This window comes from Daphnia pulicaria, chromosome 1 (genome assembly GCF_021234035.1).
Source record: "Daphnia pulicaria isolate SC F1-1A chromosome 1, SC_F0-13Bv2, whole genome shotgun sequence".
Lineage (NCBI taxonomy): Eukaryota > Metazoa > Arthropoda > Branchiopoda > Diplostraca > Daphniidae > Daphnia > Daphnia pulicaria.
Window position 1 is genome coordinate 27,463,052 of NC_060913.1, and position 114,497 is coordinate 27,577,548.

Below are 114,497 nucleotides of genomic sequence, written 5' to 3' on the forward strand. Positions count from 1 at the left end.
CAAGATCAGCGTGGCTTTCCCTTCATCGATCTCACCCAGTCTTTCGATGTGGTATCAAAGGCTGGCTTACGTCAACCACAAAACCACCATTGAAATGGCCACAAAACAACGCGGTCGAAGAACTGAACTTGGCAAAAATCACTATACCAACGGCACCCTGTCTAGGGTGCGCGTACGGTAAGCACCAAAGATCCCCTTCCCAGTCAGAAGGACTGGAGCAACGTATTCCGACGAGCTAATACATTCCATCCTTTGCGGCCCGATGGAAAGAGACCATACCAACGGTTCCATAAACTAGTCGTCTTCATCAGCGACCGGATTGGATGGAGATTTATACATATCCTTAAGGCTAATCAGAATTCACAGGAAATTTTATGGAACTGATACACCTTATCCGCATAGACACGGACAACCTGGTGCGCACCTTGTGGACCGATGATGATGGAGAATGGTCAAATAAAGTTCTCAACCTGGATGATCCGGAAGGCCATCTGCAACGAAACAAATGCCCCTCACACAACCCAAAAGGACGGTGTGTCGGAGAGAGGGATCTGTACAGTAACTGAGGGGAACCGCAGCTGCCTCTACGATCACATACAACCACATGAGCCTTTTCCAGATCCAGTAACAAACGAAACAGTTAAACTGATCAGGGAGAGCCGACTCTTATAATATCTGTGGGCGGAAGTAGCATCATTCACGGTCAACACATTTAGCCGCGTCCTCAGCAAAGCTTCCCTAACCACACGATACAAAGGCTTGTAGAACAAGGGGCCGGATGTGTCCAATCTACGAGTCTTCGGCTCTATTGCATATGTCTACATCCCGAAAGCTGAAAGGAGGAAACTAGAGGAGAAGAGCACACGGTGCATTTTTGTCGGTTAGCAGCGAAACGCAAAAAGCAAACAGAATCTGGGAATCCGAGAGCAGCGTCTTGAATCGGTAAAAAAAAACTGAAAATACCAGTATTTTAACCTGCTCCTCTATTTTAGCAGCCAAAAGAAACCCAAACAGAAAATCGAAAATATGCAAATAGACCACCGACAGGTGGGCGTTTTTAACTCCTTTTTTTCTGTTTCATACAATACTATCAATTGTAGGGATAGTTATAGTTTTATATAGTTTAGTTTTATATTATGTCACCTTGTAGGTGTGTGTCTCTTTTTCATTCTTTTGACTGGATTCAATGATAAATTTGGAAAAATCTATAAATACATTTTCAGTTCGAAGATTTATTTGAATTCTGTGGGCTTCAATTTAGGTTATAATTTCGATGTCGAGTAAGAAAGTTCTTCGTCTGAATGATCTTTCCCTATACCCTCTTATACGTCACAATTTCGTATCACCTCTATCTCTGCCTTCTCTTATTTTTTTTACAGGGATCTTGTAGGCCCTTCCCCCAATTTTCATGAATAAAACCCTCTCTTCCTATCCTTTCACTGAAACCACGATATCCCAAAAGAAGCGGTCAATTCGTTTAGTGTTAAGGTTAAAACCGAAATCAAAAACAGATATTTCGGTTTTCAAATTATCTGAAACAGAATGGTCAGAGAAAGAGATATTATTCAGAGGTTCAGGACGCTGCCACAGAAGTCAATATCAGGGACGCCACGTTCGAAGAACATCGCCGACTTGCCCAAGCGCCAGACGAAGCCCAAGGTCGCCCTGAAAAAATAGATTGTTCCCCACCGCCTGGCAGAGTCCAGGAGGGAACCATCACGAAAACGGTGGACGATCAACTCAAGTAAGCGAGCTAGTAGTACGAAGCTCTTGAGAGGAAAAGGGTTAAAAGTGAACATCTAGAAACCACCGAAAACAGTGGAGAGAAGTGAAAACAGTGGTGGCGGATACCACCGCAAACGGCCGAAAAATTCAACATAGGGACGGCTTTCATCAACGGACACCTCACGGAGGAGATAAATCCAACTCAACCAGAAGATTTTCCGTCTACACAAATTTATTGATGGCCTCAAACAGGCCTCGAGGGTCTGGGGACAGACTTTCACGTACTTCATCAAACAACAAGACTTCACGCAGAGAGAGGTACACCCCCCGCCTCTTTTTCAACACCAAGGAATCAAAGAAAATGTTTCTGATCATTGGGTTGACGACGGAATCGTCGTCAGCAACAAGAAAAAGGCAATCGACAATTTCAATGCGACTCTTAGAGAGAATTTCCAAATTAGGTCTTACCCAATGAACGATTCGTCGGAATCACCATCGACCGAGACAGAGCACAGCGACGAATAAATCGGTCCCAACTAGACTACAACAAACCGATCCTGGAAAAGTTTCACATTGTGGCGTTTCCCGTAATCAGTCCCGGCAGTCCCAGGAACCTCCTCGACCAGTTTGTGGATGGAAACATTTTTTATTCATTTTCGTAGCGAAAAACGGTCAGCATCCTCCTTTATTTTGCTCTCGTCTCCCGTCCGGACATCTCATTTTCAGTTAGTAAAGTGGCCCGGTTTTTCATAATTCAATCACAATTTTTTTCATGTTGGAGCAGTGCGGAAAATTATCTTGTAGTACCTTTGCGTAACGCTCAGCCATGGAATTGCCACAATCGATGGCCTCCCGTTCAGCTACGCTAATCCAGACTACGCCGCCCACACGGCACAGCTCCCTCCTTGGACCCTCCCAAAAAGCTCATAGTCTCCCAAGAAACACTCAGGCGACAGCAGGATGTACTGAGGATCACAACAGGAAAGTAACTGCAATTTGGTTTGGTTTTGCCGCGTGTGTATTCGTGTGTATTCATGTGTATTCGTGTTGTGCGTTTATTGGTGTATTCAGGAGGTCCATAGGAAATAATAAATTGAAATTGTGTTCCTCGAGCTTGTTTACTTTTTATTGAACATACGAAAGCACATATTTTATTGTGCACAAATGTAAACATAATCTAAAATAATTGGTAGCCGGAGAATCGTCATGCAACGGGACTCGTCATCTTTCAATGGGAACCGTAAAAATATGAATAGAATCCAACTTTAAACAAATGACAAAAGAAAGAAATCTTGTCTGTTGATTAAAAATAAACAAATTTTACTCTTTCACCAGCATGATAAGGTATGAGGAAGGTTTTACCATTTGGCAATCTTCTTGATTTCTTGCGCATTGAAGTAGTGCTTTTGTGCCGGCGTCATAAAAAGACCATGATGGCGATCAAGCCTAAGATAAGAAGTGCTACGGCTCTGACAATGATGAGCGACGCTGTGCTGATGACATTGTTCGAAACTTTGTATGAAAAAACAATATTATTATATATCCATACAATATTAGTATATTAAATGGATTTGATTACTTGTATATAACAGTAAATTTTACTTGGTGTTGCTGCAGCACAATTCGTTTCTTCTGAAAATAGTATTGCTGCACAGTAGACATGTCATCACCTATCAAATTAGATGGAATGCATTTTTCTTGCATCTTGGTCGACTTGTGAAGACAAATGCATGACCAGTAAGCAGTTTAATTTGTTTTTCAAGCTGTTTCAAGTATATATTTATTACTGGGTATCATAAAATGTAAATAAGAGGAATCATGTTACTCGATTGAAGTTACAACTAATTTTCTTTGTCAGGGTTGAAGATTTTTATCCGGTTTCCAGCTGGTTTTTCTAAACCATTTTTGCAGTAACTTTTCTAATAGGTCATAACACATTGTTTGTTCCGGTCCTTCAGGAATAAGCGTAAGTGTAAGGTATAATAAGTGTAATCACAAAATTCACAAAGCTTCCTATATCAATTACCTTTGAACCTGTATAGTTTTATTTCCTGGTTGATACAAACACAATTTTGAAATTAAAGACGTACAAGTAGGCTGATATGCAATGCTTCCCGTTAATGACCGTTGCAAAAGTTTAGGCATTAATTCATTAATGGCTGAGGCGACCACCACCTCACCTGAAAAGATATTTCGATTATTGTGGATTAATGTAATAAATAGTCGACCAAGAAGCCCGTTTAAAAAAGCATCATTGTTGTGCTCGCATTCAGTACCTTGACAATTGTCTTGGAAAGAGTCAAGGCAATCCTGCATAAGAAATAAAGATGAAATCAGGTATCTGTTTTCCGATATCAAAAGAACAAAAATGTAAATGTTTCCGGTTGTTAACTTGAAATCCTAAACGTCACAAGAATTTTTTCCATATCTACCTTATTGCCGTGCATGTTTATACAGATGGGTCGTTTGTGAATAGGAATACATATTTGGATGTTGCATTTCAAAAATTTCAGTTTCGTAATCGTAATGAAAATCCATTTTCTAGAAACGCTACAAAAAGTACAAATCTTTGGCGAATCACAATCACGATCAATGGCAGATGACAACTAATAAAAAATAAGAGTTGCCAGATAGAATTTTAGACAATTTTTTTTCTAAAAATATTTAATCGTGTTTTTACTTGAAATAAAATTTTGTCAATTATTTCGTTGTATGAGTTATAACATTCAAACTATTTCCAAAAAGGTAATAATGAAATTACAATGGACATTTCCGAAAATTTATAATTTGGGTTTAGGGAATGGTGAAGTGTATATGGATCTCAAGTTGATACACCATTACAAGAAATTAGGCTCTATATGAAGAATTAGGCTCTTCGTCTTCGTCAGCTGGATTACTCATCCTCTCGCCAAGATTTTATTCGTGAATCGTTACATTATCGGGAAATATCTACATCTAATTTTATTTGAATTTCTGTCGTCGCCGTCTAGTTGTTTGGATTCACTTTTGACATACTGAAAGGTAATTTTTTCATGCTCAAAATTTCTGATCAACTTTATTGTTCAATGTGTAATGCGTCACAGGTGCAAACCAGTGTTACTCCCCACGCCATCGCTACTCCACGCCTTCGACACTCCACGCCTTCGTCAAACGATACCATCAGTTTTGTTCGAGGTAAATTTTATAATGAAAAGAACTAATAATAGTGGGATATCCCAAGCTAGAGTGAGAAGAATTAGACGAGAGGCTAATCGTAACGTCAATGTTTTAAATTTATCTGTGTGTTAGGATAAACAGGACATCAATAATAGTTTTGAATCTGATGATCAGGAAGCACATGTTTCAAATAACGTTCCAGTAGTAGAAATCGAGTCATTTGATCATGCTGATGGTCACGATGTTGGTCATGATGTTGCGAACGAAGAGCTACTTGACGATTTTGTTAGTAATGAAAGTGATGGTGTGGACTTAGATACATTTATTGTCGACAACAGTGATTCTGAATTGAGTGACTAATTTGTTGATTTCAATTAAATTGACCATGAATTTTTGATGATAGAGCAGCAACCGACACAAACGTTGAAATAAAAGCTGGCTTCATGGGGTGTTGACTGTCGGGTTCCGCATGTTCATGTCAACAAATTGTTGTCCATCCTTAAATCTCATCCATGCCATTCTGATCTCCCTGTTGATGCCCGTACATTTTTGAAAACCCCCAGAAAGGTTACTTTTATTACTCCCGGGGAATATTTTCATTTTGATCTAGTAAATGGGTTGAAGGGCATTATTGATAATAACTTACTCCCGGCGAACCACGATACTATAGAAATTGAAATTTTTATAAACGTCGACGGGTTACCAATCTTGAGCAAAAGGACATCTAAACAGCAATGGGTCATTCTCGGAATGATTCGTGGTATTCCCGGTCTAGAAAACGTTTCTTTCATCATTGGTATATATTATGGATTTGAAAAACTGACGGGGGGTCCAAATACATTTTTTAGATCACTTGTTAATGATCTTAGTGATCTTTTTCAAAATGGATTTGTCCACTGCGATCGATTATTTACAGTCAAAGGCGTAGTATTCGTTTGTGACTCTCCTGCACGAGCGTTTGTTTCGGGAGTAAAATATCACTCAGGCTATAGTAGCTGTTCCAAACACCACAGTAGGAATTACTGCATTTAAGCCGAGTGAACTTAGAAGGCTTGTTATTCCAAAGGGTCGAGTAGTATTCCCAGGTGTTACAGCTCCGCTTAGAGACGACGATTCTTTTAGACATCGTGAAGATCCAGCTCACCACAATTATTACTCCATTATTGAAGAGCTAGAACCAATCGACATGGTACATAATTTCCCCGTAGACCCAATGCACTTAGTCCATGAAGGAGCAGGCAAAAAATTAATAATACTTTTGATGGAAGACAGTGACTACAAAATAAGTCCAAGTATTGTTCGTAGGGTTAATGAATACATGGAACATTTATCTAAATTCCCCCCCCGGGATTTTGCCCGTAGAGCCAGGAAGTTCAGTTCGCAAATGAAAGTAGTAGTTGGCCTGTTGAAGAAGTGAAATATAAAATGTATTTGATGCCTCTAACTGGAACTGATCAATTTGCTGTTTTTTCAATCGAAAACTTGTAGCCTAGACATTGTAATAAAATGTTTTGTCCATTTCCCCTATTTAGTTTATATTTACGTCGAAATGGCTAATAATCGATAAAACAGCAAAAGACACACTCTCAAATCCGCCACCTCGAGTCGGTACATGGAAACGTATTGCAAAAAAATTAGACAATTACGTGGATGCTTCTTTTAGCGAGTCAGAACCTCCACATTTGCATAACATCCCACTACAACTGAATCAAAATTCATCAAAACGGGACAATCAAACCGATTGGGTAAGGCCGTCAAAGTCTTCAAAGAAGTCGAATAGAGATCATTCCGGTCAGCAAATGCATCTCAATGCTGGTAAATATTTATTTTATAAATAAAATTATTATTTAATCTAATGATTAATTGTTTTCTAGGCACTGGTAGTAATTTTAACGGTCCAATTTTCCGCCAAGGCCAACAGACAAGCCAAGATACTGAACTTTGATCATTTGGTGATCGTCATTTTCCGAGCGATGAAGAAACGTTGCCAGTTGGTCCTTGGGCCATACAAGTTACGGGAACAATTACAGAAGCTGCTATTTATAACCATCATTTAGATTCATCTGAGGATGAAGAACAAATGACAGACGATACACCAGATAACCAATTAGATTTGCTCCAAACTCTTCCGTCCTACGGCGAAAAAAGTGATACTTATATAAGTGAAGTTTTTCAACAACAGCAAAACCTTCCTGGAACATCGGATAGTTTTCATAGGCTTAAAGAATCAAGAGAAAATCACGATCATTTAAACGGTAATTCCCAACAATTGCCTGTCCTGTCTGTAGTGAATGTCCCACGTCAACAATCGATTCAAAATGTTGACTCAAGAAGAGAGGCTCTTCAACAACAGATTGGCTCGTCAGGTTCGAATGGCACATCTTCTGGGGCAAACTTCCGACACCAAAGGAATCAGAAAAATTGCTATACAAGGGAGTCTGTTGAACAACACCATATTCAGTCCGGCCCGTCATCCTTGGAAAATTCCCGTCAGCAATCCAATATAAAAAGTGACTTAAGGAGACAGGATTTTATTCGACATCTTTGCAATTCTGGTTCAATTGATTCCCGCAAGCAATCAAAAAGTTTTGGTATTAGAAGCGAGCCTTATCAACAGCAGCATAGCCGGCCGGGGCCGGCGGTTGCAGGAGTGAATTCAAATTTTCGTAATATGCAAAATTCACCTGGTTATCTGGGAGGTTTTTGGTATTTCCTGTGGAGAATGTATGAAGGACTGGGGAGGATATCAGGCGGCTGTCAGGTGACCAAAAAAGCAGATTACAGGGAGAATAGTGGAAGTTTATAGGAAATACTAGGGAGAAAAGTAAGAGGTTCTTAAGAGGTCTTTGGGAACCAACTGTGCCGTGTAAGCGGCTGCATCGAAACAAGAAAATGAACGACCGGAAGTGTCTTCCTCTATCACGGAGGACCCATCGCATCTTGCAGCGCACCGCCATCATTCTAGCGTAGCCAAATCCGCCGCAAAAGTTGAGTAAATAGCAGCCAGCAAGATGGCCAAGGAGGTGGTGTTGATTTTTCGTTTCCTACCTGTCCTGCAGCAACACCTCGGTGCCTCCCCCCCTCTAACAGCCATGCTGCCATCATATTTGCAAAAACACCCCGATCAGCGCTTGATTATCATATGTTTTCTGTTTTTGTTTTACTTCAGTGTTAGTAGATAATATCGCCTATTCAGGTATGGTTCAGACTAAGTCACAAAAAAATGGAAAACCACATGTTGATAGCATCCGTCATATTAAAATCTTTTGGCCTTGCTCAAGATGGGTGCCCATTTAAGCTAAAGCCCAAGTACCAGCTAAGTGTAGGAGTAATCAAAATAGTCTTGATGTTCTGAAGTTACCAACAACTAGTAATAACTAATAATAAACAAAAATTAACTTTAGTAAATATTCCATCAAATTCAAATCAAATCAAATTGAGCTTTTCCATACATTTCTAGATGACCCCCAACTATCGTCTATGCGAGTTTCTAAGAAAATTTTTGATCGCATCATTTAATTCATATGTGACACAATGTAACCATCTCAAGAACATGAAGGGCAACGGCGGTGTGTCACCACCGTTTCAAGTTGCTGGACCCATTTTGACTTTTCCCCTTACCAGAACAACCAACGCGTCAAGGAGTTGAGTCTGCTACCGACCTAGCGTGGTGGGCGTTTTACTTTACTCTTCTCGTTCTCGTGTTAAAAACTTCGTGCTTGTGTTCCCTATGAATCAGTGACTATCGAATAAAGCAAAATTGTTAAAATTCTCATTGTATTTTGTCCCTTCATTTTCTGTGGGAAATATTCTCACAGTAGTGTGTCCAAACTGATGCCTTGACTTTTGAGTATAGAGTGGTTTGAGGTTGCCAAACCGGCGTGGCATTGTCTCATGTTTGGTGCAGCCATGGAATGTGAATAAAGGGGACTCACCTATTTGTTCCCCCAATATCCTTCCCTCGGGCTGACAAATAAACTTGCCACGGTATACACTGGTGATGCATAAAACCCCGGCATGAAACACACTAAAAAAACTGGGGTTTTCGAACAAAAAAATCAGAGATGCAGTAATCCATTGTTTGGATGTAATGGCGATCAATTTGGCATATTTTAGAAAACCACATTAAATTGAAAAAAAAACTGTGTTTATGAAGACTAACTAGCTTGTTGCCAGTGCAAAACTGATTTTTATCATAAAAATGTGCTGGAAACAATCTTTCAAGATGCTCATTTTACATCTTAGGTTAATATCATTCTTCCATAATCCACCAAACAATATTTTAAAAACATTACCATGTATATATGTTATGTATTCAAAATTAATCTTGAATTTCCATCAACTACCCGAAAAGTTTGCAAAAAAAATAAAAAAAAATACTTTCTGGTTGGCCAACCATAAAAGTCGTCCTAGGACTTATTCGCAAGAACTTTGTTAAAACTGGAGATCAAACTATCTGGCCTGAAGCCATTCAAAGTTCAATTGTCCTTTTTGTTGGGTTCGAATAAGATGAGCGCCTTTGAAAATTCCCACGAAATGGGGAAGAGCAATGCCGCAAGCATGCGTATATAGAATGGCCAAAAAGTGGGGCTTAGCTGTAGGGAGACTAAAAATTAAACGGTTCGGCAGTAATTCTATCATAACTAGGAGCGGATTTTTTATTCAAGGAGCGAGTTGACTTTTTTATTTTTATATGAAAAATATTTAAGTTCGGATAGCATAGTTATCCATTGAAATTTTCAATCTTTTAGTTGAAAATCGTAAATGGACGGTTACAAACTACAGAATGAATTTGCATAACGTATTTCGGTATTAGCTTGGCTAATCCTGAAAAAGATGGGAAGCGATGTAAAATTCAAGCCAATAAAAATTGGAATAATTGGAATAAGTTTTTTAACGGTCTCTGTTTTCTGACTGGTCTGCTCTCTCTTATTGTCTCTTTAGCCTATTCGATTATTTTCCGGGTTCTAATCTTCTTCCTTCTCACTCTCTGTGTTCGAGCCTCCGCAGTAATCTTCCTCGTCAGGTTCATCGACATATTGAGGGGTCATTATTTTTTACGGTTCTCCCTTTTTCCTTATATTTACAGATATGACTGAATCTCTCGGTCTCTACTGTGAACTCTCCTTCGATGAATCCGAGTTCCATTTCTAGCGGAGTTGTACTTTCGATGGATCTACTTATTTTGATTCTCTTACCATCGACCGAGATCGTGGCGATTTTGGCATGCCATGCTAATCCGTCTTCGCCAACCATTACTTTCGTGACTTGTGCCATTTTCCACTCTTTTCTTTATTTTAGGTCTTGTTTTATAAGAAAAATTTGGCCTAGTTTGATTTCATTTCTACATGAAATAGGCAAAATTTGTTTAAGAATAATGTGTTAAATGCCGTCCAATACTCGGCCACAAATTTTCGTCTTGCTTGCTCTCTTGCATTTACGTGTGCATTTTGCTCATCTATCTCGTCTGGTACGTCTGGTTCCATTGAATCCAAAGTTTTATTAGTAAATCCACCTTTTAACAATTGTTCTGGTGTAGTCGAATAATCATTTTTACCGATATATGCGGGCGGCCTGCTGTTAATTATTCCACTTGCTTCTGTGATTTTTGTAGCAAATACATCCACGTGTACTAATCTGTTGCCTATTGTGGAGTACAGCATATCCTTCATTGCTTTTACCATTCTCTCCAAAAATCCACCTCACCAGGGTTCAAGGCTTGGTGAGAACCGCCATATGATTTGATGGTGTGATAGGTAATCATGGACTCATTTGCTTTGGTACATTTGAATCATATACTTAACCTGCCGCAATGCATGTTGCTGCATTGTCTGAGTACATCGTTCTTGGGCAGAATTTTAAGGTTATGAACCGCCTGAAAGCATTGATCAGGCTGTTTATTGACAGATCTATTACCGTCTCAAATTGTACTGCTCTTGTAACTGCGTGTGTGAACAATAAGAAGTAGTCTTTGACCTTTTGGGTTGTACGGTAATTCGGGGTTACCATGAATGGGCCAGCAAAATCTAATCCTGGCACTGCGAAAGGATCTTCCATACTTAATCGTCTGATGTCCATGAATTCTTATCTTGTCTGATCCTCATGATTGTGGCCATTATTGCAGGGTTTATATTTGGCCCGGCTTCAATGAAGCTGTTGAGACTCCCCAGTTCGGTTTTACTGACCTGTCGAATACTGGTCTGACTTTTGTCGTTTCAGCATCCTTTCAGACCCTGGTCTGTGGAGGTTGTAGGCTAACGTACCCTGCTACATTAAATCTGCCGGTTCAATGAAACCCTGTTTCAGAAAATCTTGGGTATCATTTTCGTATTGCGGGCTGTTTATTCAATTAGTTCAGCAGGCAACTCAACATTTTTGATGTTATCGAGATGCATGAATCAAATTTGGCTTCCTCTTGCTTGAAGACTTTGCGATATTATTTTCCGTGTCTTTCTTTCAATGGTTTCTTTGTTTATATTTACAAACTGATCGTTTTTCGGTTCGTTGTTTGTGATTCCAATATGATTTAACTCCCAGAACTCTTTTTTTCTAATGTAGAAAATTCTGATTCTATCGGTATCTCTTCCTTTATTCTTACTGTCGTTGTTTGAGTGGGTCCGATATTTGCTTGTCCGGCCTCACATATTACACATCCAAATCGGGTGTCCAGTGCTGCAGTACCTCTTGGCCCCGGGTAGGTGTTTCCCATTAGTCCATATAAGGTCACATCCTATATGATGTCTCATTCTTTACTATTAGAATTGCATATGTTGTGGTTTTCAGCTTATTTTTTGCCTTGGCTTATTAACTGCTTTTCCATATCAGTGTGTTTTGGTATGCCATCAATCCCGCAAGACATTTCTTTTCTATGAATTTGAAATTGATTTTCGGTGCATTTCCGTATTTTCTCCAAAATGGGCATTCAACTATGTTTTGGCGGTTGGTAGTGCTCTTCTTGGAGGTAGATGGTAGATACTTATTTCTTTCGAGTCTGCTGTTTCCTTCTTCGCGTTTTTATAGAGCTTTCACGTATGAATGAGCTTTGACTACATCAATCCATCAATCCAACTAATCTTTTCAAAGTTCCGTCTTCCATCTCCATGTATCCCTTGAATGTTGGGAATACACATTGCAATTCTTCCTTGTTCTCTGGACTATTTGTAGATGCCATTGTTGTTTGAGGTTTAGTTTCCTTTATTGTGCATATACTGACAAGCTGTGATATGATTTTTTACAGAAGCCCTCAGTTCCTCTCTGCAGTACAGGCGTTACTGGCGTGCGTTTCTCTAAAAAAATTGATGCACCTTTTATTCTCTATTTAGTACTTGAGGCTTTTTTCAGGTGTACCACTCTGCATTGATGCGGGTTTTGATTGGTCGCTTTTTACGTAAAATATAGAAATAAATATAAACATAGTAAAACAGTTAGTTTATGGAATAGTTAGAACTCTTGTGTACTGGTCTGTCTGCTTTTCTTTTTTGTTCAGATTTTGACCGTTCATTATGATCTTCCTATTTCCAGGAAGACAAATCTTCACTCTATTTGAGAGTCAACGAAAGTTTGAAAGAGTTTTATCAAATAGAAAGAAGGGGAAGGGGCTTCTATATTATTCAAAATTGTGTAAGAAATGTGACCTAAAGAGAGTTTAAAAAGTTCAGAAAAGAGAAAATCAAATTTAAAAAATTTATTAAAGTAACAATTTATCATTAAAATGTAAAAACATATTCAAATATAAGTTCAAAAAAATTCATTAGAAATTGTTTATGAAAATCATTAATTTGCTATTTATAGGTCTGCATCTACGAGAGATGATATCGAAGCATTATTACACTGGATGATCTTACTTCTCAGTTGAAAAAGGATGTATTTTATGTAAAGAGATCGGGTGTTCATGTTTATCTTCATCCCAAAAAGAAGTAAAAACCGCGAAGGAATATTCTATATCAAAATAAAGTTCCCGTAAGGCTTATCTAAGCTAAAAACAGCCAAAAAATTAAGCATCCAGGTGGAAATTGTAAGCACCGACAATACGATCATGTGATTGGGAGAACTTGCCTCCGCTCTTGGCCTCGACGAAGTTTTCTTCCTGTGAAACGATTGGAACTATTATTACCTAGTGCTTGGTTCTGGTCTTTGCATTATGAGACAAACTATTGTCGCAATTTGTTAATTATTTTAACTGCTACATCATATTTAGTCGAAATAATTTGTATGATTTAATTGTGTAGAAACAAGCTAGTGTATTATGCAACAAATACTGACGCTAGCAATATAGATTGGCGGAATATTTCTCTTTATATCTTGAGACAATGCTTCTCCCTTAATTCCAAATAACAGTAAGTATTTTCTCCAATTTGTGAATCTAGTTAGATTACATAAATGTACCTGTCGGAAGAATCCAATGAACCCGAAATGAATATTGAAATCTTTGTTTTTGACAATAATTTTTTAAGGATTTGGTTTAAGTTTCAGAAAATAAACTAATCTCAAATCAAAATTTATTTTAGCTACAACATCGCGATTTTTTATTCTGAATCAGCGATCGTTAATTTTTTTTTTAGTTTACTAAGTTTTTTTTTCAACACTATTTTACATTGCTGTCGTTATCTATAATGTAACATTTTAATATTATTCTGTTTTTTTTAGGATATTACAGACCTAAAATTACTAACGCACCCTATGAATCGTAAAAAGATGAAACGGTAAGGGGTGTTCGTGTTTTAATCGTGAAACGCATCAGACGAAGCACTTTTCGTCTCCTACGGGGGCCTGATCCATTTCGGCTCGCTTGATCTGACTTTGTCGATTGCGTAATTCAGTAAATGAAGTTTGCATCACTGTAGCCTATCTGGCTCACTCAGCTCATTGGCAGCTGACTGTTTTTAAGCCAAGCAGCAAATGATGTTAGGATTTTTGTTTTTGTGTTTTAGTCTCCCAACAATTGACTAAGTAATTTCATATAATTTCTTTTCATTCTGTGGATTTAAATATGTTCTTTGATTGATAGCTCTCAAAAGCATGCATGAGAGTTTACAACTTTTGCTGTTGCTTGTTAACTTCAATAATTTAAGAGCCTCAGCAGCAGTGTTTCGTATCTTTTTGAAAAGATAAGATAAGATACGAAAAGATAAGATAAATTGGTATATCTTATCTGCGATTCAAAAAAATACACATTTATCTTATCTTTATCTTATCTTTTGCAATTTTTTATAAAGATATCAGATAAGATAAAAAATAAATATTTGCTCGGTGCATTGTAACGCTTTGGCAGTAGTCACCAAAATTAGTCTAGAGAGTTTAAGTATTTGCGAAACCGTAAACTGAAGTGATTAACTACGGCCGTAAATTCTAACATTAATTAGTAACATTAAGTAACAATCCCGCAATTTCCTCGAATAAATTCAAAACTAAAGTATCTTATCTTATTTTTTACTTATCTTTAGCAATTTATCAGATAAAGATATCGCGAAAACTTATTTTTATCTTATCTGATATTTATCTTATCTTTATATTTTTTTTTAATTTTTGCAATATCTTATCTTTATCTATCTTCGCAGTAGCGAAAAAAGTGTTATCTTATCAGATAACCCAAAATCAAAAGATTCGTTATATGATTCGATATATATTTTAAAATATGAAATATGAATTTTAAAGTATTAAAAATAAATTTGAAAATTCATCAAAATAGAATAAACAAAAATAAGTAATAAAAAATACATTTGATTGATTTTTTTGGCGCAAATCTCAAAAAATTGTGAATTTCAATCCCAAAATAAACATATCAACCATTGCCTAATCTAGAAGAATTAGGTATTTAAGCATAGGGAATCACATAAAGCTTAAACTCAATCAATTTCTGGACACATTGATTGATTACAGATAACGAACAAAAAACCAAAATTTTTACTATACGCCTGAAAGGCGAGGGGCCTCCTCCTACACTAGCGAACCTGGTGGGAAATCTTGGGACCCTTCACTGAATACCCGCCGGTCTTGGGGATAGCCGAGAATGTACCCTTCCTATAATATCGTGGTTTTGTCTTGATCTTATCTTTTCTTCCGAAACCTCTCTCCAAGCAAAAAGATTTACTTAGTTTTAATTCTATATTCGGATCAGTAGGCAAAATAGTAATTTAAAAAATTCGTTGTTACAGTTTTTAAAATAGCCCGTCACGATATGAATAATGACGAAATGTTAAACCGACGACTGATTTAAAACTGATTTAATCTTCATTCAGCAACAAAATAATAGGCATGAATACTTGAAAATAAAATAAAATAAATACGACAAAAGAAATTCAGTTCCTACAGAACACAATAACTTTTTTAGACATAAAATTACTTTCATTCCAAAAATAGAAGTAGAAATCAAATTTATTTACTTTAATGAGCGATAGCAGAATTCCCTAAATTACAGTTTAAACTCTCTTTTTTATTTGTATACCCTTTAACAAAATATTATTTAAAAAATTGAAAATTCAGTTAAATTTAAGATACCGAAATCGTCCACAACATAACACAACCGTCCACAGCCAAGGACTGCCTTATGAATGAAAATTATGATAAATATAGTTGAATATGAATTTCCGCCAAAGGAATGTATTATGGATTGTTGGGCAGCATGCCCTGGTACGAATAATCTCAAAACGTTTCTAGATTAGTTGACGAAGGAAGAACCTGATGAAAACAATAACAAAAAATGGACGTAAACCGACGGGGTAAGCTCGTATATTGAACATAAGACAAAGATGACTTCCTCGAATCTCTAGTAATTCTCACCTCGAACTTGAATAAACATCATTACATCACTCGTGCTCAAAGCGAGGATGTAATGAGCTCAGCTGGCTCTTGAATCAAGACCACGTCAATATCTATATCTATTATCAGTTGTGCGAGATTAAGAGCGGTATATCGAGAGTGCCTAAGATTTATCTGGAAACACTTGAGTGAAGCAGATGTTTTGCTGTTGTTGTGAGGATAGATTTACATAGTTACACTAAGAAAATGTACGCAAGATATTAAGCCACAGCTTTAACCAGAGCAGGACAAACATTGAAGCCAACTTTGTGATTTTGCAAACAGTTTGCACATATGAAATCTTTAGAAACTGCTGTACAGGAAGAAGTAGCATGGTTCTGCGAGCATTTGCCACAGACTGGGGTAACGGATTTGCAAAAATGATGGATATGTCCATAGTTTTGACACTTTGAGCAATGCCGCTCTTCTTTTCTTGGGGCACCCTGTCAACCGCATGAGTGACGCAACCCAGGAGGACTCAAATACCACTTTAAATCAGTTGCTCACAGAAGGGCTTGGAAGATAAAGCAATTCGGAAAAGGAATGAGTTACTGTTTGGGCGTTGGTGAAGAATTCTCACTGACTCTAAATGACCCCTTAAGCTAGGATTGTCAGCAATAAGCCTACGTTTTAGATTCTTTTCTTACGCATCTCACGCATCCTTAATTTCAGTACCTTTCAGATGAAAGATTCCCTGTAAGTCTCGAAACCTGACCAGAGCAGGGTGACAGGAACGATGAATAACAGACAGGAAAGCGAGGTCAGAACAAGCTTTGACAGAAACACGGGTGCAAATGCAAATGCAACTATGAATTTAAAAAGGAGTTGGAATAAAATTGGGCGACTGGACCATCATTACAATTTAGGATTACAAAAAACAATCGACCGGATGTTTCACGGGGTGAGAAGAAGACAATCATTCTTCTCTCTGGGGCGATTAAATTCGAAAAGGAACGGCATAGAGACCACCTAGTATCCCCTCTTTATTGTGGAATAAATATGATGCAAGAATCACTGAACTTAACGCTAACGCAAGACCACCAACGGGAAAGTCATGCTCTTAATATTGCTCGTAAATATAAATGCCCTATCGTTACCACAAACTTAATCATTTATAGTGGAGGCTTTCAAAGCTGACCAGAATCTTCGCAGAAAGTTTCCCCCGATTAAAAAAAAAATATTTTGCATTCCAGCAACTTCGGTTTCTTCAGAAGATTGTCTGCGAACTGCTGACGAATTAATTTCTCCCAAAAGATCTAGATATTCTCCAGAAATGGCTGAAATACATATTTTTTCCATAAGGCATATAGTATAATTTGTAAATTGTTCGGTGGGTCGCTTTAACGATCCCTTTTTAGCAATTTTGACACATTATTTATTCCCTCTTGGCTTACAGGACCTGGGGGTGTTATTAGGCCGGATTTTCTTAGGTTTTTCGGACAATTTGCTGGTTTCGTGAAAATTTGTTCTTTGATCTTGTCCGTGGTAAATGAAGTCAAACTTCATGAGATGGACAAGTGGACATGAAAATAATCCTGATCCGTTCAGCGGATCGTGTACACTGTTGATTAAACAGTTTTTTTCGTTTTTGTGGTTCGGATTGAGAGACTCAAAACTTTTTTTCGCCGATTCCTTGAAAATCCTTGATTGGCCTTGACCACCTCGTTCTGCACCCCTGCTCCTGTTTTGAGTTAAAAAAAGAGACTTTTAAACATACTTGGGAGGTTGGGCTGGGAGCTAGACTGTAAAAGTCTCATTCCGTTTTTTATTCTTTTATAGTATTGCTTAGAGGGATCGGTAAAGCGATTCTTCGAGAAATTGACAATTTATAATAAAAACAACTCCATTCCACTCTTACAATTATTTCAAAGATCCGTGGATGGGAAATTTTGCTCAAAACAACCTGTAAGATCAATAAATTGGTGGTTGCAGGGGGCCTTATAAACCGAGTGAAGGTTGATTCGGTCGCCCAGTCACCTGCCGCTAAAATCCAATCAATTGGAACACCTTGCGCTACTGCTCGAGATGCAGCCACACTCCTAATTGAGTTGGCTGTAAATAACAAATCTTTTCCGGCTTCTAACAACACTGACTTTTTTCAGCGACGTGTTTGAAGTGAGAAACGACACCCAAAAGGAGAAAATGGCCGTTTTCCTCGTTCCTTTTTACATCTGTTGTGTAGATGTAACTGCCCAAGCATTGAACTGGATATAGGAGCGGGTCGCTCAGCTTGTCGACCAAAATTGTACGCAAAGCACCACTGTGTTGTGCCTTCCTCGGTCGTCCAAGGGAAAGACAAACGCCGGAGTTTGAAAACCTCAATGATTGTCGAAGAATGGAGTTCAGCTCCGAGACTCTGAGAAATGATACGAGCGCTAACAGCGTCACTAGCTTTTTTACAATTGAGTCAAATTTAATTGTTCGTTTGGACCCCAAGAAGCCAACAGCGACACCACCGCTTTCACATCTAGAATATTTCGGACGGGGTGGTATCGATTAAAAACCCCTTTCAACAATTGTCTCACAGATGGCAGCAGGCAGTTGTCTCATCGGAATGGATCCCGATCGCTCCAGCGTTGAAGTCAGCATCGTGGATGTTGATGAGGCTATAGGATAAGTTTGCTGCTTGGAGGCCCGCCAAATAATCAGCACGGAGTTTAAAGAAGTCAACACAGGATCCAGATCCCGTCCACGGCACCAACTGACACAACCGCTCCAAGCGGATTGGTAAGCAGCTCGTGTGGAGTCTCCCGTTCCTTCCAGCGGAAGCTCAACCACTTCCTTCGAAAGGCCTTGGTCTTGAAATTGTCACCGGATAACTTCCATTCGATCAGTAGTAGAGGGAGTAGGTGTCCCACTCCTTTCGGTGACGTCAGCAACTTCTTGTTCGTCGTCAGAACTTTTGTAAAATCCACTGTCAGATCCAGCAACAACGGGCACCATGGGGCACTGGGCCACCATCAGCTCACGAGAACTACCGTCCCCGCTCACTGCGAATCTTGCCAAGGCTCCTCGGGAGAAGTCCGAAAACGAAGCCGAAGTCCTCGGGAAGGCGTAGTCTCCAATCCTTCCCATCTCACGAGGAATGCGTCCACTCCGGTTTCTCCTGGTATTGGTGCCCATGCATAAAATTTGGGAAGTTTGCAGTTCTTGGCTGGTAAAAACAGATCCATCTGGTACTACCAATGGTCAATTAGAGTTGAGAACACTGCTTGAATTAGTAACCAGTCGCTGTTGTCTGGTCTCGTTCTCGATTCTTTGTTGGCGATCACGTAGAGGCGGCCCGGGGAGGACCCTGCATTAATCCTAAGATGACCAGTCTCACACCAAGATGAAATCTGGCCGGCTAAAAGAGACAAGGATTTCGAACGGGTGCCTGCTCCTCTGTACGTAACAGACTGCAGCAGTTTACGTAACAGACTGCAGCACTATTATACATCTGTAAAGATATGAATATGTTGGACGCTAACGCCGTAAATGATTGGAGCGCAAAAAGCTCGGCCAGCAACTCCAGTTCATTTATATGTCTCGGCGCGTCCTTGGCTGACCACGGCCCTCGAGCTGTGATTCCGTTACATACTGCTCCCCAACCGGAGAGAAAAGCGTCTGAAAAAATTGTCATATCCGGTTCCCCCTGAAAAATAACTGAATTCATGTAAAAAAACTGATGAATCCATGCTTTTGATCCGCCAACTAAGGTCTGATTTAGCTTCTTCTAATAAGACTAAATATTTTTCAAAATTCTGCCTGCATCCAAATTAGGTTCGTCTGGAATTTTCTGGAGTGGGCCTGAGTGAACAGCACAGACGGGATGGCCCAAGAGAAATTGCCCATCACCTTCGTTAGTTCCCTTAATTTAATTATATTGATTTTAGGGCCTGAACGCACAGCTTGTGCGTCTTTTCTCTTTTTTTCGACGGCAGGATAAAAACCATGGACAGGGAGATTAAATTTATTCAAAAAATTCCAGTGATTGGGCGGGTTAGGGAACGATTTTCCCAGTTAATGAGAAATCCCAGATTTTTAGAAGATCTGACGCTATCTTGACATCCGCCATCAGCCCCTTCCTTATTTTTTCATTCAGGGAAATAGTATCATCCAGATACCTCCTCTAGAGCGCAAGGACGCCATAATCACTTTTAATTTTTTTTTAAATACGCGTGGAGCTGGAGCTAATCCAATGGGAAAACACCAAAATTAATAAGCTATCCACTTCCAACGAAATTTAAAAAAGGGTGGTGGGCGTTGCATACCGGACTGTGAGATATGCGTCCCAAAAATCCAGTTTGGTCATCTATTCCCCTTTTTTCAACAAGTCTTTTACCCCATTGAGACCTTCCATTTCAAAGTAGGTGTAGCGAATATGAAGAATTTTAAAGCTAATTATTGGCCTATTACACCCCGTCTCTTTGGAATGGTAAAAATTCTATGGAAGAAAGCCTCTGTCTGGGGCTGTCGTGATTGCCTTTTTCCTAAGTAGATTCGCCACTTTCTTGTCGCAAACTGCTTCCATTTGTGGGCTCATTGAGCACTCTCCTGGATCCGTGAATTGAAAGGGATTTAAAATAAAATCGATGTGAAACCCGGTGTCTACGATTTGCAAGACCTAGGGGTCATTGGTAACCGACCGCCATTTCTAGAAAATAATCGAAGTCTATCGCCTACTGATTGGCCGTCTGCGTTAGATGTCAGAAATTGGGTAGAAGAATCGTGAATGACCGGTGCGGAAGTGGATGGAGATCGCCCCGCAATTGCACATGGCATAACATGGTCCACAGAGAAAAACGATGGAGAAGGGACTACCACATACCGTGTTTGATACGCGTGTTTTTACTTCGGCTCAACTTGACGTGATGTTCTCAGGTGCTGCTCTTCGGACTTGTCGGATTTTTTCTGTAGCGTCTTTTGGCTCGAACCTCCGCTCCTATCAAATGAAGCTACTTTTTGTAGCTTTGCGTCCTTGTCTACTGCCTGCAACATGGCAGACCTAAAAGTCGGACCAAAAAGAAGGCTGACCTCCGTCGGCGAAAACTTTGAAGGATCTTTTGGCAAATTCTTGAATCTTGGGTATACACTATTCATAACGTTCGCTCTTCTGTTGATGTTTTTTTAGATAAAGAAATGGGCTTCTGTCCATAGCTGGATTGCATTCTCCAGCATCCTGCCTTCTTCTGTAGAGGGGTCAATATGGCTCCAGAATGAAAGCAAAGTCCAACGCTGCGGATAATCTGGCGCTCTACCACACCGTCCATCTTCAGACAAGCTAGATGAAATGTTTCTTCCTCGAAAATTGGCTTGAAGGTTTCCCTCAATTCGCTTGTGTGAGCTGCCTGTTGGCTCACCGACATCCAGGATGCTAGCTGAAATGAAGCTTCCTTCGGGAAAACATATGGTGCCTCCGGAAGAGGAGGTGTAGATTGCTGAGATCGTGACGAGAACCTGGTTTGACTAGATCTTGATCTGCTCCTGCTGTCTTGGCGTGATCTGCTACGCCGATATTTTGAGCTTAACTTATAGCGCTACCTTTTTTCTCCACTTCTGTCCCTCCTGTGACGATAGCGATCTCGTGAACGTGAGTGGGACCGAGATCTAGAGCTCTATGGACTATAGCTGGTTGTCTAAGGGGAGAGCGAGAACTTGGGCGTGCCGGTCTACTTCCGAGATCTTGGTTAACTCTAGAATCAATGGAGTTAGAGCCGTCGCTAAATGGCGATGCGGGAGTACCCATGGCCGTACTCAGACAAAGCTAAAAATGATCTGAGGATGTTAGGCGCCCAAGGCGTGAAAAAGACTTGGAAAGGCTAAATAAATAATGTGTCAACAACGTAAAAGTGGTAAAAATGGAGTTATCTTTATGATAATTACGAATTGGAAATGTTTATTAATAAAAGTCTCATAGGTGAGTGCGCCAGTACTATTGATTATGGGTGTGCTTGCAGTCAAACTATGTTCAAATGTGTTTAGGCGATAAAACTGTATCACGGTATGACACAAAAATATCGATAACTGCCATATTATTTTTAATATTCTATACACCGAAGACCCAAACGAAGATCTCTTGATAACATAAAATCGCCTTAAAAATTCGCCAAATATTGATTTTCTAATTATATGTACTGATTCACACAATCTCATTCGTAACTGTGTTGGGCCAGCAAACATGCGGTAGGGACCAAACTCGCACATTCATAGCGTAAACCAGACTGCCGTAAAGGACGAAAAATATTTTGAACAAAGGGGAAAGGAGTGCGACGATCTTTGGTCAGAAGTGATAGTACGCATTACGCGTACAGAAAAAGTCTTCTCAGGTTGTTATGTCTCTTCATGGTTAAAAAAAAGCTTATTATCAATGATATTTTAAAATAGTGAAATAAGAAGAATTTCAGCAGATGGAGGACTCAAAAACAAGATTCCTGTGAAACACTAATGAATGTTTGGTGTAGGGAAACAAGAATCTTGCGAAAAATGGATTCTTATACGTATGCTACCTTGGACAACCAAGTCGTTACAATGAAAGTTAAATTGTAATGGTTTATCGCCTAACAGGATCTTCCCCTTTGTTTGATGGACAGTCCCTCAGCTGTTCTACGTTCCTGTTTCCCACGTTATCCTATTCTGAAACAACTCTCAATGGGGAAACAGACGAATTCCAACATAGTTGGGTTCGGTAGGTGTGTTATTGTATGTTAGGAAAACTTGATTATCCTTCACTGTTTTTTTTTCAAACTAGGATTGGGTACACACTTCAAATACAGCAACCCATCTGTCAGTTACTGAACGCACCGCTGTGATTACCAAATAAATGATTGCTGCTTTCCAAGGTGTAAAGGCAAGTGTCCTAATCAATTCTTATATCAAAGTAGAAAAATAATAGATTGATACTTTTTGTTGTCAAGTCAAATTCAAATATTTTAAACTGTTTTTTATATTTTATAGTATATTAATTTTTTGAAAACTAAACAGTGATGAAACAACATCAAAGGTTTGACATGGAAGTTTATTTAGTGGATCAGGTAGAGTCCATGCGACGAATTCTTCTGAATTTGTAGTGGTTTCATGTCTATAGCTTCTTGCTCCACTTCTCAATGTCAAATCCAAGAAACTACAGAAATTTGATAGCTGGAATAACGGTTTTTGCCCAGCTGGCGTCAACACTTCAGTAACGTTTGGCTTCTAGTACGGCAATTTTCTTCAGCACTCTTCTAATTCCATCGATTGGATTTTTGCCATGTCCACTTGATCCGAGATTATTTTGATTTTATAAGGTATTCATGATTTTATTTTGAAATACTATTATTTTGTCTGATGCCTTAAATTTAACGTATTTTCGTGATGCCTTAATAGGCATTTTGACCATACCCCTCCCCTAACCTATCTCTATTTTTTTCCAACTTTTGCACACAAGAGCTATTTTTCCTTGTCTTAATTTATAGCCTGGCTAATAACAAAAGAAGAAGATTTTATCGGTGTTGAAACTGAGAACATTTCGTACAAACAATGTATATACACACTGGTGGAAACAAATTGGAAACCATCATAGCAGCCATTGACGACTTTTTATAGAATCATCGTTTGATCATCATTTGATCGCTCGAAACCAAAGCGTTTTCTTCTTCCAGACCAAGGACAAAAATGATCATGAATCTTGTGTTTCTAGTCAGCTATTTTTCTGAAAATTACTTCTTCATTATACAAGATTCATTGCAAGGTTATTACTGGGCAAATGATCAAACAACGATCCTTCCATTTATAGCCAAAATTGAACGTCCTGACGGGAGTATCTTACACTTAAGCATAGCAGTAGAAAGTTACAATTTCACTCATGGCACCATATCTGTGCAGCACACTTACCTAAGACCAGTGTTTCAACACCTGATGATCTTAAATAATCTGTCATTAAACAGTCCAATACAAATACTTTACAGACGAGTCCAACGCACAATACAAAAACTAAAAGAAAATTTATAAATTCAGTGTTTTTACGTCACATCACACGGAGTGAAGGCAAATGCGGCAGTTATAAATGGATGCAAAGTGCTATAGCGGTTGCCGACACAAGTTTCATTGCTAAGCGCCTATTAACTATTTTACTAATAATTAGCTTCATCCGGCAATGATGAAAATTTTGCGAAATTTTATATTTTGTCAAAGCCATGTATAATGTTTTTTATTGTTTCTAAATTATTACGTAGCCTGAATTGACCCAAATAATAATAATATTGAGACCCTGATTGTTAGTCTCGATGAAGAAACGAGATAATTTAATGTTTTTTATTTCCCCCTGATGGATATCTGGGTTTGATTCGAGGGTACAAACCAAATGCCAAGAAAAATACACAGTAAAAAAGGTGCAAATCTATTTTTTGCAACAAAAAGCGAAAAATTCACTTGTCATGGAATGACCCATACAAAAATTCTACCTTTCTGTTATTGTACAAAGGAGCCTATGGAGCTTTCCTCACAAATCAACATTCAACGGTAGTTTGCATTCTATATAATTCTCCGTCGTGCAAACTGTTATAGTTTAATCCCATTCTTTTCCCTCGTATAATTTTTTTTGACAAAATTAATCTTAGATTTTTGTATCAAAGTTTATCAAGATTTTATTTTTCAAAGGGCTTATAACTTTTGGAAACATTTAATTTATTATAAGTTCCATATTTGAAGATATTCATTGTTTGCTAATATGAGTTCGTGGGGAGGAGTGGCCACCCAGATAGTTCACTGCAGTCCCATAGACGTCCAAAATACGTCACTTTGAGACGTCTGAGATGTACTTGGCACATAGCAGATTCCCAAGTTTACATTCCAAGGACGTCTTTTACGTATGGCCAATGTCCGCTTCGACGAGATCTCATAGCGATCCTTATCCCGTCCCATTGGATGGACTTTAGACGTACTTGGTACGGAAAAAGGATCTCAAGATGTCATGAATAATAAATCTTTTTCTTGACTCTGAATTTCGTTTCTTTTTTCTTTCCTCTTCTTTTTCTTATGAGTGTTTGCTGTGCCGACAATTTTTCACGAACGCTGATCCGGATATCCGGTTCGGACGACAAGTTTATTTGTCTAACACTACATAAATCTACAGCGTACTAACAGCATTGTTGTAGAAATATGCAACCTGGACCGGGGATCGAACCCGGATCGTCGTGGTGAGAAGCCAGTACTATACAGATGGGCCACATATTCATGTTTACATATTCGAAGATAAAGGTAATAATAAGATTTTAGAATCAAACTTTGCCGCGAAATGACAAAGACAGTTTCTCCGAAACTTTCTAAGTGTCGAGAAGGAGCCAAAAAATAAAAACGGGACGCATCAGAGACTTCTACGAGAGGGAGTAAAAAATGACGTATCCGACAAGATGAAAAATGAGTAACGTATTCAAATAAGGGCTCGCAATGGGACATCTTAGAGATTCCCCTGTGCCCACCGCACCAGCCGCACGGCTTTGGTCCCGCCTTGGGACAAAAATTCCTATCTGGGCACGAAGGCTCCATATTCCAAGCCAATGTCCATTTGTATTCTAATTGGTAACAATAACTGAAGAAAGAGAGCAGAAAGATACTAATTTAAATTCATCTTATAAAATGTTTTTCTTCTTCTTGGTATATGCTAGAGGCAATTAGCTATTGTTCATATTCGGGAAGTAAAATAAACAAAGTAAAATAAATCACCTAAGAAATTTGGTAGTAAAAATGGTTGTAAATGAAATTTGATACTTTTATTTTAGAATTACTTAACTTCGTGTCGTTCATAGGGGTTTCTAATTCCGTCAATGACAAAAGTCATTTTCATTCCTGATTTTTTTAACTGACATAGGGGATTAGAAATATACGAGCGTAGTTGTTCATTTAAGATCTGATTCAGTAGGATTTTTTTTAACGCAACAGATCATTATGAGCTCTTTTTCCTTTCTATTTTCACTCTCTGATCAGATAGCATCTCCTGAAAATTTTTTATAAAAATAAATAATACTATAACAACCTATAAAGCAACTAAAAAGCTACACATAAAAATAAAATAAGGTGGTACAACTTGTAAAAATTTGGAAACGATAGTGTTTTCCAAGGCCAACACTAAAGTTCAATTGTGGAAGCCAAAATGTTGTCCATGACAAAGGAAAAGTTGACTTTTTTTTAAATAACCAGACCTTATTTATTATGATTTGATTAGAAGGAACTATATTCCACGCAAATCTCTTCTTTTTATTTAGGGATCCCTTCCACGAGTATTCCAACGCATTAGACCATCCCGTGCAAAGCTCACTTTTCTAATGTGCTAGAAGCAGCTAGAACGTGTTAACCGACCAACATCACCAACTTTTGTAACGGAGCATTGTTGCAGGATTCATTCCACAGCACACGATGTTGCTGTCGATGGTTCTGAGGTAGCCGCTTAGTTCGTCGTAGTCGCTGTAATGGTCAATAAAACTGGATGTCTATAAGCATCCAACGAAGTCGTACATGCAGCTGCTTTTCCGTTTTGATTCCAACTCCAAGAATCTGCTCCAAGAACCTTCGTCTTATAGTACTATAGACCTTTTTCCATTTGGTTCGGGTTACAGCCTGACAGGTTACAGTACATGGCCTTACGTGGGGTATTGACCGGATCAAGCAAAGTCTGCAGCAAGTTTCGGCTATCCCCCGCCATGGTGCGCACTAGTCGACTAGCCGCACGACTTTTCGCTCTACTTACCCGAACCAAATGGAAAAAGGTCTATAGCAAGTTAGAACTCTTCTAAACATTACACCAACCAATCTATATATCACTTATATTGTTATATTCTATGTATACCTTGAGAAAACGGGTTTGACTTCGCGTACATCTTATCATGTCAGGAGAGCTTACAGAAAAATCTTATAATATTATTAGTAGTGTTTGTGTGTGTAGCGAAACTTTTTATTGCAGATTCCTCCGTCACACAAAGTTTCGCTATACTCCGTAATTAACGTTGCGTTCCTTCCAGTGTAAACGCACCTTTAGAAGCTTGTTAAAAAGGCAGAGAAGCAGTAAACGAACTTCATTGTAGTTAAATTGCTCTTAATGCTAAAAATAATAATTAAAATTTCCACCACAATTGGTTTTTCCATAATATTTTAACAATAGTTTAATTCCACGTAATTTTTTCCGCGGGTCAAATCATTAACACTCACTCATTAATTGGGCAAAAGGAAAATAATTTTTCTGTTACTGGTGACGAACCGGAGGTAATATGTTATGTAGGAGGGAATGAGGGATTTTTTGGAAAACATTTAAATCTAATTTCCGAGAAAAGTTTCGAAGTAGTTGTCAACCCGCGAAACTCACGAAATTTCCCATTTCTCTGAGACGACGCCATTAAAGTTGTCTGATATTATTTCACTGTTTGGTGACGCACGTTGTTAGCACTACGCAACAACAATCCAACACTTCCCGTCGTCTGCACTTTGGACATTGATGCCAATTTCAGAATTTTAAAATTAGTTGTAGTAATAAATGATGTAAATAAACCCCCGAAGGAACGGGACTCATATTGCGTTATAAAAAAAATTATCCGTATCTTGGTGGTAGAGAAATGGCCTGGAATGGCGTATATCAATGGATCGATCCTCACATGGGTCATAACTCTTCTAGAAACCAAAAACCCTTAACATTTTGACAAAATGATTTTCATGTTTAACAAGCGATCCATGACTCAGGTAGACCGAAATCCCGGAGCAGCTTTCCAGATTTATATCCGGAAAAGGAATTTGAAATATAAAAAATATATGTTGTCATTTTTGTCTCTGCACGCCGGATTTACTTGCGTTTGCAGAAAGACGAAATTCCCACCCGTTTACGAGATATTAAGCGTTAAAGTTTGAGTTTTTTTTTTATTTATCAGAAATGGGGGGTACTTTGACATCGCTTTTCTGAAAGGTATAGGGGCTATAGCAGAAACTTATTTTATAGAAAGGTTTATTGCTATCTCAACCATTAAAATCCAAAAGGAATTTTCTTTCCGGATTTTATTGGTTGAGATATGACTAATTTCCTGAGAGGCTCATTTTTCCCTTTTCCCTCTCTGCCTGGCAGCCATATTTTGTACTCACTGCCGCGCTCCTTCCGGAAGCAAGCAGAAGGTTTTATCTGTTGGCCTTCATTTTAGACCCATAGAAGTCATATCGGCCTTCATATTTAGTGGAACTAAGCTGGTTTCCGCAAGGGGCGCAAAGGAGAGTAAAAAAAAAGTTGTATAGATGTTATTCCAAGTTAAAAGTAGTAGTCGAGTAAAAGCAGAGATAAGGAGATGGGCCACTCTGTGTAAAGTCCAGCAGTCGACTTCCCCCCCCCCCCCCTCCTCCTTCTTTTCGACTGCCCTGCTCCTTTCGGCGAGCTCCGGAAGCTTTACCTTACTTGGTGGTAGGGGCGGTCCTGAAGGGAGAGCTACTGGGAAATGCTTCCGGAGCTCGCCGAAAGGAGCAGGGCAGTCGAAAAGGAGGAGGAGGGGGGAAAAAGTCGACTACTGGACTTTACACAGAGTGGCCCATCTCCTTATCTCTGAGTAAAAGTCGTGCGCAGTTTACGCCGATGCGCACCACTGCGGCCGATAGCAGAATGAAATTTTTATTACGCTTGACACTTAACGTAGGTACAATCCTTTGTTCCAGAACTGTCTGCTTCTCGAACAAAGGATTGTACCTACGTCATCTGTCAAGCGTAATAAAAATTGTCGTTCTGCTATCGGCCGCAGTGGTGCGCACCGGCGTAAACTGCGCACGACTTTTTGGCATGTCTACTACTTTTTGGTTGGAATAACATCTATAAGGAGGATTCAAAACAAAAATTAATTATTTTTCATGCTTCTAGGCCTTCTACCCTATTGTTGATGAAACTATTACCATTATTTATAACAAAATTGTTTATAACTTGTGGTGTACTCGATTGATAGCGGATGGACTCGAACTGTAGCGTACTCGATTTTTTAGCGTACTTTTTTTTAGCATTTGATTATCGATTCGATCTCGATCACGCTCTATAAATTGAAAAATTGGTGTGATGTCATAGATAAAGACCACGGGTCTTTATAATTAGTGGTCTTTAGGTCAACCGCTTCCTCTTGATCAGAAAAAAATAAGCGATCAATCGTGATAAACTAATCGATCGCGTAAACTGGTTTTCAGTATGTTTGGCACCTAGATGGCACCGGCGTTTCTCCCTTTTTCAAATTCTTCTGAACAAATACTTAAATTTCTCGTTATATTAATTATCAGTAATAGAAACATTTAGTAAGCCAATAACTATTTTTTTTTTTTGTAAAATCTGATTTACCCACAAAAAAATTATAGAGCCAACATACGGATCGTCGATTATCGTCCAAGACTCCTGTCTTTATTTTACAGCAGTCATGGCTCATGGGTTTCGACTTTGGACTTGGATTGACTGTTGAGTGTTGAGTCATCAATGATTGAGACATCAAGTTGACTCAGTGCAACTCAGTGAATTAAGTTGACTGTTGGCCACTACAAAAAAATCCCTTTACTTATTAATAACACTCTTTGGTATCGGGCAGTTTAAAAGACGTATTGTACTTGAGTGAATTCTATTTATAAACGTTTAGTCGCGTTTAGTCTACACAATGGCTTATCAGCACTATCAAGGGCCGGGTGCGGTTCCAGCTGCTCCAAATCGTGATTTTCTTTGGCAGGTGTTTCAAAGGTTAAACAATTTTGTTGTGGGTTAAATTCAGGGAGAAAATTACAACTAAAATATATTTATTGAAATTTTTAGAGTTGACAAAGATAGAAGTGGAGCAATAACTGCCCAAGAGCTGCAATCAGCTCTATCCAATGGAACATGGGCTCCATTTAACTCGGAAACTGTTAGACTTATGATTGGTATGTGTTTGACAGCTGTATGAGAGGCATTAATGATAATTTTGTATCCCTTTGTACTAATGTTCCGTTTTGAATTGTGCACTACTACAGGTATGTTTGATCGTCAACAAAGAGGAACTATTTCCTTTGAAGATTTTGGAGCAATCTGGAAGTATGTCACTGATTGGCAAACTTGCTTTAGAAGTTTTGACAGAGATAATTCGGGGAACATTGATGGCAATGAACTAAGAACAGCACTTACAAGTAGTTTGTCATTAAAGTTGGCTGACAATTTTTAAATATACTAAGTGTTCTTTTGTGTTAATATAGGTTTCGGCTATCGTTTGCAAGACGGAACTCATCATATGTTGCTTCGAAAATTCGATCGTATGGGAAAAGGAACGATATATTTTGATGATTTCATTCAGTGTTGCATCGTTTTACATGTAAGAAAGATTTTTACATATCTATGATTTAAATGAAAGTATCATTTTTTCATATATCTATATTGTTTTCAATGACAGAACTTGACTTCAGCGTTTCGTCAATTCGATACCGATCAAGACGGTGTCATTACTATCGGATATGAACATTTTCTTCAAATGGTCCTCAACACCCGCGTATAAGTTTCAGCTAATATACCTAAGCTACTAAATTTACCACTTCCTTATTGCTGTTTGTGTATGTTTCTTTGCTCATATAGAGATTCTGTAACAGCCAATATCTTGATTTTTCCTGGCAGTTGATTGAACTCTTCTCCCTTTTGAATAAACTTGCATATGAAATGTTATTTTACTGTGATATAACTACTGTGTGAATCAGTATAACACCTTGTGTGCGATCTGATTGCTTGATAATATTGTTGCTCAAGGATCAGCATCAATCGTACACAGCAACGGAACTTTTCGTAATAGCACACAACGCACTGTAAACAAACTACAGCAATAGGGCATCTATTTCGTATCTGTCGTGTAAAGATAAAGCGATATAATCAAGATAAAATGAGTCATTTTAGAAGGTCTGTTATGCCAGCGCATTGTCGTAGAGGTAAAGTGTGCCTGCCCTATTCTATTCGACTTTTTTAACATGTTTCCAATATTTTTTCCCTGACAATCCAGAAAATAGAATACGGAAATAGAATTTAACCATGAACAAAAATTGATGTTAGTAAAAGTGAGTGATTATTTAGCTTATCATTCACTTCTGCAACTTTATATGTTCAGATTCTTTTTTGGGCGTAAACGGGAAGTTTACGAGGGTACGAGTAATTTATTGTCATTGTAGTCAGGTTTGTCCTCAAATCGACATAACCCATACTTATTAGCCTACGTCACCAAATTGTAGAAAATATTTCCGCGATGAATGTATAGGATAGTTGGCAACATTACAGAACAGTTTATTAATTATAGCATTTGTGTTAATAGTAAATATTTAGCAGTCGTATTGTTATTCAACAACTTCATTTTTATTGAGCGCACGTTATTTCGTTTATACATGTAGCCTATCTTGGACCTTTATTTTCTGTACCGTTAATTCTTTATTCATCATCGTGGTATTCTAGAATAACCAGACGCATTTAGTTTCATGATATAAGTTATTTTATTTTATTTTATTTTTTTAGATTGATGATGCGATAAATCAAACGTTCTGACTTCTGAGTTATCGTGAAAAATGGAGGCATGCAAAGACCTTTTACCCTATGTTTCGAAATTTTACAAGGGTGCTACACATATTTCAATATACACTGTTACAATTTACTCTTTTATCAGAACAATCAATTCAAACTTCTTTTTTTTTACTCCTGAACTCATAACGCACAGCCATCACAATAACTGATTGTCTTATAGGCTAGTCCAAACTCCAAACTAGCTATATGAATGTTTGAATAAGAGATTAACATTGGAAAAGTAATTGGTGCTTAATGTTTAGTGTGTTTTATTACATTATTTTGCGTTCAAACATACAATCACGAAAGAGATGCGCACTTAAGATCAATTCATGGCGTCAGTCTGTTTCCTGGGCAAATACAAAAATCCTGTTTATATTATATTGGTAATAAAATTTTCCAATTATAGGACTAATATCCTTTTACGATTGTAATTCATGCGAGATATCATCGGATGCGTAAAGCGTTACAGATGCTATAAGGTTATTTGGCATCACCTTACATTCAAAAAGAGAAATTCATTAAAAGCTTTCAGTATTTTAGGAATCTAAAAATCGTTATTCACCTCGAAAATAATATCCTCAACCCCGTAGCAGAACGTAGAACCGAAGGGGTTTGTTGTATTCGTCGATGACGATCGATGTAAAACAATCGGACGTGAACTAGGCTGCACTTTCTCGCAAACTTCATCCCAACGTGAATAAGCAGATACCTACATTCGTAAATAATTTATGACATTGGTTTCACGCAAGAACATATATGTGAATTGAAAACCAACAGTGATAAATGTCGGCGATAAATCGACCAATCTCGAATTATCGACGGAAGTGGCCTTGGTCGGCAACTGGAGCTTAAACTCACATCGGTGATACCTAATTGAGAGAGAATTTAAAAAAAAAAATAATTAAGCATTGACCAGCTCCCACGCATTCACTGCAAAATGTTTCACTTACATATTGAAATTGTAATGTCCTGGATAATTCGTATGCAGTACGAACTTCTTCAACTTGTGATATTTCCCATCGAATAAAGCATCCTTTTTTAAAACGGGAAATTTGTAATGAAACTTTTAAAAATGAAATCTAGAATAATTTTAAGTATACTAATCCAAGAGTGAAGTAGTTGTAAAAATAATCCGAAAAAGAAGCTGGAGCTCGACGATGCGCCTGTGGACTGTGAATCCTCATTTTGTCTTCGTCCTACCATCGACGATAAGAATTAAATTTATAAAGTGCATGTACATATATTTGCACATTTTACTTTATAAAACACGCGAGATGGAGCTCCCAACAGCGTAAGCACATCTTCGGCAGAAGCTCCAAAAAATAATTCCTGGACACAGGCATGTCGTCTAGGTTCCAATACTTGAGATGGACCTAAAACGCAAAATTACATTGATTTGAAAGTTAGTTTCTAAATTTATCAATGTTTGAGCCGAACCTTCACAAATAATGGAGAGCTTGATACCAGAAGTACATCCATTATGACGAATAACTTCGAGCCATTGCAGATAAGGATGAGAAAAAAAGCAGGATATCGGTAGCGAAGGTGGTTTGCTGTCAACCAAGCTGTTTCCACTGAAAATGAACATCTTTGTTGCTATAGGAGACGCGCCGTTGGTGAATTGAAGCGATCCAAGTCCTCGAACGTATCTCGGTTCGCTAGCCTGTTCAACTGGAAAGGTAAAAGATAGGCCACGGAAATTTAGAGTAAAGATTCTTTTCTCAGGATCATATATTCCAGGGTGTGTAGCTCCAAAAGAATGATCTATTTGATCTATGGTTGGGATAACATCAGTTGAATTGAAAACCAGGCCACTATATCAAAATAGGGCATGATTATTTCTCCTAATCTTGTCTAAATTTTAAAATATTTTTACTATTACCAGTATTTCAGTTTGATGAGATTCATGGCAAAAATCTCAATCACTTTTAGGCGCTGTGAAACTGAATCAAATAAAAGGCGAATTCCATCCAAAGTAAGACTTAAAATAAGGTCAGAAGCCAAAGGGTCCTATACAGCAAATAACATGTATGTTCACGAAGTTTGTGTGTGTATGCTAAAAGATTTTACTTACATTCTCATTATATATTACTTGGACTCTCTTCATAACTGCTACCTGAGACATGCAGATGCAAACTGCTTGAGAAAACTGCATTCCTATAATGAAGATTGAAAAGTACACAAACCAATATAAGTATACTGTGCGATTCCGTATGCTTGTGTACACTCAATGGCATAACGAATATTTTGCAATTCAAGAACCAAAAACGATTACTAATCTCAGAGAATTTTTTCCTCTAAACCTTACCTAATATAAACTCCCAATGTTCGCAACCCAACGATCTCTCAGGGATTACTTCTAAATCAAGCATCTTAAGATTAAGAACTTTGCAATATTGTTGAAACGTAATTTCCGTTCAGTCGTACCCAACACTGAGGACTGAAAACGCTGAAAACAATAATAATGTTTTGGTTTTTCTTTGTTGTGGAACAGCCGTCATCTAGTGGAGAAAAAGGCAACCAATGTAAATATGTCAAATTCCGTTCCCAAACAGCTGTTGAAAGCCTTGAAGGCTATACAATCGATCGACAATCCAAAATCCAATGTCCATTCTAATATTCAGACTTTCAGAGTTTAATTAAGTAGTTCGGCGGTTTTTGTGGTAGCTGTTGTCCATTAGAATCACGTTGTTGTATCTCAGTCACGTTTACTAGTAATTTGCTACTAATTTTGTAGATCATTTCTTTTGTTAATCAATACTCTTCAAAAGCTGGAATGTCGAGGTTGCTGTTAGCATTAATTAAACGGTAAGATTTCGATTCTACCTTGAATACTTCTGTGAAACCTACAAATATTATCTACTGCAATTATTCGGCATAATTTCTTTTTGAGGTTTCTGGTTGCGGAAGTTTGATATTATATTTTTGGCTTCGATTGAGCTGCTATTCTTCGTTTCGTTTTTTATGGTAGCTAGCTGTCGTTTGAATTTGTTAATTTTTTCATCGTCTTGTAATCTAGTAGCTAACTTCTATTAATATTTAATGCCAAATTATCCTGCAGTAAAGATATTTTCCCGTTCATATGTTTACTTGTTGTGCTATAATTTGCCGATCTTTCGTAAAAGAAGGGAATTTTTGTTTAACCTTAAGGAAAAAGATTTTTTCCCCGCCCACGCCCCACGGCAACTATAAATTTGTCACGTAGACCAAAAGTGGCTAAGAAACCATGCACCATTGCAACTGAAATAGACAAACTGACAGAGAAATGAATTAGATTATACTGTCCTTAAAGGGGATTTTTTTTTCATATGAATTTATTCTTTTATTTTTGTCAGAATTTTTTTGGCTTTTAAAAAAATCAAGGGGTTAGCAATTGAAATGTACAGTACTATTTCCTTATTTTAAGCCAAATTTTTTTTTTTTTTTTAAATTTTGGGGTAGGCTAGGCTTTCTTTTTTTCTTACAGGCCAAATTCAAAGGCGAGGGACTGAAGAATCCAGGAAACGGCTTTTCACACTCAACTCTTCCCCCTTTTTTCTTCCCCTTATCTTCTCCTTATCAGCTCAAGTGGAAATATTGTTTTTATTTTATTTTGAATACAATTTTAGTTGCGGAGCCCTTGAAAAAAAAAAATGAGTCTACGGGCTAGTAATGAAGGCCAATTATTCCGTTATATTGAGAAAGGCTGAATAATTTAAACCTCGGTACTTGCTCCATTTCTTGTTGGTTTCGGTCTACAGTTTGGTCGATTTGATAAGTGATACCATGCGTTATCGACTTCAGTAGCATACTGTATTACTGTAGCTATGGCTGCATATGGTGACCATTCATTACGTCACAGCTGTCTGCTGTTTTTTCCTTCCCTGATGTCCTTGGCTCACGAACAACAATCCAAGGCAAGGAATTACTGCGATCAGTGCCTTAAGCGTTCTCTTTCCCAACAGAATCCTTACAATTCTTGATTCTTCGATCAAACTTTTCTGTTCAAAAGGGCATAATTCTTGGGAAATAAGAAATGTTGTATCAAATCTGCCGTAGCCGATTCCTTTGCTGTACCAAAACATTTAGCGCTAAATTTGAACTCGAAGGACCTGTTGCTTGATTGAAAAACAAAAACCCCCCACACAACGAGAAACCTTGTAAAGATGTGCTACTCATTTTGTATCGAACGTTGCTTTTTTCGGCTCTCCCTGTTTCATTGATATTCATAGTACGTATGTTTAAAAAATGTTTACCGCGGTCACGTAGTCGCTATCGGCTCTCCTTGGTAGACCTTCATCGTTGCGAAATTTGTTTTTCTCCACTGGTTGTTTACGTCTTTGTTTTGAAGTCAACAAGAGACTGATACCGGCCATAAGTAGAATTGAGGGAAGGTCCTAGGGTTCAGCTGCTTTTGGGTGTTCGAGTTTTTTTTTTAAGTGGATGGAGGGGGGGGGGGGTCGGGTGAGCATCAGAATCGCCGCATCATTTTTCGACTTACATAACACAGCGTGATCATAGCATGTTTTGCTTTCTTCACGAGATCAAAATTGTAGATGAGAAAGCCAGCGAATCTTACGTCTAATGATTCCATAAATGAAAATTTTCCACAGCAATCTTCAAGCTTGTCCGGTTAATCCATTAAAGCGCATTTGGACTCAAATACGGGAAAACACTTTTTATAGTCGTAGGTGAAAGTCACGAAAATTGTCTCTCGTACTTAATTAAACTACATTTTTTTTTGTGTGTGTGTGTGGGGGGGGGGGGGGAGGAATTACAAGGCAAACAGGTCGAACGATTTTTTTTTGTTCCTTATTTTACCTGCAAAAACTTTAACTAGAAAACACACAAAAAAAAAAAGAACAACACATTGTAGATATGCATGACGATTGGACGGACTTCCAGGAAACCTTTAGTCTGCATATTGTCATACCACACATCACTTGCAAATTCTACTTGCATAAACTTTTGGATTTTGTTTTTCTATTTTCTAGTGATGGGACGTGACGCGATTCACGTTCACGTTCACGTGTTGTTGACGTGTTTACTTGCTTTAGACTTACTACTTGAAATCATGTTTAGACTGCTGTTTCTTGTTTTGTTCAACAATTTCGCAATCGAAGTGTTTTTCTGTGTTGTTTGTATCGGCTCTGTCTGCACGGGTCGACTACGAAATATGTGGAAGTTGAATGCTCCACTTATTGGCTTAACCTGAACCCATTTCGTATCAATGCGTCTGTATACATTTAATAGTGTGTGTCAATGACGAGAGCAATGCTGCACGATTTTTTTGGGAGAATAATACAAATTGCTAATTGAATAATGCAGGTTTAATTTACAATGAAAAATAGATTCAGTCAACGGAATAAAATGATTAGCTTACCGGAGTCTCCGGAAGAGAGTGACAAACTCATTCGCATTTTCGTACGTCATTTCATTTGTGACGGCCTAATTCAATTGGGAACGTAAACAACTATTATTTTCTGGTTGTTTGTGATCTCCCAAGGTTATCTCCGCGTGAGTTGCCGACCAATCGTAGAAAGGGGCTCGCCTCTCTCGTGCTTTCGCTGGAAAGCTGTAGGTGAGGTCTAGAGTATAAAAGCGCTCACACATAGTATGACAGAAGACACAGACTGTCTACTATCCAAAACGTTCGCAAATATTTCAGCGGTAGCAAAAAGTGCAACAACAAATAGCACTAAAAGCAGTGATTTAAAACAAAAAAAATGTCTCTTACACCAAATTATGCTCCTTGGTAAGATTGACTCCAATTTTTCCGATGGATGTCATGCTCTTGTTCTGGCCTGTTTCTTGGCTTACCTATTCAGGTCCACCCTCTCCCTAATTGGAAAATTAATTTCTTTTTTTGGTTCGCAGTTCGAATTTCGTGACGTCCCAAACCAAAGGATGTCGTCTTCCATCGGCAACGTTCAATCGTTCGCTGAGCATCCTTGAAACTGCGGAAGCGAAGTCTCTACCAAGCAAAGTAAAAATATCATTCTAAAAAATAAAATGTGTCTGATTATTAGAATAGTCCTGAATTGTTAACTTCTTTAAACACATTTATTTATAGGTTCGCAGTTTTGTGGAGGATTGCGTCAAACTCTGCCAACCCAGTCAAGTTCACATTTGCAATGGATCAGAGCAAGAAAATAGATCGCTGATCCAACAAATGCAGCAACAGGGCATGATTGAATCATTGCCAAAGATGGAAAACTGGTAAGATGGTTTTTTTGGGGGTTTTTGCGTGGTGTTTTCCAATCGGGACTGATTATTTCCTCCTTTTTATTATTTATTAATTCTTGTAAAATTTATACTTTATATCTAAATTGTGTATTTTAGTTGGTTGACTCGCACCGATCCCGCCGATGTAGCTAGAGTTGAGAGCAGAACATTTGTTGTAACTACTAAACGTAGCGATGCCATCCCGAACCGTATGGACGGCGTTGCCGGACAACTTGGAAATTGGATGTCTCCTGATGATCTTCCCAAAGCCATTCAAGAGCGTTTCCCCAACTGCATGAAAGGTTAGAAACAAGTCTGTCTACTTGCGTGGACATGTCTCTCAAGAGTCACGTCTTATTCGGTCGAATCAAAAATCAATTGTTAATTAAAATATATCGCTGAATTTAGGTCGCACAATGTACGTCGTTCCGTTCAGTATGGGTCCGGTCGGGTCACCGTTATCGAAGATTGGAATTGAATTAACAGACTCTCCTTATGTGGTTGCTTCCATGCGCGTTATGACTAGAATGGGCCAGCAAGTGCTTGAAACATTGGGAGAAGGAGATTTTGTCCGCTGTCTACACTCTGTTGGTAGCCCACTGCCAATGACTAGACCTCTGATAAACAGCTGGCCGTGCAATCCGGATCAAACCATCATTATTCAGTATATATTATCATTGAATGATTCCAGTGATGAAAGCACTATTCATAAATACCATTTTTTTAGGTGCCCCGAAACCAGTGAAATTTTATCATTCGGCAGTGGCTACGGTGGCAATTCTCTTTTAGGAAAAAAATGTTTCGCTCTTAGAATTGGTTCAGTAATAGCCAAAAGAGAAGGATGGCTTGCCGAACACATGCTTGTAAGCATTTTAATAATATTACATCGTTAAATTTTTAATATCCTATTTTACCAATTATTTGTTTAATTTCCTAGATTTTAGGAATAACAAATCCACAAGGCCAAAAGAAGTACATCGCAGCTGCGTTTCCTAGTGCCTGTGGCAAAACTAATCTCGCAATGTTAACCCCAACTTTACCAGGTTAGTTGTTTGAGTTGATTTCCTAATTAAATTTTGTGCCTGCATCCCTTTTAAAAAATCTGCGCTAAGTGATTTTGAAAAGCATAGTGTTGTTAAACTTTCTAACAACTCTTAAAAATTGATGTAATGTGTAGGCTATAAAGTTGAATGTGTTGGTGATGACATTGCATGGATGCATTTCGACAAAGAAGGACGTTTGCGAGCCATCAATCCGGAAAATGGATTTTTTGGTGTTGCGCCTGGAACCAACTATGCGACCAATCCTAATGCATGCTATAACTATTTTTTATACGTTTAGAGCACATTTAATTAAAGATAATATTATTGTGTCATTATAGGCTATGCTCACCATTCAAAAAAATACGATTTTTACGAACGTTGCAAAGTACAAAATAACTTTCTATTTATTTATTTTGTTCTTAATGTTTTGCATTGCATTGTTCATCATGTTTTGTTTTATTTTCACTTTTTAGGACGAGTGATGGAGGAGTTTTCTGGGAAGGCTTGGAGAAAGAAGTTACTGGTGTTGATATAACAAGTTGGTTGGGTGACGCTAACTGGACCAAGAGCTCGGGAAAACCGGCAGCCCATCCGAATTCCAGGTAAGTTTCCCGAACGCAAGTAAAATTATCTGGATGCAAGTTTAAGTGTTTGTTTTTTATAGATTTTGCGCACCAGCCAGTCAGTGCCCAATCATTGACCCTCTGTGGGAAAGCCCCGAAGGAGTACCAATAGATGCAATTTTGTTCGGAGGTCGCCGCCCGAGAGGTGTACCGTTGGTTTACGAAGCTCTAAATTGGAAACACGGAGTTTTCGTTGGCGCCTCTGTCAGTTCGGAAGCCACCGCTGCAGCTGAACACAAAGTCCGTTTCAATTTTTGTCCTTCATACTTATCCTTAAATAGAAATATTTCTTTAACTGTTAAAAATTGCTGAAAATTACAGGGACGATCAATTATGCATGATCCTTTCGCTATGCGTCCATTTTTCGGGTATAACGCTGGTAATTACTTGGGTCATTGGCTGAGTATGGAAAAGCCTGGTCGAAAACTTCCCAAAATCTTCCACGTTAATTGGTTCCGACGAAGCACCGATGTAAGTCTCAATATTCTTGTACTTTCTGCGTGCGTTTACGTGTTACCTCCTGTTTTATTTTTACATTTTTCTCCGCTAAAATCACGCTTTTTCAAATAGGGTTCTTTCTTGTGGCCTGGATTCGGTGAAAATTCCAGAGTGCTTGATTGGGTTCTGAAGCGGTGTGATGGAGCCGATGTCGCTGAATCCAGCCCAATTGGGTTAATTCCCAAACAAGGTTCAATTGATACGAATGGATTAAAGGAACAAGTCAATTGGGAAGAGTTGTTCTCCTTGCCAAAGAACTTTTGGCAAGACGAAGTGCTCGACTTAGAGAAATATTTTAGCGAACAATTTGGCAATGACTTGCCGAACGCTATTGCTGAAGAGTTGCACAAGTTGAAACAGAGAGTAAATCAAATGTAGGAGTTCTTTATTCTCTTACTTCTTTTAATTACGAACATTCCACTTTCATAATATGGTACTTGAAGCCAGAGATAAACACAAATATTTTACATTTCGATTTGATCTAAATCCCCCCCCCCCCCCCCCACAAAAACTCCAACGTCATGACGGCACACATATATTCCTCGGAAAATTTGCAGCTTGAAAAATTTCTTTTTATACTAGACTCTTAGTTAGTCTATATCTGTTTCTGAATGTTATCGCGTGGGACCTTATTTTTCCATGTATAATTCGTACACCTTCATTTTGTACGCGATCCAATAATTGAAGTTGTGTTCAACGAATTATTTGTCAGTACTACCCGCCAGATTGGTAAACGCTCCATTTGTCTCGAATTTTTCTCCTCTTCAAAATGTTGCATCGTTTTCCATGGAATCCTGACAAAATATACTTCTTTATATTGATAAATATCGAATTATCGATGTTGAATTTTTTTACGTTTGTGTGAATTCCAGGTGAAAACGACCGATACGTGTGGCGACCATTTCGCGGATTGACGCCAATAGGCTCATCCAAATCGTTATGGAATAAAATGCTCTTTATAGAGCAGTCCATGTTTCATCTCATTTGTGTAAAAAATGGCCCAATCCGCGTACAGCGTTTTAAAGATGCTGTACGCTGATTGGCCATTTTGGACACAAATGAAATGGCAACGCAGGATGTTAGACTGCTACATAGGGATTTAAAAAAAAGTTAAGCGTACTGGGAAACGGACACTGGCTACTTCCGCGACACTGGCTGCCCCGACACCGGCTACTAGCTACCTATAGGGCTATAACGGTACGGTAACCCCGGCGGTAATCCCGGGCTGTAACCCGGGATATGAAATCCCGGGCCACTGCCCGGGTTGAAAAAAATTAGAACCCACTGAGGTATTATTTTTACGGGACGGGCACCGGGACATTTCATCGGGTCCGCTAGTGACGTGCGTCTAGCCGATATTTACCCGGGCCATAACCCGTGTCAGTTTATTTGGTATTTCCCGTGAGGCGATCCGGGACGAGCCATTTTTTGCTTTTCGCCCAACCCAATCAAATTCATGATTTAAAAAAAAAAATAACATCCCATGTTTGGGGTGTTTCATTTCCGCAATATTAAAATAAAATGAACACGGCGTATAGATAGATATTTATAGGTTCGTTTATGTCCCAATTTAGTACTTTGATTTATCTATTTAAAACAAATCTAAGGGTATACTCGTACGCCGTACCTCCAAAATAATTTTTTTGTACCATTTATATATTAATGTATTTATTTATATTTCACGAAGCATGATTCCGACTACGGCGTTAAGACAGGGAAAAAGTAATTATAAGACGAGCTTATGTTCAAAATTTTAGCAAAATTAGAGTTGATTAAAGGGTGCTGTGAACGCCGTGTGAACGAAAAAACCTAACTCGCTTACAGTATACGCAAAACCCCCCCAAAAATAATAATGTTAATTCATTTTTCTAGCTGATTACCACGAAGATATTAACTTTTCACACTATAAAATATATGCGTCGAAGATTGTTTGAACAATTGCTGCTACTCCCGATTGTAAAACTCTGATGCCAATGACGGGGAAAAATTCGCATAAACCATTGGAAAAACTTATTAACATTTGATCAATTTATTTCCAAATACTCAATTGTATCCAACATTTTTTAAGCTATTTTTAAATAGCTTATGAAATTATGTTTCCAATTGCTTTAATATTATTCGTTTGTAAAGGATGTGAAAATTCAAAATGATTCGCAGATCAATCTGAACATGGAAGTGCAGGTATAGTCAAGCCAATATCCACTATTAAAGTTACTAACACCGAAATTAACATAGGCGCAATATCCTGCAGGTGGATTGCCATCGGGTTGTCCTGTTTGCCAATTTGTGTAAGTAAACGACTGACCAGTAGCGGCCCATTTCCACCCATTGTTATAACTCCCCGATGTCCAATAAGGATAGTTAATATTCAAATCTAATAGAAAATGTTGCATAATTCAATATTTTAATGAATAAAACGAGGTCAATAATGCACACCTGGCGTAGCTCGAAAATGATTGTAGATTATCTCATCTTCTTCTTTAGTTTCAAGACTAATCAAGGTCATGTTTCCTCCCCTGCAAATTCCATCCGCCTGAGCCCAGGTGAAATCCTAATCGGAAGGATGCAAGTTTATCTAAAAGTTTTTTAGAAGCGGTTTTGATGTGAAGCAAAATGTGTATACTTGATAGCGGTTAGAGAAACAGTAACATTTGCCATTCAAGTTCCAGCAAGGAATAGTTGTGTCACCTTGGAAATATGGCGGGCAATCTTCATTAGATGAAAAAATTGAAAATAATGAATCATCTGCTTCATTAAAAACAAAAACAAAATAAAACATTTAACAATACTCTGAACCGGAGCTGTAGTTGTAGTCGTTGTAATGGGGGTAGAGTAATAATTGGCTTGCCAGCCGTTGTAACTGGTCGAATAATCGGAGATGTGAACCACAAGGCAACTAGAACCTGATGAAACAACATCTGGATAAGCGGAATATGGGCCCCCACTGAGACGAAGCAAAACGGGCGAGGCGGTTGTTGGTCCATCATAAACCTTTTTCAACATGTTCATTTTCAGTATTCACCGCGATCTCCCTTCAACGTTATATGTACAAGATCTTACCGTGACATAATCGAAATTAGATTCTGTATTGAAATAAGCAAATTGCAACACTACGCGATCGTTGAACCCCACTTGGATTGTGTACTGGCAGTTCTCGTTAAAGCCGTATGGGTTTGGATAGTTTGGAGACGAGAAGCTTCCAGTTGCGGTATTGTAACTACCACCACACGCTATATATGATAGAATTTGATTAAGTTAATGGTAAGGAAAAAATTACACTGTTGGTATAGGCCTACCTCGGGCAGACGGCGCTTCCCTGTCGAAAAAAACTTGTTTATTGTTGATGTCATCTTCCGTCAACACTTTGGGTAATTTGCCTGCCAATATTGTCAAAAAGCAAAAGTTAAACGTCAAAATAATGACAACAGCTTTCATTCTTAATGAAAATTGAAAATTTAAGATTCCAAGAATGACGATGGTAGTGGAATCACTGGTGGATTCACTTAAAAGAGCACCAATTTTATATAAAAATTTTACAATGTAGGCTTCAATAAAATTGCAGATATAATTGGTACGTCAGGTTTCCATGGGACTGAAGGACGTTATCTGATTCTATACATAAAGGTCATCAATGACGCTATGTGTAAATCCTGTCGTAAGGAAAGTGAACACGCAATTACGCAAACAGCATGTAAACGCTTCCAAATGTTGATAACGGTAGACTGACATGATATGAAATTAAGAGTTTGACATGCAGTCACGGCATTAGCAAACAAAGTCTCGGATGAAGGAGGATATCGAGATAAACAGATCCACATTCACTGCGTGGCTTCACGAAACCCCCGTATTAAGTCAATGTTTACTACATCTAACAAAACTTGAAATCAAATAATCAGACAGAAAAAATGTTGGTTGTCGTTTAAATCGGCGACGTATGTTGTTGAGCAAGACTGCAAGAGCAACATTCTAAAATCGTGAAATAAGAACTTGAGTAAAATCAACCAATATGGCAGCCCAGGGGAAGATCCCTGACAATGGTCCATTTTATTTATTTTTTAAATGAACCTAAGCGGGAGAAATTTATATGTACAGTACCTAGCTAAAGTTTGGGAACGCGCGAGAGAACCTTACGGAGAAAGGAGTTTTTTCTCGGCGTTCACAAAAATCCAATTTTCGTCATAGCGCGACAAATTTTTTTTGGCCGTAGCCATTATGGGTAGCATTAAGCTAAAAAAAAATTTATTTTTCCGATCAAGGGAAGGGTAGGTTTAAAATGGATCCATAAGTTTGGGTTGATCACTCTATAGAGCTCCATGCAAATTAGGGTACTTTAAAAGTTTAAAGGGGGATAACTACAGAACGAGTTAAGTTAGGAAGACGCGGAAAACTCTGAAATGAAGAGCTTCACAAGCTCAACATTCTACAACAGTCTTCATTTTCAGATTTTTCGCGTCATATTTAATGTAGTCAATTGTAAATTGAAAACAGAATTAATTTTTTCCCCCGTAATTGCCCCTCCACTGAAAACTGTTTTTGTTTGGCAATTATTAAATTTTCCAACTCTACCAAAGGCTTAACAATATGCTGTAATGGCTTATCGCTCTTTCTCAACAACTCTGCCATATAGTTCTCAAATGAAAACGCAGTGAATCGTCGGGGAAGTCAATAAGAATGTGTTTACATTATAAGAAATAAATTCTGAGTCATAAATCTGTTCGGCTTCTTTTATGAAAACATTGTATTAGATCGTGAGCGTACTGATTGTGAGCATGACGATAATTCTTCTGGAGGTTAAAATTTTGATGGCAACATGAAAAACTAATTTAAGTTGTTGTAGAAACGAAATAAGGTGAAAATGTCGCACACAATTACAGAACCTACCCAAGAATGGATAATGCTGTGTTATGATGTTGATGCTTTGATTCTATCAAAAAATTTTAGTGATCTTGTTTTTCTTGGGTATTCTTTCGTAATATGATGTCGTAAAGACTCTAGATGAGAAGAAAATAAAGAAACTTGGGATTTTTGAAGCCGGTGATCTAATGACCACGAATCCAAGTCAAAAGTAATTTCCTACTGACTTCAAGTTTTACCAAACCCATCGGCCGGGTCATTCTTCGCGGATGTGTGACGTTCAGGCCAGTGACGTTCAGGCCAGCGACATTCAGGCCACTGGCCTGAACGGAAGACATTCAGGCCAGTGCCAGGGGACTTTCAGGCCAGTAAAAAAAAATATGTTGAATGTGTTGTATGAAACTGAAACTGACTGAACTGAAACGTTTACAAAGTGGCCCAACGGGCAAAGGCTGAGGCATTCCCGAAAAAAATAACAGCTGCCCTGTCCCTTGCTGGAATTTTAAATTTTGACCAGCGGATTCGGAATCTTAAGGGTAAAAATTATATATTCCATTTACTGAATAGAAATTGTCGTTTAACTTTCAAAAATGAACAGATGCTAATGACGAAGAATTCTTAATGAGCGACCCGTTTGTGGATGAGTGGCAGGGTTCGCGGATGCAATCCAGTCCAGGAAACCTATTTAACCCGAGGGGATCTTCGATTCTGCCCCTCCCACTCTTATTGTTAAATCGCCATCACTTTTCATCGTTTTCCGTTTTAGAAACCTAATCGCATCCTCAAAAGTAGATTTTTCTTGATCTAAACTCGTCAACTCAGTTAGCACTTCATCCAGAAGTTTGCCGTTTTCTCCGGTTTTGGTTTCGGGGAAAATTTCTTACATAGATATGGCGAATAATTCGCCATATCTATGTGAAGTCTTAAAAGTATGGATTCGCCGATACAGGCGCCGATATGATGAATTTCAAACTGATGCGTATGGAAAGCCAGATCCGTCCTGGAAAACGTTCCAAGAAAACTATTCTGCCGAGATAGTTTCCTTGCTGTATATATTTAGGCCAAAGTAGCCAGAATGGCCTTTTACACCCGAAATCGCATATGAAACCATGAATCTTCAAATGAATTTGTTGACCCTTGTACATGAACACATTTTCACATAAGAGGGTGCCCTACAAACATAATCTTCAGGCAGAAAAATTGCCTGAAGCCAATGTTTGAAATGAGCACCAGAATGGGCCGAAATTGGCTGTTACTTCTCTTGGCAATTGAAAATCCGTCAACGTTAAAAAAATTTAAATTTTCAATATAATTTCAGCTTCTGGGATACAGTAGTGGTCCAGGGCAGGGCCCGGTAGTCTAAAAAAACTACCGCTACCGCGGTAGCGGTAACTTAAAAAAGAAAAGTTTATCGCGGTTACGGTACTACCGCGGTAGTTTAAGGGACTACCGCGGTAGCGGTAGTCGTACTGCGGTAGTATTTTATTCTTTTACAAATGAAAATGTTTCAAATCCATTTCAAGCGGAATATAGAAGAGTTTATATACTTTCATTAAAAATTTTCTTTTTAATTTGGATCTAAAAACCGATTCCTCAGTGGCAATCAAGATTTTTTTGATTTATGAATCAAAATCAGAAATAATTTTTTTGAAATATTGTATCAATAAAAAAATTAATCAAATATTTTTTGATTTTGAAAATTAATTTTTATAAAAATTTATCTGGCATTTATGGCAAAAAGATTCTCATTTGTGTGATTTTCTCGTCTTGTTACTATTTTATTATTTATCCTTGACTCACTGTGTTTCAAACCGTTTAAATCACGAATCAAATTAAACATCCTTGCATGATTAAATTCTTGTAATTAAATAAATAAGAGTTAATTTTTTATTTAATTTAACGAAACGGTTTAAAATAAAAAATCATTCAGGAAACTGCTCACTGGTACAAAAGATCTTTTCAGCAAGGCAGAAAAAAACGTTCCAACCATGCGGAGTACGGAAGTGCGACGTTTTTTTCGTTTTATTTCAGAAGCCGTGAACGCGTGCGCGTGCTTCTGGAAAACAAGCGTTCTTCTCACTCAAGGCACTAGGCCCTTATACGCCGCTCATATTTAATTCAAATTGACCTACAATGTCATGAAATTTCATTCGCAAATGACCAAATGTCAATTAGAAAGTTTAAGAATGAATAACTATGATTGTTTGGACTAAAAACGTGAAAGATTGGTGATCCAAGTATCCAACAGAGGCCGTATGAATTTCTCCAGAAAAATTAGAGCGCCATCTATTGTTATTCTATTGTGTTTTACAAAATCAGCGCTAGATGGCGTGGAAAACTACCGCTATCGCACGGTAATTTGAAAACTAACGCGGTAGTGCGGTAGAGTAAAGTCGTGCGGTACTACCGCGCGGTTCTACCGCTACCGCACGGTAGTACCGCGGTAGCAAGTTCACCGCGGTGATCCAGCCCTGTAGTGGTCCACGTAGTGGTGAGGCTCGCTTAGTGGGAATTCAATTCCTACAAAGTGGGAAGGGGCGGAGCCTGCACCAAAAAGTCCCCTCCAACCCTCTAGTTGCGCGGAAGGTCCAAACTGCCAACTCTTTTTTCTCGGTGTCACCGACCAAGGTCACCCCTGTTAACTGACTTATTATTTGAATAAACTAGTTAACTACGTATCTTTCCCCAATGTAAGGGAAATTGATACCCAAATTAAAAAATTGATAAATTATTAATGAAATTAATGCCCGAAAGAAAATGCCCAATTGATTGTAAAAAGGCCAATAAAAAGCGATTTATAGCTTTATAATTATTGATTGGCAAATCAACGCCGCAATGACGAGGCGCGAGTTTTCTTTCTTAACCATGAAACTCATAATAAATAAAACAACAACAAAAATAATAAATAAACTACAATGACCATCGAGAGGAAATAAATCTTAAAAGATTACCCGATGATAACTAAGGAATGTAGTTATCTAATTAAGAATAGCAACTGAAGACGACTGAAATGGGAAACATTAAACTAAGAATTACACCGGCGAAACTCCGTAAGCCATCATGCAAGAGCTGGCAAGACTGCAAGAGTTATTGTCCAAATATTTTTGACGCTTAAATCAAACTGGCAACTTTGGACGTTAGCCAACTCTATTATTTTCATGGTTGCAATGCCAACGTCATTTGTGTGGAACCACCTGGGTTGCCAGACCTTTGTTGTGCAGTTCTTATAGGGTGCCAGCATGGTGTATTAGTATGGTGGGGGAAATTATGGTTGGAATCGGCTATCTCGGCTGAAGCCAGTGGTCGGCTATGATCAGCGCTGCCTGGTGGACAATTGGGTGAACTATGAGCTATAAACGGTTTGAAAATTTTCTAAGTCCGATTCCGATTGCACTTTGCTTATGTACTTATAAAGCTAAAAAATCGTAAAAAATGAGTCAATAACAGTAATTAAGTATTATTTTTCCAGCTTTAATTATTTTAATATTAATAGAAAAAAAATATGAAAAAAATATGTGATGAATATAGGAATCGAACCTTATCCCTCTAGAGTCTGCACTTAACAAAGTTAAATATATATACTATTTTAAAGACGAATTATTTTACAAAAGATATGTATTTTGGTTCATAGAGGGCACTGACAATAGCCGACCAGCCCTGCAATTGGCTGTTAAGAATTTTTACTTTTGCACTAAGCTCCGCCTCTTGTCCGGAAACTGGCTTCATTCGAGATAGCCGATTCCAACCAAAGTTCCCCCACCATACTAATACACCATGGTGCCAGTAAGTCGGAAAAACCAGCAAAGTGAACTCTCTAAGAAATACAGTACCCGCCAAGCGATTAGGTACACCCCCCTTTTTTCAATGCATTTTTATGGCACTACGTGTCTTAGAAAAAATGCAATAACTCTTGAACACGTTGGGCTAGATGTTTTTCCTTTTTTTCCTGAGTAGATCTAATGATGATCTACATTTTTTACACACAAAGTTGTCGTAGGATTAACCCCCCTGGCGCTACGGTATCGTTCACTTTATTAGGTACACCCCGTTTTCCCTCATATGCGCCGTGTTAAATACGGCGTTTTCAAAAATCTATAAAAAATAGTAAAAATCAAGTTAAAATCTTTTTCTTTGTGCTAAAAGATGCACAATTCTTCACTCTATACGAATAAGAAGAATGATTTACAATAAAACCGACTCAGAGAACCCTTCCCTATGCCTCAAAGTTTTCCACTTCAACATTTTTACGGCAAAATAATAACTGGCGCAGTCGCCACCAGAGGCACTGCAAGCTACGGGCTGTTGCTACCAGCCGCCAACTTTCACAGAATATGGTTTGGGGTAGAATCTGATATGTTAACTCACCTCCTCGGCGGGAAGAAATTGAAAGAATCAATTACATTAAATGGGAAAATTCTCTTTGTTCATGGAAGAATATCTTGCCTAATCCCCAAGGAAATGACACAGCTTGCAGTGCCTCTGGTGGCGACAGCGCCAGTTTTGATTTTATACCGAAATTGATTGTCGGAATTTTATAAGTAAGTTTTTTGGGCGGAAAATCATCAAATAACGACATCTATCTCGGTAATAATTTACCGAGATATAATGTCGAAATTTTTTGCCGACAAATTTCTTAGAAAGAAGGCTCCCCCTCGCAAGGCTTTTCCTAATACGTGGACCGCTACTGTACAGTTTAGAATACGTAAGATTCTATTCAAAATTCCAAATGGTAATATTTACGGGCGCTATATCTTTTACATGGGCAGATCAACGAGTTTATAGAAGAGACCGACATATTTTGGGTAGATCTATTTCTGTTCTTCTAAATAAGGGAAGATGCTTCGTCGACTGCATTTTGGCAAATTCCCCAATGATAAACTAATGAAAAAACTGCTGCTTGAACGTAGGGTGATCATTATCACAACTGTCATCGCCGCTGGCATAAAAAATACTACATATATTTTTTTCTATCGACTCTTTGTAGGGGCATAAACAAAAAAATAAATTGATGTGACATAAAATATATTTTTATGTAGATGACCATGTTGGGGCAAGTTCTGCCCTCCACTGTAGGGCTAGTAGGCTAGTTGTCTTATGGAAAATTGCCATTATTGCTGACAATAAGTAAATTACTAAAGCTAAAATTATTTATACATATTTAAAAAAAGAAACACTGTTAAAAAGGGTTTTTTTTTAAATGTTTTTAATCTTCAAAAATTGAGGGGAGGTTTCGGAAAAGATGGTTAAAAACCTTCGAAAAATGAAAGTTTCGTTGTCGAAAATCGAAACCTGCAAACATTTTCAATTTTCAGAGGTTTTTAACCTTCGAATTTGGAAATTGACTTTTCGAAGGTTATTTCGTTCGAAAAACGAACCACTTTTTTAATAGTGAAATATATACGAATTGATAAAATCCACCCTAGAAAAAAATTCGTTGTTATAATGAATTTTGTGATCAAAATTGATGTGTCAAGTCGTCCCTTCATGTCGTCTGTTCTCCCATGAGAACTAAAACAAAGAGCAACTTACCCCGTTTTAGGGGCATATTGGGACATAATTGATTTCATACTTTAATAACTGTAGTGTGAGCCCCACTTTTGTAAGCCGTCTCCCTTTCCACTTTCTCCCTCCAATCTAGCTTCCCGCTTTCTCCTACCGTAGTGCAAACAGCTATAGCTCGCAAGCTATATGCTCGCAAGCAGCTATAGCTATCAATGTAAAGTGGATTCAACGAAATTTTACTTCGCTGGAAGCTGCAACAGAAGTATTCCGCAGTGCAGTCTTACCAGCCCGCCCAACCACCGCAACACCTACCTGCTAAGAAGTATCGCACCTATTGCTATTTCTCTTCTTTGCTTCCTTAGCTAAATAAACATTGAAGTCCACCGAAGTGTGTGCATTCGCGTCTTATTCTTTATAAGGCCCTCCTGCGTCCAAGGGACGGGGCTCTTACAAGTGGTGAAGGTTCCAGCCCTACCTTCATTTTTTTCATGGATTCGAATAAGAAAATTTTCCAGCCCTTTATAATACTATAAGCCTAAATAACGAAAGCACCAACACCAAACCAAAAACTACCAGAGACTCTGGTATCTAGAAATCCAATGTAAACGCTGTTATGGTAAAGAAAAAAATCCCGGAATTTCCAGAAAAAATCTAGAAGATGGATTAACTATAAGAGAATGGTTTAAACTAACGGATAGAGTACAATCCGAGAATGCCGGATGGACAGATGGGCAGATGCAAAGAAAACCAGATTCTATCAAGATCAGCCTTGATATTTAATGAACAGCTGCGTTCATAAATGGATTACAGGACGCCTTAAAATCAATTCGCAAGGCTCAACTTAAACACATCAAGCACAAACTAGCCCGCAAGAAACGGTAAGCTGTTTTAAGCTTAATTACAGCTCCCAATTTAGAGGGAATAGTCTGGCTGCTCCCAGGATTAAATATTAAAAAAAAAAAGATTGGAATTTTAGGGTTAGATTAAGCTTGGTGCGATCAAGCTAAAATAGCAGTTCGTTTACCAGCTATAGGAATGCTAGTTGAATAAATGATTTAAGTATAGCAACTCCCCCAGCGCCAGTGATAAATGTGACTGCGGCAGCCCCATCACCAAGAACACAATCGATGAGATTGCCACAGTGACAAATCAGACACTTCAAAGGGGACGTGCTTGAATGGACCCAATTGCGCTGGGCCTTGGTACACTAGTTAATTTAAAGCATGAATCGAATATTTAAAAAAAAGAGGTAGGGAACAATCGCCAAATGAGGGGAAAAAGGTGGGATAGGGGACCACCTATCGGGGGCCCTAATACAATAGTCATTTAAATGTCGCAGCAATCGAGTTTGTCGGTCGATCCGAGTCGTCAGCTATTGGTCATCGATTCTATTCCTAACATACTTCCCACCAGAGCGATGCGATAAGGCTTGACTTCTCCGTAGACTGGATCGTCAACGGCTTCGATAGTGTAACGGATCATGTTGCACCCAATTGTTAATTGAGTAATGATGTCATTCTGACTCACATGGGTGAGCTCTGCAGGTGTTCCAAACGTGCTGATTGAACGTTTGGCGTCTTGTGAGGGCTCGTATTGAGGATCTATGAGTTCAGAGTGCGTGACATTATTATAATTGCATTTCCGTATACGTGTCATTAAATGTAACCTAACCATTTCTAGAACTGCGTAGTTAGACGTCAGCTACGTGGCAATAGAAGTGTTTGGGTATAAAGCTGATGTTTTCAAGTTAGTATTGGCATTGCTATTCCGAGACCAGACCTGAGTTAGTTAGAACTGTCAGTTGAGAATAGCTTATATCAATCCAGTGTTCTTCCCTCTTCTCTTCCTATATTTGGTATGTACTCACTTCCTTTTTAAAACCAATACACCATTTACATTTTGGGGAAATCGCCTCTGGCATTTTCACGTTCGTTATTATTTAGTGTAGGGTTCTTCCGGAACCTTTACATAATGGTGGCAGCGATTCTCGAACTCGCCCACAATGTTTAATGGTGTACTTGGTATTATTTCTAGATTAGCGAAACATTTTTTTTGTGTGATTTTTGATTTCATTTAAATTTTGCGATTGTTTTTTTTTTAATTCAGAAATGAATCGTATTTTAAAATCGAAGTCGTTTCCCGTTGTCAATACCCTTCGTAAATTTTCGAAAGTTAAATTTTTCGTCAATTGGTAGAACATTTTTTTTAACGATTATTTTCAAATTAAATTGTTTTCTTATTTAGTTGTTGATCTGAATCAGTTCTAAGATTTATTTTATTTTGATTTGAGTTTGGAAAACCTATTTTTTTTTAGAATGGTTGGTTTTGGATTGATATCGTTGTTAAATTCCTAAGTTAGCAAGTATTTCTATTCATGATGAATTCCATAGTGCAAGTTGTTGATAAACCTTCTGATTCGAAACTGCGGGGAAGCCTCAAAATGGTAGAATTAAAACAGCTTGTTGAAAAGCAGAATGAGTCCGGGAACTCTCTGGTTGCGGCCTTGAAAGATGGATCAAAACCGGTAGTTGCTACTGGTACGGAGCAGTCAGAAATGTCTTCATATATTCAAGAACTCTCAAAAGCCGTAGAATTGTTATTAAAAAAAAGTAATGAGGAAACCCATCAGTCAAATAAACATGTTTCTTTCCAACTACCTGGGCAGCAGGGAATGAATCAGTTTGGGTCGTCATATCACCCACCCACCAGCTACAATAGCCAGCAAAACAAACCATTCCATGGCAAGCCAAACTGGCGACCTCGACCACAGTATCAGCAGGCGAATCAACAGTTTAGGCCACCTTCGTATTCACCAAGCAACCCCCCGTTTTCCCCGAATCAATCAATTTTTCGCCCTCCCAGATCAGACAAAATTTGCGACTTTTGCAAGCTGAAAGGCCACAGCAAGGACGTTTGTTTCAGATATCAACGTATAATGTTAGAAAATGCACAACCTCCGATTTGCTACATGTGTAGGCAAATCGGACACTCGGCCTACCAGTGTCCGAAACGGTCACAGATTGGTAATCCTAATTTACCAAGGCCTTCACCCAATCAGGGAAACAATTAAGTATCAACTGTTTTCACGGGTCAGTTGATAGCCAGAATCTTTGAATAACCCGACGCATTTCTAGACGACTAACCACGAAGACAAGCAATTTAACTCCTCGCATTACTCTTATTAGTTTTAACATTTGTTTCCAAGCCCTATTTGATACTGGGGCAGCAAGAAGTGTGATAAGCACGAACTTGCTTAAAAAATTTTTCACAGCGAAGTTGGGGGACCTGCAGTAAACCCGATTTTGATTTGTACGACGTGCACGATAAGAAATTAGATACCTTAGGATTGATCGCTTTCCCTACAGCTACTTTTGTTTTCCTCAAGCAGATAAACTACCCAAAGGGTTAGAAATTGTTGATTTTGTGAACACCGTTTCAAAGGATGGTACTTATAACATGTTAATCGTAAATAATTCATTAGAAAGTGTATGTATACCGAGAGCTACTCACCTAGGGAGTATTGAAGTCGTCGGTAGTCAAAATGGGACAGCGGGAATGGAAGGGATGGGGGGAATGGAAGAAACAAGGAGACAAGATGAAACAAGGTGACAATATGAAATAAGAAGACAAGATGAAATAAGTGAACAAGATGAAACAAGGGGACAATATGAAATAAGAAGACAAGATAAAATAAGTGAACAAGATGAAACAAGGGGACAATATGAAATAAGAAGACAAGATAAAATAAGTGAACAAGATGAAACAAGGGGACAATATGAAATAAGAAGACAAGATAAAATAAGTGAACAAGATGAAACAAGGGGACAATATGAAATAAGAAGACAAGATGAAATAAGTGGACAAGATGAAACAAGGGGACAATATGAAATAAGAAGACAAGATGAAATAAGTGGACAAGATGAAACAAGGGGACAATATGAAATAAGAAGACAAGATGAAATAAGTGAACAATATGAAACAAGGGGACAATATGAAATAAGGGGACAAGATGAAACAATGATACAATATGAAACTAGGGGACATAGAAGGACAAGAGAACAGGGTGGGAAGGAAGGAAGGGAAGGGAAAGGGGGAAAGGGAAGGGATAGTGGGAAAGGTTGAAGTTATAAGTGCACCAAAGGGGGTGTATTAGACAGCGTATGTGGTGAAGGATAATCTTTACCAAGCTACAGGGGTGCCATTGGGTTGCACAATTGGCCTCCTTCGTTACAAGACTAATGAATTATGACCTAAGAGACGTCTTGGGGAAATGTTTATTAGTTTTCTTAGTTAGTGAGTTAGCTAGTTTAGTTTCGTAGTAGTTAGTAAGTCTCGTCTTTTGGTTAGTAGATAGTTTAGTTTTATTAAGCGTAAGTTTATTTTGAAGAAGTTGTCACATATTCAGATATGTTCGATGTCAATATTCGCCATGTATTTGAATAATTAAGAGAAGCAAGTTTACCTTACAAATAAGAAAATACCAACGGCACATACAGTTGCCTAAGCAAATGAAGATCTGAAAGATATTTCAAGATTGTGTGTGTAGTATGGATAAGGAGGTGTCAAGTGAAGGAATTTATTCTTATTCTTGTTTTCCATTGTTCTAGTGTCATGTTCTTTTTCTTCTTGATTTTGCCGTCCTTTTAAATTTCACATTATTAATTCTTTCCGTCCTTTTCAATTATTTTCCTCATTCATTTTGACTTTACTTTTATTTTATTTTCCTATCTTTGATACTTAAGTTTTCTTTTCAATTTAATTATTTTTTTTATTCCCAAGTTAATTTTCCAATTTATTTCGATTTTTCTTCTCTTTTAAGTTTTATTCACCACCCTTTTCCTATTTTAATTATAATATTCCCATTTATTGTTTAATTCGTTTTTCTGTCTTCAAATAGCAACCCAACACAACCAAAGTTATTTTCCTTTATATTTTGATTTTTATTCTCTCTTTTAAATTTTTCCGCTCTTTACATTATAAAGTTATGTTCTCACTCATACATTTTTTTTTTTAATTTTCGATGTTCATTCAAGTTTCTTGGTTTGTTTTTCAATTTATTTTTCCATTTGTTTGATTTTTCTTAACTTTTCCGTTTTTTTTGTCCTCTCCAATTGCAAGGTTCTTTTCTCATTTATTTTTACACTATTTTTCTCTTATATATTTCCTGTTCTTGTCAATTTTATGTTATCGTTTTCCTTCGTTTGATTATCAAGATACTCCCTATTTTTTTTTCTCTCCCATTTTTCTTCTCTTCTCCGTCTTTTCCCCATTTTAATTATATTTTTTCTGCTTTTTATCTTATTTTAGTTTTTATTTTATTTTCCAGCCTTTCAATTGCAACCTTATCTAACACAAGTTATTTTTTCAATGTATCTTGATCTTTCTTCTTTTGAATTATCCGCTCCTCCATTTTCACAGTTATTTTTTTCTTTTTTTTTGTTATTTTTAGTTATTCTGAATTTTTCCGTTTCGCATGTTTGTTTTCATGAGTCAATTGATGTTTCTTCTTTACTTCCAAGTTCTTGTCCATTTCCCTCGATTTTTTTTTCTTATCTTTTTCGTTTTATTTGTCCGTCTCCACTTATTGTTTTTCTGGTTATCTTTTTTTTTCCAATTTCAATTCATTGTTTGTTTTCATTTTCTTTTTCTGCTGTTTATTGTTTTGTTTTCGTTCATGTTGTACCTTTAATATTGTGTGAGAATTTTTATGCTACAAGTCATGCTTCTTCTTCGACTCCAAGTCATCGTTCCGGAAGTTTTTGAGGTTACTGTGTGTAATTGCAGTGAGCCTCTACGAACAGGGATCTCCCGTCCTAAATTTTTGCAGAGAACGGGTTTAAGTTCTACTGTATTTTATGTGCACGCTGAAACCAACCAAAACACATTACTGTGCGTTTTTGGCTAAAGAGTGATCGGTCAGCCTAAGTTGGTCGTGATGTGCCTACTAGTGGAAAACAATTCTTCTAGTACTTTCTTGAAATCTCTCCAACTGTTGAAACCAGTTCAGAACAACGACGTTATCGCAAGCAGTTTTAAAGATCAGCTGATTGATTTTTCCAATGATCCAGTGCGAGTGATTGAAACTTTGCGGTGCTATTCGCGATTAGCGATGCACGAAGGGTTAATTTCAACCCCGCAGTACAACGGGTGGCTGGCCACGTCAATGGTTCGCCTACCAAAATGTACAAAACTAACCGCATATTGGAAGACTAATGAAACCCTGTTGCTACAAAAAAAGTTCCGTTTTAGCCCTTTCGTGCAAAAGCAAAGGAATTCGATTTCAGTGTTGCCTGTCGGCTTGCGGGCCACAATCAAAATATAAAACTTAACTACCAATCGGGATGGATGGGAGCTAGTGCTGTTCGATCCTTGCTACTGGACGATCATTCGTCCGGGAATTTCAGCTCGTCCCATGTGCCACGGACAAATAACGTCTTGATAGCGGCGCCGGACATCTCGGATTATCCGAAGTGGATTCAAAATTTCAAGTTCTATTTTTTCCTTGTTATTATAACTGTTGCAGTTTTGATATTTCTACGTGTTTGTATTGCTTGTGGGTGCTGTAGTTTGTTTAAGTTGAATCGCCGTTCTTCGAAATCTCGTTCACACGCGCAACCTGCTTCCGAAATGGAATTACGGGGCGTAATTCAACGGGGCCGGGAGTGATGTAACGGATCATGTTGCACCCAATTGTTAATTGAGTAATGATGTCATTCTGACTCACATGGGTGAGCTCTGCAGGTGTTCCAAACGTGCTGATTGAACGTTTGGCGTCTTGTGAGGGCTCGTATTGAGGATCTATGAGTTCAGAGTGCGTGACATTATTATAATTGCATTTCCGTATACGTGTCATTAAATGTAACCTAACCATTTCTAGAACTGCGTAGTTAGACGTCAGCTACGTGGCAATAGAAGTGTTTGGGTATAAAGCTGATGTTTTCAAGTTAGTATTGGCATTGCTATTCCGAGACCAGACCTGAGTTAGTTAGAACTGTCAGTTGAGAATAGCTTATATCAATCCAGTGTTCTTCCCTCTTCTCTTCCTATATTTGGTATGTACTCACTTCCTTTTTAAAACCAATACACCATTTACATTTTGGGGAAATCGCCTCTGGCATTTTCACGTTCGTTATTATTTAGTGTAGGGTTCTTCCGGAACCTTTACAATAGCTTTTGGAAAAATTGGAGCTGGATAGGAGCTGGATCTTCTTCCGGCTCCGATACTCTGTCTACCGCATCCACATCTTCGTCTTGGTCTTCACGTAGCTCTAAAAGATGAAGACATTGTATAGATCGATAAATTAAATTACCGTTCGGTGTTTTCAATGTGGCTGAACGGAAAAGCCCGTCTCGGCTGGAAATCAGTTCTTTTAGGATCCCTACTTTCCACTTGACGCTTGGTGTGCTTGTCGTATATTACGCCTACTTCATCAACTCGAATTTTTCTCGTCGCTTTTCCTTTTGAACGGAAGTTGTCTAGGTGTAGCAAGCTAAAAGTTGTCTTTGACGAATTGTTGACAGATGGCACTAACGTAATCCTTCCTATTTTTGTTGAGTTCCACGAGTGTTGCACTGTTTGAATTAGGGGCCATCAAATTAATTGTCGGCTCCGGTATACCACAATTTGATGGCTGGTTGTTTAAGAATTTATTAGAAGTGATTGGGACCGGATCGTCAATTTCTTCTCCAACGTAGTTCAGTGGTCGCGCATTGATGGCGCTCTTATTTCAAGTTCGTCGTATTCCAAACAAGAATTTCCATTGGAGCGTCGAAGTAGATCTTTAACGATTCTCACCATCCTCTCCCAGAATCCTCTCCACAAGGCCACAAGGCTTGCAGAAAAGATCCAAAGAGTTGTCCTCATTGCAAGAAGATCACGGATAGATGGATCTGAACGAAGAACTTATAAATGACTTGCTACACAACGATAGGTTTGGGCGTTGACGGAAACTGGTCCTCTCCGTGCTGAATATTTACGGAAGGCGATTAAAAAATATCTCACTGGCATATCTTTAACGAGCTCCCAAAGCAGTTCTCGCGTGTCTGCACAAGTGAATATAGAAACACATAACTTTTCAAATGTTTAGAACTGATTACAAATTGTGGCGATAAATCGTATAGTAGCAATTCTTGAAGTTCAACAACTTCCTTCGCTGGAACAGCCGGATCTAAATCCGAATTTTGAGTCTCTACTTCTGCTTGTGGCTCCTCATCGGAATCTTCTTTGACTACGGCTGGATCAGCGGTGATAAGTTGAACATCGTGGTGGTCGTCTTTTTCTTCCTTTTCCGTACTTGCGGTGGCTTGTAGTTCAATGGCCTGGAGAAATCGACTCCAGTTACAGTACCCACTCCAGGTCACAATCCCTATGGTCCAAAATAGGCGTTTTAACCCGCGCGAGATAGGCCTAACGGTGTCTTGCGCGGGATTTTTTTTTAATACTTAGATTGCTTGTACAAGGTTTAGGCTATTTTTTTATCACAAAGATAAAGAAGTAGTCTTCATCTTTCTGTTTTTTAATTTTCGAAAAGTGTTTAGGTTCTATAGGAAAATATGTCGTTTTTTTAAATATTGGATGACCCAAAAATATGTCGCATTGCCTGTCCCTACCCGCGACTTGGCCTTAGGGTATAAGGGACAAAGGGGAGCATTCTCGAAGAAAGGATTTCCTCCCCCTTCGCCATCTCCATATCCATATCCAAAGGCCATGCCGTGGGTAGGAATTTAGTCTTCTGTCTCTGGAGAATCTGGCCATTCGTTGTCCTTTCATGAAAGCCACGTTGGACTGTTCCACCAAAGCTTCCAATGTACCAGCGCAGGCACTCTCCGCGAGGCAAGATCAGCCGGATTCTGGATCTCTGGATTGGGATTTTCACGTTTTAGGCAGCCACAGCAAATTCATTTGCGTATTTTTCCCCATGCATTTGCTGTGGCTGCCTACAACGTGAAAATCCCAACATACCCAGTTAGGCTTCACCTCCTAAAAATGGCCGGGTGACCGTTTTTCGAGAGGCGGGCCTTTAACCAATTTTAAATTAAAGATATGTCACTCATATCTTTGACTGGCTGCAACGTGTTGAGTTTGTGGAGGTGGGCTTCAATCAACATCCGGTTTCCCGTACATACGCTTGAGTTCGTCGATCGCCTTCTTCAAGTTGTTTCATTCAGCTCAAGAATTTCGACAAACAGAAAAGCTTCCCCTTGAAGATATTGCTTGAGATAATCGAATTTTTGAACGGATGCAATCTATGATGAACGAATTGCGGCATTAATGCTTTCCGGAAACGGAGTCCATTCCAGGATCTCTTGGACTCTCCTTTTGGTTTGATTTGACGTTGCGGAAGTCTGGTCGTCTGTGGATTAGTTGTTGAAGTAGTGGATGTAGTAGCTGAAAAAGATGTAGTGGATGCTTGAGCTGCCAGGATTCGCTGCATGAAATCTTGCATTTTCTGGTCTCAAGCGACAACGTCATCTTTCCGCTCCTGCTTCCTCCGTCTTTCTGCCTCTTTTGATATTTCTTCTTATTTAAAATCTTTCCACGTTGAAATGCTCCATCTTCCCGTCGAGTTTTTTCTCTTCTCCTGTGAGTTCCACATCTAGTGTGGCTGTCATCATCTTGCTGTCAGCTTCTTCAATAACTTTTAAAATTTGGGTTAAAATGAACTTGTATTGCGCTTCTTAACCCCCCCCCCCCCTGGAGAAGGATTTCTTGGTGGTGCCATGGTGCAGCTAGTCCTTGAATGAGAGAAGAGAATTAATAATTTGCCGTAAATAATAATTAGTGATGTTGAAACTTTGAATTTTGAACCGTTGTCGAAATTGAGTGTGAATTGGATATTCTTCTTCCTAAATGACTGAGTCTCCTCTTCAATGAAAGCGTCTTCTGTTGGCTGCTCACAACTCACAAAAATGTGGTAGATCAAGCTTCCACGCTGAATAAATAAGCCACTGTTGGGTTTTCAGATCAAACTACTATTCCAACTCGCCCTATTAAAAAAGATACGCAAATTTTTTGGAGCGAAGCATGAACTCAAGGATTGCACCTCCACCCGTAACTGCAACAAATGCGGAGGAAGACACCACACTGCCCTCTGCGAAAAAGCAGACATCAGAGTCTTCAAACCATCAACATCGGGAAGCATCATGGCCAGCAACACCATCTCGGCCACTACAGCCTGTGCAAGTTCATTCGGGGAATTAATGCTAAAAAAGGCAAAAGTCGTCGTCAACAGACTAAATGGTATCGAAATTAGAGCAATTTTATTCGCAGACAACGGAAGTCATCGATCATGGATGCTAAAATCACAATCATCGCAACTCAAGCTGAAACAGTGGCGGTAGAAGGAGAGTATTTAAGAAGAAAGAAGCTGGCCAACCCGAAATGACAAAAACCGTAAAGATGCAGGTTAGGGGCACCTGGAGAGACGGCCCAAAAGTTACATTGATCTCTTTAGAATCGGTCCACATTGCAAATACTGGTCCTACATAGGTTCTGAATTTTCAAGGGGCCTCTGGATCCCAAATGAAAAAATGGCTGACGAAAGATTAGAGATGGTACATGAAGAAGAGAAGCCTATAAGAATTTCGATCAGAATGGAAGAAATGTTTAAAATCATGTCAAATGAAGCAAAAATTCTAAGTCCGTGTGGAATACGCGCATTTAAGACCAAAATGGGAAGAATGATAGTCGGTCCCTCACAAGAAACTAATTCAAAAATGGGTAATCAAGTGATCCAGCATTTAATTCTTACTTCCAATTATCCAGTGCCACAGATAACATCGTCATTCGCAGCAAGTAGTCAACGGAAAGTCATTTCAGCCCACTAAATCAGAACTTCAATGGAAAAGAAGACTGGAACGGCCAGCCTCCAAAATCCACAACCAGAGCTTCATTCTCGGATGCACCAACCAGATCACGGTGGAAAAAACAGACATTAAACGGAATGAAAAGGACGAACTAAATATTACTTCGATCATTCTCTCTTTTGGAAGCTCAAAAACCTTGCGAACTTAGACGGTGCTGAACCACCCGCAAAAATTTTCGAAAACCGGACTTATTTATAAGTATAACATGTAATCCAAAGTGGACTGAAATTAAAGAAGTTCTATTTGACGAAAAAAAAGCTTGAGATCTACTAGATATCGTTGCACGAGTTTTTAAGCTTAAACTGAAATCAATCATACATGATCTTTTCAAAAATCTATTTTTGTGGAATGTGTGGCATACCTGTTTGTTGTTCAATTTCAAAAACGAGGTCTCCCTCATGCACTTATCCTTATCATCTTATATCAAGATTCACGTCTATACATACGACTGAAGACACAGAGAATATTATTTGTGCAGAAATTCCACCACATCCTTCTAGATTCCCTGTTGGATCAGATATGCACGAAACAAGCTACTCGGATGCAGAATATTGTGCTGAGCCAAATGAGACATGGGCCCGTGTGGAACATTGAATCTAAACTCGCCATGAATGATCAATACAAACTGAGGAAAAGGTCTTCGAAATATCAAAAACAATATCCCAAATGTAGTTTTCTGGACACTTACCCCAAATACCGCAGAAAAGATCTCCAGAATACGGTGGAAGATTTATTGACACAAGAACGTATCTGGACCAGTCCAAAATTTCTGGGCCGTGGCATTTAGCCCCTATCTGTATTTGAATTATAATGCTCAACATAAGAAATCTACTTTAAATAATAATAAACACATATTCTTTTCCTTTCTCCATTCAATTGTGCGTCTCAACACTGCTGGTGGCAAAATATCTTTTCAAGTACATCGAAAGGAGTAGATCGCACTATAGTAACAGTACAATAAGGTGAACATCAACGTGACTAAATCAAAGAATATCAAGACAAAAATTAAATAGGAGCAGACGAATCAGTTTGGCAACTATTTGCTTATAAAATGATTGAACGATGTTCAGCAGTTTATGGTATGCGTGTCCAAACTCTAGAGCAACAAATGATATATGCTCAACCAGGGGACGAAGCAAATGCTGTCGACCGCGAAAGTTCCAGAAAAACTGAACTAACATAGTTCTTTGCATACAACCGAAACAATCCAGATACGAAAGTCTCTTACATAAATTTTTCTGGAAGCCATGTTTGGGATAAAAGAACAAATCAGTGGAAGGTGTCCAAGCAATAGGTTTCCTCAACTTAATGATGGCTATTGCATAAGACGGTTGCGCTGTGTCGAGTGTTCCGCACAATCTATATATGGTCTGCTAGTTTTTATCTTCTATATAGTTCACGTCATCTCCTACACACATCTTTCCATACCTCGAATTGGTTTATATAATATAACCCTTAACGCTATATGATAACTATTCTTTATAATGCTGAGTTACTTTATACCAATAATTGCTTCATGTTAATCCTTAACTTATCTGCTTCAACAGGTTATGGGCCCAGAACACTCGAGAATTTTGTGTTTCACGTAACGATGTTGTCTCACAATCAAACCGCATTTTGGGATATAGTCCAGTTATGTAGTTCAAAATTTAAGACAACATCAGAGACAATTGAAGTGAGATTCTGTATGTAATCGAACAACTCAAGATGAAGACTATACTAGAAGCCTCTGATTACAGAATTGAAATCTACCTAAAGATGTGGGTACTCATACACATAGACAGGTCTGACAAAATTGTTACTTTAAATTCACTTACTTTGTGTTACACATTTGAACGTAACCAGATTGGAGCTGACAGAACACTGATTCAATACTCGTTTGCTTGGTGTTACACACTCAAACGCAGTCAAATTGTACCTGACAGAACATTGATTCAATACTCGTTTGCTTGGTGTTACACACTCAAACGCAGTGACATTGAACCTGACAGGGACACTGATTGAATACTCGTTTGCTTGGTGTTACACACTCAAACGCAGTCAAATTGGACGTTACAGAAAATTCATTTCATATTCATTTTCTTGGTATTACACACTCAAATTTCATCAGATTTGATCAGACAAAACATTAATTCATAACAAGTCGAACATTGATTCACCACTCGTTTGTTTGGTGTCACACACTCAAACTTCGTCAGAACATACATTTTATAATCGTTAGCCCAAACGGAGTCAAATTGGACGCGACAGCACACTCACTCCACAAACTTAAACCAAAACATATTGAACCTGACCAACATTTATTCAATACTCGTTTGGCGTTGGTGTAGTCCTAAACGAGTTTTGTACATGATTTTCCATGGCGCTCATTCAATAAACCTAAGATCATAGAGAAAATGTCTGTTTCGCGTTCATGTTGTGCACATAAACTAAAACATAGCCATTAAACTGTCCCAGACATAAACCCAGCTTGAAGTACGATCGTTTATTTAATACAAATATATATATTTACATATTTAATACAAATTACTTTATCAACTAAAAGAATTATCAACTAAAAGAATTGCCACTTATAGATATCAAATTAAAATCTCGAATGATTCCTCATTTAACAACTGGTCAATTTACATAAACAGAATCCAATCAATTACAGTCCCCAATCCATTACACTCATATGAAAAATCCAGTGATCTCATTAGAATAAAAAAAAATGAAAAGTAAACAAGTTTTTTAACGGATAGCCAAAACAAATTGGCTGATAAACGGCTCAGACTTTTCTTTGTCATTTTTATTGTGTTGATGCCTTGTTCAAAGATTTAATATAACATTTGTAATGCACATTAAAGTGTTCATAACTGCAATAGTTTCACCACATTCACTTAAAAGGAATTAGTACAGATGCACGTTATGCAATCAGGATTGATTAAAAATGCAAACTATTTAATCATGTGAACCTTGAAATCCTGCAAATGGATAAAGTGAAATAGCTATCTAGCTTAGACAATCAAGGCAACAAGAATTCCAGCACAGTGTACATTGGCATCGATACAGCGATCTCCGTCAAGGTTCTGGCGCATCTTATTTCACCTGTTAAAAAAAACAATAATAAATAAAAGGAATATAGTATGAGTATCTTATCTGATTATGATTCACGAGCATTTATCTAAAATTATACTTTATCACTGAAATCCATGAGATGCCTTACTGACTTCTGGGTATCCAATTCGTTTTGAAGAATTAGAATCACATAGTTCGCCAATCCAGTATTTAGAATGGAACAGAAAGTTTAAAATGCATGTATATTGACAGCTTTTCGATAACCATGATTCACCTTGTTCTCTATGAATGACTAATGCAGTCGGTGGATGTAATTTGAGACAACAATCACTTCAATCTGGCGTGCTAAACACATTCCCAACTCAACATATACAGATATCAGTGACCAAAGTGTTTAACCTAGATTGCTGATTATGCTTACATTAATAAATAATTGCTTCATGTTAATCCTTAACTTATCTGCTTTAGCAGAAGGCACCCTAAAAAGATACTTTATCACAATAGGAAAAACAGTAACCATCCATCCCAATGCTGGAGAAGTTTTTTTATCTCCGTATCCTTTTAAATCACAATCACACTGCTGGCACAACAAGTTTTGAAGATCTAAAAATTGAAAACGTCAAAATGTGTTCTACTTTGAAGAAGCCTTTTGTGAATTAGGGTTGCTCTTACACGATCGTGAATGGGAAACTTTGCTTCTAGACGCAGATAAAATACCATTTTGCTCACAAATAGGGGAGTAACCCTTATTTGTGAGCAAAATGGTCATATGGTAATTCATCACACTGATTCTCTCATGGGACGTAGAAACCCCAAAACATATTTTCGAAAAATACCACCATCTATGGTGGGATGATTTTGTTCATTTAGGTCCTACAACATCGCAAGTAGAAATAGATTCTTTTGTTCTGTCATACTATGGTTCTATGTGACTAATCAATTTTTCAAAATGGCTATTAAGAGTTTGCGAAGTAAAAATACCCACTTTACAAAGTGAAGTGATTTTGATCAATTCATTCAGCTCTACCACCCGAAAACTGCATATTAATAAGGGACTGCATATCTCACCCTAAACTGGTTTGATGGGGAATAAATGCTTCCAAAGAAACTTGATATCCAGCAAAATGAATCACCGAACAAAGAAGAAGGAGAAGACAAGGGAATATATAAATGAATAACAAAAGTGAAGAAGAAGAAGCCCTTGCCGAAGAAGCCACCGAAGATGAAGACTCAGATGCATTAACTTTATGTTTATTGTTTTAATAATGCAACTCTTTATGGCTTTAATAATGCAAATTTTTCTTAAATATGATCAAGAAAATAATACAAAACTGGATGTTCCCCTCTTCCATGTAAATTTTTAAAGAAAAAGCGCCAGATTTACTTTATTTGCTGCATTAAAAAAATTAAACCTGGGAGTGTAAATGTCAGTTTTTCATCATGTCTGATGAATATAAAACGGTTGATGTCACCGTCTGGTATTACATCTTAATTATAGGTTCATTTAGAGCTATTTTATGAAAAAATTAATTTCTTCAATAAAATGTGAAATATTACAATAAAGTCAAACTGTTTGTTCTTAAAAAAATTTGTTCAAAACGACCAATTCTATCATCTGGAGATCTGACGTTAGAATCAATGTATTTTGTGTAATTTCCGATTTAAAATTTTCCGCCTTAAATTGTTTGTGTTTTTGGTTCAATCCCGCCGACTTCGGAAAACTGGACGGTGAAAAACTGTAAACATAGAGAATTCACATTTTGTACCATATATACGATTGACTTCCAATCTTTTTGTATGCCCTATATAAAAGTTCTGATAGTGACTGAGGGAGGTATAAAATTCATAACATTCGGCCATATCTGGCTGCTTGTTTTGCATTTTTGAACTACTATTTAAACTAAAGAGTAATTTTATGACAAAACAGCATCTGAATGAGCAGAACCAAATAAAACAAAAAAGTTAATCAAACAAAAGATAGGGTCTCTTCTCTGTTCTATACCTAATAGTCTGATTAACTACCAAACCTATGACAGCAACAACAATAAAACTCCTGCCCTTCTAGCACACTTCATCCATAGGGGAAAGCCATATTTTGTTCTAATAAAGTAACACACCATTTCTTTATGCAAGAAGCAACTGCAATTATGAATTGATGTTACTTGTATACATTTAAACTTTCGATTATTTGATAGACTGCAAAAAAAGTTACATCTTTTTATCTGGTTTTAGTTTTTAGAAAACAAACCAGCAGATTAAACTAAAAATTGACTACATTCTGTTATAACTCCATCGAAACCTTAAAAGTAAAATGTTTCCCTTTAACGATCATTTGAATATTTTGCTAAAAGCTAATCTTAGTTTACCTTCCAAACCATTTGATATACTGTACATTTGTTAGGATCTATGACGTTGGTATCATGGGACGTTTCTGCAAAAGAAGACCGAATTTATATTTGGAAAGAACCCACACACCTGCAGGGCCAAACTAGATAAGCAGCTGTATGCTAAAAAAGCAACAGAAGTAAAGCCAGCAGTAAAAGTAAACGTCTACGCCACTACTCGCCAAATAGTGGAACTTGTTTTCACCGCACACTTTATAAACGATCCTGAAAGTGACATGCCAGTTTTTTCGAACGTTTACAAAGTGGTCCACCGGCAAGGTGATTTCCGAAAAACCCATTGAACATGGAATTCGCATGGGGTAATAATAATCGAATTCTAATTTTTTACTCTAAGAAAGAGTAACTATACCTTGATTTACTGTAGCAAACTAAAAATATTTCCTTGTTGAATCATGAAAATTATCGAAATGTGACATTTGCGAAAAAACTTTTCGCACACAGGCATACTTGTCTGATCACAAGAGAAACATCCACAACGCTAATGTTTATAATTTTACGTTTCCAAATCTCAAACTGAGAATGTCTCCACGTTGAATTAGAAAAATTATCGAAGTGTGACAATTTATTGATCAACAATGTCATCCCAAACTTCTCCAAGGGCATGTGGACTATTATGTATTTCGGCGTCTTTTGGGCAAGTGTAGTCCATTTGTCCCTATGATTACTAGGTTAAAAAGAATAGCAGAAAAAATTCGTTGAATTATCTTATAATGGAAGAAGTGGAACGTAAATAGTTGTACAATGGGATGATGTACTTTCGAAGAAAAATAGCCGAACTATGTTAGTATGGGGCTGAGTTTGTAGCTGGAAAGTATAGATTTATCTTTCCGTGTGCTAGGTGAACTCAAATTAGAAGCACTTTTTAACTTCCATACTTCCTGCATAAAACGGTAGTTAACTCCATCGAATTCTAAACCTGCAATATTCTCTTTGGGGCCACAATTCACTATTAGTGGTTACAGTAAATCATTAAAGGTCTAATTTCTGGATGGATTGCGTTCATAATTGCAAGGCTGTCATTGGAAACTCTAATAGCTCAGTACTTAAAGTATGGTCATTCATCGATCCATTCAAACAGTCACCAATTCGCAATTAGTGTTGAAAATACCTATTCAACTGGGATGTGCCATTAACCTTTATAACTGTGGAAAACATTTCTGATCTCTATCTTTGCTCCATGCTGTATCCGTTTGCCTAGTTTTCCTCCTATCTTTGTTACATCTGCTAGTGAAGCTGTATTTGTTATTTTATTTGTATCACGAGGAACCGTAGCTTTAATTTCTGTCGCAACAGCATCAATATCATAAATCCAATAATAATCACGTTTTCTGTCGTACATTTCCGCCAAATTTTTCGGTCAATGTTATTCCTACCAGTACCACCATGGTTATTTGCTTACTTCATAACATTCGTTTATTATTGTGTCTTAATATTTGTGTCATTTGTGTTATTATTTGATTAAGTAGTAGTGTCATTTCTAGCAGTTTTCCCTCCTAAAAATCTTATATCGTTCCAAGGTGAATTATCTTTATCATATCGGTCTTTCTCGTCTAGGCACACTAATAGAATATTTATTGCTATACATCGACACGTTTTTTATGTACCCAATATTATATAAAATATCGAACAAATACCTATTAATGCCGTAACCCCGTTTTTAGCAAACCATTGGCCTCCAAAAGTACTTGTTCGAAATGCAAATGGAAATCTTGGATAACAATTTTGTTTGTAAATGGTTTCGCTTCAAACTGATTAAAGAACGAGATAAAACCAATTGATACTCATCGAACTATTTCACCTGCTTAATGTATTTAAACAATATGCTTATCACCCATCCTTTCCACTTATTTTGCGTTGAAAAAAGACATTTGTAGATGACAGTAAGCGCACAACCAATTTCGTTGCGGTACTATTATTTTTCGCACCTTTTTTTGGGGGGTGTTAGATATTTATGGACTCGGGTGTACCGAGGAAGGCACGCCCGATAAAGGTTCTTCTTGTAACGACCAACTGTCTCCCATGCCCATTCATAAAAACCAACAAACAACCACTAAATTGGCCAAGGCTAACAACAAGTTTGACCCTGTCAACCTTAATATAGATACGCATCTTGCTGTAGTAGACAAAAACAGAGAAGATAGACTAGACTTCGGGAGGAGGAATGGAACACACCCTTCTTTACGCCGTCGCCTAGGCCCCTGAGACGTCCCCTATCTTTGACTTCCTCGTACGATCCCATATCTTTGAACATCTGGAACAATGCGATGCAAATGGAATGACATTTCTTTTTGCATGTTTCAAAGGTAAATCAGACTTTGTAGCTAAATTCATAGCATAACGGTCAAATTTCTCAACCAAAGAAAAAATGCCATTAATGTCAATCCTATTATTACAGCGACAGCATTTTTTACTACATTTTAGCGATGTTGACGATGATGGTAAACAAAGAAGAAATGACCTTTTATCATGCCACGGTGCTAGTACGGATGCCCAAAAGACCACTCCACGCTGCATATTTCAATGCCTTTTGTCTGAAGGATTCCCCCTTGCCCCTATCACCATCTATCAGAATTTCATGGACGAATGGACTCATGACAATGACGACGACGACACACGACAGTTCATGGGAAACTGACTATATGAAGGAAGTACATACTACATAGATTTTTAATGAATTTTACGTTAAAAACGCCTCGATATTTATTTTATGAATTTATAGAAATAAAAATTTCTGAAAAGAGGTCGTGGAAGTAGACGGGGCAAGGACTTAATACCTTCTCCAAAGTATTCAGCTACCAATCCCTGAAGTATAGAAAAAAAAACTAATAATAAAACTAAGATATGTCCCTATGAAGATTTTTTGAGAGAAATTGCAGTCTTCTATCAACAAAATACTCTGATTTCTAGTTTTCCATCCCCAAAAGCCAGAAAATTTGACTACGAACACCATCCGTTCCCACTTCCCAGCAGTGATGCGACAAAAAAGCTCTGCCCTGGCTTCGAGACAGTTAGATTATAAGGCTGTTCGACATCTTGTTTAAGTTTTGTTTTAATCGTGAAACGCAGCATTCAAAGTCACTTCTCTCTCTTCGATTAACTTTTCGATATCTTTCAAATAAGAAATCAAACACCAAAAAACCTTTTAATTTGTAATTGCGGCTTCAATGAGACTCTTCTGACCAAAAATTACTGAAAGGATAAATTTGAGTAAAGGATGGTATTTGGTATTTGGTAATGGAGGTCTCGACACTTTAAATTCACTTCAGCTTATGTTTTTGCGCCAAAATGTGCCAAAATTTTTCAGAGGTTTTTTCCCACTGAAAAAAAAAGTGTCATTACTTGGCAAGGTCTGCCCCCTCTTCCTCACCGGCACAAGAATCAATTGGTCTCGATTTGTTGGACGGATTATCTACACGCCGTCTATAGTTGCTTCATTTATCGGTATTTCAACTTGTTTCTAAAAAGATTCCCCGTAAAATGTTGGATCATTCCAAAATTAATTAATTTACATCGGTAACCTATTGATTTATCTTGTCTTTCCTCTTGATTCCTTCAAAATATTCCCAGCTGTTTTCTGTATTGTTGTTCTAATCACGAATGGGTCCCAAAATCCTTGCCATGGTAATCATAGTCTATGTAGAGTGTCTATGTACAACTTAAAAAGTAATATATTTTCGGTTCTATTACCACTTATACAAAAACTTACACTTTGAAACAACCAAGGTCTACTAACTATCATGCTGTTGAACTACGACTAGGGACTCAATTTTCGGAAAGCATTTTTAGTAACTCACGATCACAGGAGCACTGAATTACATGGTGATTACATTCGTGGAAGCAAAGATTCCCTTAAATTTTTTTTGGTGTAGAGAAAACTGTCAGGAGGTACCCTAGCCTTGGCAACCTCGTGGTGGCCATTTTTGGATCGCCTTTTTTATTTTTACGAGGTTTAGAGTGTATTATTGCGTCAACACTGTAGTTTTTCAATGGTACTATAAATAACCAATTGTCGCCATAAAATGAGTCGCTTAACAATGGTGTAAAAAACATAGGAAAGAAGAAAAGAATGGTCAGGTTTATTAACGAGCTGAAGCTCATGCTTTCTGTACGTCATTTTGATCGTTTTTTCGTAGCGATGATGTTACGATCAATAAGTTTCATATCTATATATCTTCTAGCAGAAAAGATTATGAAAGAATGAAAACCACATTAGTCCATTGCTTTATAACCACCAACTGGCCCTTCAATGTTAATAAACAAAGACATAATTTCTAACACAGATGTGGAAGCAAGCGTTATCACCAAGATTATCAATCCAACAATAGCGGACCCCCGAAACACGTTTTCATAGTACGTAGAAGAGAAATCTCGCCCTACTTTTAGAAGAATAAAAAGAATAAAGATCATTCGACAAAGACATTGGAGAAATAAACCAAAGGCCTGGGGGAGATTCATCCCCGCAAGGAATTGTATAGCTCATCCACTGTATAGAGACATCATGACGTGTTCTATTTCGTGGGAGTTTCGGGGTAGCCGTAAAGAGGAAAAATTTCGTTTTCCAAAAATAGCATCTAAACTTATTGCGAAAATCGAGATCTCTTTAGATTCTCTTCTTCAAAGAGGTCTCTTTAAAATCTATTTCACTTATACTTTACACTACACTTAAGATTCACTTATAGCTATATTTTACACAGCAATTTAGCCACTTTTAAGTTGTAGGTGGTAGCCGAACAACGGTTTGCACTCTTTCTAATTCATACCGGAGAGAAACTAGTGACACAGTCGCAGCACACCATTTTATTGGCTCTTGTGAGTTTGAATTTTGAGCAATGGCGTTTTGAAGTAGTAGCGGTGGCTTTGGGAAAAAAACCGGGGCCCGTTTGTGTTTTCGAGCTTTTTTTACTAGAATAATCACTTCAGGAAAATGTGCTTCCTATGGATTTTTTTAATTTTATTTTTAATCTAGACCGATTAAAGCTAGTTGATCGTTCAATATTAGTTTGTTAAACAAAAATGTTTTTACTATTCTGCAAATTACGGAATGTCAATAAGACTTACCGAGAAAATGGCTCTTTTTATTTGCACATCATTCGAAGAAATCCTGATAACATTCACCTTGCTACACTATGGAAGCAACTTCTATCTATTAATAACAAAGAAATCTAGAACAACTTGATTAATGATTAAATTGATTAATGCCCAATTGAAAGGCAATTGTTTTACCACCTACATCTTTCTTTCCAACTTAACTGGGCCTTAGCTCCACAAAAAAGAATTCGATATTGCTTCTCCTCATGGTGACTTTCGCTCCAACAAAGGATGGAGCAAGGAAAGGAAAAACTCCCTCATCACTTAGAAACGGGGGCTTAGACATAGAAGCACATCCATATCTACCCTTTTGGAGGGAGCCTTTGCTTCTGCTTCATTTTTTCACACCATATATCCAAAACCTGGGGTACGAAGCCATTCATATGCAAATTCTGATGCAGCAGTAGTCTCTGACTTAGACTAAGGTATTTCGTGTTTCCGTAGATACCTGGCTGCACTTTTTCGGTCATCATACACAACTCTCTTTAATCAAATTCACTTTCTAAACCATACAAACCTTTGATCTCATCCATGACCTTGAGCTAGTCTTCCCTCTCCACCGAGGTGTACACCCCCTCCACCTTTTTTCAAATATCCCATGGCCAATTTCCTAGCCCGGAAAAGAAGATGTAGTTTCTTTATTTGCTTCGCTACCGTGTGTTCATATGGGTGGGCAGCATCAGGATTACTAGAGCAATTGGTCCAGTCTCTGGGATCAACCCACTTCCCATTGTTCCTACGATTTACGGTGTCAAAGACACAGTAAAGTCCTCTTCTCGGGTCCCTTCCTTCCAACCCCAACCGGTTCTGATACACCCTGTCGTCCTTGAAAAACAAAGAGTTTAGCCCGTCCATACGGGAAAACGTTTAAAAATGTGTCATCCATGACTATAGTTGCAATTGAATAAAAACTTGAATAACTACTTTAAAGATCTCTCTCCGGCAACAGTTAAAACAGGTCCAATAGAAACTGCAATAATATTCCAATAAAACACCCACCGGGTCTTTCCGGGTCTCGAAAACTAATCAAATAAATTCCCAGCCTTTTTAACAAACTTTCTCTTTTAAACTACACTAAAATCTTGATTAGAAATAGGAGTGATCTTACAACTATATAGGATTGTTGTTACATGGTTGATCCATCGTGAATCCATTGTCTTTGACAATTTTGGCATAGTAACGTGCCGAGGCTTTCTCCGTTCTGTTCAAATCTGTCGTTGCAAAGTCTATGGAAAATAGTCCAAACTTTTGCCTTTGATAAAAGAATTACACATTATCAAAATTAATCATTCATTAAAAAATGATGTTTACAAGACTTACGTAAATCCGTTTCCCCATTCAAAGTTATCAATTAACGACCAAGCAGCATAACCAGTGACTCGAACTCCATTTTTGATGGCTTCCAATGGTGTAATGCAATTTTAGTTAAAACCTTAAGGTATTGCACTTTTCAGGACCCAATGTACCTTTGAGCATAGAATTTATGTTGTGCTTGTAATAGTAAACTCGGATCATGTCGTCTACGTTTCCAGCCCGGTCACTAATACCATTCTCTGTAATAATAATTTCCGGGTTGTTGAACTTCATGCCGAATGGTGTTATGGTCAACCAGTCGAAGCTTGATCTTATTTTAAAAATTATTATTGGACTGAATATGTCACAAAAAATCAAACTTACTGATAACAAGTTGGGTCAGAATAGCTCTCGATATCTTGGTCGTAACCATAATCGATTATTGATATATCTTGAATCTTATTAGCGGTCAGGTAACTGGTATAATAGTTAAGTCCAAAAAAATCTGCACTGCCTTGTACCAAAATCTTTTGTTCAGCCGTGAATTCCGGTAGTCGCGATTGATTAAATCCTTGTTGTGCGCTCTTATTGCCGATCTATATAATGGAATAAAAAAATTTTTTTTTGAAAACTTGTGGTAAACATAAGTGTGAAGACTTTTTGTTTCATGACGTCTGGATAATCTCCAGTGCCGTAAATGGGATTGGCAATCCAACCTCCAAGAAATTGCAATGCCCTTTCGGCCGCTTCAATATTTTCTAATTGGTCGTCTTTCGGATCGTACCAGTTGATATTAACCGTTATTCCAACTTTCCCTGCAAAGTAAAATCGAGGATTTCTAAAAGACTTTTTCCAATCCTTTCCAGAAGTTTTTTCCAATGTTGAAATACCGTTTTGAGTTGGTTTGAATGAGGTTTCATATGCTCGATATGCTCTGGCGTGAGCCAAAATAATATGGTGACCCACCTGATAGGTGTAAGTACCTGGCCCGTATGTCCCTTTGATTAAAAATAATATGTTGGATACTATTTCTATGCAGCTTTCATTTATTTTATAGAATTACCTGGCGCAGTATTTCCAGAACCGTATCCTGACGTCCAAGGAAAAATTGTTTAACATCAACAAACTCAAACTGTAATGAAATGTTAGAAATAAAACCTTGATATGCAATGACCCATGGTTCGTTTATAGTGATCCAATATTTCACCTGTTAAGGACGTTTTGTAAAATTTTCTAACAGAAATTAGAAAGCCAAAAAAGTGTAACAACTTACGTCGTTGCCAAACTCAGTATAACAGAGACGAGAATATTCTTCAAACCAATCGACAATGCTTATATTTAGCCATCCCCCAATCAGTTCTAGTGCTTGTGGTAAGTCCCAGTGATACAAGGTCACCTATTCATCACCCAGATTTTATTTTATTTTTTTCATTTGCAACAAGTCACAGAGATAAAAAAATTCTTACCATTGGTTCGATTTTGGCGGCTTTAAGCGCCGCTATCAACGTTTTGTAGTAATCAATTCCTGCCTGGTTAACTTCACCGATGCCGTTGGGGAGAACTCGGGCCCAGGAAATAGAAAATCGATAATGAGTAACCTATATGTGGGTTCGTTGTATATAAATGAGATTAGATATTTAATTCGTACAGTTATACATTTAAGATTACTCCTAATTTTTGAAGGGCTTCAATATCCTTTTGGAAGAAGTAGTAACTGTTACAAGCTACTTTTCCGGACGATCCGTCAGACACGTGATTTGGATCGTTCATCCAGACGTCGTAGATACTTAGTCCTTTGCCTTTTTATATATAAACAATTATTAGCTGTTGGCTGACTTTCAAAGCAGCATTTTAAATTTACCGTCAGCATTCCATCCGCCTTCGATCTGATAAGCGCTTGTAGCCGCAGCCCACATGAAGTCAGACGGGAAGTTGTCATAGACTAACGGTTCATCCACATAAATACCTGTAGTAAGTGCGAAGACGGCCAACTGCATTAAAAATCTGGCACAATTAGTGACCTTCATCTCAACTAAATTTCTGAATTTTAGAAAATAATAACGTTGTGGAGTAATAATGACTTAAGTGGGTACTGTCGAAGCGAAAAACTTTGACTAATAATAGGCTGATATTACAGTCACAATAAACCCAGACTTTATCTGTCTTTGTGTCATAATAGATATGACATATGAACTTTGATCTAGTTTTTAGATCTAATCTATCCAGTAGGGATTCAAACTCAATTTAAAACCGACTGCAGTTGTTAAAACAAAAACAAATTTTCCTCATCTGCTGAAGGATCTGACACCTTTATTTAGTCCTTTATTGAATTCCTGTTGTTATTAACACGATTACCCAAATCAATTCGAATAAGTCACAGCATTTGGCCGTACGTGTCATTTCCACTGTAACAAAACGTGCATGATAACGACTCCAGGTTCGGAAAATTCCTAGAATTTAAGCATAACCACCTAATCCATTGAATAAAATTATTTAAAGTTGTAAGTAACTGTTGTTTTTTTAATAAACAGCCAACTTATCAGTTCGGGATTCGTCGCACCCACGATCTTCCTCCAAGGTTATCATCATTATACACTATCATTGTTTGACAGTCAAAAATAAACGTAAGTTAGAGAGTTTTCATAAGCAGAACATATTCTGTAAAATTACTGGAGTCGGTAACGGAGTCAGCATGTCACACCTATGGAAATGCATCGGCTAGCTGTCATATATTGTCCCAATGGGAGCTTGTCAAGTCTCTGTCTGCTACACGCACCGAAAGAACTACCCAATTGAACAAATTCCTGCTTAACAACCTATTATATGATAGCACAAAGCGATAATTAAAAAAACTTACCTGATGACACGCCCCATATTTCCAGACACATGCAATCAGTATGAAGGTATAAGGATGTGCCGTAAAAAATATTAAGCATTATCAGCATTATTTCAATTATTATCTAAAGAACTTCAGGGAAAACAGTTCATCTTTCTGGAATTTTTGTGGTAAAATGTTTCTAAACCATGTACGGAAGTTACAAAAACACAGTTAAAACACAGATTATTACAGTCTGCAAAAAAAGTGTAACAACTTCCCTCGGATATTAGATGAAGTTTGTCAGGTACAAACATTAGAAATCCGCTAAATTAATACAGTCCCAATCTTTATTTAACGCCATTGACTTCATTTATTGAAAAAGTATGAGCATGTGTTCCAGCGGAATTGCAGCAAATTTATTGCTGAAATAGAGTTGATAAAAATGCTAAATATCTTTAATGCCTTACTTTTCGACATTGCTTCATTTCGTAGTGCGTGTTCTTAAACACTTACTCACAATTGTCTCGTTGTCATGGCCATCATCTGTCAAAATCTAATTTGTGTATTCTTTTTTGATTAAATGCAGAAAAACGCGTTAATTCGGTTTCCAATGCTGAAAGTCGGACTTCTCGAGATCTGTGAAAAGTAACAATAAACATAGTTTCCTGAGTTGGTAAAACAATTTTGTTTTTTAGTTATATGCTTCTGAACTGAACTACCCGTTACACAAACGATCTAAAACTAGCACACCTGTTAACTGTGTTATCCTGGTAAATGGAACCAGGATGTCTGCGATCTTAATGTTTACAAAATGCACGCATGTCCGAATGAAAAAAGAATAACCATGGAAATAGTATTGCCAGATCTAGCCAAATAATATTGCAGCCCGTCATTTTTATAATTTTCTCAACTTTTATCACTGATGGTGTTTTTGTGACTTACCTTCACCAACGCATAACACGAACGAGGAGTATAAGAAACCGCGTAACTCAAATTGCGGTCGCTATCGTAGCCTATTGAGCATGCTTACTCTCAGAAAGTACGTTGGGAACATTATTTCCATACTATTTATGGCACATTTTGCAGTGCCATGTATACTCGTAAACCGAAAAAATTTTGAATAAGATAAAATTTGATTAATGTCTTTATTGAGACTCTATACCATCCAAAAAGCAGAAATAGCTAGACAATGAAACAAGAAGGTTAGAATTTGTTTAAATTTGAATAGGCTTAGCAGACGAAACTCTCAGTCCAAAGGGTTGTCAATGGTATGTAAAACATAAATAAATTGTGACATAAAACTTTGAAACAGGTTCTCTGAAAAGGAAAATACTTGTAGCCGAATTGGCTGTTCCCTCAACAATTTCAGATATGCCTGATCGGTGTTAACATGTCATCTACCACAAATTTTTGGTTTATTCAACTATCATCACGCAACATCTACGGGGACATACCCTGTGCCAACAGAAAAATTGTGGATGCAAATAATTCACACTGGGAAATGCCATTGGGATCTAGCTGTTTCTGGTTTTCCTGTGTGTAGAAACAATGATGTTGCTGTTTATGACAGCATGGGGTTTGAAAGAGTTTCAGAAGAGGAAACCGTGAAAGCCATTTCCAGCTTACTGGGTCGCACTAACTACAACTTAATTGCCCCAAGCTGTCAAAAACAAGCTGACAAAAGTAGTTGTGGTGTTTTTGCTGTTGCTTTTGCTGTTGAAGTTGCTTTAGGAGCAGACCCTTCAACTATTGCCCTGGTGAAAGAAGCGCAAATGAAGGACCATTTTTAAAAAATAATGTTTACGAGATTAGATATAAAACCTTTTCCCAAAACATCGACATCTAAGGTGCAACCGGCAATCTAAGACAAAAAGTATGGAAAATAACCAGTTAAAAATAATCTCATTGTTGCTTTATGTTTTTTATCCTTCCTCCAACACAAATGTCAATTCAGTTTTCCCGTACTTTTGTTGATATCAAGTTTTTACTTCTAAAATGGATACAATACAATTTGACACAACACCCTGCGTACTGTCTAAAATTTGTTGTATCTAAATGGGGGGGGGGGGTAATCTGCATGAATGATTTTCAATTTTTTTCCGATTCATGCGGCGATTCATGCAGAATACCTTCATGCAGTCATGCAGACTTGTCATGCAGATTACCAACACCCCAAACTTATTCACCTATTCCTACTATTCACCGAGTACTAGCAACCCTTTTTTACAACGCCTACAATTTATCATACGAAGCTCTTTCACGTTTATTTGAAGCACACTTCTTAATGATTGTTAAAGTGATTCATGTATTTTGAAAATTATTGTTGCAAAGTATTAACCTCATTTTAGATTATGCAACAATTTTTGGAAAATCACTGTAACAAAGGTTCAATTTTTCATGAAAATTGGGTTAAAAATTCTCAAAGGGCAGAAAGCCGAGTCTCTGGTACCTAAAAAAAAGCACAGAAAAAAAATAGACAAACTTAGGTAAAAAAGTTTAATTTTTCATTAATAATTTAGATCAGTGCTAATGAGTTGTTACGATGTAATGTTATACCTAGAAAGGTCCCGTCACAGCAACGCCCCTCCCCCAAGTGCAACACAGCTTTTTGGTGTGTTTTTAGATGAATCAAAATTCGCATAATTATCTCGAATCGATTTTCCCGTACATTTCATCTTCACGTCAGGTTTGTAACAAGTTTAGCATTTACTGTATCTTTCGTCCATGTTTTTTGGGTTTTTCTCGTGACCTTTTTTAAATCCAGTAAAAGACCAAACAGGGTTAAAATAGAATGGGTGTGTACAGAATCGACTCGATCAAGTTATTTTGATCATATGATGATCACGTGATCTCTATAAATTCACACATAACTCGTTGAGCAACCCTACGTAGAGTTAAAACATATTTAGCGTTGCCCTTGACTTTTTATAGACAATGGACAAGAAAATTTGTTAATTAAAAAAACAGCAGACGACTAAAAATTTCGATACCAAGAAAGCGTGGTCCCAATAGCTTCCTAGTGAATGGAATCGAATACGTTTATTCATCGCAGCCAATTTTACAAAGTATTAATTTTTTTATAATTTGTATTTTAATTATGTTAACTAAAAGGAGTAAGTGACGTGCGAAATGTTAGACCAGTTGGACCTGTTGTTCGTGCTCGTCCAGCCAAACGCCCGATTGTCTTAACGCCTATATCTTTTCCTGTACAGCTGCAACGAAATTGACTGCCGAATGTTATGTGTCGTCCAATAGGTAGTATGGAATTGGTTCGTTAACAACAAAAAGCAATCTTTATTATCGTTAATAGTTCCAAGCCAAGATGTGCCTCGTGATTTGGAAATATCCACTACAACTTCTACTGTGGCCACTCTAAAAATGGATGCTATTGTTAGTCATGTAATTTTCTTTGAATGTGGAACCTGCTTTGAAACATGTTCAAGTTCCATTATCCATTCATGATGGCAGCACAAATTCCTACGCCTAGAAAATGTTACCAAATCAATCTCAATGTATTTTGTCTCATGATACACACGTTTCATTTATTTTAACAATTACTGAATCCCACTATAATAATTGTATTCCAGGTTCATTACCTGTCAATTTTGGTTTTCTCTGTGCTACTGAAAAAAGTAGACCACAAATTAATGTGGTAACCACTTCCAAATCTTTCTATTCTAACATCTCATATCGATGATACTGGGAGTCCATTTACAAAAATTTTTAATCTACAAAATGTAACCAAGGTGAACAGGTTGCTACGAAACAGTTGTTTCAATTCACAAATGATTTAGCATAACAATATTACAACAACAGACCATCTATACAAATAGTTACAGAATCGACTAGTGGAAAATCTGATTTCTAAACAAAAACACCAGCCAGTCGAGTGATATGGCTCCAGGAACGTTTTATTCTTTTATTGATTCGTGGAAGCGTCTTTCCAAAAAGAAAAGTTATGCTCAAGTAGGGAAAGGAATAACTCTGTAGACTGACGTAAGAGAAAAAAATTGTTATTTCTATTTATGTTAAGTAATGTTGGATATCAAAATATCACAGATTGCACAGGAATTAGTCAAAAGTGGAGGGCATCAGTATGGCGGTGTACACCCGAGTCCAAAAATATCTAACCCCCCCCCCCCCAAAAAAAAAAGAAAGGCGCGAAAAATAATGGTACCGCAAAGAAATTGGTTGCGCAATTACTGTCATCTAGAAAAGTCTTTTTTCAATGCAAAACAAGTGGAAAGGATGGGTGATAAGCATATTTTTTTACATGACAGTAAGCGCACAACCAATTTTGTTGCGGTACTATTATTTTTCGCGCCTTTCTTTTTTTTTTTGGGGGGGGGGGGGTAGATATTTATGGACTCGGGTGTACAAGTGCAAGACAAATACAGGGATCTTTTAAAAAGTATAAGGATAGTTCTGACGCAAAAAACAAACAAAGGGAGACCAAGCCCTGGAATTTCTACGACGCCTTCCACGATGCAGTAAAAGATAAGTCAGAAATATCTCTTAAGCATATCAGAGAAAGTGGTGCATGCAAACGTGACTTGCATGATGATAAGGTATTCTCTTTGTTTTTATTACACAATTACCTTGCGTTGAGTTGAATTTTTTATTTAATTGAATAGAGAGTAAACCGTTAATAAGTATAATTGTAAAGCAGGATCGGGACTATGTACAAATTGAAGATTCAGATGACGCTGATCCCGAGAGTTATTCATTAAAGAAGAAGAAGAAAAAGAAAGCAAGAGATTACTTTGAAGAGGCTATGATACAAGAGAAGAAAAGACAAGAGAAAGAAGAAAAGTGTTATCTAGAATTGAAGCCAAGGAAGAAGAAATCCTTCGTTATGTGAAAGAATTTAAAAGAAGTGGCTTACGAAAGGCAATTCTTGCAGAGACAAATGGGGTTAATTTAGCTGCCATCGCCGCCTCACTAGTTGGTAAAAGCAAAACTTTGAGTGAGGATACCCCTTGAAACTGTTCAGTTGGAATTTGACTTATGCTACTACTATGATACTAGTTTGCTTTCATTTAATTTGTTCAATCTTTGTGTAAATGCTGCTTTCAGTTCTACTTCATCTCGTCTCATGATCTCGTTTTAAGCCTGGTTTCTGAATTAGTTTAACCAGTAAAGGGTTATCAACCAGGCCAAAGTATTTATTTGTTTCTTCTATTCTTTGATTATTATTATTTTTGTGTTCGTGTCTGGACTCATCGTGTCTTGTGTTTTTTTCACGGACGATTCTCGATCGATCCTCGGTCGATTTTTTTTCTCTCCCTCTCCCCCTCTGCCAACAAATGGTAGCTATTGGGATCAAATTAAGGAAAAGGGGGGGGGGCGATCATAAAGATGTCGGGTTCTCACCCATATTGTCTTAATTTTACGAGCATCTCCAATTCAACGGACTACTCCCCTTTCGTTCAAAAGCAAAAGTGTCGAAACCAAAAAGTTCGCTACTGCGGACAACAGTCAGTCGACGGCAAACCTTCAACAAGTGAAAATGGACCAACGATCCTCTGTGAGACTAGTGGTGAACGATACGCTCGTAGTCGCGTACTTCGCAACAAACATAGCAGTAACCTTTATTCGTCGTTCTACGGCGGAAGGGTTAGAGTGTTCAATCCGCCCAGTGTTCGAGTCAGATACATAGTTCACAGATCCGGCAACGTCGAGAGTACACTTAATAGAGGGTGAAATTAGTTTACCGTTACATTACGCTGGACAACAGACAGTCGTCCCCACGTACGTCGTTCAAAACGATGAAATTGGTGTCCTGATAGTGCTCGAAATGGATTTCTTATTAGCGCTAAAAGGCAGGCTGCTCAGTCAACATGGAGACGAAGAAATGAATCCACATTACCCCATCCCGGGTGAGGAAGACTTAACTGCATCCCGCCCCATTCATTCCACAGGATTGACCGTATCAATGGGATCACTTGCCTGGCAGCAACAATCAACTTATGAAATGGAACCCAGTCAAGACGGTCAATACCACTTTGACTCAATAACAAACACCAGATTCCCAATCTTAGGACCATAAACCTCCGAATGGGACCCAGCGGGGAGCATCCTAGGCCTTAATTTCCTGAGGCTAGCGGAATTCAGGATCGAATTCCCCGGCGCCACCATCCGATGGCCACAGACTCTCGCGGTCCACCTGGTACGTCGCCGCGCGGTGGCGATGAACGGGCCAACCTGCCACAGATGCCGCCAACCGGGCCACCTGCGCTCGCAGTTCACGGTCCGACCGCGCCCGGAAGAAAGGGCCATTGCCGAACGGCCCCAGCAGTAACTTTTTTTTATCTCTCCTTCTTTTCACTGTGGTCCTTCCTTGTCCCTTACCATTTAAATTTCCCCCTTCTTACAACATTTATTTCCATGAATATTTTTCAAATGGGTATCACTAAAACTCAGGATTCGGGGCTCGGGGAACTAAAACTCGGGAAATTCACTCGGGGATCGCCATTTTGTCGTCTGCTATTAAGTTGTTTCCCGAGTTTTAGAATTTTTAGACGGGGTGTCGGGTTTTAACAAGGGTAACTAAAACTCGGGGAATGTACTCGGGGGTCGCTGATTTTGACGGGCCCACCCACTTCGAAATAAGGAAGAAACCTTTTTTGCTGTCAATGTGTTTGAATCATTGATGGAAAATTCCATGTTTTTCATATTAAAATAGAGAAAGAATTCAAGATGATTTAATGATTGATTTCCTGTTGCGCAGTAATAGCCTACAGCGCAAAGTGCTCAATTCCCTAGAGGCTCAAATCTAGAATCTTGTCTTTCTCAATTCCCTAGAGGACATTATCCTCTCACCCCATCTCTCAGACTCTCACCCCATCTCGAAAAAACAGTTTGACTTCTTTCACGTAGCCTGTCATCAGAGTGTGTGTAATTCACCCATAGTTTGTTGAACTCTTCACTTGTGAAGACTCATTTTTGGTTCCTGATGAACATGTAATAAAAATGAAAACTTTTGGTTCAGCAGCAAATCAAGTGACTAAATGGCTGGCTGAACTTAAAGCCACGGATAAAGTGCCTTTTATGCCCTCTGGGGGATATGTCTACATTTACACGTGGAGTGACGGTCCCACCAAGAAAGGTAAACGGAAAGTTAATACAATTTGTGCTGCATAGTGATAATTGATGATAATTAAAATGAGTAGGCCTATATTTGTCAAGTATTGCTTTTATGAATTCCCCCATTAGGAATTCTTATTGACTCGTATCTAAATAGTAAATAATATGTAGTAAGTAGTATTCAATACTGCGCGTATTGAATAGTAAATTCACTCTAGTTCACATTCGACTAGTTGTCTTTCATGAAAACATGTATGTATTATGTTAAATTTTCCCTTATACTAATCGTGGCCATTAAAATAATTAAACAAGATTATGGCGTAAAGATGGATATCGTTTTTATCAAAACGGAAACAGTAATTTCGACTTTAACGGGATTAACGGAAAGATAATTACTTCAAGCTGCAAAGGAAGGAAGAACCTCAAGATAAAGTAACATTCAAAAGGGACGCAATACCAGCTTGATAACGACCAATATGCAAATATCATCATTATTCAATACGTGGGCGACGAAAAAGAAGCTGTTGGTTACCCCCACGGAAATGCGAAAAAAGATTCAAAAATGTCTGTCAATTTCATTGGTACGCACTCTTCTCTTTTGAAAGCAATGAAAACAGAAGAGGGAACCCCCATTCAGGTTTATCGTAAAACATTAGCTTCTTGTCCTCGAGAACTTGAAAGCCATGCTACCAATGCTCGCAGAGATGTAAAACAAGTGGAAAATGTTCAATTTCAAAGAAGACTTAAATCAAATTTAAGTAGCAATGTCCTTTGGAACTTAATGTATATCATAGATGACACAAAATTTGTGAAGCGGCTTGTTATTGATAAAGATGATTTGATGATTTTCTGTTTTCAAGATCAGCTTTTGAAAAAACTAAAGTGCGTTCTAAACAGACGAGATTTAAAACCACAACAGCAATCGTACGACAAAACATTTTTATTGGGGGATTATTATTTATCTTTTCTTTTCTTCAGAGAAACGGAACTGGAATCCGCTCCAGCGATCCGATGTATATTTTTTATTCACGAAAGAAAATTGATGAAAACGCACGAAGAGTTTTTGTCACTTGTTGTAAGGTATATTCCCGAACTGCCAAGCAGCAATAACACCTATATCGTAACGGATCAGGAAAAAGCAATCGACAGTGCAATTCAAAAATTTCTCCCGGACATTGATTTGTTCCGTTGCTATAATCATGTCGTTGATGACATAAAAAGGAAGGTTAGCACAATTGCTGTGTTATCTGCTGATGAAAAAAAACCGTTGTCAATCAGTGACGAGGGCTTTTTGGACGGAAGACAAAAGAAGATTATTTGGAATTGTTGGCGGAATTCCAGGTTGAACGGAATCAAGAATTTTCAATTTACTTAATCAGAAACATCCATCCAAATATTGACAGAATTGGTACTTGGGCTTGTCAAAAATACGGAGCATCAAAAATGACAACGAATCAATCGGAGTCGCTAAATTGTGTCATAAAAGATCTAAATAATTGGAAAGATATATCCGATAGACGCCATGGTGTTAAGCCTTTTCCCCTATCACAATATTACAACGTCGAGATCCTTCGAGGCCGTTACAATTATGGCCAACACCGAATCATTCTTCATCTGGCTGGCCTTTGCAAGCAAACTATAGACAAGCCCGTCCTTCCTGAAATAATTGATCCCACTACCATAATAAGAAAAATCAAAGATGCTGAAAAAAATGTTGATGTCCACTTTAACAAGTGTGAAGCCAACGCAAACGATAAGCAGAACATCGCTATGAACGAGAAACATGATCTTTCGTCAGTTTATGAAAGAGCCCTAGCAGTTATTCAAGACAAAGAGGGTATCTCAATGCCAACAACGACGGGAGAATTTATCGTAAAAGGAACACTCGGGTCATCTCACGTTGTCACTCTATTTCCCAAAATATCTTGTACGTGTGCGGGGTATAGTAATTGCTATCATGTGTTGGCCTGCGAAATGTCTATTGGTCGACGACAAACAACCACGTAACAACCAAATGTTACGGCCTATATAAAGAGGAAGAGGAAGAGGAAGTATACGGACAAAACGTCGGGAAGAAAACGTCCGAGAAAGAACGACAAACCACCAAAGCAAGATAAACAATGCAAGACTACACGAAGAAACGATATTGACGGTGGAGGTGAAAATGATGGCAGTGATGAAACGTTCATGAAAAATATTTAAAAAATGGAGCGATCCTTAATGAAGTTGAGTTCTAAAACAACCCAGCTAGCCACGTATTACCCAATTCATGACCTGGTCGTGACCTGGCAATGAAATTGCTCCCTGCTATTTTGGGCACTTTATGGTATTGATTTGGTAGTAAAGATATTTGGCTATTGTGACCAATTAGCTCCCAATGGTTGCTAAATGGTACTTGATTAAAAATATTATCCCACTTGTGACCAATTGGCTCCAAAAGGTTGCTAAATGGTACTTGATTAAAAATATTATCCCACTTGTGACCAATTAGCTCCCAATGGTTGCTAAATGGTACTTGATTAAAAATATTATCCCACTTGTGACCAATGGGCTCCCAAAGGTTGCTAAATGGTACTTCATTAAAAATATTATCCCACTTGTGACCAATTAGCTCCCAATGGTTGCTAAATGGTACTTGATTAAAAATATTATCCCACTTGTGACCAATGGGCTCCCAAAGGTTTCTAAATGGTACTTGATTAAAAATATTATCCCACTTGTGACCAATGGGCTCCCAAAGGTTGCTAAATGGTACTTGATTAAAAATATTAGCCCATTGTGACCAATTTGCTCCCAAATGTTGCTAATTTTTACATAAAAAATATACTGCAATGTAACGATGAAAGTCACGAAACGCTTTATTTTTTACCATCATATTTAACAAGCGATCCACGATTCAAGTAGACCGAAATCATGGAGGGGCTTTCCAGATCTAAATCCGGAAAAGGCCTAAAAAATATAAAAAAATATAGACATGTTTGTCTTCGCACGCCGGATTTACCTGCGTTTGCAGAATTACAAAATTCCCAACCGTTTAGGAGTTATTTAGCTCTAAAGTTTGGGTTTTTTGAATTTTGTAAGAAAGTGGGGGGGGCTTTGACATCCATTTTCGGAAAAGCGGGGGAGCTAGGTAAAAAACTAATTTTTTTAAAAGGTTTATTGCATACTCAACCACCGAAATCCAAAAGGAATTTCCTTTCCGGATTTTATTGGTTGAGATATGACTGATTTAGTGAAAGGATAATTTAGCTGGTTTCCCTCCCTGGCTTGCAGCCATTTTTTCGTACGGTCGGCTGCGCTCCTGGTGGAAGCCAGCAGAAGGTCTTATACATCGGCCGATAAGAAATCTGGGTTCACTATATATGAAGGCCTGTATAAATGCAATGGGTCTAATGTGAAGGCCGATACTTATACATCGGCCGATAAGAAATCTGGGTTCACTATATATGAAGGCCTGTATAAATGCAATGGGTCTAATATGAAGGCCGATATATAAGACCTTCTGCTGGCTTCCGCCAGGAGCGCAGCGGACCGTACGAAAAAATGGCTGCAAGCCAGGGAGGGAAACCAGCTAAATTATCCTTTCAGTAAATCAGTCATATCTCAACCAATAAAATCCGGAAAAGAAATTCCTTTTGGAATTCGGTGGTTGAGTATGCAATAAACCTTTTAAAAAAATTAGTTTTTTCCCTAGCTCCCCCACTTTTCCAAAAATGGATGTCAAAGCCCCCCCACTTTCTGACAAAATTCCAAAAACCCAAACTTTAGAGCTAAATAACTCCTAAACGGGCGAGAATTTTGTAATTCTGCAAACGCAGGTAAATCCGGCGTGCGAAGACAAACATGGCTTTTTTTTCATTTTTAAGGCCTTTTCCGGATTTAGATCTGGAAAGCCCCTCCATGATTTCGGTCTACTTGAATCGTGGATCGCTTGTTAATCATGTTTGTTTTTACCAGCTGCATTATTTCCCCGTTAAGAACTTAACTTTCTTAAATAAACATGATAAATGAAAACATAAACTTATTTTTACTATTATAATTTACTTATTCCTAAGTTTATTTATTAGTCAACACGCTACGCACTTCTGTACGTAAATTTAAAAAAAATTTCTACATACTGTTAATGTGTATGACAGTTATTAGTTTAACTATATATATATTTTAAATGGTCCCCTAATATCTTATATAAAAATCCAACTGTAAAGGCGTAAATCACCCCATAAAAGTAGAAGAAGAACTTTTATATGTACGTTAAGATAAAACCTTACTAATGTGTGTTATGCACTTATGCTATGCCCTTTCTAAACAGTCGATTAAGTAACAAAGTAGTTTAATAAAACTATGCTTACATTATTACAACTACAATGGCTTAGCTGTACAGCACCAGCCTTCCATTCAGACGACCCGGGTTCGATTCCCGTAATAGATCAAGTTTCTTTCCAAGTAAAATGATGGATAAATGATAAACTGAAAAGAAAGGTCTAGATAGAATAATAGGTGGTGTAACCATGAATTATTTATTGTATTAAGTTTTATAAAAAAGAAAAGTTTATTTTACGGCAAACGTCCGTTTAAGGGAATATTATTCTGGTCGTGACCAGGGAAGCTTATGGGCGGTAATATGGAATAAAAAGGGCACGCCCAAGTCATTCCCACTGGTTGTGACCCGGGGAAAAAAAACGTGACCAGGTAGCAACCTGGTCACAACTTGTGCTAGCTGGGAATGGAGGTTAAGACAAAGAGAGAGAAAAAAAATAGCTAGTATTCCTCCTACTAACAACAAAAAGTCATTCTCCTTTTACTATCAAACATCTTACTTGATTCAAATGCAAGCTTTACAAGTGAAAAGGACCGTATCAGGGAGAAAAAAAGGTAGAGGCACGAGAGAAGTGGAATGAAGCAAAGATAGAGCGCTTCGTCGATCCCTCACCACAACACCTACAGGTAAGCCAAACATTCAAACCAAGTATTGCGGACACCATTAATTTTTTTTTTATTATTTCAAATTATGAATTTTTTAAGAGGTGAAATTAGGATCGACAATTCTAGCTCCACATCATTCGTCAATACCTGGCGAATTACAAGTATAAACTAATCAAGGTTTTGTAAAATAATATATAGCCAAAAATAATTGTAACATTTTTTTTTAGTTAAATAGCGGATCAAGATCTCGGAGCCCGTTTGGAACAAAACGTTCAGCGGTTCCGACTAAGTCAAGTGTCAGATCTCGCAGTCCATGTCAATCCCAGCAACTAGCGAGTCCAGCTTCGTCAAGATCAAGGAGCCCGCTTGGATCTATGTAGAGATCACCTCTCTAAGTACTGAAAAACACATCGGCCACTCGTCATGGCCAATTACTTCTGCAATGTTGTCTTTAATGACGAGGAAATAAAAAAATTAAAAGATAAGTGTGGCTGTCTGACCGAGATATGAGTGCCGCAAGGACCATCCTACGCAGGCAATTCTCTGGTGTCGGTGGATTCTGCAAAACTTTTATGGGGGAATTCCCAGGACAATTTCCAAAAGGCGAAACAAAGAAGTGGCTACAAATTATGCATGGTGGCATAAATCATTGGATACTGGCTGGTTATGGCTTTGAATCGATGCCAGAAGATACGGTTTGTGTATACGACAGCAACAAAAATGGAAAACCAACTGACTTAGTGGTCTCTTGTTGCGCTAGCATTCTTCAAAGCACAAAAGAAAATTTCAAGATACGCACAATGGCTGTCCAACAACAAGAATATAATGACTGTGGAGGTTTTGTCATTGCCTTTCCAACGGCACTTTTACAAAGAAAACATCCGCGCCGAATTTCTTTCGAGCCAAAAAAACTTGTTTCTAATCTTAAAATATGCCTTACTAACCAAATAATGACTCTTTTTCCTTTGATAACCGAAACCCGCATTCCAACGCTGCGTTACGAAGAAACCTGGGATATTCCTCTTTTTTGTAGCTGTAGAAGACCTGCGATATTGAAAGGAGACCAAGATGAATGGATGGCCCAATGTAAAACTTGCAAACAGTGGTTTCACCCAGTTTGTGAAAATTTTCCTGATAATGCCAAAACTAAGAAATTTCGCTGGTGTTGTACCAAATGCATTGTTTCTCATGTTTAATTATTAATAATGTGCTTAACGTCAATTTGTATTTAATTATCAATGTTTCATTATAAAAAAACTCAGCTATTCAAGACGAAACAAATCTTTTCTTAAGTGTCAGTTCACTTTTTCAGAGTAAAAAAAATAACAAATATCCCCAAATTTACTTACCTTTTAGTTTTTTACAGTACCCGAGTTTTACTCGGAATTTTGAAAAATAATTATAATTCGAATTTTGTCAAAGTTCACAGTCAAATATGGTTTGTAATAAAAATCCCCAAGTTTACAATCCCCGAGTTTTAGTCTGAGTTTTGAACGGACTAAAAATCGGGAAACAACTTCATAGCAGACGACAAAATGGCGACCCCCGAGTGAATTTCCCGAGTTTTAGTTCCCCGACCCCCGAGCCCCAAATCCCGAGTTTTAGTGATACCCTTTTTCAAATGCTTGTTTTTTTTTTCTCAACTCATTTCTCACATCGTATAGTATATGTGCCTTATTCGTTTACAATCCGCCTTGCCCCAGTTTCCCCCTCCATTCTGACGCTCTCGCTTCATATATCTCAGTTTTGTTTTCAATTATCCACCACTTTCCCAATTCATATACATTTTTTTCTTTTGGTAGTTAGTAACTACTATGATTGTTTTGTTTTCTCGTTTTTTCCCGATTGCTTGTTTCTATCACTGAACTCCTATTACTTTACACCAAGAATACCCGTCTTCCACCCCAGTTTCCCAATGCGTTCATTTTTTCTTCCTTTCAATATAACCATTTCTCTGGTTTTTTTTCTCTCCTCTTCCTCTCTCTCTTTCTCAAATTTTTCTGCTGTCGCATACTTGGATGTTTCTTTTCTCTCTCCAGCAATCCCCAGTTTCCCAAAATATGTGCGTACCTAAACGCAACGGTGCTATACTACTGTCTCCCGTTTTAAATTTGTGCCAAAATGCCGACTCCTAGAGTCGTCTCTAAAGAAGACGGCTCTGAAATGCCCCGGAGGCAGCCCCACCCACTTAAAGATGGCCGCCACCAAGGACGTCACGCCCTGACGACACGACCTGACGTCACGACCGGCACTACCCGACGTCACCCCCGACTTCACGTGGACGTCAGCAGCCTGGTCAGCACTTCCAAACCCAAGATGGATTGCCACGCTAACCCGTTCCAACTGGCCGTGCCATCCCGATATGACTTGGCGCGCAAGCACCGGATCAGCTCATCTTCCCCGCTCATTAACTTCATATATAAACCGCACTTATCCATGTCTCTCGCTCTCTTAATTGCTGTACTCCCTTCCTATTGACAAGACGTCAATACATCTTTCTGTCATACTTGACTTGTCTAAGGGTACTCTCTGTAATCACTCAATCGGGGTATTACACTTGCAATAGTTATTGCAATATTTATGCGAGTGCAAATATTTATTTTTTTTTGCAAAACCTCACAGAGAATTCGCCAATAAATATAAGTTAATCTGGATCTTCAAAGTAATCTACGACTGCAGCATAAACTGCTGCAATATCATTTCTTTTCTTTACGGCTCTTTCATCTAGGAAGCCGTCGTCGCCAGGGTTATCCTGTTATTCATCCTGCCAATCGTTGTTGTGAACTACATCGTAAAGAAGGATAAAAGGTATGTAAAGTGTAAAATTATGTAAGCAGCACGCAGCAACAATCATGCAGGTGAAATAGTCAAAATATTTCACATCGACAGTTCGTAGCCTCCTAAATTTTCCCTTTATTCGGGCAAAATTTCTTTCGATTTGTTAACGATTGTTTGCAAGGGCATTGTTATAGCGTATCTGAAACTACACGATATTTGAGAATGATATGACAGAAAATATGGTATCATTTTATATATACTATATCATGTAATTCACGATCGAAAAAAAAGATTTAATTTAATTCCCCAGGGAACTAGATCTGAACAACACTGCAAAGTTTTTATGCTAACCCGCCAAATATGGTTAAATGTGTGTGTTAAAGAATAAAACAACTTTTTCTTCCCCAAAAGATAAGCAGAGAAACTTTACCCCACCAATAATGTGTTGGCATTTGACTGCAAATACCGACTTTCAGACATTGCTCACGATTCTTGTTACTTATCCATTACGTCCGACAGATCATCACCCATTACATAATCCTTGTTCACAGTCACTACAATTTAATGCCAAAGGCCATAATTATCTAGTAAACTGAACTTCATAAAAAGTACATTTTCACATTCAAGTGGACTGATGGATAAATGGACTTCTCAGTTTTAACCTCACTTTTTGCCTTCGCCTTTGAATCTCCTCCTGCTATCCTCCACTTGCTCCCTAACCCCTAATCAACGCCTGGTAACGATGGCATTACTGCCGAACTGCTGCTTATCGTTTGTCTCCCGATAGTCAAGTAATACCTATTGGCCATTCTCATTGCATGCTTGCGTTTACGTTTCTTTCCTAATTCGTGGAAATGTTCAAAGGTGTTCGTCTTAGGCAAACCCAACAAATAGGATAACTAAAATTTGAATAGCTTCAGTTCGATCAGTTTAGTGTCCAACCACGGTCCAACAGGAGAGGTAGACTAACGCCATGGCAGCAGACTAATCAAGGGACTTAGAAGGTTCCTTAAAATGCCGCTTGGATCGCGGGCGTAGGTTGGTCACCAGCTGTTGTGTGTTGCACAGTCTCCCTCTCCCCCCTCCTTCTATGTATTCGGGGAATTCCAGCCTAAGCCGCAAGCGGCAATGGCAGCATTGAAGAGTTGTGACCAAGCTACGCCTACGATCCAAGCGGCATTTTAAGGAAGCTTCTAAGTCCCTTGATTATTCCGGCTGATCAGAGGGATAGGGCTTTTTGTCTACCTCTCCTGTTAGACCGTGGTCCAACCTTGTTAACTCCTCGAGAAGATAGATTTTGGACGAAACTCTTGGTTACACTAAAAATTGGCTCGTTCAGCTTCTTTCAGCATGGCTTCAGGGAAAACTGATAAACCAAAACAGCAGCTCACTCAATTATCTCTTTCATTGAATCCGCTTCCCAGGATCAAAAATTCTTCGCCGCTGCTTTCTTTGACATTTTGCTCGCATGGCTTCAGGGAAAACTGACAAACCAAAACAGCAGCTCACTCAATTATCTCTTTCATTGAATCCGCTTCCCTGGATCAAAAATTCTTCGCCGCTGCTTTCTTTTGACATTAAACTGTAATTGATTCAGTTGTGTGACATGCAATCGTTGCAGCCCTTGTGAAACGTGCCAGCCCTCCTTACCTGCTGAAAATCTTAGCTAGCTTTCTACTAACAGAATAGCCATTTTTCCATCGACGCGTTTTCTTTGTAGCACCTAGTTGGCCTCGGTTGCCCACAAGGAAGATTTGTGTTTCCCTTCATGTGGAATATGATGGTTTACGACCTTTTTTGCACCAATTCCCTTTCAAGCAAAGATTAATGGATACAGAGACGATATCTCGGTTGCTACTGCTAACAAAACCCTTGCAATGGCCACTAGAAACTTGGCGCTGATCTGTGATTATATTTTAAAGTGGATGGCATCCAGAAAGCTACACCTATACGCTTAAAAAACCGTTTTCAAGATTTTATCTCGTAGGAGCCTGATCATCAGCAATCAAGATGAAAATCTTTCCGTCACTTAAAGTCTCATTTCTCTGTCTCATCTTCAACCAAAATCTCTGATCATCCGCCATAAAACATCAACCTTCGGTCTTCCACTCTTCTATCGGTTATTGTGCCATTATATCCCAGCCCCATGGGAATCCTTTATGTTTTTCTTTACTCACAGCGTCGTCATGGAAGCGCCTGTTTTTGTGATGTTGCGTCGGAAAAATTGGCCGTTTGGACGATTTAATGATTTAAAAGTCTCGCTCCCTCCACTTGTTTCTTATCACATGGTGATCTCCAGGCGCAATCGTAACATAGTAAAGTAATAATTTTTTTCATTCAACAAAATTTGATATTCTGCCTGTGATGTTTTCCTGAAAACTAAATCTTCTATCTTTTAACCAGCGATGCCAACCAGAAGCGGATAACCTGTACACCCTTTTAACACTAGGCTCCTTTTGCCACATTTTCTACGCAACCAGCCTCCTGTCCCTCGACCTCATTCTGGAAGTTCACTGGGAAAAAACGTCCCCCTCAATATCGAGTGAACTCTGCCTAGGATGCCTAAAGGCTATTAAGGCCACAATCAATTTAATTACCTTTGCTTCATGTTAAATGCAGAATGGGTAAACCCTAAAATGGGCTCGAGCGCGCGATGTTTCTTTTAAAGATGTGCTCTCAGCTCTGCCTTTACTTAACTTAAAAAAATAACGCTAAATCAGTTTTTAACTGGCAACTGTCTACTGAATGAAAATAAAATACGGTTTTGACTTTTCTCCATCCCCCGTTTGTTTATGCGGCTGCGACCCAAGGGTTAGCTTTACTGTTCGCATAGGCTGTAAATTAGACCTGACCACCCAACTTCACGTCTTCTTACAGAAAAACAACTGTTTGACATGACATGACTTGTGAAAATCAAAATCTGCTTAGCAAAGTTTTGTAGAAACAGAAGTTATTAACAAGTGACAGAACAAATTTTTATAAGTTTGCCTGTCCCAGCAGAGAAAGTAAGAAAATGTGTTTGGCTAGGAGCCTGTGGACTTTGGACAAACGACATAAGCCTGAGAAGTCATCTTTACGTCTGTGATGACCAAAGGCATTTACATTTCAACCACTGTAATTTTCTTATAGTCATATTACCAATTATGTTATTACAATAGATGGAGGTTGATTGCTGAAACTTGTACCATGTTTCCCGCACTTCTGGAAATCCTGAAAATCATGGAATAGTCTGGGGGATGTGGATTTCATGGGATTTTCATGGAGTTTTCTGAAAAATCATTAAAAAAAAGGAAAAGAACCCATTAAAAGAGCATGTAAGCTCATATATTTTAAGTTTTCGCATGTTAGCGTGTCTTGGTTCGTAAACTTATTAATTCATTCCAATGATCAAATTAATAATATTTTCATATCTCATCAGGGATTTCTGAAAAAAAATGTGATGTATGCAAAAAAAATTTTCCTTGAAAGCATCTCTTGGGTGGCAATCAAAGGACGGTGGAATCAAAATCACGTCCATGGTTCGTAAAATTATTAATAATTGATTATAGTGGTCTAACTTAAATGTTTTGGTTTAATTAGGAAAGTCTGAGAAATGTGATGTATGCGATAAAACATTTTCATCAAAGAAAAATATGATAACACACAAGAAAAAGTTCCACGGTTTGTAATCTAATTTTTTTTTTATGACAATTTTAAAAATTTTGGTTTTCATAATAATTTTATATAGAAAAATGCAACAGCAGCAGCAGCAAAAGTTAACAGAAACCGAAGAACTGAGTGTCCCAAACAATACTGAAATCTCACAAATTACAGAAAAAGGAGCAAAAACCTAAGAAAACCAGATTTTTTAATTAAAAAAACGTTCAAATAAAGTTTGGCAAGTGGTGAAATATTAGACGAGAGCATCTCACCTAGTTGGAGATGTGGCATTCTCTTATGTCATCATGTTCATTACTTCATGACTTGTATTTTATCTCTCTCTATGTGTGTGTGCACCTTTGTGTTGATTTGTTTGAGAATGTGAGCAAATGTGGTATACGTGGTGAGTAGCAGTTCGTACATTTTAGAGTTTATACGTAGGATATACTATGTATACATATACTACATGCATTTTAGATAGTAGACTACTAAACGAATACTAGACTAAGACTATTGAAGTGTGATGTGTCGTCAAACCACGAATTTATTCGAATAGTACGACAAGGTTGAAACAATTGAGTCTACACACAGGGGGGGCACCGGCACGAGTGGGGAACCTTTAGGCGTTGAGTCCCGAGCCCAAATGGCCGCCTCTAAGAGTCTTTCTCAACTATCCCATGTCGCGACCGTCGCGACATCTACCCCCACGTATGGAAACTATCGTGAATTCATCACAATTCAATTTATGTTCGTCTTGACCAATTTAATCAAGATTCATTGAGAGGGTCAAAATTCCGCTTAAGCTTTGCTACTTGCGGCGTTGCCTGTCACACGAAATCGTTAATTGCGGAGTTTCAACTAATGTTTAAGTTGACACTTGACGAACTGCAAGTGTTGTTTACCAGCTGTCTAGATGTGAAAAAAAGAAATAGCGATGGAGGAATGAAATTGTCTAAAGAGCAATAACAACGAACCCATTCCATCAGAACGACAGAGAAAGCAACAATACACAGATTTTCGTATAACACGCAACGTCGCATAAGAAAAGCTTCAGCTGAACGTCTTGCATCTATAGCGGCTCTTACATCGTCATCGGACAACATGTCCGCAACTGACATATATTTCAGGATCGATTTTTCGAAATGATATGTATGCTCTTTGAAAACATGCTTGCTCATTGATGAGGAGTTATTAAATAACTTCAATTTCGAAAAAATTTGCAAAAAATTTCCCAAATGATTTAAGATTTCCAAAGTTCGCTTTTGCTACATCGTGGTTTAATAGGAAATCAAATGGAATAAACTAGTTTTCATCTAATTTGTTAATTTCATCTAGAAGATAAATTAAGAAATTAGCGTTCAACTATAAAAAAATATAAAAAAATGTATTTACCCAAATAGTCTTTCATTAATCTTCTCTTTTCAATTATAATTTTATTAATCCTGCTTTTGCGATCGTAACAATCCATAGATGAAGCTATAGACATTCTTTTTAGAATATCTTTGGATTCATCATCTGTAAGCTACATAAAATAAAGAATTATTTCATACCCCTTTGCTTTAAATTTATTTAAAAAAATACCAAAAAACGTGCCCGAGTTTCCTTAATCATGAAAAATTGGTTAAAGTTACCAAGATTCAGCCATTCATGTGTCTTGGCGAAACAACCAAGTGGTGTGTAGTAATCGCTCATGTCGCGATAGCAAGCCAAGCCGCTACCAACGGTTCCAATTGGCGGCAAGACGAATTGAACGTGTCCGTGCAAATTCGGCAATGTCCTACAAAATGTTTAGTTATTAAATTGTATTTTAATGGAAATTTAATAATGAATTTCCTCTTACGGACAAGTAGTTGTGAAATCCTGAAGAAGTTGCAATGCCTTTGATGAAATATCTTTGTGTTGTGATTGCCGTTGAACAGTCACGATGAAGTTGATTGGTGATGAGGTTGTTGGTGGAAGGATGAAGAGATTTATGGGTCTTTTCATCCCTTTTTTTAATTTAGGAAGTTGTCCTTTTTGACAGGTGTAACACACCCTTCTTCCTTCGCATTTGATTGTTTTGCTGCATGTATCCCAGCAAATTGGGCACCTAATGCCTGCTGGTATTTCGAAGAAATCAACTTCCAAGTATGATTTCATCGAGTCGATGTCAGCCGTACCACTTTCAATGTCATTCGGCTTGGTTTGTCGTCCGTATGGTAGCAATTCATCTAAAACGAAACATGTTTTTGATTAGAATTCAATGCGGATATTGAAACACTTTTTTTTGTGTCGTAGAAAAAAAGTTACCTTTGGCCATTTCTAGAAATTCGTTGTAAAACTTGTCATCCAGAAGTTTGCTCATCATTCAAGCAACTTTTTTGTTAGTTGTTTCACTTGGTTTAGGCATTTTTACGATCAATGAACACACCAGCACGAACAATTTGGTCTTATTTACAGGAAATAATGTGACTATTAACCAGATCCCAACGATATAGCAATGGATTTCTAAATTTCCGCGATTGTTATATTACTCACCACCTCGTGTACAACAAACCTTTGTCTAGCACGAAACGACGCTGCGATCATCAATCCGATAACAACGACATAACAATCGATTTATAAATTGACCCGATTGTTATATTACTCCCCACCTCGTGTTCAACCACGTAAACATAAGTGTGAAGACTTTTTGTTTCATGACGTCTGGATAATCTCCAGTGCCGTAAATGGGATTGGCAATCCAACCTCCAAGAAATTGCAATGCCCTTTCGGCCGCTTCAATATTTTCGAATTGGTCGTCTCTGATCGTACCAGTTGATATTAAGCGTTATTCCAACTTTCCCTGCAAAGTAAAATCGAGGATTTTTTAAAAGACTTGATGATTTTAAATTTTTTTCCAATGTTGAAATACCGTTTTGAGTTGGTTTGAATGAGGTTTCATATGCTTGATATGCTCTGGCGTGAGCCAAAATAATATGGTGACCCACCTGATAGGTGTAAGTACCTGGCCCGTATGTCCCTTTGATTAAAAATAATATGTTGGATACTATTTCTATGCAGCTTTCATTTATTTTATAGAATTACCTGGCGCAGTATTTCCAGAACCGTATCCTGACGTCCAAGGAAAAATTGTTTAACATAAACAAACTCAAACTGTAATGAAATGTTAGAAATAAAACCTTGATATGCAATGACCCATGGTTCGTTTATAGTGATCCAATATTTCACCTGTTAAGGACGTTTTAAAAAAAATTCTAACAGAAATTAGAAAGCCAAAAAAGTGTAACAACTTACGTCGTTGCCAAACTCAGTATAACAGAGACGAGAATATTCTTCAAACCAATCGACAATGCTTATATTTAGCCATCCCCCTATCAGTTCTAGTGCTTGTGGTAAGTCCCAGTGATACAAGGTCACCTATTCATCACCCAGATTTTATTTTTTTTTTTATTTGCAACAAGTCACAGAGATAAAAAAAATTCTTACCATTGGTTCGATTTTGGCGGCTTTAAGCGCCGCTATCAACGTTTTGTAGTAATCAATTCCTGCCTGGTTAACTTCACCGATGCCGTTGGGGAGAACTCGGGCCCAGGAAATAGAAAATCGATAATGAGTAACCTATATGTGGGTTCGTTGTATATAAATGAGATTAGTTATTTAATTCGTAGAGTTATACATTTGAGATTACTCCCAAACTTTGAAGGGCTTCAATATCCTTTTGGTAGAAGTAGTAACTGTTACAAGCTACTTTTCTGGACGATCCGTCAGACACGTGATTTGGATCGTTCATCCAGACGTCGTAGATACTTAGTCCTTTGCATTTTTATATATAAACAATTATTAGCTGTTGGCTGACTTTCAAAGCAGCATTTTAAATTTACCGTCAGCATCCCATCCGCCTTCGATCTGATAAGCGCTTGTAGCCGCAGCCCACATGAAGTCAGACGAGAAGTTGTCATAGACTAACGGTTCATCCACATAAATACCTGTAGTAAGTGCGAAGACGGCAAACTGCATTAAAAATCTGGCACAATTAGTGACCTTCATCTCAACTAAATTTCTGAATTTTAGAAAATAACAACGTTGTGGAGTAATAATGACTTAAGTGAGTACTGTCGAAGCGAAACACTTTGACTAATAATAGGCTGATATTACAGTCACAATAAACCCAGACTTTATCTGTCTTGTCTGCCATAATAGATATGACATATGAACTTTGATCTAGTTTTTAGATATAATCAAACCAGTAGGGATTCAAACTCAATTTAAAACCGACTGCAGCTGTTAAAAAAAAAATTTTCCTCATCTGCTGAAGGATCTGACACCTTTATTTAGTCCTATATTGAATTCTTGTTGTAATTAACACGATTACCCAAATCAATTCGAATAAGTTACAGCATTTGGTCGTACGTGTCATTTTCTATAACTTTAATTGTTGTTTATGGGCGTTTATGGGCTCTGTAACAAAACGTGCATGATAACGACTCCAGTATCGGAAAATTCCTATAATTTAAGCATAATAACCACCTAATCCATTGAATAAAATTATTTAAAGTTGTAAGTAACTGTTGTTTTTTTAATAAACAGCCAACTTATCAGTTGGGGATTCATCGCACCAGCTTCCTCCAAGGTCATCAACCGCGTAACTAAAATTTTGGTCGCTATCGTAGTCTATTGAGCATGCTTAGTCTCAGAAAGTACGTTGGGAACATTATTTCCATACTGTATATGGCACATTTTGCAGTAACATGTATACTCGTAAACCGAAAAAATTTTGAATAAGATAAAATTTGATTAATGTCTTTATTGAGACTCTTTAAGTGCCCCATACAAAAAGCAGAAATAGCTAGACAATGAAACAAGAAGGTTAGAATTTGTTTAAATTTGAATAGGCTTAGCAGAAGAAACTCTAAGTCCAAAGGGTTGTCAAAGGTATGTAAAACATAAATAAATTGTAGCATACAACTTTGAAACAGATTCTCTGAAAAGGAAAATACTTGTAGCCGAATTGGCTGTTCCCTCAACAATTTCGGATATGCCTGATCGGTGTTAACATGTCATCTACCACAAATTTTTGGTTTATTCAACTATCATCACGCAACATCTACGGGGACATACCCTGTGCCAACAGAAAAATTGTGGATGCAAATAATTCACACTGGGAAATGCCATTGGGATCTAGCTGTTTCTGGTTTTCCTGTGTGTAGAAACAATGATGTTGCTGTTTATGACAGCATGGGGTTTGAAAGAGTTTCAGAAGAGGAAACCGTGAAAGCCATTTCCAGCTTACTGGGTCGCACTAACTACAACTTAATTGCCCCAAGCTGTCAAAAACAAGCTGACAAAAGTAGTTGTGGTGTTTTTGCTGTTGCTTTTGCTGTTGAAGTTGCTTTAGGAGCAGACCCTTCAACTATTGCCCTGGTGAAAGAAGCGCAAATGAAGGACCATTTTTAAAAAATAATGTTTACGAGATTAGATATAAAACCTTTTCCCAAAACATCGACATCTAAGGTGCAACCGGCAATCTAAGACAAAAAGTATGGAAAATAACCAGTTAAAAATAATCTCATTGTTGCTTTATGTTGTTTATCCTTCCTCCAACACAAATGTCAATTCAGTTTTCCCGTACTTTTGTTGATATCAAGTTTTTACTTCTAAAATGGATACAATACAATTTGACACAACACCCTGCGTACTGTCTAAAATTTGTTGTATCTAAATGGGGGGGGGGGTAATCTGCATGAATGATTTTCAATTTTTTTCCGATTCATGCGGCGATTCATGCAGAATACCTTCATGCAGTCATGCAGACTTGTCATGCAGATTACCAACACCCCAAACTTATTCACCTATTCCTACTATTCACCGAGTACTAGCAACCCTTTTTTACAACGCCTACAATTTATCATACGAAGCTCTTTCACGTTTATTTGAAGCACACTTCTTAATGATTGTTAAAGTGATTCATGTATTTTGAAAATTATTGTTGCAAAGTATTAACCTCATTTTAGATTATGCAACAATTTTTGGAAAATCACTGTAACAAAGGTTCAATTTTTCATGAAAATTGGGTTAAAAATTCTCAAAGGGCAGAAAGCCGAGTCTCTGGTACCTAAAAAAAAGCACAGAAAAAAAATAGACAAACTTAGGTAAAAAAGTTTAATTTTTCATTAATAATTTAGATCAGTGCTAATGAGTTGTTACGATGTAATGTTATACCTAGAAAGGTCCCGTCACAGCAACGCCCCTCCCCCAAGTGCAACACAGCTTTTTGGTGTGTTTTTAGATGAATCAAAATTCGCATAATTATCTCGAATCGATTTTCCCGTACATTTCATCTTCACGTCAGGTTTGTAACAAGTTTAGCATTTACTGTATCTTTCGTCCATGTTTTTTGGGTTTTTCTCGTGACCTTTTTTAAATCCAGTAAAAGACCAAACAGGGTTAAAATAGAATGGGTGTGTACAGAATCGACTCGATCAAGTTATTTTGATCATATGATGATCACGTGATCTCTATAAATTCACACATAACTCGTTGAGCAACCCTACGTAGAGTTAAAACATATTTAGCGTTGCCCTTGACTTTTTATAGACAATGGACAAGAAAATTTGTTAATTAAAAAAACAGCAGACGACTAAAAATTTCGATACCAAGAAAGCGTGGTCCCAATAGCTTCCTAGTGAATGGAATCGAATACGTTTATTCATCGCAGCCAATTTTACAAAGTATTAATTTTTTTATAATTTGTATTTTAATTATGTTAACTAAAAGGAGTAAGTGACGTGCGAAATGTTAGACCAGTTGGACCTGTTGTTCGTGCTCGTCCAGCCAAACGCCCGATTGTCTTAACGCCTATATCTTTTCCTGTACAGCTGCAACGAAATTGACTGCCGAATGTTATGTGTCGTCCAATAGGTAGTATGGAATTGGTTCGTTAACAACAAAAAGCAATCTTTATTATCGTTAATAGTTCCAAGCCAAGATGTGCCTCGTGATTTGGAAATATCCACTACAACTTCTACTGTGGCCACTCTAAAAATGGATGCTATTGTTAGTCATGTAATTTTCTTTGAATGTGAAACCTGCTTTGAAACATGTTCAAGTTCCATTATCCATTCATGATGGCAGCACAAATTCCTACGCCTAGAAAATGTTACCAAATCAATCTCAATGTATTTTGTCTCATGATACACACGTTTCATTTATTTTAACAATTACTGAATCCCACTATAATAATTGTATTCCAGGTTCATTACCTGTCAATTTTGGTTTTCTCTGTGCTACTGAAAAAAGTAGACCACAAATTAATGTGGTAACCACTTCCAAATCTTTCTATTCTAACATCTCATATCGATGATACTGGGAGTCCATTTACAAAAATTTTTAATCTACAAAATGTAACCAAGGTGAACAGGTTGCTACGAAACAGTTGTTTCAATTCACAAATGATTTAGCATAACAATATTACAACAACAGACCATCTATACAAATAGTTACAGAATCGACTAGTGGAAAATCTGATTTCTAAACAAAAACACCAGCCAGTCGAGTGATATGGCTCCAGGAACGTTTTATTCTTTTATTGATTCGTGGAAGCGTCTTTCCAAAAAGAAAAGTTATGCTCAAGTAGGGAAAGGAATAACTCTGTAGACTGACGTAAGAGAAAAAAATTGTTATTTCTATTTATGTTAAGTAATGTTGGATATCAAAATATCACAGATTGCACAGGAATTAGTCAAAAGTGGAGGGCATCAGTATGGCGGTGTACACCCGAGTCCAAAAATATCTAACCCCCCCCCCCCCCAAAAAAAAAAGAAAGGCGCGAAAAATAATGGTACCGCAAAGAAATTGGTTGCGCAATTACTGTCATCTAGAAAAGTCTTTTTTCAATGCAAAACAAGTGGAAAGGATGGGTGATAAGCATATTTTTTTACATGACAGTAAGCGCACAACCAATTTTGTTGCGGTACTATTATTTTTCGCGCCTTTCTTTTTTTTTTGGGGGGGGGGGGGGTAGATATTTATGGACTCGGGTGTACAAGTGCAAGACAAATACAGGGATCTTTTAAAAAGTATAAGGATAGTTCTGACGCAAAAAACAAACAAAGGGAGACCAAGCCCTGGAATTTCTACGACGCCTTCCACGATGCAGTAAAAGATAAGTCAGAAATATCTCTTAAGCATATCAGAGAAAGTGGTGCATGCAAACGTGACTTGCATGATGATAAGGTATTCTCTTTGTTTTTATTACACAATTACCTTGCGTTGAGTTGAATTTTTTATTTAATTGAATAGAGAGTAAACCGTTAATAAGTATAATTGTAAAGCAGGATCGGGACTATGTACAAATTGAAGATTCAGATGACGCTGATCCCGAGAGTTATTCATTAAAGAAGAAGAAGAAAAAGAAAGCAAGAGATTACTTTGAAGAGGCTATGATACAAGAGAAGAAAAGACAAGAGAAAGAAGAAAAGTGTTATCTAGAATTGAAGCCAAGGAAGAAGAAATCCTTCGTTATGTGAAAGAATTTAAAAGAAGTGGCTTACGAAAGGCAATTCTTGCAGAGACAAATGGGGTTAATTTAGCTGCCATCGCCGCCTCACTAGTTGGTAAAAGCAAAACTTTGAGTGAGGATACCCCTTGAAACTGTTCAGTTGGAATTTGACTTATGCTACTACTATGATACTAGTTTGCTTTCATTTAATTTGTTCAATCTTTGTGTAAATGCTGCTTTCAGTTCTACTTCATCTCGTCTCATGATCTCGTTTTAAGCCTGGTTTCTGAATTAGTTTAACCAGTAAAGGGTTATCAACCAGGCCAAAGTATTTATTTGTTTCTTCTATTCTTTGATTATTATTATTTTTGTGTTCGTGTCTGGACTCATCGTGTCTTGTGTTTTTTTCACGGACGATTCTCGATCGATCCTCGGTCGATTTTTTTTCTCTCCCTCTCCCCCTCTGCCAACAAATGGTAGCTATTGGGATCAAATTAAGGAAAAGGGGGGGGGGGCGATCATAAAGATGTCGGGTTCTCACCCATATTGTCTTAATTTTACGAGCATCTCCAATTCAACGGACTACTCCCCTTTCGTTCAAAAGCAAAAGTGTCGAAACCAAAAAGTTCGCTACTGCGGACAACAGTCAGTCGACGGCAAACCTTCAACAAGTGAAAATGGACCAACGATCCTCTGTGAGACTAGTGGTGAACGATACGCTCGTAGTCGCGTACTTCGCAACAAACATAGCAGTAACCTTTATTCGTCGTTCTACGGCGGAAGGGTTAGAGTGTTCAATCCGCCCAGTGTTCGAGTCAGATACATAGTTCACAGATCCGGCAACGTCGAGAGTACACTTAATAGAGGGTGAAATTAGTTTACCGTTACATTACGCTGGACAACAGACAGTCGTCCCCACGTACGTCGTTCAAAACGATGAAATTGGTGTCCTGATAGTGCTCGAAATGGATTTCTTATTAGCGCTAAAAGGCAGGCTGCTCAGTCAACATGGAGACGAAGAAATGAATCCACATTACCCCATCCCGGGTGAGGAAGACTTAACTGCATCCCGCCCCATTCATTCCACAGGATTGACCGTATCAATGGGATCACTTGCCTGGCAGCAACAATCAACTTATGAAATGGAACCCAGTCAAGACGGTCAATACCACTTTGACTCAATAACAAACACCAGATTCCCAATCTTAGGACCATAAACCTCCGAATGGGACCCAGCGGGGAGCATCCTAGGCCTTAATTTCCTGAGGCTAGCGGAATTCAGGATCGAATTCCCCGGCGCCACCATCCGATGGCCACAGACTCTCGCGGTCCACCTGGTACGTCGCCGCGCGGTGGCGATGAACGGGCCAACCTGCCACAGATGCCGCCAACCGGGCCACCTGCGCTCGCAGTTCACGGTCCGACCGCGCCCGGAAGAAAGGGCCATTGCCGAACGGCCCCAGCAGTAACTTTTTTTTATCTCTCCTTCTTTTCACTGTGGTCCTTCCTTGTCCCTTACCATTTAAATTTCCCCCTTCTTACAACATTTATTTCCATGAATATTTTTCAAATGGGTATCACTAAAACTCAGGATTCGGGGCTCGGGGAACTAAAACTCGGGAAATTCACTCGGGGATCGCCATTTTGTCGTCTGCTATTAAGTTGTTTCCCGAGTTTTAGAATTTTTAGACGGGGTGTCGGGTTTTAACAAGGGTAACTAAAACTCGGGGAATGTACTCGGGGGTCGCTGATTTTGACGGGCCCACCCACTTCGAAATAAGGAAGAAACCTTTTTTGCTGTCAATGTGTTTGAATCATTGATGGAAAATTCCATGTTTTTCATATTAAAATAGAGAAAGAATTCAAGATGATTTAATGATTGATTTCCTGTTGCGCAGTAATAGCCTACAGCGCAAAGTGCTCAATTCCCTAGAGGCTCAAATCTAGAATCTTGTCTTTCTCAATTCCCTAGAGGACATTATCCTCTCACCCCATCTCTCAGACTCTCACCCCATCTCGAAAAAACAGTTTGACTTCTTTCACGTAGCCTGTCATCAGAGTGTGTGTAATTCACCCATAGTTTGTTGAACTCTTCACTTGTGAAGACTCATTTTTGGTTCCTGATGAACATGTAATAAAAATGAAAACTTTTGGTTCAGCAGCAAATCAAGTGACTAAATGGCTGGCTGAACTTAAAGCCACGGATAAAGTGCCTTTTATGCCCTCTGGGGGATATGTCTACATTTACACGTGGAGTGACGGTCCCACCAAGAAAGGTAAACGGAAAGTTAATACAATTTGTGCTGCATAGTGATAATTGATGATAATTAAAATGAGTAGGCCTATATTTGTCAAGTATTGCTTTTATGAATTCCCCCATTAGGAATTCTTATTGACTCGTATCTAAATAGTAAATAATATGTAGTAAGTAGTATTCAATACTGCGCGTATTGAATAGTAAATTCACTCTAGTTTACATTCGACTAGTTGTCTTTCATGAAAACATGTACAGTACCTACCAGAAGTTTGGAAACGCGCGAGAGGAGCGGAGAGAAGCTTATGTAAAAAGCCGATTTTCGCCGCGTTCCCCAAAAATCGGGTTTTTGACGGAGGGTGTTGAAATTTTTTTTGGAAGTAGCCATAATAGTTGGCTACTTCCTGATTTTTTTTCAGATTTTTATATCTAAGGGGAGGGCAGCTACAAATGGATCTAAAAATTTGGAAACACGCTGTAGAAGCGTATTAAAAAGTGGCTACTTTGCCGCTCTCTAATTAGGGAAAAAATAGCCCTACAAACACGCCAAAAAAAGCAAAATAAAGAGCTTCGTTAGCTCTATGACAAGTGTCATTTTCAAATTTTTTGAGTTTCATTTAATATAATGAATTTCAAATTGAAAATGAGATTTGTCATTTTTGCCCATTTCTCCCCTTCTGTCCCACCCCGCGGTGTTGTCGCGATTTCTCCTTTGTTTCATTTCCGTAGGAAGGGTAAATATCGCCTACTAGAGCAAAGGCGAAAATTTCCCCCCTCCGAAAATGAAACAAAGGAGAAATCGCGACTCGGACTATATCTCAGTTTTGTTTTCAATTATCCACCACTATCCCAATTCATATATATTTTTTCTTTTGGTAGTTGATAACTACTATGATTGTTTTCTTTTCTCGTTTTTTTTCCCGATTGCTTATTTCTATCACTGAACCCCTTTTACTTTACACCAAGAATACCCGTCTTCCACCCCAGTTTCCCAATGCGTTCATTTTTTCTTCCTTTCAATATAACCATTTCGGTTTGTTTCTCTCCTCGTCCTCTCTCTCTTTCTCAAATTTTTCTGCTGTCGCATACTTGGATGTTTCTTTTCTCTCTCCAGCAATCCCCAGTTTCCCAAAATATGTGCGTACCTTAACGCAACGGTACTATACTACTGTCTCCCGTTTTAAATTTGTGCCAAAATGCCGACTCTTAGAGTCGTCTCTAAAGGAGACGACTCTGTAATGCCACGGAGGCAGCCCCACCCACTTAAAGATGGCCGCCACCAAGGACGTCACGCCCTGACGTCACGACCTGACGTCACGACCGGCACTACCCGACGTCACCCCCGACGTCACGCGGACGCAGCAGCCCGGTCAGCACTTCCAAACCCAAGATGACTTGCCACACTAACCCGTTCCAACTGGCCGCGCCATCCCGATATGACTTGGCGCGTCAGCCACGGATCAGCTCATCTTCCCCGCTCATTAACCCCCATATATAAACCGCACTTATCCATGTCTCTCGCTCTCTCGCTGTACTCCCTTCCTATTGACCGGACGTCAATACATCTGTCTGTCATACTCGACTTGTCTGAGGGTACCCTCTGTAATCACTCAATCGGGGTATTACACTTGCAATAGTTATTGTAATATTTATGCGAGTGCAAATATTTATTTTTTTGCAAAACATAACAGAGAAATATATATAAGTTAATCTGGATCTTCAAAGTAATCTACGACTGCAGCATAATTTGCTGCAATATCATTTCTTTTCTTTACGGCTCTTTCATATAGGAAGCCGTCGTCGCCAGGGTTATCCTGTTATTCATCCTGCCAATCGTTGTTGTGAACTACATCGTTAGGAAGGATAAATGGTATGTCAAGTGTTTAATTATGTAAGCAGCACGCAGCAACAATAATGCAGGTGAAAAAGTCAAAATTTCTCACATCGACAGTTCGTAGCCTCCTTAATTTTCCCTTTAGTCGGGCAAAATTTCTTTCGATTTGTTAACGATTGTTTGCAAGGGCATTGTTATAGCGTATCTGAAACTACACGATATTTGAGAATGATATGACAGAAAATATGGTATTATTTTATATATACTACATCATGTAATTCACGATCGAAACTGATCGAAGTTTTTCGATCATTTCCCATTTAATTCCCCGGGGATCGAGATCTGAACAACACTGCAAATTTTTATGCTATCCCGCCACATATGGTTAAATGTGTGTGTTAAAGAATAAAAGAACTTTCTCTTCCCCAAAAGATAAAATAAAGCAGAGAAACTTTACCCCAATGTGTAGGCATTTGACTGCAAATACCGACTTTCAGACATTGCTCACGATTCTTGTTACTTATCCATTACGTCAGGCAGATCATCACCCATTATATAATCCTTGTTCACAGTCACTGCAAATTAATGCCAAAGGCTATAATTCATCTAGTAAACTGAACTTCATAGAAAAGTACATTTTCACATTCTAGTGGACTGATGGATAAATGGACTTCTCAGTTTTAACCTCCTTTTTTGCTTTCGCCTTTCAATCTCCTCCTGCTATCTCCGACTGGGAATTTGATGCGGCAACTTGCTCCCTAACCCCTAATCAACGCCTGGTAACGATGGAATTACTGCAGAACTGCTGCTTATCGTTTGTCTCCCGATAGTCAAGAAATACCTATTGGCCATTCTCATTGCATGCTTGCGTTTACGTTTCTTTCCTAGTTCGTGGAAATGTTCAAAGGTGTTCGTCTTAGGCAAACCCAACAAATAGGATAGGAACTAAACTTTGAATAGCTTCAGTTCAATCAGTTTAGTGTCCAACCTTGGTTAACTCCTCGAGAAGATAGCTTTTGGACGAAACTCTTGGTTACACTAAAAATTGGCTCGTTCAGCTTCTTTCAGCATGGCTTCAGGGAAAACTGATAAACCAAAACAGCAGCTCACTTAATTATCTCTTTCATTGAATCCGCTTCCCTGGATCAAAAATTCTTCGCCGCTGCTTTCCTTGACATCAAAACTGCAATTGATTCAGTTGTGTAACATGCAATCGTTGCAGCCCTTGTGAAACGCGCCAGCTCTCCTTACCTGCTGAAAATCTTAGCTAGCTTTCTACTAACAGAATAGCCATTTTTCCATCGACGCGTTTTCTTTGTAGCACCTAGTTGGCCTCGGTTGCCCACAAGAAAGATTTGTATCTCCCTTCATGTGGAATATGATGGTTTACGACCTTTTTTGCGCCAATTCCCTTTCTAGCAAAGATTACTGAATACAGAGACGATATCTCAGTTGCTCCTGCTAACAAAACCCTTGCAATGGCCACTAGAAACTTGGCGCTGATCTGTGACTACATTGTAAAGTGGATTGCATCCAGAGAGCTACACCTAAACGCTTGAAAAACCGTCGTCAAGATTTTCTCTCGTAGGAGCCTGATCACCAGCAATCAGGATGAAAATCTTTCCGTTACTTAAAGTCTCATTTCTCTGTCTCATCTTCAACCAAAATCTCTGATCATCCGCCATGGAACATCAACCTTCACTCTTCTATCGGTTATTGTGCCATTATATCCCAACCCCATGGGAATTCTTTATGTTTTTCTTTACTCACAGCGTCGTCATGGAAGCGCCTGTTTTTATGATGTTGCGTCGGAAAAATCGGCCGTTTAGATGATTTGATGATTTTAATGTCTCGCTCCCTCCACTTGTTTCTTATCACATGGTGATCTCCAGGCGCCATCGTAACATCGTAAAGTAATAATTTTTTTCATTCAACAAAATTCGATATTCTGCCTGTGATGTTTTCCTGAGCACTAAATCTTCTATCTTTCAGCCAGCGATGCCAACCAGAAGCAGATAACCTGTACACCCTTTTAACACCAGGCTCCTTTTGCCACATTTTCTACGCAACCAGCCTCCTGTCCCTCGATCTCATTCTGGCAGTTCAATGAGACAAAACCTCGCCATCAATATCGAGTGAACTCTGCCTAGGATCCCTAAAGGCTATTGAGGCCACAATCAATTTAATTACCTTTACTCCATGTTAAATGCAGAATGGGTAAACTCTAAAATGGAATCAAGCACGCGATGTTTCTTTTAAAGATGTGCTCTCAGCTCTGCCCTTGCTTAACTTTAAAAAAAATAACGCTAAATCAGTTTTTAACTGACAACTGTCTACTGAATCAAAATAAAACACGGATTTGACTTTTCTCCATCCCCCGTTTGTTTATGCGGCTGCGACCCAAGGGTCAGCTTTACTGTTCGCATAGGCTGTAAATTAGACCTGACCACCCAACTTCACGTCTTCCTACAGAAAAACAACTGTTTGACATGACATGACTTGTGAAGATCAAAATCTGCTTAGCAAAGTTTTGTACAAAAAGGAGTTATTAACAAGTGACAGAAAAAAATTTATAAGTTTGCCTGTCCCAGCAGAGAAAGTAAGAAAATGTGTTTGGCTAAGAGCCTGTGGACTTTGGACAAACGACATAAGCCTGAGAAGTCATCTTTACGTCTGTGATGACCAAAGGCATTTACATTTCAACCACTGTAATTTTCTTATAGTCATATTACCAATTATGTTATTACAATAGATGGAGGTTGATTGCTGAAACTTGTACCATGTTTCCCGCGCTTCTGGAAATCCTGAAAATCATGGAATAGTCTGGGGGATGTGGATTTCATGGGATTTTCATGGAGTTTTCTGAAAAATCATTAAAAAAAAGGAAAAGAACCTATTAAAAGAGCATGTAAGCTCATATATTTTAAGTTTTCGCATGTTAGCGTGTCTTGGTTCGTAAACTTATTAATTCATTCCAATGATCAAATTAATAATATTTTCATTTCTCATCAGGGATTTCTGAAAAAAAATGTGATGTATGCAAAAAAAATTTTCCTTGAAAGCATCTCTTGGGTGGCAATCAAAGGACGGTGGAATCAAAATCACGTCCGCGGTTCGTAAAATTATTTATAATTGATTATAATGGTCTAACTTAAATTTTTTGGTTTAATTAGGAAAGTCTGAGAAATGTAATGTATGCGATAAAACATTTTCATCAAAGAAAAATATGATAACACACAAGAAAAAGTTCCACGGTTTGTAATCTAATTTATTTTTTTAATAACAATTTTAAAAATTAATGTTTTCATATTAATTTTATGTAGAAAAAATGCAACAGCAGCAGCAGCAAAAGTTAACAGAAACCGAAGAACTGAGTGCCCCAAACAATACTGATACCTCACAAATTACAGAAAAAAGAGAAAACACTAAGAAAACCGGATTTTTTAATTTAAAAAACGTTCAAATAAAGTTTGACAAGTGGTGAAAATTAGACGAGAGCATCTCACCCAGTTGGAGATGTGACATTCTCTAATGACATCATGTTCATTACTTCATGACTGCATATTATCTCTCTCTATGTGTGTGTGCACCTATTTGTTGATGCGTGTGAGAATGTGAGTAAATGTGGTATACGTGGTGAGTAGCAGTTCGTATATTTTAGAGTGCATACGTAGTATATACTATGTATACATATACTACATGCATTTTAGATAGTAGACTACTAGACGACTACTAGACTAAGACTACCGAAGTGTGATGTGTCGTCAAACCACGAATTTATTCGAATAGTACGACAAGGTTGAAACAATTGAGTCTACACACAGGGGGGAAACGGGCACGAAGGGGAAAGGTTTACGCGTTGAGTCCTGAGCCCGAATGGCCACCTCTCGCTCGAGTCTTTCTCAACTCTCGCATGTCGCGACCGTCGCGACATCTACCCCCACATATGGCGACTATCGTGAATACATCACAATTCACAAACCTTCCCGAGCCGACGAACGCTGTTTATGGCAATCAGCAGCCGGATGGAGGCTCCATACATGACATGACAAGGGTGTGGCCCAGTGGCCGTGTGCACTGATAGCAGAGGGGTTTAGGGGTACAAATGGATACGCTCAAGAACATCATTGTTGACCAATAATAACATTGAAGACAAGAATGTGATTGAATACACCGAGGGGGATTAAGCAGAAAAGCGAACACGGGACTAGCGCGTTCGGGCGCTTCTGCGCGCGGCTGTTGGGGTATGCGCTGCCGGCTGCCATCCGACATCTGGAGGGTCCGTTACCACAGCCGCGTGTTCATCGCCCGAATCCGGTGCCCATGGTGCCGCACCATCCTCTTCTTCAGCCGTTGCGGGGACCATGGGACGGAAAAACTGTCTGTTACGCCGAGGCACACTATCGCTGGCAAATTTAATGCGCTATGATCGATACCGGCTGACCGCGACGATCCCCCTGACCTGGCTCCATAATTTCGTCTTAGTGTCTTGAACACGCACCGGTGCCTTGACAGGAAGTGGAGAAAGCGGACGAGCTTGAGAGTCGAACAAGAATTTCATGGCTGCGTTCACTTCGGCCTGACGTTCTCGCACCGCCATAACCTCTTTCCATTGGCTGGCATAGGACGAACGGTGGGCTGGTACGATAGAGCGGGGCTGATTGCCGAAGACAATTTGAGCCGGCGACAGTCGCGTCACATGCGGAGTATTCCAGAATTCCAGCAATCGAGTGAGAAACTCTTCCGATGATAAATCTCCCGACGGGGCCAGCTTCAGCACCAACTCCATCAACGCTTTCACCGCAGCCTCTACGTGCCCGTTAATTTTGGGATAGTGTGGGGTGGAGTTGCGCCACGCCCCATCGTTGAAGAGCCGCCTGAAAAATTTCGGTGTCAAAGTGTGGGCCGTCATCCGAACGAAAGCGCATCTGAACGCCTAATTCAACGAAGTTGCTGATGACGGCCTACATCACCTCCCGGGCTGTAGGGTCACGCTTCCACTGGTGCACCACTGGCCATCCTGACAGTCGGGCCGCATAAACCAGGACGTGGAGAGATCCATGTTGAAATAAATCAGCAGAAACATCCTCAAAGACGTACGTTGGCATTGGGTCCGCCATCAGCGGTTTCTGGCCTTGGCTCGCCAGCCGTTCCTGGCAGATAGCGCACCTCTCCACCAACATAGTGATGTAATTGTTGACCCCATGCCAGTAAACTGTCTGCTGAGCGTGCCGTTTTGTTCTCACGATTACCTGATGGTCCGCGTGCAATTTGGCGAGGACGTTGCGGCGAAATGTGAGGGAAATAACGATACGCGAGCCGTTCAAGACGAGGCCGCCGTCTGTTGATAGTTGATCCCGGATTGACCAAAATTGAGTGACGTGAGTCGGAGAGAGTGAGCGGTCCGTGGGAAATTTGGATTCAACTGCCGTGATCAAGTCGAGATAATGGGGATCTGCCGCTGCTCCTGACTGTAACTCGGTGAGAAGTTTATCTGGCAGGTGATGTGACGAATCTGGGTCGTCTTCAGATTCGGCAATGGCATTGACGCTCCGGATAATCACGTTACGCACAGAAAATGCTAGCTCCGTCGCGATGCACTCATCGTCCGCCACCGGGTCGTTAACGGGCGCCCGCGAAAGCGACGCCCACTCTACGGCCGCCAACTCCAACTCCACGATGGCATATCTAGATTTGGTGTCTGTAAACCAGCGTGAATTGGCGTCCACCAACCTCCAGGAGTCGCCGTGGCGCTGCAGTAATGCGTATCCCATACCATTCTTTCTTAATGCGTCAACCTGTATGGTAGTTTCTATCCATTGCTTTTAATTGGCTTTTTTACAATAAATCGTGCAATATCTTGTTTATTTTATGGCGAAAGTCTCTAATTCTTAAGTTTTGTAGTTTACTAGAAAAACCCTCGTTTGTCAAGGCCGCTTTGCCATAAGGCACCATGTAAACCGCGGCTGCCGCGCGGCTGAAAATGATTTGACCGTCTGTCACTATTTTTTCATATACAACCTATTTCACACATGATTTTTATGAAAATTTGAAAAGTTATAAAGTAAAACACTTAGAATACGTGGAGGTATTTAAAATAATTTATTTCTAATTAGAAATACCATATTTATAAGAAAATAAAAAAATTTGAATTTCAACTTCGAATTTTTTTACAGAAATATTTAATATTTTCGCGGAGGGTTTTGTATGTAACATTTTGAACACTAAAATAATAAAGCTCATTAAAAAAATTCATGTTACATTTTGTCCGAGGTTAAAAATTAATTACCCTCGACTATAATGCCAATTAGCTACCAAACTTCGTTGCAACAGTCAAGAAGTCAGTGTCAATGACAATTTGTTTAAAATTTGGAAAAAAATGTTATTGTTAACACTTTCTTGAAAGCGTAGTGCCTACCCCCCCCCCCCCCTTCACCATCTAGTGGCGATCGCAAAAAAATCACAACCACATCTTCTGTGAAAACGCGACACCAATCGTTTTTTTTTTTTTCGCTGATCGGGATCAAGACTGCGGTAGAAAAATTCGGTCACAATACTGCTTTGGGCTATAACCCACGAGCCAGTAATACGGCCCCAAATCGAAGGCTTGAATCGAATCAACTTTCCAGTGCACTTCACTTTTTTAAGCTAGTTTGTAGCAAGTTAGATTCTGGCCAGTTGACTTCATTTTTTTCGGGTGTTTTCGGGTCGATAATCGCTTTTTAAGATATGAATTAATTTATAGACATGAAATTTATTTATTTAAGTATATCCACATACTTTGGGAACCCAAATCACATCAATTTCCGCTAAATCCAATGCAATTTCTTTCAGATATTGACGAATAGTTGTCCAACCTTAGCCTAGTAATCCAGTACATTCTTCATTGGCACCTTTTATTGTAAAAGTAAAACGCAATTATTTTCGAATCCCGGCGCACATCACAGAAAAGTAAAAGACTGTATTTACCCGCAACACTTTCTGTTACCAGTGCGAAAATAACTATAGAGTGACGGCAACGATGTACTAATCATAATAATAATTTTAATCTCATAGCCATTGAGGGAACAATTGAAGTAAAATTACAAATAACAGCAAAAAACTGTTCATGTTGTTGGATGAAATATTAAGACGATTTTTTCGACCAGAATTGGAAATAAGAACCTGAGAGATGAGTAAAATATCCAGGAAAGCTGGCGGTTTTTATGGCGGCCTATTCAAAAAATGAATTTGCGTCATTTATTGAGCAGCTGCTTTACACGATTTGGCTTCAATAAATTAGTTCTGGTTATTTTTAAATATTTGGCATTGGGTTTTAATTGGACTTTAAATGTATATTTATCAAGTTAATCATTCGCACTTAGTTGAAACAATTGTGTCGATCCGAACTGATACGAGCGAAAATTCCCCAGAATCTGTTGATTTTTATTCAAAGAAGCCTATCCAAATATTAGGCGTTCGACGTTCGATGAAGTCATTTATTGAACAGCTGTTTGACAGGATACAGAAACCAACATGTTCAAATTAATGATAGCGAATGACTTCCGCTTTGGACGCATTATTGGTGATTTTCAGATTATGTTGTTTCGGCCTTATCTATTTATAACTGGACTGTATTTTTATACCTCCACGCAAGCATGTGATTGTTTGTTACAGCATGTCCTTATTTATTGCCATCACCCAAGTATTTTAGTTGGCTTCTTTGCACTCTTGCTGATTAGTTTATAGCTAATTATAATCAGTGGTTTACTTCTAATTGTGTTGACTTTCGCGGTAATTTTGCTTTGCATGCAATCGCAAAAATGTTTCTGATGATAGCACAAGGAGAATCAGAGTGCTATAGGGAAGTATTTATTTTCGAGGTTGTCTTCAAAATACCCACTGATTTGTATACAGGTCTATACAATGACGTCATCTATTGAACAGGTGTTGAAGCCCACATGTTTTATTTGAAGCTACAGCATCGGATCATCGAACTGTTTCTTATGAAGTTAGATTGGCACTAATTTTTTTTACCCCTTTTGGTAGTAAACTCTGAGGTATGAATTAGGTTAATGGAAAATT

The 114,497-nt window shown here is 38.3% G+C and overlaps 8 protein-coding genes across 12 annotated transcripts; 2 read left to right on the top strand and 6 right to left on the bottom strand.

Annotated features, from left to right (window-relative positions):
• Positions 1 to 3,588: 3,588 nt before the first annotated feature.
• LOC124339723 lies at positions 3,589 to 4,278 on the bottom strand. 3 transcript variants are annotated; one of them, XR_006918022.1, is made up of 4 exons: positions 4,158 to 4,278; positions 4,002 to 4,066; positions 3,752 to 3,905; positions 3,589 to 3,677 (listed from the first exon to the last, which is right to left on the bottom strand). XR_006918022.1 is itself a non-coding variant. In XM_046792899.1 (4 exons), exons 1-4 carry the CDS (start codon positions 4,170 to 4,172, stop codon positions 3,653 to 3,655), a joined length of 228 nt encoding a protein of 75 aa, XP_046648855.1. In that variant the 5' UTR covers positions 4,173 to 4,278; the 3' UTR covers positions 3,589 to 3,652. The 3 variants fall into 3 exon arrangements, 2 of the variants coding, with proteins under 2 accessions (XP_046648855.1, XP_046648854.1); XM_046792899.1 differs by having other exon boundaries at positions 4,002 to 4,035; XM_046792898.1 differs by having other exon boundaries at positions 3,752 to 4,035.
• A 24,766-nt stretch (positions 4,279 to 29,044) lies between these two features.
• Positions 29,045 to 30,310, top strand: LOC124312545 (programmed cell death protein 6-like). Its single transcript, XM_046777059.1, has 5 exons — positions 29,045 to 29,362; positions 29,435 to 29,541; positions 29,632 to 29,784; positions 29,851 to 29,966; positions 30,045 to 30,310. The coding sequence occupies exons 1-5, from the start codon at positions 29,283 to 29,285 to the stop codon at positions 30,144 to 30,146; spliced, it is 558 nt and encodes a 185-aa protein (XP_046633015.1). The 5' UTR covers positions 29,045 to 29,282; the 3' UTR covers positions 30,147 to 30,310.
• Positions 30,311 to 31,437: 1,127 nt separating this feature from the next.
• Positions 31,438 to 33,662, bottom strand: LOC124312531 (PHAF1 protein CG7083-like). Its single transcript, XM_046777058.1, has 11 exons — positions 33,498 to 33,662; positions 33,264 to 33,346; positions 33,072 to 33,199; positions 32,627 to 33,003; positions 32,447 to 32,562; positions 32,290 to 32,385; positions 32,140 to 32,222; positions 31,965 to 32,058; positions 31,752 to 31,898; positions 31,613 to 31,683; positions 31,438 to 31,536 (listed from the first exon to the last, which is right to left on the bottom strand). Exons 1-11 carry the CDS (start codon positions 33,559 to 33,561, stop codon positions 31,512 to 31,514), a joined length of 1,284 nt encoding a protein of 427 aa, XP_046633014.1. The 5' UTR covers positions 33,562 to 33,662; the 3' UTR covers positions 31,438 to 31,511.
• Positions 33,663 to 33,759: 97 nt separating this feature from the next.
• On the top strand, positions 33,760 to 40,382 carry LOC124312517 (phosphoenolpyruvate carboxykinase, cytosolic [GTP]-like). 2 transcript variants are annotated; one of them, XM_046777054.1, is made up of 13 exons: positions 33,760 to 33,997; positions 37,046 to 37,154; positions 37,242 to 37,387; positions 37,511 to 37,695; positions 37,802 to 38,057; positions 38,121 to 38,256; positions 38,331 to 38,436; positions 38,571 to 38,704; positions 38,775 to 38,821; positions 38,910 to 39,038; positions 39,101 to 39,299; positions 39,381 to 39,530; positions 39,630 to 40,382. In XM_046777054.1, the coding sequence occupies exons 1-13, from the start codon at positions 33,966 to 33,968 to the stop codon at positions 39,933 to 39,935; spliced, it is 1,935 nt and encodes a 644-aa protein (XP_046633010.1). In that variant the 5' UTR covers positions 33,760 to 33,965; the 3' UTR covers positions 39,936 to 40,382. The 2 variants fall into 2 exon arrangements, with proteins under 2 accessions (XP_046633010.1, XP_046633013.1); XM_046777057.1 differs by lacking the exon at positions 33,760 to 33,997 and adding an exon at positions 36,778 to 36,923.
• A 1,182-nt stretch (positions 40,383 to 41,564) lies between these two features.
• On the bottom strand, positions 41,565 to 43,154 carry LOC124321064 (CUB and sushi domain-containing protein 1-like). Its single transcript, XM_046783973.1, has 6 exons — positions 42,854 to 43,154; positions 42,618 to 42,787; positions 42,347 to 42,548; positions 42,181 to 42,266; positions 41,994 to 42,108; positions 41,565 to 41,931 (listed from the first exon to the last, which is right to left on the bottom strand). The coding sequence occupies exons 1-6, from the start codon at positions 42,990 to 42,992 to the stop codon at positions 41,699 to 41,701; spliced, it is 945 nt and encodes a 314-aa protein (XP_046639929.1). The 5' UTR covers positions 42,993 to 43,154; the 3' UTR covers positions 41,565 to 41,698.
• A 29,119-nt stretch (positions 43,155 to 72,273) lies between these two features.
• LOC124320961 (lactase-like protein) lies at positions 72,274 to 72,912 on the bottom strand. 2 transcript variants are annotated; one of them, XR_006914087.1, is made up of 4 exons: positions 72,796 to 72,912; positions 72,650 to 72,728; positions 72,438 to 72,581; positions 72,274 to 72,351 (listed from the first exon to the last, which is right to left on the bottom strand). XR_006914087.1 is itself a non-coding variant. In XM_046783874.1 (3 exons), the coding sequence occupies exons 1-3, from the start codon at positions 72,842 to 72,844 to the stop codon at positions 72,440 to 72,442; spliced, it is 270 nt and encodes an 89-aa protein (XP_046639830.1). In that variant the 5' UTR covers positions 72,845 to 72,906; the 3' UTR covers positions 72,274 to 72,439. The 2 variants fall into 2 exon arrangements, 1 of the variants encoding a protein (XP_046639830.1); XM_046783874.1 differs by having other exon boundaries at positions 72,274 to 72,581; positions 72,796 to 72,906.
• Positions 72,913 to 73,002: 90 nt separating this feature from the next.
• Positions 73,003 to 75,496, bottom strand: LOC124320859 (lactase-phlorizin hydrolase-like). Its single transcript, XM_046783769.1, has 10 exons — positions 75,480 to 75,496; positions 74,484 to 74,662; positions 74,279 to 74,421; positions 74,089 to 74,220; positions 73,896 to 74,018; positions 73,781 to 73,829; positions 73,686 to 73,712; positions 73,513 to 73,620; positions 73,280 to 73,437; positions 73,003 to 73,218 (listed from the first exon to the last, which is right to left on the bottom strand). The coding sequence occupies exons 1-10, from the start codon at positions 75,494 to 75,496 to the stop codon at positions 73,003 to 73,005; spliced, it is 1,152 nt and encodes a 383-aa protein (XP_046639725.1).
• A 19,501-nt stretch (positions 75,497 to 94,997) lies between these two features.
• On the bottom strand, positions 94,998 to 97,965 carry LOC124321078 (beta-glucosidase 6-like). Its single transcript, XM_046783986.1, has 13 exons — positions 97,730 to 97,965; positions 97,537 to 97,661; positions 97,335 to 97,466; positions 97,143 to 97,265; positions 97,028 to 97,076; positions 96,933 to 96,959; positions 96,760 to 96,867; positions 96,384 to 96,690; positions 96,156 to 96,317; positions 95,707 to 96,076; positions 95,448 to 95,643; positions 95,259 to 95,388; positions 94,998 to 95,197 (listed from the first exon to the last, which is right to left on the bottom strand). The coding sequence occupies exons 1-8, from the start codon at positions 97,893 to 97,895 to the stop codon at positions 96,626 to 96,628; spliced, it is 795 nt and encodes a 264-aa protein (XP_046639942.1). The 5' UTR covers positions 97,896 to 97,965; the 3' UTR covers positions 94,998 to 95,197; positions 95,259 to 95,388; positions 95,448 to 95,643; positions 95,707 to 96,076; positions 96,156 to 96,317; positions 96,384 to 96,625.
• Between the last annotated feature and the right edge of the window lie 16,532 nt (positions 97,966 to 114,497).

Bases quoted from the DNA above. Each gene is read 5' to 3' on its own strand.
- LOC124339723 (XM_046792898.1), bottom strand. The intron at 3,678-3,751 runs GTAATTGATATA...TTATTCCTGAAG, and splicing joins AAAACTATACAGGTTCAAAG to GACCGGAACAAACAATGTGT.
- LOC124312545 (XM_046777059.1), top strand. From the start codon at position 29,283: ATGGCTTATCAGCACTATCAAGGGCCGGGTGCGGTTCCAGCTGCTCCA. The intron at 29,363-29,434 runs GTTAAACAATTT...TGAAATTTTTAG, and splicing joins CTTTGGCAGGTGTTTCAAAG to AGTTGACAAAGATAGAAGTG. The intron at 29,542-29,631 runs GTATGTGTTTGA...GCACTACTACAG, and splicing joins AACTGTTAGACTTATGATTG to GTATGTTTGATCGTCAACAA.
- LOC124312531 (XM_046777058.1), bottom strand. From the start codon at position 33,561: ATGCTTGATTTAGAAGTAATCCCTGAGAGATCGTTGGGTTGCGAACAT. The intron at 33,347-33,497 runs GTAAGGTTTAGA...TCTTCATTATAG, and splicing joins ACATTGGGAGTTTATATTAG to GAATGCAGTTTTCTCAAGCA. The intron at 33,200-33,263 runs GTAAGTAAAATC...TTTGCTGTATAG, and splicing joins AAGTAATATATAATGAGAAT to GACCCTTTGGCTTCTGACCT.
- LOC124312517 (XM_046777054.1), top strand. From the start codon at position 33,966: ATGTCGAGGTTGCTGTTAGCATTAATTAAACG. The intron at 38,822-38,909 runs GTACAAAATAAC...TTCACTTTTTAG, and splicing joins ATTTTTACGAACGTTGCAAA to GACGAGTGATGGAGGAGTTT. The intron at 39,300-39,380 runs GTCCGTTTCAAT...TGAAAATTACAG, and splicing joins CCGCTGCAGCTGAACACAAA to GGACGATCAATTATGCATGA.
- LOC124321064 (XM_046783973.1), bottom strand. From the start codon at position 42,992: ATGAAAGCTGTTGTCATTATTTTGACGTTTAACTTTTGCTTTTTGACA. The intron at 42,788-42,853 runs GTAGGCCTATAC...TATCATATATAG, and splicing joins GGAAGCGCCGTCTGCCCGAG to CGTGTGGTGGTAGTTACAAT. The intron at 42,549-42,617 runs GTAAGATCTTGT...ATGTTGAAAAAG, and splicing joins CTAATTTCGATTATGTCACG to GTTTATGATGGACCAACAAC.
- LOC124320961 (XM_046783874.1), bottom strand. From the start codon at position 72,844: ATGATCCGAGTTTACTATTACAAGCACAACATAAATTCTATGCTCAAA. The intron at 72,729-72,795 runs GTACATTGGGTC...CACCATTGGAAG, and splicing joins CATAAATTCTATGCTCAAAG to CCATCAAAAATGGAGTTCGA. The intron at 72,582-72,649 runs GTAAGTCTTGTA...CTTTTATCAAAG, and splicing joins GAATGGGGAAACGGATTTAC to GCAAAAGTTTGGACTATTTT.
- LOC124320859 (XM_046783769.1), bottom strand. The intron at 74,422-74,483 runs GTAAATTTAAAA...ATATATAAAAAG, and splicing joins AGGCGGATGGAATGCTGACG to GCAAAGGACTAAGTATCTAC. The intron at 74,019-74,088 runs GTAAGAATTTTT...GGTGATGAATAG, and splicing joins CCGCCAAAATCGAACCAATG to GTGACCTTGTATCACTGGGA.
- LOC124321078 (XM_046783986.1), bottom strand. From the start codon at position 97,895: ATGAAGGTCACTAATTGTGCCAGATTTTTAATGCAGTTTGCCGTCTTC. The intron at 97,266-97,334 runs GTAAGAATTTTT...GGTGATGAATAG, and splicing joins CCGCCAAAATCGAACCAATG to GTGACCTTGTATCACTGGGA. The intron at 96,960-97,027 runs GTTTTATTTCTA...CTTGGACGTCAG, and splicing joins ATGGGTCATTGCATATCAAG to GATACGGTTCTGGAAATACT.